The sequence below is a fragment of the Bos indicus x Bos taurus genome, chromosome 27 (genome assembly GCF_003369695.1).
Source record: "Bos indicus x Bos taurus breed Angus x Brahman F1 hybrid chromosome 27, Bos_hybrid_MaternalHap_v2.0, whole genome shotgun sequence".
NCBI lineage: Eukaryota > Metazoa > Chordata > Mammalia > Artiodactyla > Bovidae > Bos > Bos indicus x Bos taurus.
The window spans coordinates 26,419,512-26,534,096 of NC_040102.1; the positions used below are offsets into that span (position 1 = coordinate 26,419,512).

The 114,585-nt window shown below is 39.0% G+C and overlaps 1 protein-coding gene across 2 annotated transcripts; it reads right to left on the reverse strand.

Moving 5' to 3' along the window:
- Window positions 1-8,384: 8,384 nt before the first annotated feature.
- On the reverse strand, window positions 8,385-90,070 carry TEX15 (testis expressed 15, meiosis and synapsis associated). Of its 2 annotated transcripts, none has more exons than XM_027530059.1 (11): window positions 89,918-90,070; window positions 76,261-76,318; window positions 59,867-60,017; window positions 49,207-49,372; window positions 35,419-35,656; window positions 31,853-31,999; window positions 30,379-30,541; window positions 19,130-26,448; window positions 18,028-18,086; window positions 14,223-14,548; window positions 8,385-10,648 (listed from the first exon to the last, which is right to left on the reverse strand). In XM_027530059.1, the coding sequence occupies exons 3-11, from the start codon at window positions 60,003-60,005 to the stop codon at window positions 10,611-10,613; spliced, it is 8,595 nt and encodes a 2,864-aa protein (XP_027385860.1). In that variant the 5' UTR covers window positions 60,006-60,017; window positions 76,261-76,318; window positions 89,918-90,070; the 3' UTR covers window positions 8,385-10,610. The 2 variants fall into 2 exon arrangements, with proteins under 2 accessions (XP_027385860.1, XP_027385861.1); XM_027530060.1 differs by lacking the exon at window positions 89,918-90,070 and adding an exon at window positions 86,407-86,670.
- Window positions 90,071-114,585: the final 24,515 nt, after the last annotated feature.

A 114,585-nucleotide genomic window follows, 5' to 3' on the forward strand; every position in this document is an offset into this window, starting at 1 on the left:
AAGCATATAATTCAATAGCATTAGGAACACTCACAGTGTTGAGCAACCCTCATGACAATCATTTCAATACTTTTTCATCATCCCAAACATAATCTCTGTACCGATTAAACAATAATCTACTATTTCCCCTAACACACACATACTTTTCTATATTACTTATCATAAATATCAGAAGAGCCCTTACCCTGACAAGTACTTCTTGGCATTTATTCTGATACTTAAAAAAAATTAATTTACTTATTTAAATTGGAGGCTAAATACTTTATAATATTGTAGTGGTTTTTGCCATACATTGACATGAATCAGCCATGAGTGTACATGTGTTCCCCATCCTGAACCCCCCTCCCGCCTCCCTCCCCATCCCATCGCTCAGGGTCATCCCAGTGCACTGGCCCTAAGCACCCTGTCTCATGCATCGAGCCTGGACTGGTGATCTATTTTACATATGATAATATACATGTTTCAATGTTTCTCTCAAAATCATCCCACTCTTGCTTTCTCCCACAGAGTCCAAAAGTCTGTTCTTTATATCTGTGTCTCTTTTGCTGTCTTGCATATAGGGTCATCATTCCATCTTTCTAAATTCCATATATTTGCATTAGTATACTGTATTGGTGTTTTTCTTTCTGGCTTACTTCACTCTGTATAATAGGCTCCAGTTTTATCCACTTCATTAGAACTGATTCAAGTGTATTCTTTTTAATGGCTGAGTAATATTCCATTGCATATATGTACCATAGCTTTCTTATCCATTCATCTGCTGATGGACATCTAAGTTGCTTCCATGTCCTGGCTATTATAAACAGTGCTGCGATGAACATTGGGGTACACGTGTCTCTTTCAATTCTGGTTTCCTTGGTGTGTATGCCCAGCAGTGTGATTGCTAGGTCGTATGGCAGTTCTGTTTCCAGTTTTTTAAGGAATTGCCACACTGTTCTCTATAGTGGCTGGACTAATTTGCATTCCCACCAACAGTGGGAATGCACCCTCTCCAGCATTTATTGTTTGTAGACTTTTGGATAGCACCCATTCTGACCAGCGTGAGATGGTTCCTCATTGTGGTTTTGATTTGCATTTCTCTGATAATGAGTGATGTTGAGCCTCTTTTCATGTGTTTGTTAGCCATTTGTATGTCTTCTTTGGAGAAATGTCTGTTCAGTTCTTTGGCCCATTTTTTGATTGGGTCGCTTATTTTTCTGGAACTGAGCTGTATGAGCTGCTTATATATTTTTGAGATTAATTCTTTGTCAGTTGCTTCTTTTGCTGTTATTTTTCCCATTCTGAAGGCTGTCTTTTCACCTTGCTTATGGTTTCCTTCATTGTGCAAAAACTTTTAAGTTTAATTAGGTCCCATTTGTTTATTTTTGCTTTTATTTCCATTACTCTGGGAGGTGGGTCATAGAGGATCCTGCTGTGATTTATATCAGAGAGTGTTTTGCCTATGTTCTCCTCTAGGAGTTTATAGTTTCTGGTCTCACAAATAGATCTTTAATCCATTTTGAATTTATTTTTGTATATGGTGTTAGAAAGTGTTCTAGTTTCATTTTTTCACAAGTGGTTGACCAGTTTTCCCAGCACCAGTTGTTAAAGACATTGTCTTTTCTCCATTGTATATTCTTGCCTCCTTTGTCAAAGATAAGGTGTCCATAGGTGCATGGATTTATTTTTGGGCTTTCATTGATCTATAGTTCTGTCTTTGTGCCAGTAACATACTGTCTTAGTGACTGTAGCTTTGTAGTATAGTCTGAAGTCAAGCAGGTTGATTCCTCAAATTCCATTCTTCTTTCTAAAGATTGCTTTGGCTATTCAAGGTTTTTTTTGTATTTCCATACAAATTGTGAAATTATTTGTTCTAGTTCTCTGAAAAATACCATTGGTAGCTTGATAGGGATTGCATTGAATCTATAGATTACTTTGGGTACTATACTCATTTTCACTATATTGATTCTTCTGATCCATGAACATGGTATATTTCTCCATCTATTTGTGTCATCTTTCTTCATCAGTGTTTTATAGTTTTCTATATATAGGTCTTTTGTTTCTTTAGGTAGATTTATTCCTAATATTTTATTCTTTTCGTTGCAATGGTGAGTGGAATTGTTTCCTTAATTTCTCTTTGTGTCTTCTCATTGTTAGTGTATAGGTATGCAAGGGATTTCTGAAACCCCTTGCATTCTTATTCTGATACTTTAAAAAAAATTCCCACCCCCCCTTTGGCCACTTGACAGGTGGGATCTTAGTTCCCTGACTAGGGGTCCACAGAGTCAACCACTAGACCACCAGGGAAGTCCTGTTTGGATACCCTTGAATTATCTGGATTATTAATTGAATTCTAATTTTCATTTTCCCATACAAGATTCCATTTTCTCGCAGCTTAACATCTCTGAAATTGAGTCCCAACCTACAACCAATGACATCTTAGATTCAATCAAATTTCCTTAGAATGAGGGTTTATGGCCCAAGGGCTGTGCTCAACTTTAGTTTGGTCTCTCCTCACTCTTCATTTCAGTGTGATTACAGGAGTCATTTAATGGCTAATTTATTTCTGCTTGCATATAGTTTTACTCCCATTCTTATTGATTTAATTTTTTTTTCAGTCTATAAAACATTATAGGAACTTCTCAAAGTAAAGTTTATACTAAAAGGTGAATTCAGGAAATGTTTTTCTTACACCCCTTTCACTCTCTTCTCCTTTACTCTTTGTAGTAATCAACTTCACTATTTTCCATTTTTACTGTGTTCTTTTATGCAAAAATATGCACATATATCTCTTTTTATGCAATGGGTAATACATTTTATGTATTCATGTAAAAAATATTAAATATTTCACAGAAAACACTCCTTAATGGTTCCTATGTATTGTTCATTTTCTGTTTATAAATTCATGGTCTTCCATTGGTAAGTATAACAGTTTCCTCAATCAATGTCTTGTTTGGGCATTTTGATAATTTCCAAGATTTTCCAATTCAAGTAATACATTTATATTTTTAGTGGAGAGTTTCCATCAGGATAAATCCCTGGAAGTAAGGTTCCTGGGTCAGAGATTAAAGGCATATGTAGTTTCATTAAATATTGAAAACTGTCTTTAGATGTTGTACCTGTTTATACATGCCCACAGACAGTATGAAGAGAGCCTGTTCCCCTACAGCTTCTCCAACAGAGAACATGGTCCAGCTTTGAATCAGAACCAATATGATAGGCGAGAAATGGTATCTCAGTGTATTTTTAATTCACGTTTCTGCTTTTTTCATTTTTTTCTAAAACTAGATTACTATGACTGTATTATTCATTTGCTAATAATTCCCTAGGTCTGGAGCAGGGATGTATCACCCCTTAATTTCAAGCACTCTCCTTTCCAGTATCTGAAATCAGGGTTTGGTTAACAGCCAATGAATACATTTGTTGGAATTCCAGATGGGTATCAAAATATAAATTGACTTGTATGTATTGCTATTAAAAGGTCCCTATATAATATTAAATGGTGAAAAAGAGACTGCCCAAATAGCACGGTCTCATTCCTGTAAAACCACACACATACAAATATGCCACAGAGAAAATAGAAGGATATTCCTCTAAATAAGAATAGGTGCTATTTCTTGGGAGAGATGTAGAGGTTTTGTCAGATTTTTATTCTCTACTGTATTGGAATTCTCTACTGTATTGGTGAAATTTTTACAATGAGTACAAAGTCATTTTATAACTATAAAATAACTTAAATTTTAAATTTTGAAAAAAATTTAAAAATCTCAGTAAGATCCAGAAAAGAACCCATTTGTGACTAAGGATAATGGCTGATGGTAAGTGAATAACAGAGTACTACAAACACACAGCTGTTCTCACCTGACCTCTCAAGGAAATGAAGATGCCAAAATCCAGTGAGTAATTGGGAAACATCCTGCTACATTTATAAATGCTAAAATGGACTGGCAAGTTAGGAAGTAAATGTCAGAACTAAATGGTTATTCACTTAAAAATAATAAAATTGTTTAAAAATTAGGCTTGAGATACACTTTGAAAACTAATATCTGAAGGCTAAGAGTTACTGGAAACTGGAAACCAGAAAGACCTCAAGAGTGATCAAACAGAAACATGGATACAAATAACCAAAAAGTGATAACCAAAGGGGAGGACAGTAACATGTGATTCTGTTTGCAACTGTGAGCACCATACAGAAAGATACTGTGGCTAAGAATTAAAAACAGGAAATACATTAAGTACAAGCAGAAGTGAAATATTTCACTTAATGTATCACTTGAGATTCTGACAGCTGTTTCTGGGGAGATACATAAAACAAAAACATGGAAAACATTTGAGAGGAGTATCCAGCAATAATCTGAGTCAACAGATACTGAGATTAAATCACCTGAAATTGCTCCATGTTTTTCCACATAAGCCCATTGATCATAATGCTGAAATGCTAGAATGACAAAAGTTCCTCTGAGTCTATTTGTATATATTGTCATTTTTTCTATGGCTTTACTCAATCTATTGTCACAGGTCAATAAGGTGAAAAACCTCCCATAATAATCCTATTTGTCCACTTCTGGATTTCTAAAATTTTGCAAATTTATTTCCAATTTTGAACTACACTTTAGTATTCTGTGTAATATATTTATGTATTATGTATTCATAGTAATATTAACTTTATAAATTATTGCTCTGAAACTTTTCCTTAATGTCACTTTATTAGTATTATCATCAGTTTTCTTTTCTGCAAGGCAAATGGTGAATCTCTGTCCAATATTCAAGTATAAGGTTCATCTCTCCATTTATGTTTTTTATAAGCAGCAATGCTATAATAAAGAATATATCTGGCCGTTGTCCCTGGTTCCTGGAACCCACTTCAGTATTCTAACTGGAAAATTCTATGGACAGAGGAGCCTGGCAGGCTGCAGTCTGTGGGGTCACAAAAGTCAGACCAGACTTAGCAACTAAACCACCACCTGCCACACAGTGGCCAAAATCCTTCATATTTGGAGTGAGGGGAGTATCTGTTATACTGATGAGGTGACTCAGGATGGGGTCTGGTCACCAGGAAGATCAACCCCATGTCAGGCCAGCCAACTTTGGGCCAGCCTGACCTTAGGGGAGGGCATAGGGCTGGGGACTGAACTCATCTGTGTGACCAAGGATGTAATTACACATGTTCATGTAATTAACGGAGAAGGTGATGGCACTCCACTCCAGTACTCTTGCCTGGAAAATCCCGTGGACGGAGGAGCCTGGTGGGCTGCAGTCCATGGGGTCGTGAAGAGTCGGACACGACTGAGTGACTTCACTTTCACTTTTCACTTTCATGCATTGGAGAAGGAAATGGCAACCCACTCCAGTGTTCTTGCCTGGAGAATCCCAGGGACGGGGGAGCCTGGTGGGCTGCCGTCTATGGGGTTGCACAGAGTCGGACATGACTGAAGTGACTCAGCAGCAGCATGTAATTAAATTCCAATAAAAACTCCGGTCACTCAATCTCTGTGGAGCTTCCAAGCTGGTGAACACATTGATGTGCTGGGAGGGTTTGATCCAAAAGAGACACTCATGATGAAGTATCATTCATTAACAGATTATTTTTACTTTGTCATTTGATGGATACCAGTAGAGGCTGTATGAAAATTTTTTTCATTATTGCAGGTTCCTGGGTCAAGAACCCAGAAAGCCAGGCAATAAAATTAGTCTTTAGTCTGTCCTAATATTTTGCCTTGAAAAATTCCACCAAGTGGAAGACCACAAAAGAAACCTAGCTGACTCAGCAGGTTCTGTGTTCATTTTCAATAGATGACATATCTGAAACATTTTTATGACTAACCTGTAAGAAAGGTTAAGAGGGTGGGTGTATCTTTAAGAAACTGTCACAAAAGTGAACGATCTTGGGTTAGTTTTGAAAACAAGGAGGGGGGGATGGAAAGTAGAGAGTCTGCCTTTCACCAAAGCTTACTGGAGGATAATCTTCAGGATAACATTTGAAAAGAAAAGTGGGAACACAGCCAATTTTGAGGAAATTGTTTTCATTAATATTCAGATGTAGTTGTAAACACCTTGGTTGGGAGTTATTAGTTACTTGATTTAGCATAACTCTCAATATGAAAAATAATTCACTTCTCAGTATAACTAAAATGATCTTTGCCAAGGGACTAGATTTGTATGCACATAGAGCAATTGTTTCTTAATCAAGTATGAAAAATCTCAAGTTACTGTATTGCTCTTTGCACACTGTGTATTCAAAATTTTCAAGGGATTATATGTATCAGGTTAACAAGCTGATGACTGGAATTAGAAAGCAAATAGCACTGAGATACGTCTTATATTCTTTTCAAACCAACAATACTGAAGACTATTAACTGATGTTCACTAAGATGACTCTAGGGGCAAAATATCTTGAAGGGCCTTCTGCATGAATGTATTTATAAAATAAGGGAATAACATTTGCCTGTATGGGGCTATATAAAGATTAGCTGATGCATGCACACAAGCAAAACAACATACTTTAGGCACAAATCAGATGTTCAATAATTCCTGACTGAACACAACCTTCAAATAACCAAACATGCTCAACTGACTATATCAGGTCAAAACATAGATTCTCACATTTAAGAAAAAGAAATGAATCTGTCATAGATCTAAATTATTCTTACCTAACCAAGGAAAATAGACTTAAGTATAGACTTATAAATCCTAAGATAAATGCAGTTTCCTGTGACAAGTAAGAATGCAGTGTGTTTTAAGGGTTCCACAGGGTATTTTAAAGGAGACTTCTTATAAATACCAGTTCAGTTCAGTTTTCTTTAACGGTTAAAAGATTCAGAATTATGATGCTAACAATAAAGCAGACAACAGATCTTATACTTCAAGGAATGAGTAAAATTTATATCATCACAAAATTTTCCTATCTTAATCTCTATCTAATGAGTTCTTTTAAATCTTCTTCCCACATTGCATTACTAATCAACACTTTACTTTCCAGTTTCTCTTCATTAGCTCTGCTAAGAATCTGCAGTCACTCCTCTTAGAACTGTGTCCATCAGATCTAATTTAAGGAATGCTTGTCTTATAAAAATAATTTAATTTTCTTCCTCCACACTGCTTTTTTTCAAACTACATTGATAACTGGGAGTTAATCACACTACTCAAGCAATATCAATATGGTAAGAACTGAAATCAAACTATGCCTGTAAAAAAATTTAATAGCTCTAAAATACCACATATACTTGAATGCAAGTCAATTTTTCTCCTAAAATTATTCCCATTGAGAAGAATATGGAGGGTTACTTTATTTTGAAGTCTTCAACCATTACTTTAAGGAAGGTCTTTGGGAAGGAAATTAACTTGAAATGACTTCAACCAAAAGCAATTTTAGATACATACCCAGGTTTAAAAAGCATGTATCTCAAAGAATTTAGAAGTGAGGATGATATGCTTTGGAAAGCTCTGTAATAGGGCTCCAAAAGGATCTGGTGATGTCAAATGTGCATAAAAAGTGAAAGTGAAGTCATTCAGTCATGTCTGACTCTTTGCAACCCCATGGACTGTAGCCCACCAGGCTCCTCCATCCATGGCATTTTCCAGGCAAGAATACTAGAGTGGGTTGCCATTTCCTTCTTCAGGAGATCTTCCCGACCCAGAGACTGAACCTGGGTCTCCTGCATTGTAGGCAGACGCTTTACTGTCTGAGCCACCAGGGAAGTCCCAAATATGCATAAGAGGACTTGAATACATCTGTTTATGAGTTAATGCATTTTAATATAACACACAATTGACATTTAAACATACACATCGCTAAAAGTTTATATATTTTAGTTTACCAAAAAAATTTTTTGAGGAATTCTCTCATCAGAGAAATGAAAAGTATAGCCTTACATTTGGCTGGATTCAGAATTCAAGTTTTAGAAGCACTTTTATACTAGAAATATTAACAGAAGGCACAGTGACAGAATTAAAATATATGAAGTTAATTTGATTACCTCATCAGAGGCCCCCCTGAATATCTCAGCCTATGGGTCATGCAGTCAGGCTCTACTGCATTACTTTATTTTGTACGTGTCAATTCTCACAATGTGAAATAAATTACTTATATATTTATTGATACTTGGCTGTCTTGACTGGAGTGAGAGTCACTCACTCATGGAGTGAGTCCCTGCGAGAGGGCAGGGACTGGGGCTGGTCCTGTGAACTCTGGGCAGGAAGGAAGTTTGTCAGAGTCGGGAAAGGGAAGGAGGAGGTGAAGGCAGAAGCAGCTGGAGTAGAAGCTTATTGAATCTACTTAGGTCAGCAATCTGTGGGCTCTTCTTCTTGCAATGAGCGTATGTACAAACCAAAGATCATCCATATATTTCCGTATTAGTCAAGAAACACAAAACGGAAAAAAAAAAAAAACATGAAACTAGAAGGACTAGAAGGAATTCAGTTTATTCATATAATTCTTCAAGTTCCAAGACAATAATATTTACAGACAAGCAGTTTTTTATTAATAATGCTTGCTCAAACTTTAATTTGTTCTATTTTTATTTTTAGAGCCAAAACACAAACTTGAGAGGAAGAAATGCTTCATTTTTTCATGTTCTGTTTCAAAGTGCAGGTTTTAAAATGTAACTCAATGTTTATAAGGTTTTTTTCATTACACTTTTTGCAAGAAATTAAAACTCACGAAATAAAAATATCACAAAGCCAATATTCAACAAAATCTGCGAGTTGTTTAAAGAAAGTATCTTTAATCAGAATACTGAATTTTTGATTAACCTAATAGAAAAAATTTTAATAATAAATCTGCAACATCTTTCCCTAACCAAACATTAAACAAATGGGAAAAGCAAAGTCATTCTTTGAAAAACAGCTGATATTACTGCTTTAATACCTTTTCAGGAGTTCTGATTTTTACAGAATTTTTCCAAATATATCAATTATCTGGGCAAAACATTTATGTTATTTTTGTACTACTTTAGTTCTAGAGTATTTTTCTAATTCCTGTTTCAGTTGCAGTTTTTTGCTTGACTTTCCCCTTTTAAAATCTATTTGTTAAAGAAGAACCCTGAAATACTCTGAATTCCATCTTATTTGGTTAATGTGACTAATGAGACTTACCCTGGAAGATCTTAGTGTTTTTCTAAATTGAACAATTAGCTACTCTACAATAAATGTGGCTGAATCACACTCTCTTTGGATACCTATACTAGATAACATAAAAAGTTAGCTAACATAAAAAAGTTGCCAAAAAAAAAAAAAGTTGAAAAAACACTTTAGCTTTGCTAGTTATTTAGATTTAGCCAATGCAAATCTCTTTACCACATTTTAGGGCCCACTAGACTTGGGAAGGGGCTTACCTGGTGGCTCAGATAGTAAAGAATCTGCCTACAATGTAGGAGACCTGGGTTTGATCCCTGGGTGGGGAAGAGCCCCTGGAGAATTGAATGGCTACCCACTGCAAGTATTCTTGCCTGGTGAATTCCACAGACAGTAGCCTGGTGGGCTACTGTCCATGGGGTAGCAAAGAGTTGGACGCAATTGGGCGACTAATACTTTGACCTTCAGACTTGGGAAAGTCTATCCAGTTGTGAGGGATCTTTCTGACTTGGATCTTACAGAGACAGGGAATGATTGTTGGTGGGCAGAGCACTTGCTGAACACACTAAGCCCTGTTGTTTAACGAGGATTATTACTCAAATACTTTTTACTTTCGTGGAATGTTGAAAAGGAAAAAAAAATCTATGATCACACCATTAAAAAACTTGTGTTGCATTATTTAACTACTGAAATATAACTCAACTAATGGCACAAGCTAAAGACATTATCCTCATTATTTGCTATAAAATCACTAGAAGAGCCGTTTCAATTATAAAATACAAATAAAAAAGAATCTGGTAGAAAGGGCTCTTCTGGAAGAAGGTGTTAATGTGCTTTAAATTTCAATATCATGATCTAAAACTGCTTCAAACATAAAGATTTTTAAAGTCTCTACTCAAGGACAAACACTGAAAATATGCAAACCTCCTTCTCTGTTAAAATATATTATGCCAGTTAAAATTAGAAAATATTGAAATTAAAGGTATTTCTCATATTAGATAAATTATATGAAGTTTCAAAAATTATAAAATTATTGGTCTAATGACTGATCTAAGTAAAAAAAAAATGCTTAAGTCATATGGCATAACACTACCATAAATTTGTATCAAAAAATATCAGAGACAAAAATCTTGTTTTCAAGAATTACTACTATTACTTACCCTTAATCATATTAAATGTTACATTTACTCTCCTTATTCCATTAGCATAATCCCAAAGAGATTCTTTATATAATTGTAACAGCTCTAATAGCAACATCTCAAAAAATAAATTTCACAATATAGTTATTGGTTCTGAAGGCTAGATGAGTACTGAAAATAGCCTAGTATGCAGTTCACAAAATTAAATGGAAATTCTTTGGCATTTAGATGTCAGAGGTTGATTTCTTATTGCATTATATGATATACTATTGCATTTAAATGTTTTATCAAGTTTGTAATGTTTATAATTTCTTACTAATTGACATATTTTTAAATGTTAAAAATAAAAAATACATAAGTAAAAAAATACTTGGATAAACTTGTTAAACCCCCTTTATTTTAGTAGACAGAAGACAATTCTCAACGTCCTGGCTCAAAGGGTTCTTGATGGCATGGACCTGGAAGAAAAAAAAGCATGAGGATTTGAGATGAGTTAATGATGCAGACAGACGGCATGTTTAATAGGAAAGCGGAAAGAATCCAGTTAAGTTATAGCCAAAGAAATCAGAGTTCGGACTGCACATCTGCCCTTCACTAGCCGTGGGATCCTGACAAAACTACAATATTTAATCCTCTCCAAAGAGTAGCTTCCTCATCTGTAAAAGGGCAATAACATCCCTGTATCTCTCTCATGTATCTTGTGAGAATTAAGTGGAATAAAGGATGTAACTTGTCTTGCACAAGGGCTCTCTCAGCTCTCCCTTTAGTTCCACTATGGTGCTATGTGCAAGCAGCAAGAGCAACAGCAAGGAAGTGGGCCACAGGGCTTCTCACATCTTAAGAAGGATACGGTTTGTTTTAGTGTGATGTGATCTCTATGGATTATTTTCACTCACAAAAACTAAAAGATGTGCTTACTGTCTTCTAATTGTTTTAGAGTTACTCTTTGATACGATAATAAGTGCTTCCCTGGTGGCACAGAGGTAAAGAATCTGCCTGCCAATGAAGGAAAAGCAAGAGACGCAGGTTTGATCTCTGGGTCAGGAAGATCCCTTGGAGGAGAGCATGATAACCCACTCCAGTATTCTCGCCTGGGAAATCCCATCGACAGAGGAGCCTGGTGGGCTACAGTCCATGGGGTCATAGAGTTGGACACGACTGAGTCCACACAGAGGCACATATTTATAAGTAAGCAATTGTTTCTTTTCCTTTTATTTTCACAATAATATAAGTGACAGAGAAGGCAATGGCACCCCACTCCAGTGTTCTTGCCTGGAGAATCCCAGGGGCGAGGGAGCCTGGTGGGCTGCCGTCTATGGGGTTGCACAGAGTCGGACATGACTGAAGCGACTTAGCAGCAATATAAGTGAAGTGAAAGTCGCTCAGTCGTGTCTGACTCTGCGACCCCATGGACTATCCATGGAATTCTCTAGGCTAGAATACTGGAGTGGGTAGCCTTTCCCTTCTCCAGGAGATCTTCCCAACCCAGAGATCAAACCCAGGTTTCCTGCATTGCAGGCAGATTCTTTACCAGCTGAGCTACTAGGGAAGCCCAAGAGTACTGCAGTGGGTAGCCTATCCCTTCTCCAGCGGATCTTCCTGATCCAGGAATCAAACTGGGGTGTCCTGCATTCCAGGAGGATTCTTTACCAACTGAGCTATAATATAACCCAAGGAAACATGTAACCAAATATAATAATAATATAACCAAAAGGAAATCAACCCTGAACATTCATCGGAAAGACTGTTGCTGATGCTCCAATACTTTGGCCACCCAATGGGAAGAGCCAACTCATTGGAAAAGACCCCAGTGCTGGGAAAGATTGAGGGCAGGAAAAGAAGGGGATGACAGAGGATGAGATGCTTAGACAGTATCACCAATGCAATGGACATGCATTTGAGCAAACTCCAGAGACAGTGGAGGATAGAGGAATCTGGAAGGCTACAGTCCATGGGGTCACAAAGAGTTGGACACAACTTTAGCAAATGAACAAGTCAAAGTGATAACAATTAAAAATTTTGAGAAGTAAAGCTGGATTTGATTCCAGAGATAGCTTTTTTAGCATCATAATAATTATTAACACAAGAAAGTTCAAACTATGAAAACCTTTATGCAGCAACTACATTAAAGATTTCCTATTCTGACATTTCAAATGTCTTTTTTAATTCATAGGTTTGCCATGTCTACTACACTGTGTTTATCATTAAAGCAGCAACAGCAATGTATCAAACTGAGCAAAAAGGAAAAAGCATAGTCATATACCCTCCCCGCCCACTTCTTTCCCTCCTCCTTTATAGTTTTTTTTCAGGCTATGATTTAGGTGAAAACTTTCCAATCCTGTTTAAACTTACTTGGTGGAGTGGGATGGGAACGAAAGGATACAGAGATAATCACACCACCACATAACACTTTTTTTGTGTAAGAAATGCACACAAAAGGACTATGGAAATACAAGAGGAACGGTCACAGGAGAGAACAGTAAGCAGTTCACTGTGGTTTGAATATAGAGGTGGAAGTGATGGGAAATGAGGCTGTGTATGCAGGGCTGTGAAGGGCCCTGCATTCCAACCTAACCTATTTGAGTTTTGTCCTATAGGTTAACGGGCACTGGTGGCAACTCCAATATACAGGTGCTGCTGTGATGAGGTTTCCTAATTAGAAACAGAACTACCCTAACTTTCCCTATTCAGACAAATGAGTGATAATCCAGTCAATAAAATTTTCTCCTTTAGTTTGTAAAAGATTCCAGGATTGAGAAAGAACTTTTTAAAAAAACACAATTCAGCAATTTATTTATTTAAATTTTTAGCCACACACCATGGCATGTGGGACCTTAGTTTCCTGACCAGGGATCAAAGCCACGTCCCCTGCATTGGAAGGCAGAGTCTTAACTGTTAGACCACCAGAGAAGTCTCTCAACATGTTTACTGAACTCTCTATTTTAACAAATACAAACCCTTGATAGTGTTAATATATTTTCTTCCTTCTTTTATATTGCAGTTAATACCAAGTAGAGGCAAAAAGTCAAATCAAAGCTTCAAAACTAGTTTTTGGCTTAATTTGCAAGTGGTATTTTTCACCTTCTATATCTGAAGACACACACAACTTACAAAACTATGATTTTCCTTGAGAAACAACTTTTCACTTTAAAAGAAAATCTTTTATTTCCCCATTTAGGACATTAAGAGATGATTACATACAGTACCTTGTACCTCTGATGGTAGAATGCTGCTGCTGCTAAGTCACTTCAGTCGTGTCCGACTCTGTGCGCCAATAGATAATTGTAGTTTTTGCAGAACTATTAATAATTGTTTTCAAAGTTTGCTTTAACTATGGTAAATATGCCTTTCATTTTAATTAAAACTATATTCTACAAGCAGAACTGTTTCAGAAAAAAAATTTCAAGTTCCAGTGGCAATCTACCAAGTTGCTCTACCAATACACTTCAATTAACTTCCATTCACGTAGGCCACGATATTATATTAGAATACTATATATCTGATTGAAGTTCCCTTTTCTACCTTCTTTTTACTCTATTTTTTCCTCCATTTATCAAAAAATGTATGTTCACAATAGGAAACCTAGGAAATAAAGAACACTCTCCACAAACCCGAAATTTTATCACTCAGTGAGACAAGTTAAACTATTAGTGTATTTTATTTCAGTATTTCTAACCGTTTATTTACATAAGTAAATTTATATGATACAGTTTTGAAAACTGTCACCAGAAATTTTTATAAACCCTTCAATGGTTGCTTCATATTTCATTAACTATAATTTACTTAACTATTATTCCTTGAAGCTGGGTTTTATTGAAGAACAGCTTAGTGATATTACTTATTTTTTCCTCTCAGTCTTTGATAACTAGGTTTCCACTGACAACATAATTCAACTGCCTGATATTTAAACAATTCTACAAGCCTTCACAGAAAAATGTTATCTCACCACTTGCTGTAAATTCCACTTACAAAAATGTACAAAGATAAAAGTGAAAACTCTAGAAAGCAAGCATTAAGGCTTGTGAAACTCACCGTAAGTCCAAGGAGCTTCTAGAAGCGCATCTAAATCAGGAGAGCAAGGGTACGGAGTAGATGGTTGATGCGGAGTATACTGTGAAAAAACTGGCTGCTGAAAATTGTAGACAGGCATTTGAGGTGGGAAATAGTCATTCACTGGCACAAAGTCATTTGCTTGTGGCTCCCCAGCAAAGTATCCAAAATATTGAGAGCACAAAAGATGAGAAGGGGTATTCTGAAAATGACTTGTAACTGCAGTCAACATCCCAGGAGGAGGTGGCTGTACTTCATAGAATGTTACTCCCTGGTATGTCTGGGGAGTGGAACTGCCATCGCTGCTGCTGTAACGATAAACACACCAAGAATAGTAAGGATGTGAAGTTTCAAATGAGCACCCAGAGAGAGTCACACTTTGGGGTATATGTAGACTGTGGAATTTCATTCAAGTATGTGGCAGCATTCTGAGCTAAGACTTTTGAATTCTGTTGTTCAGACAAAGAGTATTCTACTGTTTGATTCACATTAAGGGTGATGTTCTCAGGCTTCTACGGGTATAGTACTGAAATTCAATGTGTCCTTCATGTATTTTTCTTTTGACTCAGTTTTTGCAGGTCGTGCTTTATTTGCACAACAGGAATTTTGTTCTGGATATGCATGGGTTTTGGAGAACTGGTGCATGTATAATTAATGGATGAATTTAATATTTCAATATCCTGAGGTTCAAAGTCAGTCATTTCTAAAGTGGCATGGCTATCACTCACAAAACAAAACTAGGTTCTGATACATTCAGAGAAGCATCAGTTCCTGGTTTTATGTCTGAGGGACAGGATTTCTCTGCAGTATCTGGGGGATTTTTAAGAAATTTCTGTGGAGGCATCTCCTGGTCTTTTGAAAATGTGTCATCTATACTTTTTTGGTCAAAAACTGCCAAAGCAGAGCAAGTTTTCTTCTCACTTTTTGTTTGAGCAGCACTAAGATTTCTGTTTCTTTTCTTTGTGCTACTTAAGTTCCCTTGTTGTCTGGTGAAATCTTCTGAAGTAGCAAATGAAATATTAGTTAAATCTTTTTCATCTTCTGAATCTTTCAGGTTCATTAAAGGTACTGATTTTTGAGTTTCAACTTGTTTTGGAGAGATGTGGCTTCTTTTCAGACTGCCAGATGAATCCGGTCCTACTTCATTTTCACTTTCAGAATGAGACCTCAGAGTCCTGTTACGTGTCCTGCTGCTGCTGCTGCTGCTCAGTCGCTTCAGTCGTGTCCGACTCTGTGCGACCCCGTGGACTGCAGCCTACCAAGCTTCTCCGTCCATGGGATTCTCCAGGCAAGAACACTGGAGTGGGTTGTTACGTGTCATACATAAATACAAACAACTGTAAACATACAGTCACAAAATTTCAATATAAAGACATATTTGAAAATTTTACTTGGGAGAAGAATTCTTAAGATTTCACATTTTTCTCTTTGTATTGCACTATACAAGAAACACTTCCCCAGTTTTACTCCCTTGATTTGAATTTAGCTACTTTTCATGTTGAAGGTGATACATTCCACATTTCAAATATTTTTCCAATACATCTGAAAATATAGAGTGCTGTCAATATTGTAATAAATTATTTTATGCTTCAGACATTTCCTGATTTTAATTTTTTTGCAATAGTTTCTAATTCATATACCTCCAGCCTAGTGATACACAGAGCTGGTGAAACCACCAGCTGTGACTCCCTGCTCAAAGATTATCTTCTGTTTTCACAAATGACTGAGGTATTTTGTCTGTTTAAGGTCAAGAATAGGAGAAGCAGACTTCCAAAATTTCTTGCCAACTGAACATCCTTGGCATTCCTATCTAAATGAGACAGTCTCAATGAAGTCTGAAGGAAGCATTCATTATGGAATGTCCAGAACAAAAGAGTCCAATAGGTCCCCAAGGTAATTATAATTTTTGGTGTCTCAACCAATTCTTTGAATTACAAGTGGAAAAGAACAAGTTGAAAGATAAAGGTGACCATTCTTGCACAGTCAAGACAAATTTATCTTTGGCCTGGAATTTGTATATCCCACTCATGAAACTAAAAGCCCTTATTTTACTTAGTTTTTTATTTTACTTAGTTCAGCCTCCTTAGCCTCCTTAAAAGGCACTTGAATGACAACCTGCATTGTCATCAATATAATATTTGACAGTTTCCACAAAGTGCAATTTTGATTTTATCACATTTCCAATGATGTTTCAGTGACGTCTCAACCTTACAGATTGACAGTTGCCTGTATGATCTGTCCTTTTAGTGCAGTGAAAGTCACTCAGTCGTGTCCGACTCTTTGTGACACCATGGATTATACAGTCCATGGAATTCTCCAGGCCACAATACTGGAGTGGGTAGCCTTTCCCTTCTCCAGGGGATCTTCCCAACCCAAGGATCGAACCCAGGTCTCCCTCATTGCAGGTGGATTCTTTACCAGCTGAGCCACAAGAGCAGTAAAGGGGATGCTGTGGCTGCACGGGCTGGGACGTGAACCCAGGCCTTCCGCGTGGCAGGCAAGATTTCTACCACTGAACCACCCATGCATCTAAGGCACACTCTTAGAGAATGTTCTTCTAGGACAATGACACCCTATATTGACTTTATATTAGAATTCATTCCCCTGCCAAAGGAGGCAGAGTTTGATTTTTTGAATAGCAAGTACCTACTTATACTTAGTAACAAAACTGAGATGGTTACAGAACTGGTTTCTGTTATCCTTCTGATAGCCTATTCATTTTTTAAAAATTAATTATTTGGCTGTACCAGGTCTTAGTTGTGGCATGCGGGATCTAGTTCCCTGACCAGGAATCAAACCCAGGCCCCCTGGATTAGGAGCACAGGGTCTTTAGCCACTGAACCACCAGGGAAGGGCCTCTGAGAGCCTGTTCATCTTAATGCCACTCCATGATTATTCACAGAGTCATGTGTGCCAGGCAGAAGATTCTAGAAATGGAGTAAATAAAAGATTGTATTTAGAGAGGCAAAACCAAACGAGACAGATGACATGCTTATCTTTTTTCGTTCCTATTATTCATTTTCCTTCATAGGATGGAAAAAAATGGGAAAAATGCAGCTTGTCATAAATTGAAAATCTTACAGAGTTGAATGAAACAAGAAATGGTCAACAAGTCCAGTGGTGCTACTTCATGTCAAAATTAGAAAAATATAAATAATGCAGTTTGTTTTTACTAAAAATAACGAATTAAAAAAGTATTTAAAGATCTAGCATTTTGAAGTCATGTTCTTTCTGTACTGTGGTGTTAACACAATCCTTTCATGGAACAGTAGTATAATATGTGTATGTTTGACTTAAGTTCTCAGTAATATAACTTGGCAATTTGTATCTTTTAAACCAGTCTTGAAATTTGACAGGTCTGTGAAATTCACAAGTTTAAAAAACTCAATTTGATCACTTGTCCCATTCTGATGTTCTTTTTACTAAGCCAGTCATGAAGCCCCATCAATTCATTAAATAATGTCTGTCAAATATGACTTTTACTTTCTTACTCTGTAAAGCATCACTCTTTTCTAAGCCCTAGCTGCCTTATCACTCTTAACTGAACTTAGACACTCCTTACCCTTTAAATCACTGTAAAAACACCTTTCATGGGACATCCCTTTTGACGCATAATGAAATTCAAACGAAGAGACTGAAACAACCTCCCCCCTCCTTAGCACACTCTTGTCCCTGAAGTTACATGTAAACCCCAAAGAGGTAGTAAGTAAATGTTCAAGTATTGCTCCATAATACATGCTCAATTTTATTCAATTTTTCATCAAACAGGGCTGATGGCAACTCCTACCTTGCATGCTTGAATGCTGACTTTTCTCTTTTGATTTCTGTGACATGTTTCATGCTAACCTATGTTTAAAAAATACAAAAACCTACATTGTTGATGGTTTAAAGTACAATATATTAATTATTTTATTTATCAGACATCTGCAATTGCTTGTTCTGTCATCCTCTAAAAGGCACCATCTGAAACTATCTTCATTAATGATCCTCTCCTTTAAAAATCAGTGACTCTGTTGAACGTCTCATATTTGAAAAATGTTTGGAAAAATTTTGTAAAAAAGCAATTAGCAACGTTCTCTTTACCCACATCTTACAACAAGTAGGAAGCCTACTCTGTGTTTATCTCCTTCTCAGTAAGCCAGTCACCCAGCCCCACGGTATGTAATGTCAGTCAAGTGTGGATTTTTCTTATTCTGTAAAACAGTACTTTTTTCCTAAGACCCGGTGACTTACTACTTATAACTATATTTAGAACCTCTCCCCTTTAAATCATTGAAAAAACATGAAAAAGGCACTTTGTGAAGAATAAAAACAGTTAATGTTTGTACAGTCATTACAACATTGCCAACTATTTAATAAATGCTGTATAAATTTTGTTAAACAAAATGTACTTATGTATGACAACTTCTAACTCCTTCATAATTAAATATTTTAAAATATTGCTACTGTTTCTCTGTGTGGGTGATAATGGTCAAGAACATAGACTTCACTGTCAATTTTTAATATTTATAACATTAAGTATAGCCTTGTTGTACAGAAGCTATTCAGTAAATACTTAGTCACTCACTCAATACAGCTCACTCATAATATAGACTTTCTCTTAAGCAATTATTAAAATTCACAACCTTCCAAGAAGCGTTTTCTAATAAAAAATTAATTTGTAAGTTTAAAGGTAGACATTTGTTAAGGCATCTCTCATATACACAGTCATTCATATCATTTTACAGATAATATGAATGGTTTAATCTAAAAGGTTAATTAGTAAATTCATTTTGCAAGGCAACATTTAAAGCATTCTCAATTTTTACAATTCTGTAAACTACATACTTGTTTGCTTCAACAAGTTCACTCTCTTAGACTTACAAAACTCACTTTAAAACATTCATTACCTTTTGTTTTTTACAACTGGGAACAGCAGTATCTTTCTCTTGTTCCTGAGAGTCTCCACATTTGTCTACAGTGATAGGTTGTTTTTTAGAGGAATTTGAAACATTTTTAATTGTGTACTCTGAAACTAAAGGCACCTTCCCACAGGTACTGGATTTTTTGATACTCTTCCTACATTTTATATGACTATTCGCATTTTTCTTTCTCTTTGGTTGGGAAGTCTTTCTGTTGTGCAGCATTTGGCAAAGGATAAAAGAAATGGTTAACTGAGCATTTTTAACACATATTATCTTCATATGTTCAATCGTTTTCATGACTTTCATAATATGGACCATTTTCCCTAAATCCTTCCGAGGTGTGGCTGTTATACTTCCAAGCAGTGTGGAAAACTGACTGTAGTTGTATTCTAATTCTGTCACAGTGCTTCCATAATTTATGGATGCTATACATGGCACAAAGTTGATGTATGTGGAAATGGAATACTCCGACTTCATAAGAAGGTTTTTTATTTCTGAAAGTTCTTCAAGTTCTCTTGACAGCAAACGAACAGCATAGGAGCAGTTAACAGCTTCATTATATTTGTAGATAATATCCAGATCTTTCTTAAGCTCAGAAATAGAAGTCTCTATCACCTTCCAAAGACAATCTGTTGGATCGCCTTTCAGAAATGAGAAAGAAGTCATTTTTTCTTGGCAGTGAACCAGTTCAGGAAGAAGTGACACATCAAACCAGAGCATACTTCGAAACCTCTGCTTGTCTAGTTTCTGTGCCACTGAGCTTTTAAGAAAGTGAATTGTTTCTGAGAGCATGACGATTTCAATATAGGTTTCAGTGGCCTCAGGTTTTAAAATTACTGCCTTATGGCTGTAGTTTTTCATCATGTACAAACTATTTTCTTCGGTGATAAAAATATCATCTGTGTTTTCTTCTTGCAGCAACTGAAAATATTTTTTTAAAATTTCTAAGTCATCAGTACATCTCAAAGTGAGTTCCTGTAATTTTTTCACATCTGCAAATTCAGCTTGATCCAGTATTTCACTAACACAACAGGTATCTGGATGTGAAAGCAAAGTACCATTAAGCCTAGAGTTTTCCATGCTAATTGTTGCTTTGTTTACTACAGCATTGGACTCTCTGGAAGCAATCACTGAATTCTCCTCAAGTCCAATAGTAGAAATTTGTTCACTGCTTAAATCTTTAGACAATGTATCATATATCTTCTGCAACTTAGAAACTGCATATCGATTCATTCTAAGTACCATTTCTTTGTTCCTTTCTGAGTATTTTTTGCAGAAAGACTGTCTCTTTTCTTTCCAAACAAGACTTTTTGAAGCATCAAAAAAGATATGTTCCAGACCATAAAGAGCTATTTTAATATTTACTGCCTCATTGCTCTTGATAAAATTAACTTTTGAGGAGATCATTTCTAAGATAATCCACAGATGGTCTTGTTTTCCTGGACAGGAATCAATTTGGGGATAGTCCCCATACATACTGATCAGGCTTAATGTACTTTTCCTCAAGGTTTCTAGGTCTCCTAAATTATCTCCAAAGTTAACTCCATAGGTAAATGGCACAGAAAGAGAAAAGTCAAAGCAATCTGAACGCTGCTTCATTACTGCTTCACATTCATCAATTTGTCGCTTGTATTTTAAGTATGCGTAGTATGAATTGTTTCCCCTTTTGGTTTCTTCAAACAGTTCGATTAATTGATCATGATAGCTCTGCAGCTCAGAGAAGGCATTATATTTTAATCTGCATTGAAAAGCCGGATAGAAACTGGATTGTTGCTGAAATCCACGCGGTCTGCCAAGCAGCTCGCTGTACAGTGTCTCATCATACCAGAGCAAGCTCCGGAATGTTGGTTCACCTCCCAGGAGCCTTTTTTTGTTTTCAATGAATTGAATAGTTTCCATCATCATCTGGAGTTCTACCAAGGAGTCAATAGCACACGGTTTTAATCTGTGTTTGCAGTTACACCACAGGTTTTCTTCCACCAACAGGTCTCTTGAAATCAAGATTTGTTTAAATGAACATTTTTGTCTTCTTTCAAAAGCTTCAACAAACAAAGGAAGAATATTTTGACAAACTTCACTTTCTTCCTGCAGAATCTGTACAGATGACGTTTCATCTGCCCTCCTCAAAATTTGAGTGAGCTTAACTGTAGGAGCCAAATTATTACTTTGACAATGTTTTTCTTTGAATTCATTCATTGACTTCTTCTTCAGAGGAGGAGAGACTTTGGAGGGTTCAGACTGGCCACACAGATGAGGCATACGATTCCTCCCTGTAATGCCTGGTTTGGAGTCACAGGCTACTTCTGAAGGTAATGAGGAGTCACACTGAAGGTCATGGCTAACTTTTCCCTCCTTTTTCTTTCTTTTGTTACGCTGATTAGAAGCAATGTTTCTCAAAGAGACTGCCTCAGTAGCCTTTTTAATCTTTACACGAGAATCAATCAAGTTGTTTTTCATCGTTTTCTCACTTAAGCAGGAGGAGCCTTCTAATATCTTATTCTTTTGATCTTTGTACTCAGTCTTAACACTTGATCCTTCAGTCACGTTCATGTGAACTGAATCCTTTCTTTTTTCTGCTTGTTTATCTTTCCACATTTTTCCGTCCTGAACGTCTTTCTCTGCAATACCTTCTTGGGAAGAAGAGCCCTTTACGTTGTCTTTTACGACCAGAAAACTGTCATCGGGAAATACTTTCTTCCTCTCACTGTCTTTACTTTCTTCGGTTTCTGATGTGACAGTCACCTCAGAATTCTCAACATTTGTTTCATCCCCATCGACATGAACGCATTTACTTGAAGAGCAATATTCTGTCTTTTGAAGTTCGTTTCCACCACATCCTTGCAGATAGTGTGGTGCAATGGTAGACATTGCTGGGAAATCTACAGCAGTAATGCTCTGTTTAGCCATGGAAGACTTTGAAGATTCTCCCTCACTGTCTGTCGCTGGAGCGGCTGATAACAATTGAGGAATATGAGTTTGACTTAATGGATCCATAAGGAAGTTTCCTGTAATAATTCCTGGTTTGGAGATCTCCTTAGGAGTTGTCCATTTTTCTATGGGAAAATTTACCTCCAGGTTTCCTTTATAACCAGATAAAATAAGGTTATTTGGTTTGTAGATATCAGTGTTGAAAAAATGCTTCACCTTTGATTCTAAGACGGAAATAACTATGTCAGTTTCCACTTTTGGGTGGGCTATACAAGTTGCATCATAATTTTGGTCCACACTAAAACTTATGTTGTTTTCTTCTATGCAACTTAAAGACATCAAATTCCTTTTACTTATTATTTCTTTAGCCTCAGAATTGTTTACTTTTGTTGTATACTGATTATCATCAAGTGCTGAATGGTTCTCAAGTTTTTCATATTTACTAATGTTAGATGAAAACTCTCTATCAGTTTCATTTTCTTTTTTAGTGAGTTTCTCATCTGGGCAGTCTGGGGAAAAGAGACATCCAGTTTTTCTAGAAAAGGGCTGAAGTTCTGATGATTTGGGATTTCTCACACTGCTGTTAGTATAAGCTGACTGACTTGTACTTTGAGACATGGAGCACAGGGCCAACTGTGATTCTGGACACACTTGATCACAATATTCTCTCATGTGAATTGTTGTGTGACTACTGGAGACACCGGACACATTTTCAGAAAGGCACTCTGTGAGTCTCTCTCTATTTGTTTTATAAAAGTTGTACTTTGATACATGAGTTAATGATTTATCAACTTCAAATCCCAAAGCTCTATTCTCTCCAGGTATATTGTATTTTCTTTTTGACAGAAAATGTTTAGTGGAATAATACCCTCTTTCAGACACAGAACTATAACCTTGAAGGTCACAACTTTCCCAGAAACTGTTGCATATTACTGCATATGCTCTTGGTAAAGGGCCCCCTCCGTTTTCTCCCACTTCAGTTATCAGCTGCAAAGACATGTAAACTCTTCTGTGAGCATCTTTTAAGTGAAGAATGGCTCTGTCAAGTTTTCTGGAAAGACATTGGCTTTTGCACAAAGATGCTTCTCTATTTAGAATATCCAGGACACTCCCAATGTGTTTTTCTGACTGTGAAAAGGTTTTAATTCGTTCTTGGGATAACGAAAAAAAACATTCCAATGAGTCTTGACTTGTTAGCTTCCTCCTCTTCTCACAAATTTCGTGATGTCTTAAATTTTTATCTGGTATGTTCTGGTCCCTGAAAGGTGTACAGGGCTTTCTCTTGCCAATTCTTGATTCTGTCTCCTTCTTACTTCTAGTATCAGCACCACTGGTTTTTGACTCTGTCAGGGAATATCTGTTTTCCTTGTTTACTGTTGTGACATCAGAAGGTTCAGTTAGCAAAGGTCTGTTTTGTTTTTCAGACATGTGATTCACATGCATATTATGACTCAAGTCCAAAGAAAGTGAGGTTTCAGATTTACTTGCTAGTCCAGATTCTTGCCTTATATTACCAAATTCACTTTCAGAGGGATGATATGAATTTTTAGCAGAACACTGAGAATGAATTTCAAATTCTAGAACTTCTTCCTCCTCATTTATTTCTGATTTTGTGGCTTCAGTTACATATTTGCAGAAATCATCTTTCGATGCAAGGGACTCAACAGTAGGACTGAATCCTTTCACAAATGTATTAGTAATCGTAACTTGCAGATCAGGAAGTAAAATTGGTTGGACGAGCTCTGGTTCATAATTTTGTGTAGAGGAAGAAGCACAACTGTGTTCCTCAGAGCAATGCTGGTCCTGATTCTCACCTCTTGTGGTGCTTTTCAAAACTTCCATCTCCCCATTACTGCTTCCCAACAGACCTTCCCAATCGATGCGAGACTTTAGAGCCTCATAGGAGTCCTCGAATTCTTCATAAAGTACATTTCCATGGCTATAAGCATCCTGTGGAATACTCACAGGAAAAGCATCATCACTCTCTTCTGATCCTACTTCAGTCTCATTATCCAATTTGAAGCTTTGAAGAACTGAGTTGGCACTTACTGTTTGATAAAATGAGTTGTGGAATCGATTTTTATCTGTATTTATTTCAGAAGCAGAAACCTCAAGTTTGCTTAACAAACCAAAATCAGAACAAGTTTCTTTAAACTGGCCTCTTTGGTGATCTTCAGGATTTGTGCATACCACAGGCATTGCAGCATCGGCTATCTCAACTGCAGCACGTGAGGCTACATGTACCGAAGAACTTGCAATTTGAAGAAATGCTGTGGAAGTCAAATGCTCTCCAGTCCTTTCAGTATGCTGAATATCTTTTTCTTTTATGGCGGTAATGAGATCTTCATTTTCTAATGATGTAGACTCAGGGCATATATGTTTTTTTCCAGTAGTTAACTTAAAAGCAGTAGAAAATTCTTCAGAACTCAGAATTTCAATGCTATTGTCATCTTTATTCACCCTCCTTTCACCTATGTTGGTAAAAAAATTTGTTTTGTGTGTCTGAAAACTCTGCTTCTCATCTCCATATATATTCCCTATGTTGTTTTCTACAGATGAAGCAATGTTCTCCATTTCAGCCTCATTCTGGCTTTCTTTATCATTATCACTTTGTTCTCTGAAATCAGTATTCCGGTGCACATCATTGTTCAACTGTGCAATACAGAACCGAGTATGATGCTGACCTTTATTGTTAAATAGAGGAGTTTCTTTGCAGTCTCTTTGAATGTTTTCTAGGGACACTGGATCATATTCATTTCTCCTTTGAACACATATATGTTCTCTAGCTATGCTGCAATTTGCATCATGAGCTGTTTTAATATCATGACATGAAGTAACAGCTGGCAGTTGTGTGGTCTGGGGAATGTCTTCTGCTTCCTGGAAAGCATCAGCTGTAATGTTAACACAGTTTTGATCTGGTTTTTCCAATTTCAGCTCCATTAGTTTTTGAGAAATGGCAAAATCTGTATGAGTGTTATCTTTATACTCTAGAGAGTTTTTAGGAGGCTTCTGTGGAAGTCTCTCCACTCTTGGAGTAAGATTGTTTTGTATTTCCAATGCTAGGTGACCTAGCTCATACTTCTCTTCTGTGGTAAATGGCAAAGATTTTGGTTTTTCTAACCCTTGAGTAATTAATATTTGATCACAATTTTCCTGCAAATAATCAAGACTCTCATCCTCTTTGTTGTCTTGGTTCAAAGAAATGTAATTACCTATTCTTTCATTAGTAAAAGAACGATCATTTCCTTTCCACAAACGTTGCTTTCCTTCATGTTTGGCATTGTCTTCCGGCTTGGTGAAGTTCCTTATCTTCCCAGTATTCTGAACGTACTCATGTATGCTTTCTTTACTTTGGAGTGGAAAAAGTGTAGACATTTGGTGACCAGTCTCATATACAGTTTTAAAATTAGAAAACTGTGATTCTGGAGAGATGGGACCACTGTACTTGTCTGTACAAATATCCACTGATTCATAAGAGTCATGTGACTCACTGCTTTCGTCAGTTAAAAATGGGATGGTGTCTCTCTGCTGGGATCTCTGAGCTTTTTCTTCCTCGTGTTTTTGGATTTCAACTTCTGAAACTACATTTGACAAAAACATTGGGAAGGAAAAATCATCCTGGTTCTCACATTGTCCTGCCATGGTAATTGTATTGGGAGCTGTATAATCAGAGGTCTTAGAGCCCAGGTTGTGAGCCTGGGTTTGTGAATCATCCAAAGAAATTCTGAAGCAAGAGGCATCCAAACAATTAGTAACAGTCTGATCACCAGGCACGCCTTCAGATGTGGAGGCAGGATCAGTTGGCATAGATGACAAGTTTATTTCTGAATTAACAAAATCTAAACTCTTCTCAAATGGCAACATCTCACTTAAACCTGTAACAGTATTATGTTTTCCCATGCTTTCTTCTCTCTTCATCAGTCTTGGGTCTTTGATGAGTTTTGAAGTGATTACTGTGCTTGAGTCAGTATTGTTATGAAGGGGAAAAGCAGCAGCAAGACTACTTAAAATAGCTTTAAGATATGTCAGATTTAGGAGGTCACCATTATTAACACTTTCTCCGGTATTACTGGGAATAAATGAATAGCCTGAATCACATGCAAGTAATTGAGAAGTGTCTCTGCATTCTGCTGAATTGTACTCCATATGTCCACTGCATGTTTCAAGTACAGAAATGTTTCCATTTTGCGTATTTCCATAGCAATTAGAAATATCTGAGTTGGAAGGATTTATCTCTGAATTTGACACATCGCATAAACAGTTTTCCTGAACAAACGGATCTATAGGTTTCCTGAAATGCTCAAAGATGACAGTAGCATCTTTTCCTTTTCCAATTCTTTTGGCCACTGTACAGTTATTCAGAGAGCATGTTCTTTCTGTGGAAATAATAAGAAAGTAAGGAAAAGTAGGAAGAAAAAGTATTCCTACAGGCAACTCTATTAATGCAAGTAAACCATGTCATGAGTGGCACTGACTAAAAAGTCTATCAAATAATCTAATGATGATTAAAGTATGTTCTCAGCAGAAAAAGCAAGAAGAGAAGAGGATGAGTAACTGACCAATAAATGATGTAGCATGAAATTCTGTCTTTTAGGCCCCTTACCAACATGTCTTTGCCATAAAAATTTGAATTCTGACAAACACTAAGAAATAGAAAAATTAAACAGGAATTAAAAACATACTTTTATCAGAGACTAGGTCTTTCTTCTCTTAGTTTCCTACAAGCAGATATTCTATAATAGAGTCTATATATGATTAGGTCAAATTATCTCCCTGTATCTACTGTTACCTTGCTTCATTTCCGTCTACCACAGGAGAACAAAAACAGAAAGGAAAGGGGAATTAGGTGAAGAAATGGGGGTGGGTGGAAGATCAAAAAGTTTGCACAAAATCCTTCCTAGAAGCCAAAGCAAACCACTACCCCTGCTCCACTATGAAATAAATATTCTGGCAAATAATATATGTAAATAAAAACCTGGAAAATAGAAGCAAATTTTCTTTAAATTTTATAGAGATTATTCCTAAAACTTCATAAAGAATTTCACAGAATAACAAAGGAACTTATAAAAATGCATAATGAGCAAGTAAAATGTTCACAAAGCATTCATAGCTAAGTGAAAGTGAAAGTCACTCAGTCATGTCCCACTCTTTGCAACCCCATGGACTATACAGTCCATGGAATTCTTCAGGCCAGAATACTGGAGTGGGTAGCCGTTCCCTTCTCCAGGGGATATTCCCAACTCATGTATCAAACCCAGGTCTCCCACATTGCAGGCGGATTCTTTATCAGCTGAGCCACAAGGGAAGCCCAAGGATACTGGAGTGGGTATCCTATTTCTTCTCCAGCGGATCTTCCTGACCCAGGAATTGAACCAGGGTCTCCAGCATTGCACGCGGATTCTTTACCAACTGAGCTATTGGGTACATAAGTAAGCAGTACCATGAAAATACCATTATTAAAACAGACTAACAATGAGAAACTGCTCATGAATAATATATGAAGTCATAATCATATCATTGAGAACATGCCATTTAGTTTTGACAAAATGTTAAAAAAAAATAGCTCTGATGAAGATTCCCAAATTATATAACCATTGTGATTATACTTTCATTTATAGTAAGCTATAGTGGAAATATGTTCAAAAATGGGGATGAGACTAACAGTATATTATTCCATATACTGGAATACATAAAAATATATAGTATCTTCAAAAGATTAATAAAAAGACAATACAGTAGATAGTTGGGCAAAGTATATGACTAAGAAAATCATGGGTTAAATAAAAATTGTCAACAAATACAAAAAGATGTCCAACCCCACTAAATGCACAAGAAGATTCACATTAAAATACCTTTTAAGATTCTGAAGGATAATTAATTTCCCTTTTCAAGATAAAAGCACTCAACTTACTAGGAATAGAAAGGAATTTCCTCTACATGGTAAAGGACATTTTAAAAAACCCACAGCTAACATGATACTTACTGGGGAAAAATAAACACTTTACCCCTAAGTTTAGGAACAACACAAAGATGACCACTCTTACCATTTCTATTTAACATTCCACTGGAGGTTCTAGCCAATGCAATTAGACAAGAAAAAGAATAAAAAACATCTAGATTGGAGAGAAAGAAGTAAAACTACCTCTATTTGCATATGGACTCTATCTTGCATATAGAAAATCCCAAGGAAATCACTATTGAGAAAACAACTCTATTTACAAGAGGATCAAAAAGAGTGCAATACTTAGGAATACATTTAACGAAGTATAAAACTTATACTCTGAAAAACCTCACCTTGTATCCACAAAATGGCTATAATAAAAGTCAGATAATAACAAGTGTAAACAAGAAAAGTGCAGAAATTCTAACCCACATACATTGTTAAGGTAAATATCAATGGTGCAGCCACTTTGGAAAATAGTCTGGCAGTTCCTTGAATGGTTGATACAGACTTACCCTATGATCACATGACTCCTTAGCTATATACCTAAGAGCAAAGAAAACACATCTATACCTAACCTTGTACAAGAAAGTTCTTAGCATAAATATTCATAATTGCTAAAAGGTGGAAACAACCCAATGGCCATCAACTGATGAATGAATAAACACAATGTAATGTATCTATGTAACAGGATATTATTCCACAAAAAGGAATGAGGTACTGATACATGCTGCAACATGCCTGGGCCCTGAAAACACTGTTAAGCAAGTCACCAGTCACAAGAGGCTACTGTTTATGACTTCACTCATATGAAATGGCCAGAATAGGCTTATAGAGACAGAAAGCAGATTGGTGACTGTTTAGGGGTAGTGTGGGGCTTGGGGAAAAAGACAAATAATAGCTTTTAATGGGTAAATATTCTCTTTTTGGGAGAAGGCAATGGCAACCCACTCCAGTACTTTTGTCTGGAAAATCCCGTGGACGGAGGAGCCTGGTAGGCTGCAGTCCATGGGGTTGCTAGAGTCGGACACGACTGAGCGACTTCACTTTCACTTTTCACTTTCATGCACTGGAGAAGGAAATGGCAACCCAGTCCAGTGTTCTTGCCTGGAGAATCCCAGGGACGGGGGAGCCTGGTGGGCTGCCATCTATGGGGTCGCGCAGAGTCAGACACGACTGAAGCAACTTAGCAGCAGCAGCAGCATTCTCTTTTTGATCTGATAATGATAACATATCCCACTCACTATGCTGGCAGAAACTTTTTAAATTTAATTTTTATTTTATATTGGAGTATAGCTGATTTACAATACTGTGTTAATTTCAGGTATAAAGAAAAGTGATTCAGTTATACATATAAATATATTCATTCTTCTTCATATTCTTTTCCCGTATAAGGTTACTGAGTAGAGTTTCCAGAGTAAGTCCTTGCTGATTACCTATTTGATATATATTAATGTATACATGTTAATCCCAAACTCTTAACTTACCCCTCCCCCTTAACCTTTACCTTTGGTAACCATATGTTTGTTTTCAAATCTGTGAGTCTGGCAGAAATATTTTTTTAAAAAAGTATATTGTGCTGGCAATGATAAAGAGTAATTAAGGTAACCTGATGGACTAATGTTGAAACTGAAATTCCACTACTTTGGCCACCTAATGCGAAGAGCTGACTCATTTGAAAAGATCCTGATGCTGGGAAAGACTGAGGGCAGGAGGAGAAGGGGACGACAGAGGATGAGATGGCTGGATGGCATCACCGACTCAATGGACATGGATTTGGATGGACTCCAGGAGTTGGTGATGGATAGGGAGACCTGGTGTGCTGTGGTTCACAGGGTCACAAAGAGTCGGACAAGACTGAGCGACTGAACTGAACTGAACTGAACTGATGCAACCACTTTTGAAAACCATGACATTGTTTCTACATTAAGTGGTACATTCCTGATGTAGATATATACTCTGTAGAAAAGTTTGCATATATGCACTGAGACACTTATATGAATGTTTAAAACAGCAATGCTTGGAATATGAAGAAAACCACAAAATGTCCAAATATACTCAGAGGTATAATGTATAGTCATAAAATTGAATATTATGTGTGTGTGTGTGTGTGTGTGTATAAATATAGATATGAGTGAAAATGAAGAAACTATGGTTATATATATATCAACATGGAAGAATCACACAAACATAATGCTGAGAAAAAGAAGTAAAAAGTAGTTACAGCATCAATTCTAGATATATAAAATCAAAAACAGGGAAAGCACACCTATTTTGCTTAGAGATTCATGATGTATTAGAAAATAATATTCAGCAGTAAGACCACCACAGATGCTACTTAAGTAGAAAAATATATGTTTCTTACCAGTTTTCTTAGGAAATCCTGTTGAGAGGGATCTCAAAGATGTCATAAAGTGTCCATTATCTACTTTTTGACCAATAAATTTTACTGTTACTATTGCATATGGAAGACACTGCCTAGGTTTATCTACTGGCTGTGAAAGAATATTATATTCATATAAGTATACCTAGAAGATAAAGAACATTTTTATGATGATTAATTTTTACAGACTTGAATAAGCTTCTATTTTAAAAAATCTATTTAACTCCATGTTGCTATTTGTTAACCATCTTTCACACATCTCCCCTCTCCCTGTCTTCTTCAACTCTAGTTTTCTTGAAGATGAATTTTTTTCTCCATAACATATTTTTTCCTTGATAGGCTTTGAATATCAGCAGAAACAGATACAATCTATGTTTAAATAAAAAAGTATTTCTCCATTAAAACTTCAATGTTTTGCATATGCTAGGAACCACTATATTGTGTTTTATCTAGGAGGAAAAGTCAACTAGAAAAATAACAATAGCTTAATACATCTTACATGTGGGAGCATGCTGCTAAGGCACTTCAGTCATGTCCGACTTTGTGCGACCCCACAGACAGCAGCCCATCATCAGGCTTCGCCCTCCCTGGGATTCTCCAGGCAAGAACACTGGAGTGGGTTGCCATTTCCTTCTCTAATGCATGAAAAGTGAAAAGTGAAAGTGAAGTCGCTCAGTCGTGTTCGACTCTATGCAACCCCATAGACAGGAGCAGCCTACCAGGCTCCTCTGTCCATGGGATTTTCCAGGCAAGAGTACTGGAGTGGGGTGCCACTGCCTTCTCCGATGTGGGATACTTCTAAAATATCCTCATTTAATCATATATATATGATTATATATAATGATATTTATAATTTAATCGTCTATAAAAGGTTAAAAGTCTATAAAAGGTTAAAAGGTTAGAAAAGTGTCTCTTTTAGATATGATAGAAAATTACTGTTTAATAATTAGTCTACTATCTAATGACTAAAACATAAGCCTTTTATCCTTGTACAAAGTACAAAGGATCAGTAAGGTTATTTCAAAGTATCTTTCTTTTGCAAGTTAGGCATTAATCTATGAAACATTTAAAATAAAAGTAGCTACTTGGAACAAAATTAAATGCAAATCTAGAAGCTTCTTTACTAATGTTTTCAGATCACAAATATTAAATCAGCTTTAACTATTTACTTATTTAGGTCATATTACACGGAAAAGGGGTGCCAACAGACTTGGCAAAGTTGCCACAAACCTTTAATTCATAAAAAAATGCAGTATCTGTGAAGCAGATATTCTTTGTGTTACCTTGTCATCTTATTGGCTTATTTGGTATTCAGGTCATATTACATGACCTAAACAAATATGAATGAAGTAAGAGATTTCCACTTAATATTTTGGACAGTTGTTTTAAGAGTTGTATCATACAATGTGAGGCCAGTGACTTTCAAACAGTCAAGTGAATCAAAAAGTTAACATACTGCTGAACTGTAGGCTTGTAGTTCAATGGTATCCTTCAGAGAAGGTATATTTCTTGACATATGGCAGTCAAAATTAGGAGAAGGATCCAAAGAAACCTTGCCTTTATCTAGTGAAGGCTGAATTTTCTTCACTTTCCCAAAAAGAACCTGGGGAGGAAAAGGTAAAAAGAAAGTCAATAAAGATATACCAGAACATTTTAAACTCTCATACCAGGAAAGTAAAACTAGCTCCTATTTTAAGGAAAGAGATTAGAATGGGGAGATAATTCATGTCCCAGATGAATGGGATGACTTATTAGAATTATGTCAATTCCTCCCTAAATCGACTCTAAGACTATAGTAACAAAATTTAACAAAAATTTCAGAAAATCCATTTACAGAAATGAGTTTTAGTTTAAAAACTTCCCTGGAAGATGAAACAAGAATAACCTACAAAATTTTTGAAAAAAATATTTGAATCAGAAATAATGATGGAATAGGAAAAGTGACATGTACTTCCAGATATTAAGTACTTTTTAAAAGAATACTACCACTTTTAAAAAGAATACTACCACAAAAAAGAGATGGAAAAAACTGTACAAAGTAAAAAGTCCAGATAAGTCCAAGCAGCTATAAAAGTACAGCATAATATTAAAAGCATCATTTGAAACAGATGAAGCAAAACCGGATTATTCACTAAATGGTGTGGACCTGAAAAACATTAAATTCGTCTCTTAATCTATAAACCAAAATAAATACCAAATAAATTAAATATTTAAGTAATGTAAACACTTAGAGAGAAATACAAATATTTATCTACTCTCAAAGAGAATTCTTTTCTAACCATGTTGCCAAAACCCACAAACCGAAACCGTGCTTCTTTGTAAACAGTCCAAAACTTCTGTACATCACAAAAAAATGATCAAATTGTACGGCAGAAAACAATACAATTGTAAGCCAATTTTCAGGACTGGGAACACGTGTACACCCGTGGTGGATTCATGTTGATGTATGGCAAAACCAATACAATACTGTAAAGTAATTAGCCTCTAATTAAAATAAATAAATTTAAAGAAAAAAAATGAGTATAAAAATTTTAAAGACTATGAACCATTAAGTGATAAAAGGTGGGGAAAAGTGCAGTTAATATGAAAACATGTACAAATTTTAAGTCAGCAATTCTATTACTTTTATTTTTTCATGTGCTAATAATTCATTCAAAGTTAAAAACAACACTAAATGTAGTGTGGTACTCTGTACTTGGACACTGGAAGAGGAAAAAACATTAGTAGAAAAACTGGCAGAAACCAAAAATTTGTAGCAGACAGTACTGTACCAATGCTGATTTCTTTCATTTTATTATTTTTTTAAATTGAGATATAATTGATACATATACTATTAGACTCTTAGTTTTAACAGAGTTGCCATAGTTACATGAAATGGTAACATTAGGGAAAACTGTATACAGGAACTGTCTGTACTATCTTAATAACTTTTCTGTAAATTTAAATTTATTCCAAAATTAAAAAGTTTATTAAAAAAAACTTAAAACTTTTTTATTTTAAAAAAGAAAGCACTAAGTGATAAAACATTATACAATGAAAACCCTAACTCTCCAGATTCACTTTAATGAATTGATAATGCTGATGAATCAATTATAAAAAATAGAAAAACAAAAATCTAGCAAAAGTTATTAATATGCAATTCACTCATTATCAGTGAATACCTGCAGAATGTTAAGCTCGGCAGTAACTATGAAAAAGAAAAAACTGAACAATGAGAAACTACCACATATTAGACTGGCAAATATTTTTTAAAAAATATAATACACAGAGATAGTAAAGATAAGAGCTAATAAACATTTCCCATGCTTTGCATAGGAATGGCAGTTAGTATAACCTTTCTCAGGACAACTGGGCATTACATAGCAAAAGCTGGGAAAGTGTACACATACCTGTGACTCCTAACTTGACACATAAGAATTAATCAATTAATTCTTAGCAAATAATCACAGGTGTGTGTAAAATGTACCTACATGAATAATCCAAGTACTACTTGAAAGTACAAAACAAAACAAAGCAAAAGTAATTTCTATCCCAACATTGAAAAATTTGGTAACAAATTTATGGTAGTGCTGTACAGTGGAATATTATATAGTCATTCAAAATGATATTACAAAAAATATTGAATGGTATGGAAAATGTTGATTTTATAATCAGTAAAAAAGTTATATAGTATAAAAGTAGTAACGTATTTTAATGACCATTGTACAATGCATATCCACATATATGAGCAGAAGATGAAGTATAGATATACAAACAAATTAACTATCATTATCAATGGGCTTTTCAGAGCTTCTGAGTATGTTCCAAATCTCCTAAAATCAGTATTTTAATATAAATTACACTTTATGACTTTGATAATACCCAAGATCTAAAAATAATCGAATAAACGCATATATATGGAATTTAGAAAGATGGTAACAATAACCCTGTGTACGAGACAGCAAAAGAGACACTGATGTATAGATCAGTCTTATGGACTCTGTGGGAGATGGGGGGGGGGAGATTTGGGAGAATAGCATTGAAACATGTATAATATCATGTATGAAACGAGTCACCAGTCCAGGTTCGATACACGATACTGGATGCTTGGGGCTGGTGCACTGGGACGACCCAGAGGGAGGGTATGGGGAGGGAGGAGGGAGGAGGGTTCAGGATGGGGAACACAGGTATACCTGTGGCGGATCCATTTCGATATTTGGCAAAACTAATACAATATTGTAAAGTTTAAAAATAAAATAAAATTAAAAAAATAAAATAAACTAAAATATATAATTACAAAATAAAATAAAATAAAAATAACCAAATAATACCAAATGAACCATTGGTTTTATGTGGATGTATACACATCCTAAGTTACATAACTGAGGGTCTTTTCTACCTACTGTGATTTTAGTAGTCTTGGCAAAGCTGCAATTAACCAGAAAGTATATCTTAGCCTACCTGTGTCTGTTGATGCTTACAATTCAACTGTAAGACTGATTTTTTTTTTCCTCAATTTTGAATAACTTCAGACTTTCAAAAAAGTTACAAAACAATTCAGAGGTCTATATACTTCTAACCCAGTTTTCCTAATGCTAACACCTTATATAAGATAGTAAAATTATCAAAACAAAGTAATTAATATTGTCTAACACTGTTAATTAAAATAAATAGTAGGAGTTTAGTAACTTTAGCTAAACCAGAATTATTAATACCAATGTTCTGGAAAAAGACATTGAAAACACTCTGATATTAATTATAGTCTGAACAAAAGAGAGAGAGAAAGAGAATAAAGTCAATTAGAACAGAAAAAATATACATTAGGAAACCAAGATGATAAAGCCTGCCTTTGCTTACTTGAAGATTTTATGCTGCATATTCACTAGGGTCAAAAATAGGGGAAAATTTCAAATGGTGATGATGATGATAACTATTATTTATTTCATACAATGTGAGTTTAAAACAATAATTCATATTGAAAGTAAAATAATGTTTAGGTCAATTAAAGCAAACTGAATATATTAGTTCTTTCATGCTACCAACCTTAAACATGATAATACTTTCTACAGTAATGCTTCTACTATGAGCATAATTCAAGGCAACATCAACGTGTCTAAATATATAAATTCCAAGAAGAGGGTTTCCTAGTATCCTCAATGAAGATGCTTTGGTACTTATTCCATTGTGGTATATCTCAGCCACATCCTTCTGACGAAGTGCTAAAAAGCAGAAATGTTCTTCAAGTTCTCTGCCATGCCTTCCAATCTCACGCATCTCTGACCTAAAGCAAAACAGTGAATAGTTAAAATGAGAACATCAACAGAATTTTCAAGAAGACAAATACTTCAAGCTTGCTAAAGACAGAAAACAAAATCTATAATCTAAACTCCTGAAATCTCACCTACATTCCACAAGAACTACTGAAACACTGGTGTATTAGGTAAGGAGTTCTACATGGCTGGCTCAGCAGTAGTAACAGTAGCAACTGCGACACCAGGTGATTCACGCGTGGTTCAGTCACTAGGACAGAGCTGTAATTCCAAAAGATTATCAGCAGTGGAGAAGCTATAGAATCTACAAAGTAATGTGTATACCAATCAAAGGAAAACTCCCTTCAACACCACATGCTACTAATATTTATTATTTCCTGGGACACCACTCACAAATATTAATATTTATATGCAAGAATAATTCACCTTTAACAGTAGACAGCCATGGCAACAAAACGCACAGCAACAATTACAAGCAAGACTCACCGATGAGATCATGACCACTTCTCTTTTCCCAGAGATGTCACCTTAACTTTCAACTCCACTGTTGTTATTTCCTGCTCATGTTTTCACCCTGATGTCAGGCTCTATAAACCACTAAGATCTCTATGTTTGATTGTTAAGGTATATTCTTAACAGTCAGAAGAACTGAAATACTTCTTTCTGTTTTCCTAATTTCTCTACTGGTTTTTCTTACGATCTAAGTTCAGTTCAGTCAATCAGTCGTGTATGACTGATTTTGTGATTCCATGGACGGCAGCACTCCAGGCTTCCCTGGCCATCGCCAACTCCCAGAGCTTGCTCAGACTCATGTCCAATGAGTCAGTGATTCCATCCAACCATCTCATCCTCTGTCATCCCCTTCTCCTCCCGCCTTCAATCTTTCCCAGCATCAGGGTCTTTTCCAAAAGGTTCTTTGCATCATGTGGCCAAAGCACTGGAGCTTAAGCTTCAGGATCAGTCCTTCCAATGAACATTCAGGACTGATAACCTTTAGGATTGACTGATTTGATCTCCTTGCAGTCCAAGGGACTCTCAAGAGTCTTTTCCAACATCAAAGGTCAAAAGCATTAATTCTTCGGCCCTCAGATTTCTTTATGGTCCAACACTCACATCCATACGTGACTACTGGAAAAACCATAGCTTTGACTAGACGGACCTTTGTTGGCAAAGTAATGTCTCTGCTTTTTAATATGCTGTCTAGGTTGGTCATAGCTTTTCACTAAGGGGCAAGTGTCTTTTAACTTCGTGGCAGCAGTCACCATCTGCAGTGATTTTGGAGCCCCCCCCCAGAATAAAATCTCTGTTTCCATTGTTTCCTATCTATTTACAAAGAAGTGATGGGACTGGATGCCATGATCTTAGTTTTCTGAATGTTGGGTTTTAAGCCAGCTTTTTCACTCTCCTCTTTCACTTTCATCAAGAGGTTCTTTAGAACTTCTTTGCTTTCTGCCATATAGGTGGTGTCATCTGTGTTACTGATATTTCTCCCGGCAATCTTGATTCCAGCTTGTGCTTCATCCAGTCTGGCATTTCTCATGATGTATTCTGTATGTAAGTTAAATAAGCAGGATGGCAATATATAGCCTTGACATACTCCTTTCCCAATTTGGAACCAGTCTGTTGTTTCATGTCCAGCTCTAACTATTGCTTCTTGACCTGCACACAGATTTCTCAGGACACAGGTAAGGTAGACTGGTATTCCCATCTCTCTAAGTATTTTCCAGTTTGTTGTGATACACCTGGAATGTTAGGTCCATGAATCAAGGTAAATTGGAAGCGGTCAAACAGGAGATGGCAAGAGTGAGCATTGACATTTTAGGAGCCAGTGAACTAAAATGGACTGGAATGGGCGAACTTAATTCAGATGACCATTATATCTACTACTGTGGGCAAGAATCCCTTAGAAGAAATGGAGTAGCACTCAGTCAACAACAGTGAAATGTAGTACTTGGGTGCAATCTCAAAAACAACAGAATGATCTCTGTTCATTTCCAAGGCAAACCATTCAATATCACAGTAATTCAAGTTTATGCCCCGACTAGTAATGCTGAAGAAGCTGAGGTTGAATGGTTCTGTGAAGACCTACAAGATCTTCTAGAACTAACACCCAAAAAAGATGTCCTTTTCATCACAGGGGACTGGAATGTAAAAGTAGGAAGTTAAGAGATACCTGGAGTAACAGGCAAATTTGGCCTTGGAGTACAAAATGAAGAAGGGCAAAGGCTAACAGAGCTTTGCCAAGAGAACACACTGGTCATAGCAAACACCCTCTTCCAACAACACAAGAGAAGACTGCACACATGGACATCACCAGATGGTCAACACCAAAATCAGATTAATTATATTCTTTACAGCCAAAGATGGAGAAGCTCTATACAGGCAGCAAAAGCAAGACCAAGAGCTGACTGTGGCTCAGATCATGAGCTCCTTAATGCAAAATTCAGACGTAAACTGAAGAAAGTAGGGAAAACCACTGGAACATTCAGGTATGAATGGTCTAAATCAAATCCCTTACAATTATTCAGTGGAAGTGACAAACAGATTCAAGGAATTAGATCTGATAAAGTGCCTGAAGAACTACGGACAGAGATTCATGACATTGTGCAGAAGGCAGTGATCAAGAACATCCCCAAGAAAAAGAAATGCAAAAACGCAAAATGGTTGTCTGAGAAGGCCTTACAAATAGCTGAGAAAAGAAGAGAAGGGAGAGGCAAAGGAGAAATGGAAAGATATCCATTTGAATGCAGAGTTCCAAAGAATAGCAAGGAGAGATGAGAAAGCCTTCCTCAGTGAACAAGGCAAAGAAATAGAGGAAAACAAAAGAATGGGAAAGACTAGAGATCTCTTCAAGAAAATGAGAGATACCAAGGGAACATTTCATGCAAAGATGGGCTCAATAAAGGACAGAAATGGTATGGACCTAATAGAAGCTGAAAATATTAAGAAGAGGTGGCAAGAATACACAGAAGAACTATACAGAAAAGATCTTCATGACCCAGATAACCACAATGGTATGATCACTCACCTAGAGCCAGACATCCTGGAGTGCGAAGTCAAGTGGGTCTTAGGAAGCATCGCTACGAACAAAGCTAGTGGAGGTGATGGAATTCCAGTTGAGCTATTTCAAATCCTAAAGGATGATGCTGTCAAAGTGCTGCATTCAATATGCCAGCAAATTTGGAAAACTCAGCAGTGGCCACAGGACTGGAAAAGGTCAGTTTTCATTCCAATCCCAAAGAAAGGCAATGCTAAAGAATGTTCAAACTACTGCACAATTGCACTCATCTCACATGCTAGCAAAGTAATGCTCAAAATTCTCCCAATAAGACTTCAACAGTACATGAACCAAGAACTTCCAGATGTTCAAGCTTGATTTAGAAAAGGGAGAGGAACCAGAGATCAAATTGCCAACATCCATTGGATCATAGAAAAAGCAAGAGAGTTCCTGAAAAACATCTACTTCTGCTTTATTGACTATGCCAAAACCTTTGACTGTGTGGATCACAAGAAATTGTGGCAAATTCTTAAAGAGATGGGAATACCAGACCACCTTACATGTCTCCTAAGAAATCTTAGGTTTTAGAAAAACATTAATTTCCAAGCAATTTCTGGAAGAACTCCGACAACAACAGGACAAAGAATGGAAGGGAAGCAGGAAATCACAGTAAAGTGTTGTAAGGTTCCTATACCCCACATGAATCACATATGTGAAGGTGTATTGTGATAAAGATGTACACAGAAACACCCTGTCTTACTGTGCTTCACTGCATTGTGCTTCACAGATACCACATTTTTTTATGAATTAAAGGTTTGTGGCAACCTTACCAAGCCTATTAGCACTCTTTTGCCAACATCATTTGTTCACTTTGTTCCCTGTGTCACATTTGGGTGATTCTCACAATATTTCACACTTCTTCATTATCATTACATTTGTGTATATATGGTATTATATTATTATATTTACATATATATTTTTTATTATATTTTTTATGTATGGTGATCTGTCATCAGTGGTCTTTGATATTACTACTATGACTCTGAAGGCTCTGACAATGGTTAGTACTTTTTTTTAGCAATAATGAATTTTAAAATTAAGGTATATACATTATTAATACTATTGCATTCTTAACAGACTACATTATAGTGTAAACATAACTTCATATGCACTGGGAAGCCAAAGAATTTGTGTGATCGTCTTTATTGTGGTCTGGGACTGAACCTGTGACACCTCAAGGCATGCTATGATGCTAACCCTAGAGCAGTGTCACTGTTGACATTTTGGGCCAAATAATTCTTGGTGTTACCTAGTCATATTATTGGCTACACGTTATATCCTGTTAAGGGGCTGAGTAGAATGAAAAAACACAACTTAAACAAGATATGATCCAGGGCTTCCAAAAACCCTTAAAACTATTAAAGTAGAAAGTATTTCCTGGAGGTTATGCTGGTAACAAAACTGTTAAAAACTTCATAGTTTCCCATGTATGTTCAGAATTACACTTGAAAGTAAATGTAGGACTAAGTATGACTTACAAAATAAAAATGACCAATTAAAAATTACCTTTCCAAAAAAAAATAAAATAAAAATTACCTTTCCAAACTATTTCTAGGTCTAAAAAGATTTTTAAAAGGTTGCCTTTTCAAAGTTATTCAGACACTAGGATCTATGTCAGATTGTTATATGACAGAAGCTCTGAATCTCAACACTACCGTTTCAGAGACAATAGGGTCTTTTGTGTTCATAATACCATGTAATCAGATAACAGTATTAAGATCTACTACACAAAGAGTGCTCTATTACCAAGAGATAGCAATACAAATTACATACTAACAGGATACTGCTGCTGCTGCTGCTATTGCTGCTGCTGCTGCTAAGTCATGTCAGTTGTGTGCAACTCTGTGCGACTCCATAGACGGCAGCCCACTAGGCTCCCCCGTCCCTGGGATTCTCCAGGCAAGAACACTGGAGTGGGCTGCCATTTCCTTCTCCAATGCATGAAAGTGAAAAGTGAAAGTGAAGTCTCTCAGTCATGTCCAACTCTTAGCGACCCCATGGACTGCAGCCCACCATGCTCCTCCGCCCATGGGATTTTCCAGGCAAGAGTACTAGTATTTATTAAATATAAAAAAGTGTTATGAATAATTTTCCAGAAATGTCCTCTCATGTTCTTGTGCATCAATACTGAGGAATAAGGGTCATAATCTGTGAGACTCTGAATCTTATCCATACTTTAAGCTCTAGAATGGAAAGTTCAAAATCAATCCAGCACTGAAATGCTCTATTTATGGATAAACTCTTGGTTGCAGACTTGTCATTATTTTTTTAATCAAAATTTTATTCATCATTAAGCAAAAACACCTGACCCTTGAACAACATGGGTTTGAACTGCACAGGTCCACTTATACACAGATCTTCAATAAATATACAATTGGGTCTTGGTATTGGTTGATTCTGCAATCATGCAATCAACCAACCAAGGACTGCAAACTTAATTTACAATCCATGACTGGCTGAAATCTGCAGATGCAGCACTTGTGGATATGGAGGAACAACTATGGGACCTGAGTATCTGCAGATTTTGATATCTGGGGCGAGTCCTGGAACCAATCCCCTGTGGGTACCAAGGGATATATGTAGGACTAAATATGATTTAAAAGATAAAAATGTGGTCTGGGACTATAAGTGTAGAAGACTTAAAAAACTCAAATTGATGAGAAATTATATAAGTTAACAAAGAACAGTGGATGAGTGGTAGAAACACAATTAGTCTTGTTATCTTTTGGAAGGTGATGAGCTTATAATGAGTTTTGTGCTACCACGATGTCTATCCATTAAAACCAACTGCAACAGAATACAAGGTGTAAGTGACTCAGAATGGTTATGTCATAGTTAATTACATCACACAGAGTAGGTTCCAAGATAACTGTATCTAACAGGTGATGAATAATTTTTTTGTTTAATAAATGAAACACAGTAAGTAACATCTTTCCCACAGTTAAACTGGAAACAAAAGAACACTATTCAGCAACTCTGTATTTAACTCTCTGGGGCGACTTGGAGAGCATGAAAGTATTCAATTCAAAGGTATGTTTTTTAGATAATAATTAAAGGAAATAAAGTTATTTGCTGTGGAGAGTTTGGAAGGGAACGTAATTGTTTTCGAGTCCAACAGATTGTGGGTGATAAATGATCACTGTTCAGCTGGCAGAAGAGCAACACGTGAAATGAAGCATAGATGGCCAAGATAAAATTAGGATTCAACAAAATTTGAATAGGAAGGAAAGTTTAGATTTGAGCAGTGATGTCACAAAGATGGAATAGGAGACCCTAGCCTGTAGCCCTTCACAAAAAGCAGCAATTAACTATCCACGAACAAAAACAGCTCTGGAAAGGCTGCTGGCAGCACTTCAGAAACACAGTGAGTGGCACAAAACATTTGAGAATAACTGCACAAAGAAGCGGAGAAGGCAATGGCACCCCACTCCAGTACTCTTGCCTGGAAATCCCATGGATGGAGGAGCCTAGTAGGCTGCGGTCCATGGGGTTGCACAGAGTCGGACATGACTGAAGTGACTTAGCAGCAGTAGTAGCAGCAGCACAAAGAACAACAAGCAGCTTCAAACTGCCTGTGTCATCCCATCCCTTCCAGCTGGCATTGTTCAGAACCAAGAAGGAACTCCCTGGGTAGAAAATCATTCCCCTTTCTTGGAAAGTGAGGGGGTGGGGTCTGTGACCAGCTTCCCAGCCTTTCAGGGCATGGCATGAAGGACCCACTTCTACTGCAGCCTCAAATAAAATGGACTAAAATGGGTGAACTTAATTCAGATGATCATTACATCTACTACCGTGGGCAAGAATCCCTTAGAAGAAGTGGAGTAGCCCTCATAGTCAACAAAACAGTTCGAAATGCAGTACTTGGGTGCAATCTCAAAAACAACAGAATATTCTCCATTCTTTTCCAAGGCAAACTATTCAATATCATAATAATCAAAGTCTATGCCCCAACCAGTAATGCTGAAGAAGCTGAAGTTGAACGGTTCTATGAAGACCCAAGACCTTCTAAGAACTAACACCCAAAAAAGATGTCCTTTTCATCATAGAGGACTGGAATGCAAAAGTAGGAAGTCATGAGATACCTGGAGTAACAGGCAAATTTGGCCTTGGAGTACAAAATGAAGAAGGGCAAAGGCTAACAGAGCTTTGCCAAGAGAACACACTGGTCATAGCAAACACCCTCTTCCAACAACACAAGAGGAGACTCCAGACATGGACATCACCAGATAGTTAAAGCTAAAGTCAGACTGATTGTATTCTTTACAGCCAAAGATGGAGAAGCTCTATACAGGCAGCAAAAGCAAGACCAAGAGCTGACTGTGGCTGAGATCAGGAACTCCTTAATACAAAATTCAGACTTAAACTGAAGAAAGTAGGGAAAACCACTAGACCATTCAGGTATGACCTAAATCAAATCCCTTATGATTATTCAGTGGAAGTGACAAATAGACTCAAGGGATTAGATCTGATAAAGTGCCTGAAGAACTATGGACAGAGATTCATGACACTGAACAGGAGGCAGTGATCAAGATCAACCCCAAGAATAAGAAATGCAAAAACGCAAAATGGTTGTCTGAGGAGGCCTTACAAATAGCTGTGAAAAGAAGAGAAGGGAAAGGCAAAGGAGAAAAGGAAAGATATATCCATGTGAAAGCAGAGTTTCAAAGAATAGCAAGGAGAGATAAGAAAGCTTTCCTCAGTGAACAATACAAAGAAATAGAGGAAAAGAATAGAATGGAAAAGACTAGCGATCTCTTCAAGAAAATTAGAGATACCAAAGGAACATTTCATGCAAAGATGGGCACGGTAAAGGACAGAAACAGTATGGACCTAACAGAAGCAGAAGATATTAAGAACAGGTGGCAAGAATACACAGAAAAGTGTACAAAAAAGATCTTCACGACCAAGATTATCATGACGGTGTGATCACTGACCTAGAGCCAGACATCCTGGAATGTGAAGTCAAGTGGGCCTTAGAAAGCATCACTACGAACAAAGCTAGTGGAGGTGATGGAATTCCAGTTGAGCTATTTCAAATCCTGAAAGATGATGCTGTGAAAGTGCTGCACTCAATATGCCAGCAAATTTGGAAAACTCAGCAGTGGCCACAGGACTGGAAAAGGTCAGTTTTCATTCCAATCCCAAAGAAAGGTAATGCTAAAGAATGTTCAAACTACTGCACAATTGCACTCATCTCACATACTAGCAAAGTAATGCTGAAAATTCTCCAAGCGAAGCTTCAACAGTACATGAACCAAGAACTTCCAGATGTTCAAGCTGGATTTAGAAAAGGGAAAGGAACCAGAGATCAAATTGCCAACATCCGTTGGATCATCAAAAAAGCAAGAGAGTTCCAGAAAAACATCTACTTCTGCTTTACTGATTATGCCAAAGCCTTTGACTGTGAAATTATGGCAAATTCTTCAAGAGATGGGAATACCAGACCACCTTACCTGCCTCCTGAGAAATCTGTACGCAAGTCAAGAAGCAACATTTTTTTTTTTTTTAAGAAGCAACAGTTAAAAGTGGACATGCAACAACGGACTGGTTCCAAATGGGAAAAGAGTACGTCAAGGCTGTATATTGTCCCCCTGCTTATTTAACTAACATTCAGAGTACATCATGAGAAACACTGGGCTGGATGAAGCACAAGCTGGAATCAAGATTGCCAGGAGAAATATCAATAATCTCAGATATGCAGATGACATCACCCTTATGGCAGAAAGCAAAGAGGAACTAAAGAGCCTCTTAATCAAAGTGAAGAGGAGAGTGAAAAATCTGGCTTAAGACTCAACATTCAGCAAATGAAGATCATGGCATCCAGTCCCATCACTTTATTACAAATAGATGGGGAAACAGTGGAAACAGTGACAGCTTTTACTTTCTTAGGCTCCAAAATCACTGCAGATGGTGACTGCAGCCATGAAATTAAAGGACACTTGCTCCTTGGAAGAAAAGTTGTGACCAACCTAGACAGCATATTAAAAAGCAGAGACATTACTTTGCCGACAAAGGTCCATCTAGTCAAAGCTATGGCTTTTCCAGTAGTCATGTGTGGATGTGAGAGTTGGACCATAAAGAAAGCTGAGTGCTGAAGAATTGATGCTTTTGAACTGTGGTGTTGGAGAAGACTCTTGAGAGTCCCTTGGACAGCAAGGATATCAAATCAGTCAATCCTAAATGAAATCAGTCCTGAATATTTATTGGTAGGACTGATGCTGAAGATCAAGCTCCAATATTTTGGTCCCCTATGCAAAGAACTGACCCATTGGAAAAGACCCCGATGCTGGGAAAGATTGAAGGTAGGAGGAGAAGGGGACGACAGAGGATGAGATGGTTGGATGGTATCACCGACTCAATGGACATGAGTTTGAACAAAGATCTGGGAGTTGGTGATGGACAGGGAATCCTGGCATGCTGCAATCCATGGATTGCAAAGAGTTGTACACAACTGAGCAACTGAACTGAACTGAATATACTGGCAAAGCCAGGGCATATACTGATGCTAGGAATGAGAAGAAAGGCAGGGACTACCCAGCAGCCACACAGCAAGAGACTGCATTTCCCAGTGACCTGCTCTACAAAGGACCCTGACAACTTTCACCACCAAAGAAACCAAAAGCCAGCACAGATTTGCCTGACCCCTGCAAATTTCACCAGGTTCTGTCCACAAGTATTCTCATTTGCTGATGCCTGTCTCCCGAGTCCCTCCCCACCCTCTCCTCTCTTGGATCCCCGATTATCAGCCAGTCTGTGCCTCTTCTACTGCAGAAGTGCAACACACCACCCTGAACTGACCCCACAACCACATAGGTGCCTGGGACTAGTCCCTCCAAGTGTGTACTTACACCTGTCACCAGCCTAAATTGCTATGTGAGCACCATGGTGAGACCCTGCTGAAAGCCAGGGCCCTCCAGAAGCATGTGGGCCCAGATCCAGCCCTGTCTTGAGTCACTGGCCTGCACCTCTAAGCTCACCTGAAGCTAGCCCCTCCAGCTATATACCTGGATACCTCTGGTCCCCATCACTGGCCTCCTCAGCTATGTGTCTGTGGCAAGATCCAGTAGTCATAGTGCTGCACACCAACAGCCAGGACCCCCACAGACGTCAGCACACCTGCCACTGGCACTTGCCTTGGTATCAGCTGTGGCCCCCAGGGCTACATGTGTGTTTATAACGAGCTCTGTCACCACACAGGTACCTGTACCTGGCCTGCATGGCCGAGAGTGTGGACACCAAGCAGCTTGGCCCACTACTGCTGCTTGCTCTGGTGCTCTCCCTCGTTTACGACAAGGAGGTGCCACTGAGAACCCCAACAGTCCTTGGAGCCTCTGCAGATGCCTGGCAGTGCTTTCCAAAGATCACACAGTTGTCAATGTTGTAGATCCCAATGGCTTAATCCAATGAGTTACACCACAATCCCCGAGACATGGAGCTACACACGCCCCTTCACTGGGAACCCTGCACCATTAACCCAGTGTCACAGCAATCTTCAGCATGTCCCCACCCGCAGGGGAATAGGTCTTTTCTTAGCAAAGTCAGTCCATAAAGTATTTTCTTTACCATGCAGACACCTAAGCAAGGATACAGGACTGTGGAGAGTCAGGGAAACAAGACTCCACCCAAGGAACACCCCTTTTTCCAGGGTGTCACTGGCCCAAACTGATTTAGTTTTACTTCATCTTGGAACCAATCATTGACATAGTAAATGAAATTAAGCATGGATGGTTCAGTCTACTCATCTGGGGTGGAATGTAAACTGAGATGCTGAATACAAATTCAACCTCAGTGTCAAGACAGGTATTGACGATCTTTAAATAAATTTGAAATGTGTAAAGGAGAGTTATCTTAAAACAAAAAAGGGTCAAACTGATACAAATAGGGCAATATACTTAAAAAGAACTGAATTCAGTTCTCTATTATCCACTGAGACCAGCTAAAGCTCTTAACTCTTCAAAACACCTCTCAAGACTCTTATGAAGAATGCTCAATCCCACATCTATGCACCTACATCTTTATTATAATATATGATTTTACATTTAGCTGTATGTCTTCTCTACTGGAATATAAACTCTCTAAGGTTGAGGAGAAAACATTCATTTTTCTCTGAGGGTGATAAAATGAAGAACTGACTCATTTGAAAAGACCCTGATGCTAGGAAAGATTAAAGGCAGGAGGAGAAGGGGACAACAGAGGATGAGATGGTTGGATGGCATCACCGACTCAATGCACATGAGTTTGAGTAAGCTCTGGGAGTTGGTGATGGACAGGGAGGCCTGGTGTGCTGCAGTCCATGGGGTCACAAAGAGTCAGACACAACTGAGCGACTGAACTGAACTGAACTGCATTACATACATTTTCTGACACAGTAGGCACTGAAATGCTCAATGAGTGACTGAATACACATATATTTAGATGATTAACGTGTTTCTGCTGATTTAACACTTAAGTAGTAGTAGATGCAATGTGGATGAGAAATGGAGACTGGTGCATTTTTGGAACTACTTGCTTTTGGTAAGACCAGAAATTATAAACTCCTCTAAGGGGAACAACAAAAAGAAAAGCTAGAGGCAGTCAATGTTATTAACACTTTCTCTTTTTATCTGTCTATCCTATTTTTCTCCTCTGCTAACCATTCTGGTATTTCTTTTCAAAAACCTATGCCTTAAGGCTACTTAAGGGTATCTTCTAGCATCACTCATTTAAAATGATGACATTAAAATGTAGTTTAATTTAACAATTAATTGCTCACTGTGCTGCCAGACTCAGTTTCATACTATGGACACAAAAACAAGTAAGATAAAACTCATAATGTAGTAAGAAAGTCAGACAAAACCAATATAAAATGAGCATCAAATACTATGGGATATAAATGAGTTCATCTAATTGGGCAAATACATAAATCCTACACCTACTAGTCATTTAGAATGTTCTGTTAGGTCTTGTATTGTTGGGGAGTTGTTTTAACTCTTTTGTAATGTTAACAGGGAGAAATAAATGGTTGAAATGAAGTATTAGGGGGCATTGTGAAAAAGTACACAAATTAAAATGCCTAATATAACTCATGGAGAAGGAAATGGCAACCCACTCCAGTGTTCTTGCCTGGAGAATCCCATGGAAGGAGAAGCCTGGTAGGCTGCAGTCCATGGGGTCGCACAGAGTCGGACACGACTGAAGCGACTTGGCAGCAGCAGCAATATAACTCAAATCAAGGAACAATGCAAGAATTAATTTTTGATCAAACCATTATTTCAATCTGGAGGGGGCAGCATATAGTCAGTCCATTCTACTTTTGCTCAAAAGTATGGTTTTTAGGAAAGACTATGCCATCAACTAATTCTGTCATTTCTACCCATTCTCCCAAACTGACACCAAGTGGGGCAGCATGTTTGAGTCAAGAGGAACTGATTCTACAACAAAAAAAAGAGATCAAACACATTCTGAAACGAGTTCTCAATGTGAGTCCATCAAGCTACAGTTAGGTTCTAACTTAAAATGCAAAATGGTGAAGGAAGCAAGTTCAGAAAATGAAAATGCTGAACCGTGTTCACACAAGATCTGTACCTATAAATACAAAACGTTGACAATGAGAACTTCCCATGTGCTGTTATTTTTCTTATCCAAATTACCTAATGGAACGTGTCTTTCCTCAAAACAGAAAGGGTACTTTTTTTCTTTTGGTCCTGCTATGCGGCATGTGGGATCTAGATCCCCGACCCGGGATCGAATCAGTGCCCCCTGCGCTGGGAGCATGGAGTCTTAACCAGTGGACCGCCAGAGAAGTCGGAGAATGGGTACTTTTTAAAAGTTAAGTGTCACTGGGATGACCCACAGGGATGGTATGGGGAGGGAGGAGGGAGGGGTGTTCAGGATTGGGAACACATGTACACCCGTGGCGGATTCATGTTGATGTATGGCAAAACCAAAACAATATTGTAAGGTAATTAGCCTCTAATTAAAATAAATAAATTTAATTTGAAAAATAAATAAAGATTAACAAATATTTGTATACTACAAAAAAAAAAGTTAAGTGTCAGAAATTGTGGCTCTAGTGGAATAGCTGGAAACAGCCAAATACAACTGTGCCAGAATAAAACATCAACTCCGTCTCTGAAGGATTGAATCAAGAAAAAAAGGTACATTCTAAATACTTTAATGCTGTTTTATACTATGCAAGAGGCACAAGGCATCTACAAAATACCTGTTTAATTAATGTGTTGATGTTATGCTTCTGAAAAATTTACGAAGATTAAAAAATTAGAAGGGTGTGTCTGAAACCTGGCTACAATAATGTATAAAAACTTACTAATCAAATCTCACATGTACCTCTTTACTGTTACAAAAAGCTATGAGATGGCAACAAAATAATCAATAAAACACTTCTGTACTTATTTTCTTGGTAACACTTATAAAATCTCAAATGGCAGAAATAAAAAATTTGTATAAACACCTCACAGAAAAAGCAAGCAAAATCTCAAACATCTTTAGGTCACAGTAACTTACCTCTTAGAAGTAAAATTTTTTTCTAGACTCTCATTGTGAATCAGTTTTGTATCCCCAAACTGCCACGAAGACTGCAGGTCACAGCTTACATCAAGCCGGCACTCGTTGAGAGTATCATGTATGAAACTATACTCTCTGGTATTGGTGTAACAAGGTGACAAGTAAACTAAAAACAAAGGAAAGGGTAAGCGGTTATTCGTGTTTAAAATGACATCATTGTAGGATAGTTAGGGTCTTTGGGAAGGTCATGTACACACTGCTATATTTAAAATGGATAACCAACAAAGACCTATTGGACAGTCCATGAAACTCTGCTCAATGTTATGTGCTAGCCTGGATGGGAGAGGGGTTGGGGGATGAATGGATACATGTATATGTAAGGCTAAGACCCTTCATTGTTCACCTGAAACTACAACATTGCTAATCGGCTATACCACAATACAAAATGTTTTTGGTGTTATAAAAAATAAAATAAAATAATATTGTTGTACATCTGCACAATGAAAACTATAGATATGTATAAGATACAAAATAACCAAGTACTTGGAAGTTTCATTAACGTCTGGAGGCATTTATATATATTTAAGACTTTATAACAGTAATACAGACTTCCTATACCCGGTATAAGTGAAAATAGGAATCCTGTCTTACCCCACTTACCTACTGGGAGTTCTTAAAAGCTGACACAGATATACTAGATAGAGGGATTGGGGGCAAGAGGAGAAGGGGACGACAGAGGATGAGATGGCTGGATGGCATCACTGACTCGATGGACGTGAGTCTGGGTGAACTCCAGGAGTTGGTGATGGACAGGGAGGCCCGGCGTGCTGTGATTCATGGGGTCGCAAGGAGTCGGACACGACTGAGCGACTGAACTGATCTGATCTGATCTGATATAGGTGACTCATTTTCAACTTAAGATGCACAGGCTCTACAACATACATTGTTACACAAACCTTGTAGCTCATGTTAGGTCATGAACATTTGTTGTATTTCCCCCAAATAAGGCAACCTATATACTAGTAAACTATTTGGTTATTTTGACTTCAATAATACCAGAATATCTTTGTTAACTCTTGACTGATACAGTGGCATGAGTAAGAAGCACAGTCTTTTGGAGGACAGTGAGCAATGTTTCAAGCATTGTTATATTAAGTAGATGCATTAAAGAATCAAAACCCTTAAGGAATAGGACCCAGAGGAAATTGGGGAATACAGCTGATTCTTGTTCTTTGTGGAAGTTACAGTATACTAAAGTTGCTGCCAACCTTGAATCAGTGAATACTGAACTATTAATATTAGTCTTAGTAGAAATACAGGCTTAGGTTCCTGTGGGCCTCTGGTGACATTTTTGACAACTGGAATGCCATGTGCAGTAAGCTTGCCTGCCAACATCTCTGTAAAATGAGCCAGTCTCATCCAGGTTGGAAACCTGCCACATAACCTTTTCCTGTATAACACTTAGCAGGTGTCTTTGAAATTCTTCCCCAGTCTCCTGTTCTGCAGAACCTGCCTGCATCCATTATCAGCTTCTGAAGCGTGGGAGCCAGCAAGCTCTAGCCAAGAAGGGCTTAACATTCTCCTGACCCTTGGTGCCATGATCAAATGTCTCTTTGGCTTTTCACCTTCCAACAATGCTGCCCACAAGCTTTTTACTGGTGGTCATCTCATGAGTCTACAAATGTAGATTCTACTCTCTCCACAGGAAAGGTACTCAAATGTTCCTTCAACATTTTCTGCAGAGGTTTGATGTACAAGTTGGTGAATTTTGTTTTCCTTTTTCTGAATGTGCCCTATTTTTAGCCAACAGTCCTGTAATTTTGTGTTAATAGTGTAGCTTATGTAACATGCATTTTCTCTGTAGGGCACATCATAGACCTCCTGAGCTTAGGAGCACTAGACAGCATTTTAGCATGACATGGTGGAGGCTGTTTATAAAAGTGCAAACAACACAGCACAAAGCAGGTGACGAAATGGACACTTAACTATAATATGACAGCTGGAGTAAGATGCAGAGCACTCTCTCATCTGGATACAAGTGCATCAAGTGACTCAAATTTTTCACCATTCTGCATATGCCTAAAATGACTGAAAGTGCTGTGCTGAGTACTGGTGCTGTGGTTACAAACACATTTTAGCAAGCAGGAGAGTTTGAAAATATGGCAAACATGGCATCTGTGAATAATGAGGATCAGTGATATATATAACTTCAGGCAATTTCCATATACATGAATCTAACATAAACAATGGTCCTCTGTATTTAATAATCAACAGGATAAGACAGTGGCAAAACTAATACAAGATACTACAAACCACTGTTTTTCAAAAACAACGTATTCTTCACCTCCTTTCCATTTAATTTTCACTTTAATATTTGTAACAATTCATTACAAAATTTGGTCATTTCATAAGATATATGACTTTGTGCATGTGTGCTTGTGTTTAACTTATGTTGAAGTGAATATAGATCATGACATTTTTATAGCGGCTCTATGTATATACCCCTCGCCCAAACTCCCCAGTGTCAACACTTCATGTAACTATAATGAAACATGAAAACCAGAAAAATGACATTGGTATAATACACAGACCTCATTGATATTTTACTAGTTTCATGTGCAGTTATGTGTGTGGGGGTAGTTCTATGCAGTTTTATCACATGTGTAGATTCATGTAACAACCACTATAATCAAGATACACAACTGTTCCATCACCACAAAGATCATTCTTATTCTACTCCTTTATATATAGTAATATTGATAACCTTATTCCTCTTCTCTGCCTCTAAATCCTAGAACTACCAATCTGTTCTCCATCTCTAAGCTGTCATCATTTCAAGAATGTTTTATAAATGGAACTTTATATTATAAAGTTCTGTTATATTTAAATTAATATTTACAACCTATGGAGACTGGCTTTTTAAATTCAGCATATTGCTTCTGAGATTCAATCAAGCTGCTGATACAGTAAATCTTTTTTTTTTAACTTGCTAAGTATCCCACAGTATGGATGCATCATACTTCAGCCATTTACTCAATGGAAATCAGGGTGATTAACAATTTTTGGCTACTACAAATAAAGCTACTATAAACATTTCCATATAGGTTTTAGTGTGGCCGTAAGCATCCATTTCTCTGGGATAAATGCCTCGTAGTACAACAGCAGGGTCATATGGTAGTTGCATGTTTAGTTTTTCAAGAAACCATCAAACTTTTTCCAAAAGTGGCCGAACTATCTTACGCTTCCATTGGTTGCATGACTGATTTGGCTTCTCCTATTCTTCCTAGCTTTTGGTATTGCTATTCTTATTTCGGCTGTTTTAACAAGAATAAAGAGAGCCCCTTTTCATTAGCATTTTGTTAATGGCTAAGATATTGAATATCATTTTTGTGCTTATTTGCCAATCTATACATTCTCTTTAGTGAAATGACTATTCATGCCTTTTTCCTGTTTTCTGGTTGATTCCACTTTATGGTTCATCTAGCCCAGCATTTCGCATTATATACTCTGCATATAAGCTAAATAAACAGGGTGAAAATATACAGCATTGACCTCCTCCTTTCCCAATCCTGAACTAGTCTGTTGTTCCATGTCCAGTCCTAACTGTTGCTCTTGACCTGCATACAGGCTTTTCAGGAGGTGGGCAAGGTGGTCTAGTATTCTCAACTTTTAAGAATTTTGCACAGTTTGTTGTGATCCACACAGTCAAAGGCTTTAGTGTAGTCAATGAAGGAGATGTTTTTCTGGAACTCTCTTGCTTTTTCAATGATCCAACGGATGTTGGCAATTTGATCTCTGGTTCCTCTGCCGTTTCTAAATCCAGTTTGTATATCTGGAAGTACTTGGTCACGTACTATTGAAGCCTAGCTTGAAGGATTTTGAGCATTACCTTGCTAACACGTGAAATGAGCTCAACTGTGCAGCAGTTTGAGCATTCTTTGGCATTGTCCTTCTTTGGGACAGGAATGAAAACTGACCTTTTCCAGTCCTGTGGCCACAGGTTTTCCAAATGTGCTGGTGTACTGAGTACAGCATATTCACAGCATCATCTTTTAGGATGTGAAACAGCTCAGTTGTGATTTCATCACCTTCACTAGGTTCATCCTAAGGCCTACTTGACTTCATACTCCAGGATGTCTGGCTCTAGGTGAGTGATTATCTGGGTCACTAAGACCTGTTTTGTACAGTTCTTCTGTGTATTCTTGCCACCTCTTCTTAATCTCTTCTGCTTCTGTTATGCCCATACCGTTTCTGTCCTTTATTGTGCCCATCTTTGCAAGAAATGTTCCCTTGGTATCTCTAATTTTCTTGAAGAGATCTCTAGTCTTTTCCATTCTATTGTTTTCCTCTATTTCTTTGCATTGTTCACTTAAGGCTTTCTTATCTCTCCTTGCTATTCTTTGGAACTCTGCATTCAAATGGGTATATCTTTCCTTTTCTCCTTTGTTTTTTGCTTCTCTTCTTTTCTCAGCTATCTGTAAAGCCTCCTCAAACAACCATTTTGCCTTCTTGCAATTCTTCTTGGGGATGGTTTTGGTCACCGCCTCCCGTACAATGCTATGAACCTCCATCCATAGTTCTTCAGGCACTCTATCAGACCTAACTAATCCCTTAAGTCTATTTCTCACTTCCACTGTATAATCATAAGGGATTTGATTGAGGTCATACCTGAATGGCCTAGTGGTCTTCTCTACAGTCTGAATTTTCCAATAAGCTCATGATCTGAAGTCACAATCAGCTTCAGGTGTTTTTTTTTTTTTTTTTTTGCTAACTGTCTAGAGCCTCTTCATCTTCAGCTGCAAAGAATATAATCAATCTGATTTCAGTATTGATCATCTGGTGATGTCCATGTGTAGAGTCATCTGTTGTGTTGTTGGAAGAGGGTGTTTGCTATGACCTGTGTATTTTCTTGGCAAAACTCCATTAGCCTTTGCCCCGCTTCATTTTGTACTCCAAGGCCATATTTGTCTGTTACTCCAGGTGTGGCTTTCTACTTTAGCATTTTAATGAAATTTAAAATTTTAGCATTTTAATGAAAAGAACATCTTTGTGTGTGTGTGTGTGTGTGTGTGTGTGTGTGTGTGTTAGTTCTAGAAGGTCTTATAGGTCTTCATAGAACTGTCTAACTTGAGCTTCTTCAGCATTAAAGGTTTGGGGCACTGTGGTATTGAATGTGGATTACTGTGATGTTGAATGGTTTGCCTTTGAAACAAACATATTGTGTCGTTTTTGAGACTGCACTCAAGGACTGCATTTTGGACTCTTCTGTTGACTATGGGCTACTCCATTTCTTCTCAGGGATTCTTGCCCACAATAGTAGATATAATGGTCATCTGAATTAAATTTGCTCATTCCCATCCATTTTAGTTTACTGATTCTTAAAACGTTGATATTCACTCTTGACATCTCCTGTTTGACCACATCCAATTTACCTTGATTCATGAACCTAACACTCCATGTTCCTATGCAATACTGTTCTTTGCAGCATCAAACTTTACTCTCACCACCACTGTGATAGTCGCCTGACTCCTTGCAACCCCATGGACTGCAGCCCGCCAGGCTCCTCTGTCCATGGTATTTTCCAGGCAAGGATACTGGGGTGGTTTGCCATTTCCTTCTCCAGGGGATCTTCCTTCTCCAGGGATCAAACCCAGGTCTCCAGCACTGCAGGCAGATCTTTTACCGACTGAGCTACTAGGGAAGCCCATCCACAACTAGGCATCGTTGGTTCTTTCTGGGGCCTGTTTCTCCACTCTTCACCAGTAGCATATTGGATACCTACTGACTTGGGGGGCGCATCTTCCAGTGTCATATCTTTTTTGCCTTTTCATACTTTTCATGGGATTCTCAAGGCAAGAATGAAGTGGTTTGCCATTCCCATCTGAAGTGGACCACATTTTGTCAAAACTCTCCACCATGACCCATCCATTTTGGGTGGCACTGCACAGCACAGCTCATAATTTCATTGAGTTACACAAGGCTGTGGTCCATGTGATCATTTTGGTTGGTTTTCTGGGACTGTGGTTTTCCTTCTGGAAGTTAGCTATATGTATTTTTTACATACTTTTTTTTTTTTAATCAAGCTGAGTTCTGTATTCCTAGAGTGCTGAGTCTTTATCATGAATGTTGCTTTCTGTCAAGTTTTTTCTGCATAAATTTATATGACCATGTGATTGTTATTCCTTGTCTTGTGAATACACACTGACTTTCAGATACCAAACCAGTCTTGCATCCCTTGAACAAAACTCCCTTGGTTATAATATATAATTCATTTTATATACTGCTGAATACTACTTCTTTATATTTTGTATAGAATTTGTGTGTTAAGGTTCATGATGGGTATTGGTCTGTAGTTTTCTTTTTTTGTATTACGTTTAGCTTTGGCACCAGGATAATACTATACTAGTAGTTATTCTTTCCTCTTCTATATTATAGAAGAAATTGTAAAGGATTTGTATTAGCTCCTTTCTTTAATCTTGAGTAGAATTCTCCAGTGAAACCATCTGGGCCTGGGGATTTCTTTTCCAACAGATTTTTTTCAACTATGAATTCAATTTCTATAATACAGACATATCTTGGAGACATTGTGTGTTCAGCTCCAGACCACCACAATGAAGTCTATTAAGTGTGCAACAGCATTATGTTTAAAAAACAATGTATATAACCTTGATTTTAAATACTTTATTGCTACAAAAATGCTAACAATCATTTGAGCCTTCAGTGAATCATAATCTTTTTGCAACAGTAACATCAAAGATCACTAATCACAGATCATTAACAAATGTAACAGCAAAGAAGTTTGAAATACTGTGAAAATTACAAAAATTTGATACAGAGACACAAAGTGAGTGATTACTGTTGGAAAATAGACACCAATAGACTTGCCTGATACAGTGCTGCCACAAACCTTCAATTTGTAAAAAACACAGTATCTGTGAAGAGCAACAAAATGAGGAATGCCTGTAGTTATAAGGCTATCAAATGATCTATTTAGTACTGTGTGAGTTTTGGTAATTTGTACTTTTAAACAAACTGGCCCCTTTCATTTAAGTTGTAAAGTTTATGTACTTAGATCTGTTCATAAGGCTTTCAATTCTGTGGCTCAGTAGTGATATACTATGTCATTTCTGAGAGTTGTAGTTTGTGTCTTTTTTGTCAGTCTCACTACAGGTAACCTTCCTAAAGGATTATCACCTTTTTTTATCTTTGCAACCAGCTTCTTAATTTCATTTTTTTTCTTTGTGCTTGTTATGGGCTTATCCTGTTACTCTTTTCCTAGTTCCTTAAGAAGGAAACTTAGACTACTGGTTTGAAACCTATTTTCTAATGGAAGTATTTAGTGTTATGAATTTGTCAGCCATGATTCAGTTTTCCCCTCAAATTTTGATAAGTTACATCTCCTTTTTTATTCAATCCAATGTGTTTCTAAAATCTCATGAATATTTAGAAATGTGTTGTTTACTCTCCATGTGTTCAAAGACTTATCTAATGCTTTCTATCATTAATTTCTAGATTATTCGACTTCAGTTCTTTTAAATACGTTGAAATGTGTTTCATGGCCCAACACATCGTCTATCTTGATGAGCATCAACTTAGTTCTTGAAAAGAATGTCTGTTCTACTGTTGTTGTGTAGAGTATAATGTCGTAATAATGTGCAAATGCCAATCAGATCTTGTTAGTTGACAAAGTTCAGTTCTTCTGTATCTTCACTGATTTTTGTGTCTCTGTGGTTCTACTGGTTGTTGAGAGAGGTGACCGAAATCACCAACTGCCATTCCAGATTTGCCCATTTTTCCTTTCAGTTCTATCAGTGCTGCTTCATGGTTTCTGAAGCTTTGTCATTTAGGGATACAGTTAGGACTGCTGAATCCTACTAGTGGATTTATGCAATATCCCCTTCTGTTTCTGGAATTTTCATTCCTCTGAAGTCTACTGATATAAATAGCCACTCTGCTTTATTCTGATTGTTTGTATGGCTTATCTTCCTCTATACACTTACTTTAAGCCAACTTATATCCCTATATTTAAAGTGCATTCGTCAACAGTCTATAGTTGGGTCATGGTTTTTTTTCAATCCATTGTGTAAACGTCTTAACTGGTATAAATTATACTTAATATAACTGATACAATAGGGCTTAAGCCTGACATTTTACTGTTTATTTTTCCCTCAGTTGTTCAATTCTCTACTTCACTTTTTCTGCCTTCCTGTGGGTTATGCAAACATTTTTAAAATTCCATTTTGATTTATCCATAGGGTCTTTAGAAACAACTTTTAATTCTGAGATAACTGTTTGTACATGTGCTCGTGTCCAACTCTTTATGACCCCATGAACTGCAGACCACCAGGCTCCTCTGTCCTTGTTCCAACTGTCAAACAAAATTAGAAAACTCAAGAGGAGGACTGTCAGTTGTATTTCCCCGTATTTCTACTCTCCTTTGTCCCTCCTTCATTCCTAATGTTCCCAGCTTCTTTCATCATTTTCTGCTTGGAAACTTTGTTTAGCCATTCTACACCAAGATTTACTAGTGAAAAATTTTGAGTTTTACTTCATCAGAGAATGCCTATTTCAGTTCTACTCCTGAGGATATTTTTCTGAGTATAGTTCTTTTCATTCTGCACTTAAAAAATGTTGTGCCACTTCTTCTGGGCTCCATGGTTTCTAATGAAATATCTGCCATTCAATTTTTCCCCAATAAAAACATTTAGTTGCTCTCAAGATTTTTTCTGTTCTTAATTTTCATAAGTTTGATTATGATGTGCCTTGTGATGGACTTCTCTGGCTTTATCCTGTTTAGGGTTCATTCAACCTTTTGATTGAATGTTGTTTAGTTGTTAAGACATGTCCGACTCTTTGCGACCCCATGGACTGTAACCTGCTGGGTTCCTCTGTCCATAGGATTTTCCAAGCAAGAATACTGGAGTGGGTTGCCATTTCCTTATCCAGGGGATCTTCCCAATCCAGGCATCAAACCCATGTTTCTTGCATCTCCTGCATTGACAGGCAGATTCTTTCCCACTGCACCAGCTGGGACTGTATAGGTTTATGCCTTTTGCCAAGTTTGGGGAGCTTTCAGATAGTATTTATTCAAATACTCTTTCAGCTCTATGCTCTCTTCTCCTTCTGAAGCTCTGAGAACAAATAAATTAGGTCTTTTATTATTGTTCCACAGGTTCCTGAGGCTTTGTTATTTGATGTCTTCTCTGTTGTTTGGGCCGGGTAATTTGTTACTGTATCGTCCAATTCACTACTTCTTTCCAAAATCTCAATTCTTTTCTGGAACCCATCCAATTAGTTTTTATTTCAATTATTGCATTTTTCAGTTTCAAAACTTCTACTTAGTTCTTTATTACATTTTTCATTTCTTTCTTGCAATTTTCCATTTGTTTCAAAACTGTAATTGGTTGTTGAAGCATCATTAGAATGACTTTAATTTTTTAATTGGTAGAAATGATGACTGGTTTAAAAGCTTTGTCAGATAATGTCAACATCTGTTTTATTGTGTTGCTGCCATTTGTTGATTCTTCTTTTCTCATTCAAGTTGGGATTTTCCTGATGGGTGGTAAGATGATTTTTTAAATATTTTGGTCATTTGGGATACTGTTAACAGACTCTAGATCATATTCAATCTTCTGTGGTAATAAGCCTCTACTAAGACTAAGTCACAGGGATAACTGTGCCTGTAGGAGAAGGCTGGGGGTGGGGAGACTAACTCTTTACCACCAGGAAGTACTGGCTCTCCACAGGGTCTCCACTGACACCCTGGTGGGGACGGGGGTGAGGGGTGGTGGGCGGTCGGAAGGGTGGTGGCGGGGCAGGCGGCTGTCTCATTACCAGGAGAAAGAGGCAGAAGTCGATGCTCCTGACTCAGCCTCCCCTGACACTGTGGGACGGGGACAGCTACCCTGTTACTGGTGTGTGACAGTCTCGGCTCCCCTCTTGGTCTTCGCTGACTCTGCTCCCACCGAGTATCTCATCCCCACCAGCAACTCATCACCACAGGGCAGGAGCAGAAATCCACAGACACTGCAGGGGACAGCAGAGAGGGGGTCATGTGACGTTTCTTGCAGGGAAAGGCACCGGCACAGGCCGAGGTGGAGGCGGGCATCTCGGCCCTCCGTTCACACTTTGCTGAGAAAAGGAACAGACGCTGTGCTGGTTCCTCCTCCAGGTATTTTGCAGGAATAGTGTGTTCACTGTTAAACAGGTTTCCCACATTCTAAGTCACCCTACTCCCAGTCCTTGGCAAAACAGAGCAGACTTTTCTTAGGGCTTTTTGTGTCTGTAAAAGTTGGCATTTCTCAGTTGTGGTCATCCAGTTTGAGACATGAAGGAAACAAAAAGAAAATTTGAAGAACTTTATGCTATGTCAATACTTAACTCCCAGGGTCCCACACAGGCTCATCCTCTTCTCTCCACCCTTCCAAGTCTTGTTTGTTTTATGTGTGATGTCCAGTGTTTTTAACTGTGTACTTAGTGGGAGTGATAGGAGACATGTGTCTATCTTACTCTGTGTGGGAAAAAAGTACATGTGTGTTTAAGGAATTAAAGGCCTAACTTAAGCTAATTTTATGAAGAGTCAAAATTGAAGATGAGCATAAACTAAGATCAGAGAAATGCAGTAATAGTTATGAAATAATCCCATCTTCCATAGAATTACCTTTCCCAGCTGTCCTCCTGATCTTGGGAATGGTGAATTTTTTCAAAGGATTGCCATTTCTGCCATTAACAAATAAAGGTTGACTGGTTGAGTTCATTTTCCATAAAGTATTGTGTTTACCAATCTCTTTCATTTCCATTTTGTTGGTGGCCTAAAATCAACCCAAAGTTATTAAACAAAAGGTCAATAAATAATAAAAGGCAATGTCAGTAAAACTGTTTAAAAGTTCTTATATGGAATTGAATACAGATATATTTTTAGTCAAACAACAGATTTCAATCTCATTTTGCAGGTTACATAGAAAATTAATTAACTTTCGATTTTATATACTATTTAAAATATTTTGTAGTTGTTTTTTTTTTTTTTTTTACTCATTTATTTATTGATTTTAATCTGGCTGCACTGGGTCTTAGTTGTGGCATACAGGATCTAGCTCCCTGTCCAGGGATCAAACCCAGGCCCCCTGCATGGGGAGCGCAGAGTCTTAGCCTTTGGACCACCAGGGAAGTCCCTGTTTTGTAGTTTCTAACAGACATTTTCCTGGCAGTTTAAACCTTCTGTGTTTCCAAAAAGCTTAATAACTTCTAAACAACAATTTTTATTAACACTTGGTAAAATTCTTGTCAAGCACCTATTTTTTAAAACATTTTTCCTATGGGCTTCTGCGAATTTAATATATTCTCTTATTAAGAGTCTTTGGCTTTGGAAAAACCTTTACAAAGGTTGTAAATCTGCACTGGTATCCCTACAGCTGATGGGCTAAACAGTCAACCACTACTGTTCCACAGTATCACTGCCAATAGATTAAGACATTATACATTGCCACACCACTATTCCTTTTCCTCCTTTCAACCTTTTCCCCAAACATACACACATACATTAACCTCCCAAGGAGAACTCACACACGGTATCAAAGGAAACCTATGGTGCCCACACACAGAGAAATATATGCAAAGATATATTGTTCATGCCATTTCATAATATGGCTCTGGGCCTCCTGAAACCAACTGTTTTGTTCACAAACAGGACATCACATTCCAAATTAAGAGCTGCCAAAATTCTACAGAAGGGTCACAAAGGAAAAGATTCTATAGAAGGTTCACAAGCAGTTACTCTCCCAATCCCTACTCCTCCAGTCTTTGTGAAAGGTGATCTCTCAATCTCACAAACATGGACCGAGACGTCTGGAAAGAGAAGAAAACCAGCCTTTCTCTCATCCAGTCACATGGAGACACACCAGTGGTGGTGCCTACTAACAAGAATCCCTCAAGATATACCAGCTCCAGAAATATTTGTCAAGACTTCCATGGAAGTTTCATGAGGCAAAGAAGAATAATTTATAGAATAACTCACATTACAAAAAACTCTTTGTGATCTATACCTACTCCACACAAAGGTATACAACCATGTTGAATACACTTAAAGAACTTCATCCTGTGACAATACTTTCTTTAACTACAGTTACACCGTATTTTCGTTAAGATGGGTAATATTTCAGCTGTATGGTTCCTTATAAAATGTGTTCCTAGTGGAATTAACTATACAGTAAAGACTTCTGAGATTTACTCATTTTGTTCCTCAGTGCTTGGGATAATACTTAGCCACAAAGTGGCTAAAAAATGTATGCTAAAAACTGTCTGATGAAAGATGAATATTCAGGGAACAACAGTATTCAACTTTCTTCATTAAGTTGTATCCAGTAAGTTTTCAAGGGTAACCTTTCAAGTAAGAATAATACATCTTTAAATTCAACCCAAATAAATCAGCCACTAAAGTGATAACAAATTTATAACTTCTTCATACTCATATATCACAGTCCTATATCCATTTATATTATTTATTTTTACATACAGATGCAAAGATACATCACACTATACTGTGAAATATACACATCAGTCCTATAATCATTATCTGTGTATTTACATATATTGTTTATTTTTCTATATGTAAAAATAAAATCAGGAAGTATGAACCCAGCAGGTTCATATTATGGCTGTCCTACAAGGTCCTGGATTATCTGGGTGAGAGTAAAGAAAAAAATCAACACTAAAAACTTTAAGAATAGTTAATGCACAGGACATTGAACTTGGTAAGTCCTTAACAGATACTAAAATGAATGAATGAACTGAAGATCAAACAAAGAAACCAAAACCAAAAAGCTTCCCCCACAACTAAAATGTCTATTCATACAGATCCTAAGGGTGTGTATGTTATGAACAACTTTAAGCCAAAACACTTAAAGATTACACAAAACAATAAATTCTAGGAAAAAATTAATTTACTAAAGTTGCAAGAAGAAATTAACATAATGCATTATCCTATCACATTAAAATGAAGTTGAATCAGTAGTTACAAATTGATTCTAAAGAGAAAAATAATGATATTAATATATCATAAGCAAACCAAGTATATCCAAGTATGCAAGAGAGATTTAATATGTATGTTTTATTTACTAATATAAACCTATTGAAGGAGGAAAAAAAATCAAGTGATTATCTCAATAAATGAAATCAGCTAATCAAATTCAAAATTCACTTGTGATTTTAAAAAGTTAAGAAAGCATTCATTAACTTGATAAGTTATTTGCCAAAAATTTACAGCAAATTGGTAAATATCAAATGCACTCCTTTTAAATTTAGAATAAAACAAGGATACCACTATCTCTGCTTCCTTTGAACAATGTCCTGGAGGTGCTCATGAGGGCAGAAGATAAGACGTAAACAGTATAAAGGAACTAAAAAGCTGAAGGGGAAAGGAAAACAGCTTGAGAATTTCTTGGAGTGAAAGAAAATGATTTTTGGCTTGTAAGAGAAAGATTAGACTCAAATAACACAGATTAAGAATGAATTTTACTTAAAACAGGTAAAAAATCACAGTGGTTCAATTTTTGGTTCTACCATTAATTAGATATGCTGTGTGTGGCAAAAGGTCTAACTTCTCTGAGCCTAACAGTATCCATACCTCACATGGTTGCAGAAGCTGGTACAAAACAACTGCATACTATGAACTGTTAAGTGACAGCCTGAAGCCTATAATATGGAACCAAGTTACAAAGTTCATCAAGCAGTATTGCAAAGAAGGTTCAAAGTCAAGTGATAATGGTTCTAATTCTCAATCTGCAATTAACTAACTTTCTTTATTTCCTCTAATAATTTTCTAGAAAACTTACTTTACTGAATACTTTGTAGTGCATGACTCTGCTGGGATTATGAATCCTAACACACTTTTCAGAGGCAACTTAGTGGCAAGGGAATAAATCCCTTCTATGTCAAATAGACAGTCTAAAGACAGGCCTTGTAAAGTTTTCTTAAAAGAACATTTGTGCCGAGTTTCCTAAGTCTATCATTAAAAATTAAGGACTTCAGACCACTGGTTATGAATTATAGATTACTACACAGACCTCCAAAGTCTCCTACCTGATTACGATCCAAAAATCCTTAATAACATAACTTGGTATTTCAATTGAATGACCTAGAGAGCCTTAGAGTTATTTATTTACTTGGCAGTGCTGGGTCTTAGTTGCAGCATGTGGGATCTAGTTCCCTGACCAGGGATCGAACCCAGGCCCACTGTATTGGGAGCTCAGAGTCTTAGTCACAGGACCACCAGGGAAGTCCCTGCTGCTGCTAAGTCTCTTCAGTCGTGTCCGACTCTGTGCGACCCCATAGACAGCAGCCCACCAGGCTCCCCCATCCCTGGGATTCTCCAGGCAAGAACATTGGAGTGGGTTGCCATTTCCTTCTCTAATGCATGAAAGTGAAAAGTGAAAGGGAAGTCGCTCAGTCGTGTCCGACCCTCAGCGACCCCATGGACTGCAGCCTACCAGGCTCTTCCATCTATGGGATTTTCCAGGCAAGAGTACTGGAGTGGGGTGCCATTGCCTTCTCCAGGGAAGTCCCTAGAGTTTCTTAATAAGACTCAAGTGCTATCAGTTATGAAAAGGTTTCCTAGTATAAAGCAATTAAAGATGAGTAATACATGAAGCATTCAGTTAGAAAGTTTTTTTCAGTTCTCTTTCAAACTTTCACATTAGCTTGCTAACTTACTTTTAACATCTCTAAAAGTTTGCTAATCTCTTTTTAACAAAAAGAAACAATGTCTCAATTTCAGGATCTTCTGGCAAATGACACTGTTCCATCTAATTTTTACAATTATCTTTTTGATTTTTACAAGTAATACCGATTTTCTACTTACTTTCCACCCCCAAGTATGCTTAACTAAACAAGAAGTCTATTATAAAACATTAAAGATATTATTGTAATGGTGATATGCAGATATAGCAAAGATCATCCCTTTTCCAGTAATCTCAGGAAAGAGTATCCAATGAGTAAATAAATGATGAATAAATAGTCTTGGAACTTGAGTCACAAACACATAAATTCTAAATTCTTCAGCAGAGTTCTAAATAGTTGAAAGTAAGAATTCTGATAAAGGGTTCAATCAGATCTATACATGATAAACTACATACACATTTAATGAGATTAAGTCAAGAATCCCCCAGCTAGGACAATATGATGCCAAGATGAAATGTTTTATAAAACTTTTCATTTTATAGACCAGGGGTTGGTAAACTATAGCCTGTGCATTCAATCCAGCCCATTACTAGTTTTTGTAGAGCTTACAGCTAAACAGTTAAAAAAAAAATCAAGGATAGTTATTTCATGTCACTTGAAAAATTATATGAAATTCAAATTTCAGGATCTGTAGGAAGTTTTACTGGAATATAGCCACTCTTATAGTCTATGGCTGCTTTCCTACTAGAACAGCTGCTGCTGCTACTAAGTCGCTTCAGCCGTGTCCGACTCTGTGCGACCCCATAGACGGCAGCCCACCAGGCTCCTCTGTCCACGGGATTCTCCAGGCAAGAACACTGGAGCGAGTTGCCATTTCCTTCTCCAATTCGTGAAAATGAAAAGTGAAAGTGAAGACGCTCAGTCGTGTTCAACAGTTAGCGACCCCATGGACCGCAGCCTACCGGGCTCCTCTGTCCATGGGATTGTCCAGGCAAGAGTACTGGAGCGGGTTGCCATTGCCTTCTCCGACTAGAACAGCAGGGTTGAGTTAACATGAGACCCTTGGCACACAAAGACTAAAATATTTACCATCTAGCCCTTTACAGAAAACGTTTGCCAACCCCTGTTGTAAATGAAACAACTAAGTATCAAAGAATCAGAATGATAAAAACTAGACTTTATAATTTCCATTTTAGGGCTTTTTCTCCTACATTCCCATTGTTTCAATTATCTTTCCACTGTATCCTGAATTTCATTCCCACCCACTTTGCTTCTCTGTATCTACCCCCATATTTAACAGGTTCATAGCTGATCAAGTAAAAAAGCAAAACAGACAAAACCCGCCAGGGTCAGATTTGCCCCTCTCTAGATCACCATGGGGGTCACAAAGAGTCGGACACGACTGAGCAACTGAACTGAACTGAGATCACTTCCTACTTCCTCCGCAATTTACTTCTATTTCTACCTCCATTACTCTACCTAAACAGCAGTCTTCAGTCACCAATGGTTTCTACATCAGTCTCTCATTCACATAGTACGTTTCTGATTCACAGCTTACTTGGCCCCTCTACCTGTGAAACTGGTGACCAGTCTCTGCTTGAAATAAAAGCCTGGCTTGAAATAATGCCCTGACTTTTGTGACTTCATAATCCTGATTTTACAGCTACTGCTCAGGGGTGTTTTCTTAGTCTCTTAGCAACTCACCTGTCTTTAACCTGGCCTTTATTTTGTTTTAAGTTTTACTTGTATAAGATACATTTAAAAATATTCTCTTAAATTTTCTTTTAGTATTTTGCCAAACTAATCTTTGTAAATAATAAAAATAATACTCAGTAGTTTTAATTAGCATTTCTTTCATTATTAGTGAGATTGAGTCATCCTGTTTATTCTCTGAATCACTTGTTCCAATCTTTTTCTGTTGCTTTTCAGCTAAAATGGTCTTTTAGTTAATGATTTGTAAGGACTCTATATTCACAGAAATTAACTTTTGTCTGTCATCAGTGTTGCGACATTTTTGTCTTTTAGTTTTGTTGACAGCATTTTCCTCCCATAGAAAAACTTTAATTTTTGTGTAGTCTATGGATGAGATGGTTGCACGGTATCACCGACTTGATGGACATGAGTCTGACCAAGCTCTGGGAGTTGGTGATGGACAGGGAAGCCTGGCATGCTGCAGTCCATGGGGTCGCAAAGAGTCAGACACGACTGAGTGACTGAACTGAACTTCTCAGTCTGTTAGTATACTGGATTTTCATATTATCACCAGAAGCATATACGTTCCAGTTGCTCAATACCCTAACTGACACTTCATATTGGCAAACTTTAATTCTTGCCAATATGATGCACATATCTCACGGTGCTTAGTTTGCACTAGTCTGGTTTTTGATGACATCAGTCATCTCCTGGGTATATTTATTGGTCATTTGATGAAAACCTTTGTGAAATGCCTGTTTAAGTTTTTTCTCACTTTTCTGTAAAGCTGTTTATTCTATTCAATGTATTTGTAAGAAAAGAGAGACTAACTCTTGACCAAGTATACTTGTTGCAAATAATTTCTCCCATGTTTTTAAAACTTGTGGTTACACTTCTTTAAACAAAAAGATCTAATTTTAATGCAGTCAAAATTATAGATTTTCCTTTACATTGGTACTTTTTCACTTTTGATTAACTTTAAGAAAGAAGTGCTGAAGATGGTAGAGTAAAAAGACCCTGGGCTCACCTCCTCTCACAAGCACACCAAAATTACAACTATCTGCAGAATAACCAGTAATGAAAAAAGACTGGGACCTACTAGAAAAGATCTGCTACAGCTAAAGACTTAAAACACAGAACCACACCAAGACCACGAACATCACACTCAACAGTGAAAAGCTGAAAGCACTCCCTCTAAGATCAGGAACAAGACAAGAATGCCCACTCTGGCCATTTTTATTCAACACAGTTTTGGAAGTCCTAGCCACAGCAATCATGTTTTAAAGAATTTATTCCAAGGTACTTTATGATTTTTAAATCACTACATGGTATACAATGGATTTTTCAAATTTACATTTTATTCACTGCTAATGTTTTAAACGGTGTTGACAACAATAACATAAGCACTTACTAGTGCTTTAGATACAGACTGATCCATTTAATCCTCATTATATCCCTATGAGATATCCTTTTTTTTTTTTTTTTTTAATTAGAAAAAGAAGTCCAGGGAAGTTAAATTATGTTCCCCAGGACACAAAGCTAGAAAGTGTTGAATCTGGAATTCAAACTCGGGCAGTCTGACATCAGACTGAATGCACTCAACAACTAGGCAAATTGACGTTCAGTGAAACTGATGCCTGCATATTAACTATCCAGAAGCCTTGGTAGGCACCTGTTAGTTCTATTATTTTCGCATATGTTTGCATTTTTCCATAATAAAAACAGAACTATAAGAGTGCTTGTTAAAGTGCATGAGTTATCCACAAGAAACAGCTGCCTGTAGAGAACGGAACACTAGAAGATTTAGGAATGGGGAGGAGGGAGATTTATCAGTTTCTACCTTTATTATCTTTTAAATCTTATCTTTATAAATGTATATCCTCTAAAAAACTGGAAGACTTTCTTCACTCTAAGTGAAGACTCCCTTCATTCCCTCTCTATAGATACAAAAAAATATATATCTAAAAATAAATTTAAAAATGGCCTGGGCTGATATGAAGACTTGTAAAAAAAAGACTTGAGGGTTATAAAATTTTTGCTTAAAAGGAGAATATCCTCACACTTTATTTTTGAGAAGGAATACTTATTATATTGAATAGACAAAAATCTTCTCGTATTAAGCCTTTAAAGTTGATTCAGTCTTAAAGTGGATTCAACCTTCAAGGTGACAAAAATAATACTAACGGCTACATGGAAGAAAAAACAGAATGATCAAGGAAATTCCGAGAAATGATTGGAGGAGGAAAAATGACACTGCTGCTGCTAAGTCACTTCAGTCGTGTCCGACTCTGTGCGACACCATAGACGGCAGCCCACCAGGCTCCCCCGTCCCTGGGATTCTCCAGGCGAGAACACTGGAGTGGGTTGCCATTTCCTTCTCCAATGCATGAAAGTGAAAAGGGAAAGTGAAGTCACTCAGTCGTGTCTGACTCTTCACGACCCCATGGACTGCAGCCCACCAGGCTCCTCCGTCCATGGGATTTTCCAGACAAGAGTACTAGAGTGTGGTGCCATTGCCTTCTCCCAAAAAATGGCACTACTGAATATTAAAATTTAGTTAATAGTTATAGCAATTATAATTAGCTTGGTACACAACTACTCAATTAAATCCAGGTTCTATTAATAAGAAAGGGGATGATGAATAATAGGCAACTTGAAACTGTGCCACTGACTCAAAAATAAACAATGGACACTATGGTCAGGAAAAAGTCCAAAAAATCCTATGACTTTGAAGATGTTAATGTTGATATTTCAAATCAGTAGGGAATCTATGGTATTAATTATGTTAGCAGATTCTAACCAAAATCTCTGAGAACAATTGCCCTAGAGAAGCTCTTGCATATGTCTACCTAGAGGCAAGTAGAGGAATGTTCAAAGCGGCACTGTCACTGAACAACTAAAATGTCTTATCATCAACCAGCAGACAAACATGTTGCAGTATATATACAAGGAAATAACAACACGAGTGAAAAGGAATGAACCACAGTCATAGAAACAACATGTCAAATCAAGTTACAAAGATTAAAGCATGATTCCAATTATCAATAGATAATTTCTGTAACTGATTAAGTCAAGAAATACTACTAAACCCATGTTATCTCTAAGTGTGGAGAAGGGCCAGGAGAGTAACTCTGAGAGTCGAAGCTGGCAGCCCTTAGGAAGTAAAACTAGCAACAGAAGAGACTTGGGCAAGGGACGACTGCTTTTCAGTATACACCTTCAGTCCTGTGACTTTGTAAATAATCATTAATTTGATTACAAACAAAAGTTAAGAAATGTCTATAGCTCATATTTTGATAAAAATACAGATGAATGTATATACAAAACAGAAACAAGACTCACAGATAGAGAAAGCAAACCTGTGGTTACCAAAGGGGAAAGGGAAAGGGGGAGGGAAAGGAGAAGGGGAAATTAGGGTTATGGGATTCACAAACTACTACACAGAAAAGGGAACGGCAAACCACTCCAGTGCTCTGGCCTTGAGAACCCCATCAACAGTGTGGGGTAAAAAGGCAAAAAGAGGACACTGAAAAATGAACTTCCCAATATGCTACTGGAGGTAGGTGCCCAATATGCTACTGGAGATCAGTGGAGAAACAGCTCCAGAAAGAATGAAGAGACAGAGCCAAAGCGAAAACAACACCCAGTTGTGGATGTGACTGGTGATGGAAGCAAGTCCAACGCTGTAAAGAGCAGTACTGCATAGGAACCTGGACTGTTAGGTCCAGGAATTAAGGCAAATTGGAAGTGGTCAAACAGGAGATGGCAAGAGTGAACACTGACATTTTAGGAATCAGCGAACTAAAATGGACTGGAATGAGTGAATTTAACTCAGATGACCACTGTATCTACTACTGTGGGTCAGAATCCCTTAGAAGAAATGGAGTAGCCATCATAGTCAACAAACGAGTGTGAAATGCAACAGAAGAATCCGAAATGCAGTACTTGGATGCAATCTCAAAAACAACAGAATGATCTCTGTTCATTTCCAAGGCAAACCATTCAATATCACAGTAATCCAAGTCTATGCCCCAACCAGTAACGGTGAAGAAGCTGAAGTTGAACAGTTCTATGAAGACCTACAAGACCTTCTAGAACTAACACACAAAAAAGATGTCCTTACCATCTTAGGGGACTGGAATGCAAAAGTAGGGAGTCAAGAAATACCTAGAGTAACAGGCAAATTTGGCCTTGGACTACAGAATGAAGCAGGGTAAAGGCTAACAGAGCTTTGCCAAGAGAACGCACTGGTCATAGCAAACACCCTCCTCCAACACCACAAGAGAAGACTCTACACATGGACATCACCAGATGGCCAATACCAAAATCATATTGATTATATTCTTTGCAGCCAAAGATGGAGAAGCTCTATACAGTCAGTAAAAACAAGACCAGGAGCTGACTGTGGCTCAGACCATGAACTCCTTACTGCCAAATTCAGACTTAAAAAGAAGAAAGTAAGGAAAACCACTAGACTATTCAGGTAGGACCTAAATCAAATCCCTTACCATTATACAGTGGAAGTGACAAATAGGTTAAAGGGATTAGATCTGATAGAGTGTCTGATGAACTATGGACAGAGGTTCATGATACTGTACAGGAGGAAGAGATCAAGACCATCCCCAAGAAAAAGAAATGCAAAAAGGCAAAATGATTATCTGAGGAGGCCGTACAAATACCTATGAATAGAAGAGAAGTGAAAGGCAAAGGAGAAAAGGAAAGACATACCCATTTGAATGCAGAGTTCCAAAGAATAGCAAGGAGAGTTAAGAAAGCCTTCCTCAGCAATCAATGCAAAGAAATAGAGGAAAACAACAGAATGGGAAAGACTAGAGATCTCTTCAAGAAAATTAGAGATACCAAGGGATCATTTAATGCAAAGTTGGGCACAATAAAGGACAGAAACGGTATGGACCTAACAGAAGCAGAAGATATTAAGAAGAGGTGGCAAGAATACACAGAAGAACTATATGAAAAAGATCTTTATGACCCAGATAATCACAATGGTGTGATTACCAACCTAGAGCCAGACATCCTGGAATGCGAACTCAAGTGGGCCACAGGAAGCATCACTATGAGCAAAGCTCATGGAGGTGACAGAATTCCAGCTTAGGTATTCAAATCCTAAAAGATGATGCTGTGAAAGTGCTGCACTCAATATGCCAGCAAATTTGAAAAACTCAGCAGTGGCCACAGGACTGGAAAAGGTGAGCTTTCATTCCAATCCCAAAGAAAGGCAATGCCAAAGAATGCTCAAACTACCACACAATTGCTCTCATCTCACACGTTAGCAATGTAATGCTCAACATTCTCCAAGGCAGGCTTCAACAGTACATGAACCGTGAACTTCCAGATGTTCAAGCTGGATTTAGAAAAGGCAGGGGAACCAGAGATCAAATTGCCAACATCTGCTGGATCATCAAAAAAGCAAGAGAGTTCCAGAAAAAATATCTACTTCTGCTTTAGTGACTATGCCAAAGCCTTTGACTGTGTGGATCACAATAAACTGTGGAAAATTCTGAAAGAGATGGGCATACCAGACCACCTGACGTGCCTCTTGAGAAATCTGTATGCAGGTCAGGAAGCAACAGTTAGAACTGGACACGGAAGAACAGACTGGTTCCAAGCAGGGAAAGGAGTACATCAAGGCTGTATATTGTCACCCTGCTTATTTAACTTACATGCAGAGTACATCATGAGAAACGCTGGGCTGGACAAAGCACAAGCTGGACTCAACACTTCCAGGAGAAATATCAATAACCTCAGATATGCAGGTGACATCACTCTTATGGCAGAAAGTGAAGAAGAACTAAAGAGCCTCTTGATGAAAGTGCAAGAGGAGAGTGAAAAAGTTGGCTTAAAGCTCAACATTCAGAAAACTAAGATCATGGTATCCAGTCCCATCACTTCATGGCAAATAGACGGGGAAACAGTGGAAACAGTGACAGACTATTTTCTTGGGCTCCAAAATCACTGCAGATGGTGACTGCAGCCTTGAAAATTAAAGACGTTTGTTCCTTGGAAGAAAAGCTATGACTAACCTAGATAGCATATTAAAAAGCAGAGACACTACTTAAATGACAAAGGCCCATCTAGTCAAAGGTATGTTTTTTCCAGTAGTCATGTATGGATGTGAGAGTTGGACTATAAAGAAAGCTGAGCTCCGAAAAATTGATGCTTTTGAACTGTGGTGTTGGAGAAGACTCTTGACAGTCTCTTGGACTGAAAGGAGATCCAACCAGTCCATCCTAAAGGAAAGCAGTCCTGAATATTTATTGGAAGGATTGATGCTGAAGCTGAAACTCCAATCCTTTGGCCACCTGATGCGAAGAACTGACCCATTTGAAAAGACCCTGACACTGGGAAAGATTGAAGGCAAGAGACAGGGACGACAGAGGATGAGATGGTTGGATGGCATCACAAACTCAATGGACATGAGTTTGTGTAAACTCTGGGAGTTGGCGATGGACAGGGAGGCCTGGCACGCTGCAGTCCATGGGGTTGCAAAGAGTTGAACACAACTGAGCAACTGAACTGAACTGACATATAAAGACAGATAAGCAACAAGGATAAAATGTATAGCACAGGAAATTATACCCATTAACTTGTAATAACATATTATGGAATATAACCTGCAAAAACACTCAATCACTATGCTGTAGACCTATGTACTATTGCTGTACACAATACTATAAATCAATTATATTTCAATTAAAAAATAAGATATAAGGTTATGCCATTAAATATGGTGACAACTTTGATAAGAATCAGAGTATCTAGGAAGAAAAGTATAACATCTTTCAGAAAGAAGAAGAGTATTCACTTTGATGAAAAAACATGAATTTTGGTTTATATATGTCAAGGAGTTATCACAGATCCAGGTAACATCCTGAGATTATGGGGGAAAGTTTGTTTTTGTTGTGGTGGTGATTGTTATTGTTATATAAATGTTCCAGGTCCTTTTGCTATTTGGCTATATGTATCATTTAGTTTTTGGAATACACTTGACATTCTTTATAAGCAATGTTTGTCTTTTGGAATTGTCTAGTTCACTTAATGCTAAATAGAAAATAGTAATATTTTTTATATGAAAGAAAATTAAGGCTAAAAGAATAGCAACTATAAGCTAGGACGTGAAAGAAAAGTGTCCACCGCTAAGTGCATTTATTTAAGTAACAAAATCTTGAAGAAACAGGGATTAGACAAAGAAGCATGAACAAAGTTTAAAAAATCTTTTCTTACTACAATTTACCTGGAAAGGAACTCTTCTTGCCATATTCCAACCTGCCCACTATAAGAACTACAGTAACAGTAACAGCTTTTCAACGTAAATGTGTTACTTTAAACTCAAGGTCTGGGTTGTCACACAATTCTTCATTAAAAAGAATGCATAAGGAGACCATCTGGGACACTTTAAGCAGGACTGGCTTGTTTCTATTAGATGGAAATACCATTGGTCACAATGTAAATTCAGCAAGGAAAAAAAAACTGGCAGATAATGTAACAAAAGTTAAACACTAATTATACCTTGAGTTACTGGAAATTTCCTTTCCATGGTCTACTTTTGTATTTTATTTTCTAACATATTAAGTTCAGAGGGATAGAGTTAAGAATGTTCTTTAGTCTTACATTACATAGAAGGATAAACATACTGATTAACTTCAGACTTAAGTTACAAATGCATGTTTTAATTTCTAGGCTGTCAGGATAGAGGAATAATTGGTTTGGTGAATAGTTTGAGTTTAAGAGAAAGCTCTGGGCTCTGGCCCTTGAATTATAAACTCTGGATATTAAAAATAACTATGAAAGTGAAAGGGAAGTTGCTCAGTCATGTCCGACTCTTTGCAACCCCATGGACTGTAGCCTACCAGGCTCCTCCGTCCATGGGATTTTCCAGGCAAGAGTGCTGGAGTGGATTGCCATTTCCTTCTCCAGGGGATCTTCCTGATCCAGGAATCGAACCTGGGTCTCCCGCACTGCAGGCAGACGCTTTACCGTCTGAGCCACCAGGGAAGCATACTGGCCAAAAAAAGGTTTAAAGTCAACACCTTGTGAACACATGTATTTCAAGAAAGCTCAATTTCACTGTAGTAACTTAGAAAGTTCTATTTTTAATTCTCTCTTGAGTTCTTCTTCAACCTGAGGTTTAGCAATGGGTGACTTAGAGCTTGGGAGGAGAGCAGGACATCTGAAATGCCTAAATGCAGAATGTTCATCATAAAGTTGTTGTGTTTTGTTAAACTGCCCCTCAGTCTTGTACACAGAAGGTGTGCTAAGTCGCTCAGTCATATCCAACTCTTTGTGACCCTGTGGACTGTAGCCCACCAGGCTCCTCTGTCCATGGGATTCCCCAGGGAAGAATACTGGAGTGGGTTGCCGTGCCCTCCTCCAGGGGATCTTTCCAACCCAGGGACTGAACCTGTGTCTCTAAATTCTCCTGCACTGACAAGCAGGTTCTATACCACTAGCACCACCTGGGAAGGTGGAAGTTATGGAGTCAAAAATGTTTTCTATAACATCTCCATTCTCTTCATATAAAGTTATCCCCAAATTGGAAATAAAATAGCAAAGGAAGTTCAAGAATAGTTTTATTTTGCTTTTAATTTTCTTAAAAATGGCCATTAGGACCATCTTCTCATTTCTTTCCACTCATCATATTTACTTTGTCACTGCCAAATCTCAATCTTTCAGAAAGGGCACCATGTGGAGATCACCAAATCCTTTTGGAGAACAGGGGCCATCTGTTGAGTCCTATTTCCCCAGAGGGCATTATTCTAAAGCTAGACAAGCTTAAAACAACTACACAGTAATTCCAGTAGCTACCTGTACTCACTGGAGAAAATAACAAGGATGATTTAAAAAAAAATAGCCAAAAACTCCCAAGAGAATAGCTCTGCTTGTTTGACCCAGCTCTGCTTGTCTGACACTTGCTTTACTAGGTTTAAAAGATTTAGACAAACAGAATTGTGTACTTCTGAAACCAGTGCCCGTATCAGCCACTTCCCCCAGGAAGCACGCTGTTATCAAAATAAAGTATCAGACATTAGAACACACTATATCTTTAAACTTCTAGAAATGTACAGTAAAACATTACTATCTTGAACTATTTAGAGAATAAAATCTTATTACTTTGGAGTGACCTTAATAAACATAGAATGTTAACAGGTAAAAATCTGAGAGAAGCTCTCAGATTTGTTTTGAAGACTTTACCAGGATTGAAAAAGTAATTTTTTCCCAACGCAAAAAAAGTCCAGAACTAATCACTGACCAGTTAAAATATGAGGAAAAAATCTAAATTGCCAGCCCCAGTTACAGAAAGCTGAGGGTAACCTGGCTAGACAGCTTATATTCTCGTGATTTAATCCAACTGTTCACTTTCCTTCTACATCTTATGAAACTGGTTTGAAAAATAATTTTTTTTCATCAGTATTTATGATATAATATACAAGAGACTGAGGGCTTCCCCGATGGCTCAGTGGTAAACAATTCGCCTGCCAATGCAGGAAATGCAGGAGACGCGGGTTTGATCCCTGGGTTGGGAAGATCCCCTGGAGAAGGGAATGGCTAACCAGTCCAGTATTCCTGCCTGGAAAATCCCATGGACAGAGGAGCCTGGAGGGCTACAGTTCATGGGGAGCAAAGAGTCAGACACAGCTGAGCAACTGAGCATGAAACAAGAGATCAGCAGACAAGGATTTCTTGTCCCAATCCTGCGACTCACTACATATCTGTTCCTAAGCTTTACTGTTCTCCTCTGTGCTTCAGGAAGGGTTAAGGCTGTATTATAAACTGTGCCTTTCTACCACTTAATTTCATCTTCCCTGTAGTTCCATATATATGCAGGAAATTGTACACTGTATGCAAGCCAAAGCCATAAAAGTTTGATAGCTTTGTAAGTTAAACATCCCTGAGCCCTCCTCTAACTTTCAAGTGACTTAGAAAATTTATTTGCCTCGAGTACTTCCGTCTATGACTATGGCACTTTTTTAGTTTTTAAATGTGAACAGTTGGTTCAATTTCCATCATCTGAGATGTTTTGTTTTTAGAATCAACTAAATATCACTTAAACCCCATCGGATTAATATGTGGGTGATGAAATGTGGCAATACCATTTTTGATTAAAAATATGTAAAAATAGAAAAAATCTGGATGCAAAAGAACTAAATTTCTTATTCTGCTTATGTTCTGATTCAAAAGACAGTTCCAAACCTTGAATACCACAAATCTTCCAAGTGATATTTGCATACTGACCTCACTTTCCAACTTATTAAAAAATGTATATCTTTGCTAATTAAAGTCATTTTTGTATGGGCCAGTCTTCTCCACTGAACTACAATTTACCCATTTTTCTATCTCTAGCACCAACCATAGTTCCTTACAAAATAAGTACCCAATAAATATTTACTGCAAAAGATAAATGCGTATAAACTTTAACATATTCCAACTTCAGGTATCTTTTTTTATTGCCAATTACCCAAGTGGGTTCAAAAAAGTAGATACAGTATTAAAAGTAATAGCAGTAGTGAAGCCGTTATTTGAAACACTTATCACTCTTTAATGGAATTTACCATCATATGGTTATGATTGAGACTCAGTTCATACATGAAAAATGACAAAGGGGTATCTACAAAAAAAAAAAAAGGCAGAAATATGTAGAGAACTACAGTCATAAACTCCTTCCAGACTCACCTCTTCATTGTCCTCTTCATTCACTTTTTTCCTTCTGGTTTCTGCTTGCCTTTCACTCCTGTTTGGGGAGAAGAGGGGTTGATGTTCTGCATGTCTCAGTGTCTTCTCTCTGAGACCCTTGCAGCCTCTTCTCCTCCCTCGTTCGTCTTTCCCCACTAAGTCTCTCTCTGCCCTTCAGTACATTCTCACCTGCTTTTCAGAATCATCTCACCACCAGCCACCTAGTAGGGAAAACGACACTGCGACAACAGATGAGCTGGCCCTTGGATTTTTACAAACAGCACAAAACACTAAATAACATAGATAGTTTTATGTCACAACTGTAGTTAACAGTCACTGTGAACAGTTGTGATACACGCTGTGCTCTGTGTAGGTATTTTAGATACAGTATCTCATGCAATTTCCACTGGTTGTAGTATTATTCCCATTTTCCTGCTGAGAAAACAGACACTCAGAAAGTTAAAATACTTGCCTAAGGTTACCCAACTGTGAAGTTGGTTTTCAAGTCCAGGCTTGATGTCTGGATTCTAAACTACTACATTATCTCAACCAGTTCTTAAATTTCTTTCTAGAGGCATTTAAATCCTAATTTCAAGATAATACTATTTATGCCCTTACTATGAAATACCAACTTATGCTTGGATTTCAGGATAATACTACTGATTAGATAGCATATTGAAAAGCAGAGACATTACTTTGCCAACAAAGGTCCGTCTAGTCAAGGCTATGGTTTTTCCAGTAGTCATGTATGGATGTGAGAGTTGGACCATAAAGAAAGCTGAGTGCTGAAGAATTGATGCTTTTGAACTGTGGTGTTGGAGAAGACTCTTAAGAGTCCCTTGGACTACAAGGAGATCCAACCAGTCCATTCTAAAGGAGATCAGCCCTGGGTGTTCTTTGGAAGGAATGATGCTAAAGCTGAAACTCCAGTCCTTTGGCCACCTCATGCAAAGAATTGACTCACTGGAAAAGACTCTGATGCTGGGAGGGATCGGGAGCAGGAGGAAAAGGGGACGACAGAGGATGAGATGGCTGGATGGCATCACCGACTCGATGGAAGTGAGTTTGAGTGAACTCCGGGAGATGGTGATGGACAGGGGGGCTTGGTGTGCTGTGATTCATGGGGTCGCAAAGAGTCTGACACGACTGAGCAACTGAACTGAACTGAAATGGTAGTAGCTACACATCACTAATCCATACATTAGTATGGGTCCATGCTACATATTCTCTAATGGGTTGCCATTCTCTTCTCCAAGGGATGTTCCTGATCCAGAGATTGAACCTGGGTCTCATGAACTGCTGGCATATTCTTTACCAACTGAGCCACTAGGGAAGCCCTCTCTAAGATATGGTATCTTTCCATGGTGAAAACATCCAGCAAAATTTTTGACTAACTTTAAAATCTACATTTTTTTCTTTCACCAAATTAAACATTCAAGAATATAAAAATGTATTTAAAACAGACACCATAGATCCCTTTTTGAAAAAATCATGACCACACACTTTAATTTTTTTTGGCTGCAATATGTGGTTTGTGGGATCTTAGTTTCCCAACCAGGGATCAAACCCAGGTCCATTGCTGTGGAAATGCCAAGTCCTAACCACTGGACCACCAGGGAATTCCCCATTACTACACATTTTAAAACTCAGTATATAAACAGAAAATTTTACCCTTTACTGAATTTATTGCCTATGTTTCACCCAATTGCTTTAATTAAGTGTCACTGCCCAAGAGACCCAAATAAAGAAAAGGTGAAAGCAAAAGTCGCTCAGTTGTGTTTGACTCTTTGTGACCCTATGGACTGTACAGTCCTTGGAATTCTCCAAGCCAGAATACTGGAGTGGGTAGCCATTCCCTTCTCCAGGGGATCTTCCCAACCCAGGGATTCAACCCAGGTCTCCCGCATTTCGGGCGGATTCTTTACCAACTGAACCACAAGGGAAGCCCAAACAAAAGGAGAGAATACAAATAATCAAGGGTAAGCGTAATCAGGAAAGTTAAAGTGTTAGTCGCTCAGTCATGTCCAACCGACTCTTTGTGACCCCATAGACTATAGTTCGCCAGGCTCCTCTGTCCATGGAATTCTCCAGGCAAGAATAGTGGAGTGGGTTGCCATTCCCTGCTCCAGGGGATCTTCTTAACCCAGGGATCAAACTCAGGTCTCCCACACTGCAGGCAGATTCTTACCATTTCAGCTATCTAGGAAGCCCTTGAGTAGTCATGAAGTATCAAGGCAATAAGGATGAGAGTCTGGTGCGTAAAATGAAATGCTAAATAATCTAGGTAATAGAAATTCCGAGCAATCTGATAGTGATGGTTTATCCTATAGTGTGAGCTGGCAGTCACATAAGAATATACAAAATGGTATGAAATGTTTAGTAATACTTATATGGATATGTGCATTTTGGAGTTAATGATTAGTAGCATATGTTTACCTACTGTAATTACAGTAAGTTAAAATATAATTGTTAAGTCAGTAGAACAGTAAGAAGCTGAAGCAAACTTGTAAATTAATATGACTGGCATGTCTAAAAAGTACATATGTATGAGGAAGTAAACATTTCCAATTTTCTTTTAATTTGATCATGAAAGTTGTTTAAGGAAGGATGTTAACATAATGATTTTTGCACAGAGTTGTCCCAGGCTTTCTGGAAGGGTAAAAGAGTGGCAAACAAACCCCTGGAACAAGAAAATACTGGTATGGAGACAGTGAAATTACAGAGCAACATCAACCACAGGTTTTTACAAAGATGGTAGGGATCTGGTAAGCCTTTCCACAAATTCATGGGAGACAGTCTATTAAGAGAAAAACTATTAACAGAAGTGTCTTCAAGACTTTTTTTCTCTACTACAAGCTATCTAGTATAGAAACTCTGACTTGAATCTGCAGAGAATGTATGTATTTGATTTGAATGGGTATGGCTAAAACACCTAACTAAGGTCTCTATTAAACTTAATTCTTGAGATTCCCCGGAGGTCCAAGGTGAGGACTCAGGTCTCATTGCTGAGGGCCTGAGTTCAACTCCTGGTTGGGGAACTGAGAGCCTATATACATACAAACAAAAAACAAACAAGCAAACAAAAAACAACCAATAACAATGAACTTAAGAATTCTGTATTCACTGAGCTCTTTTGAGATTTTTTCTTTAGAACAATTTAGCAAGACAAAAATATCTTATAAAAGATTTGGGGAAAAAGGCTCAGTTTCACCTCATTTTAATCTATTTCAGGAGATGCTATAATACTAGAAAATTGTGTTTAGCTGTGGGAAAAAATCCAAATGAAAGAAATGTCAACTTTCCCATTCTTTGGGAAGTTGTATTAGAGAACAGAAAACAGAAAAATAAATATGAACTCCAGAATATAAACAACCAACACATGTTTGGGTATAAAATTACACTGGAAAATTAATAAGTGTGTTATGAATTTGTCACATTAACACATTAAGTGGAGCACAGGGAGCTGGGTGGTAAGCCAAGGTTCAACAACAGATCACAAGAGGAAATGAAAGAAAGAAGTTAGTTCATTCTTCACAAGTCCTAGAGGAAGTACTTGACAAGCCTTAAGGAACCACAAGGGGAGGTCAAGGCAGAGAGCAGAGACAAGACCTGAGGCACAAGCCTTTCTTAGTGTCTGTGTGAAGCGCGGAGAGCTGACTCATTGGAGAAGACCCTGATGCTGCCAAAGACTGAGGACAGGAGGAGAAGGGGACGACAGAGGATGAGATGGCTGGATGGCATCACCGACTCAATGGAATAGGTTTGGGTGGACTCCGGGAGTTGGTGATGGACAGGGAGGCCTGGTGTGCTGCGGTTCATGGGGTCAGAGAGAGTTGGACAAGACTGAGCGACTGAACTGAACTGAACTGAAGTGCTTTGGGCTTCCTGGGTTAAGCCTATACTGATAAACTGAAACCAAATGACCAGGTTTTGGTAAGCCACATGGGCACAGAAGGGCAAGGCAGTGGGAGGGAGAGGGCACAGCTGACTAGCAGTCCTGTCAGAAACCCGCATGTTCCTGAGTGTCACTATGCAGGGTATGCACTTGCTTGAGCGGGCGAGTGTCAGTTTAAGGTCACTGCAGGCTGCTGGGCCAAACCAAATGGATGCCAACGAGAAATACCATGGAGTAGTGTAGCTAAACTCTCAACCAAGCTTGAGATGAAAAGTAGAGAAATGATCAGTGTGGCAAGATTTGGGTAAAGAATCTATTTCAGTCAATTAAGTTCAATTATCTAAGCAGGTGAGTTTTAAAACAGTTTTTAAAGAAGTCTGAAAAAAACAAAGTCTCGTGTTGAGAAAAAAGATCTTAACAACACCTTTGGGGGAAAAACACTATTCAGTAAGTTTGTTAGCCAAGTACATGTACTTTCCAATTACAGATCACTGGCTACGCAAACACCAGGAACTAATATTCACATGCATGAAATGACCTATATTTCTAATCTTGGAGAACTAAAGGCAGCAGTTCTCAAATTACAGTCCCGAGACCAGCAGCGTCAGTATCACCTGGAAATTTACAGGCAATGAAAACCTTCTGGCTGGATCCTAGACCTATTAATCAGAAACTCTTGGAGCTGGGCCCAGCAATCCGTGACTCGACAAGTTCTCCAGGTGATTCTGATCTAAGCTAAATTTGAGATCTACTGATAGATAATGCTGAGGAAAGCATCCAATCAGCTACATAAGAACCATTGTTTTCTTTCTTCTTTTTAGTGTTAGCAGTCTCTTAACCGATATCACTATTAGGTGAAAGAAATGCTCTTAACTGGGAACCTCACTTTCAGACTTAACGCTCCTGCAAAGGATGAATCCAAAAGAAATTTTATAAGAATGTGGTTTTGTTTTGGGGGAAGGGAAGGGAGGCAATTATTCATTTAACCAGTATTTAACAAGCAGCTACTTTGTTCCAGGCACTCACCAAGAAGGAAAGACAAGGAAGTAGAGAAGAACTCTGAAATCCACCAACAATTCTATCCTGGGTACTATTCAGTGTATTACTAATAACAGGCTGTCTATTCTTGGAGTACACCTAGACAGTAATACCCACATGAGTAATAAGGTATATAGATTGAAAGCAATGGACTAGCAAAGCAAAAAAAACCTTGGTTTATCCCAGATGATCTAGAATCAGTGGTTCTCAAACTTTTAACATTTATCAGAATCACCTAGAGGGCTTATTAAAACAGATTCCTAGGTCCCATCTCTGGAGTTTCCAACCTCAGTATTCTGAGGCCCCCAATTTTTTACTTCTAATAAATACCCAGGTGATGCTGATGGTCCAGGAACCACATTTTGAGAACCCCCAATCTAGATGATCAGGCACAAAAAAATGTGGGCATTCCACGTAGGAAAAGTCTAGGGATTACCAGTACATTCCTCAAGACTTATTTCAATTATATTTATTGCTCAGATTTAGTCTGTTGCCCTCAGGGCAAAGATAATAGGCAAGAAAGAGATTACCTTTTAAGCAATTTTATCATGATAAACTGTGATCAGCTGTCTATGTTGGATCACTAAATCTCCAATATGAGGGATTTCCTAAAGTAGAAGCAAAAACTGGTCCTCAAATATTTCCATCATTGTGATGCAGAAATCCAAATCTTGTTTTAATATTCTGTATTATACGGATGGACTTCTCTAAAAATTTGAGGCAGGCTCTCCCTTCGGGCCCAAGGAAAATCCTGTATCTACCTAATTATATGCAGTCAAATGAGAGTAAAGTTAGAAGTAATTTACATGCTTTAAAGACTATCCCAAGAGCCTGGGCTATGGGGAAAGAGCACTTCCAGTTCAGCTGCTTTTCAACAGGAGAATAATTAAAGTTAAGTAGTCCCCAAGGCTTAGGAGTCCCCTGGTTCCTTTCCCTTTAGAGTCTAGAAGCTTTGAGAAAAATAGATCAAGTTCCACAAAGAGGTCAAAGTCATTCTGGCTACAAAGGTGAGAAAACAGACCGACTTTCACTAACTCAATCCTCCAGTCCTTAGTCCTTCCTTCAATCTTCTCAAATGCCAAATTCTGACTGGCTCGACCCAAACAGAATCATTCGACTAGGGAGTAAATTAGCAAATGATAACTTGAAAGCTACTGCATAACAAGGAAAATAACCTGGATTACCTAACTGGATTATTTACCCTTATCCTCCATATCAACCTTGTTTTATAATATTTATAGATAAATACAACTTGGGAGTAACTGTTACTATTAGTGACTCCAAGTATTAAATATAAAGAATGCCTTCCTCTAAGATACTGAAACACACTGTATCGTAAACACAGTGAAAAGTCAATGACAACAGCTAGAAAGTTGCCACCTTGCCTGCTTAAAGTTACTTCTTGTCCCCTCTATGCAGAAACAAGAAGAGAGATGAGTGCTTAGTTGAAGTCCTAGAAAGTAGATGTTTTGCTGAAAAGTGTAAAATATGTAAGTTGTGTTACCAGACTGTGGAAGATGAGTGCCTGGAAATTATTTGTAAGAGGAGTCAGGGAATTGTTGAAAAGCACAGGGATTAAAATTAGTAGGTAATCTATTGTGGCTATGAGACTTTTTAAAAGACGTTAGGGAAATACGAAGTAATAATCAGATGACTAATGATAATGACATACAATTTCCAAGAGGCTAAAAAAAAAAAAAACACCTTGGAAGAGAAATAACAATAAAAGCATCCTATAATCCTGGTAGAAAGATTATCAGTTACTTTCTCTAACAACAAAATAATCTCTAAAATTGGTCAGCTCCAAAATCCACACAATTCTTTTTGTTTAATATTCATTTATTTGGCTGCATCGGAGCTCGGCTGTGGCACGTGGGCTTAGTTGCCCTGGTGACACGTGGGATCTCAGTTCCCTGACCAGGGATTGAACCCGAGTATCCTGCATTGGAAGGCAGAGTCTTAACCACTGGACCACCTGGGAAGATCCCCACACAATTCATTTTTATTTATGTAGAAAAGATACCTAGATATGAGGCATCCCTTGGTAAGTATCTAACTAGAACTGAACCAATGCTGAATCAACTTTTCTTCCTGCACTGGCCTGTTTTCTAGTTAAAAACCAAGAGATTCTTCAGACTGCCCTCTAAGATCAATGAACTGTGCACTGAATCATTCTTGCTATTCAAGATGTTCCTCTTGTTTAAGAATAGTAAGCTATCTTTCTTTATTGGTCCAAAGAATTCAACAGTAATTTAATTTTCTACACATCTTGGTATGGAAAATACAGCCACCAATCATATTCACCTAATATGGTCCACTGAATGTAAAAGTAAAACATAAGGTAAAAAAAATTTTTTTAATAGTTAATACTAAACTATGTATATTTGTAATGGAGTCATGTCCAGAAAACACTAATACACAATTACAACTTCTAAATGAATTTATTTAATTATCCATCGTTCTCATGAAAGAGGCAAACCATTCATTTAAAAATTAATCTTTTTCCCATGTTTAAATTTGAGAACCAGCAATTATCCAATATTCTTTCACATTAGCAACAAACTAATAAAATGTGCATCCTTACTAACATCAGAACAGATTTTAATATAAAAAGAACAAACAAGTAGTTACCAGTGAGGAGAGGGGAGACAGACATAGACACAGACAAACTAGAAACTTAAAAGGCTTCAAAGAAACCTGTAGGCAAACCTCGCATATTATCCAGTTCCCAGAAAAAAGGAACTAGAATGCAAGTCGTAGCACCTCAGGCAGAGAAGTGAAGTGAACTTGGATCAGCTTTCTTGACTTCTGTGATGTTATCCTTTTGCTAGACTTTCAGTCCCACTTTTGGATAGTCCATAAATACCACAGTGACCAAAACAGAATCATGTGCTATTAGCTTTTCTTCAGACTCAGCAAAGTTGTAGCAAATAATTCTTTAAAAAAATTAGCATAAATAGTTCCTACAGATTGTTTTAACGAGATTATTATTTAACTTATGCCCTAGATCAGCAATAAATATATTTTTAGCAGCAGTTTGGTAAAGCCAGATCACCTGGTTCAAAATCCTGTTCTGCCTCTTCCTAACTGCGCAACTTTGGACCACTTAACCTAAAGCTCTCTGTGCCTGAGCTTCTTCATATATAAAAATAGGAAAATTAGTATCTATTCAGGGGCTGCCCTGGTGACTCAGTGGTAAAGAATCTGTTTGCCAATACAGGAGACACAGGTTTCATCTCTGATCAGGGAAGATCCCACGGGCCATGGAGCGACTAAGCCCATGTGCTAGGATTACTGTGCTTCAGAGCCCGGGGGCCCGAACTACTTACTGAGCCCTCAGACCTAGAGTCAGTGCTACACAGGAGAAGCCACTCCAACGAGAAGCCCACATGCCGCAACTGGAGAGTAGCCTCCACCAGCCCCAGCTGGAGGGAAAAAAGCCCATGTGGCAACACAGACCCAGCACAGACAAAAATATGTAAATAAAAATTACTAAAAAATACTCAGTAAGTTAATCCAGTTAATCAACACTCTCCTATTGTACTGGTTAACTGAATTAACATATGCAACACAGAAAAATGATTGCTTTATAGTAAAGTGCTCTATGCTGCTGCTAAGTCACTTCAGTCATGTCCGACTCTGTGTGACCCCATAGACGGCAGCCCACCAGGCTTCCCCATCCCTGGGATTCTCCAGGCAAGAACACTGGAGTGGGTGACCATTTCCTTCTCCAATGCATGAAAGTGAAAAGTGAAAGTGAAGTCGCTCAGTCGTGTCCGACCCTCAGCGACCCCATGGACTGCAGCCCACCAGGCTCCTCCGTCCATGGGATTTTCCAGGCAGGAGTACTGGAGTGGGGTGCCACTGCCTTCTCCGAAAGTGCTCTGTAAGTGCTGGCTATTACTGGTGTATATTTAAATCACATAAAGAAGTTTAATTTTTTAATCCTTACAGTTTAATATTAAACATCTAACATTCCTCCATCCTTTTTCATCTAGTTACATTATTTATCAACCTGTGAAGCCCTATGCTCTTTTTAGCCTTAAGAAAGAACAAGAATTTTTAGGAGCTAAATGCCTCAGATAGATAGGCACAAAGTATTTGAAGAAACTAAAATACTTAGTTTAATTGACTGGATGGGGCTTGAAAGATGCCTGCAAACACAAAATTTGGGTCTTCTAGAAACAGATAGATGGATTTGTGGAATGTTTAAAATGTGTTAATTGAAGTTACTTCCTATTCCCTGGCAAAATATGATACCATACAAACACACCCCACAGAATCCAAGGGATGTATAAACTTTAAATAAGATTGTCATTTCAAGGTCAAAAGGGCTTCCAGACTTCCCTGACCACCACTACAATATGTAATTCTACTAACAAAGAATCTGACTTTACAAAAGCTTTGTCCCTTTTGGACTTGTTCAATTATTAATGGCACAAGGAGTGGTAATGTTTTCATCTATATTAGCAAGTGTTTGTTCGTATCTTCCTTTACGAATGATCATTCATTTTTTGCTCATAGTTTCTGTTAAGATCAAGCATTAAAATGCTTATGTGAGCTTTAAAGATCTCTCTAAACAAGGCTTTACTTGTAAGTCAGAGTACAGAACACCCTTATCAAAACAAGAGGCCACAGAAGGTGCAATAAATGTGGATTAATGGGAAAAACAAAGGATTGGCGGTTAAAAGCCTAGGCTTGAGGTTCCTGCTCTGCTACTAACTAGCTATTTCAGTTTATAAAACTGAAAATGTGTCCTGAAAATACCCTCTCTCAAGTTCACTGCTAAATTTATTTTGGGAGGAGGGAGTCTCACACTCTTTAGAAAGTCTATTAAGCTATATATCTTCTCCACCAAAAAATGAACACAATTCACTCTTTTTTTGGCAAAGAATTAGGAACTTCTGTACTCAATGAAGTCCGTGTATCCCAAGTTTAAAACTTTTATTTATTTATTTATTTTAATTTTATTTTTAAACTTTACATAATTGTATTAGTTTTGCCAAATATAAAAATGAATCCGCCACAGGTATACATGTGTTCCCCATCCTAAACCCTCCTCCCTCCTCCCTCCCCATACCATCCCTCTGGGTCGTCCCAGTGCACTAGCCCCAAGCATCCAGTATCTGAAGTCCGTGTATCCCAAGTTTAAAACTTTTAAATGAGACAATTACAATGGTACCTGCTGATTTAATATAAAAAATGCCACTTACCCATTTTCATTACCCCCACACTTCGCAGTTTTGCTGTTCAACCTGTAAATATACCAGCACTAATAAGCTTATGCTTAAAAAACTGTAAAGGAAATGCCACTTCATCCTCATCAGCAAAAGTAAAGTGTTTCCCCCACTTGGGGAGTACGTGCTCACCTGGGAGGTTTGCGATTTCTATCCGGAAGCTAGACCCTCAAACCAGTGATTTTCTCTATTATATTCAAAGTGTGTTAGTCACTCAGCCAAGTCTGACTCTTTGCGACCACATGGACTTGCCCACATAGGCGGCCAGGCTCCTCCGTCTGTGGGATTCTCCAGGCAAGAATATTGGAGTGGGTTGCCATTCCCTTCTCCAGGGGATCTTCCCAACCAAGGGATAGAACCCAGGCCTCCTGCATAGCAGGCAGATTCTTTACCATCTGAGCCACCACGCATTATTGTCCTCAAAATTCTCAAGTTGAATTACAGTAAACCTCTTGAACACACTTAAAAATCAAAAAAAAATTTTTGTATACCTAGGGTCTAATAAGCACTACCAAAGCTATCCAAAAAGGAAACTTAGGTTCTGATAAGGACTGAACCGTTGATATGTATTCACAGCCGCACTGCTGAAAGCCATAGCAAGAGCTTTGCCAGAGTCTCAGCTGTTGTAATTAAAGACAGACCCTCAGGAGCAGCTATCATTAGTGTTGAAGTGCTGTAATTACAAAGGCTTTGCATTATGTGGATTACAGATTTCAAGCATACAGAGTTGCTACCAGACCTCAGGGACGATCTTTACCAGCAAAACTGCTCATTAAAGCAATCGAGTTTTCTCTATGCATGTGTTTAAAATTTCCTAAACTTCGCTTAACTTGTTGTGCCGCTTTTCCTAACCATGTAAAACAGAGACATCTCCATAGAAGTTCTGACAATCTAACTCTACTACTTGACTAATTTTAAAAACCAAAGCATTACAAAGTAAAAACCAACCACCCAAGAACATCACTTATAGACACATCAGATCAACAAATAAAATACGGCTGCTCTGGAAATAATTGTTGGACCAAAAAAATCACTTTTTTAAATAATAAGTATAAGCAACAAAATATGAATAGAATCAAACAAAGATTTAGAGGGAAAGCAATTCCAACTCTGCAACACAATCACGGTTTGTGATCCAATAGAAAAAGTGCAGGTACTTCAAACCCTCTAAATCATCCTTCAATAAAGTACTGCTGCTGCTGCTAAGTCACGTCAGTCGTGTCCGACTCTGTGCGACCCCATAGACGGCAGCCCACCAGGCTCCCCCGTCCCTGGGATTCTCCAGGCAAGAACACTGGAGTGGGTTGCCATTTCCTTCTCCAATGCATGAAAGTGAAAAGGGAAAGTGAAGACGCTCAGTCGTGTCCGACCCTCAGCGACCCCATGGACTGCAGCCTACCAGGCTCCTCTGTCCATGGGATTTTCCAGACAGGAGTACTAGAGTGGGGTGCCATTGCCTTTTCCATCAATAAAGTACAGATATTTCTAAATAAATGAGAAAGGAAACAGGAACACAGAAAAGCAGACCAAAGTAGTATGCTTACCAAAAAACCATAATTGCCAGTTTTCTAAAATTAAGTACTGTGAAAATGGTGACTATTTTCCCAAACTTAAGATTTTGCAACCCAAGTACAGTATGATTATTGTTGTTTAGCCCCTAAGTCCTGGCCGACTCTTGCAACCCCATGGACTGTAGCCCGCCAGGCTTCCACATCCATCTTTCTTGGGATGGAGTGGGTTGCCACTTTCTTCTCCTGGGTATCTTCCTGACCAAGGGATAGAACCCCTGTCTCTTGCATTGGCAGGTGTATTCTTTACCACTGGGAAGCCCACATTATGATAGCCTTCAGGATCAGTTCAGTTCAGTTCAGTAGTTCAGTCGAGTCCGACTCTTTGACCCCATGAATTGCAGCACGCTAGGCCTCCCTGTCCATCACCAACTCCTGGAGTTTACCCAAACTTATGTCCATGCCTTCAGCATAATAAAACATAATTTTATAACTTAAAAGTGCCCATGTACACTAGTTGTACTCAGAAAAAGTGATTCTCATATAACTTGTCGTTGAGTAAAAGTACAACAATATTTTTTATTAACAAAAGTACTATAATTATATTTTACTGGTTCTATAAAGTAATTTTTACATATTCTTGACATACATTGAGCTATAATTGACATATCACTTTCAGGTGTACAACATTCCATATGTATATACTGCAAAGTGGTAAAAACATTAACATTAAATGATAAAAGTAAAAAACGGCTAAAATTCTACTAAAATTGAAATTATCACTAGCCACTATTAAAAATTCCAGAAAATGTAAACAAAAGTTATACTATTTTTTTCTCATTGTTCAACAACTGAACTCTACAGATAATTCCTATTTTTTTCCCCCTAGTCATATGAATTCTTCCATATGTTTTTTAAAAAGAAAATGTGCATGGGTATTCAAGATACTTGAGCATTCTCTCCAAATTTTGACATCTTTATGTTTCAGTAAGGTTCGGCTATTTAAGCATCTGGGCAATAAAGCAGACTTGTTTTTCTTTTACTTGAAAGCTTTTAAGAAACTGAGCAATGACCCAGTATCGAAAATGTTTCTAAATTCTGACTTCACTCCTCCAGTCCCCTTGGGCCTCAAATGGCAAAACGGTACCCTCTTTTCCAATCAACAATATCTTTTGAATGAAGCCTAAAACTTTTTAAGAATATCTCATAAACGAAATTAGAAATTAACAGTTTTCTAAATGTGAACTCAAAGACATTTAAAGCCTGTACTACTTCTATTCCCTCTAAACATACACGACACACTGTCGAAAGGAGAATTCAAAAACTTAAGTTTTAATTTTGTGCCACTCTGACTTCGTACTTTGAAACAGTCCCATATTCATCTGTCGCTCCCAAAAGCGAATAATGCACTCACAGTTAGGATGCTTCACATCGCACTTGGAATCCACAATTTTGAAATTTTGAGGGAACTTGCAGTTACCAACAACCTCAGCCGATTTTCTGTAACATCAATAATCATTACTAAGTCGTTTCTTTCCACACAGCCATGACGGCGGCCAAGTACATCAAATAAATACTGAGAAACTAAGTGGAATACTGAGCATTCCAAACAAATGGAGAAAATTCAACCCTAAGCAAGGGAAGGATGGAAACCGCCTTGAAAGATCTAAGTGGGCGCGAGTTTAGGAAATGGCTCAAACTTAACTACCTGGCAGTCGGGAGACGTTTTTGCACCCACACCACCGTCGCATCTTAGGCGTTTCACGAAGTTCAGAGAACTGAATCAAGAAGTCAAGAACTACCGACGACACAGCAGCCTCGCAAACACTCCACCCAGCCCTTACAACGGCCGCATCGCTCGGGACACGCGGCGGCCGCATCGCCGGGAGCGTTTAGGTCCGCCCGCCCGGCGGGGCTGCTCACCCCTCGCCGGTGCCCGAACGCCCTCCGCGCCCCGCTCCCGAGCCGCCCTCGCCTACCCGAGCGCCCCCAAGTCCACCCGTTCCTGCAGCGAGACAGCGGAGGGCCAGCGCCGGCGGGCATCGTCCGGAGAGCGCGGGCTCTGCCCCGAGGCGACGCGGCGCGCGGACGGCCCAAGCGGCCCGGGCGGCTCAGCGCCTCGGGGCGCCGCCTCGAGAGCAGCCGTCACCACGGCGGCTTTCGGCGTTTCGCGCTCCACAGCCGCGGGCGGCGTGTGAACCTGAGGGGGCGGCCGGGCCCGGAGAAGCCACGCCCACCAGAGCGGCCCCAGCCCCGCCCCCAGGATGCCGCCCTCCATCCCCCCGAAACAATCCCCAGCCACCCATCCCCCACTTCAGCCCCTGCGGCCCGCAAAGAACGCCGAGTGGCTTCCTTCCGAAGGCCCGCAGGATTCCATGCGCTCTTCACTGCTTTCGGGCGACAGAGAACCGCGGGTCTCCCGGCGCGGGCGAGGCCGCGTCCGAGCTATGGGGCTTCCCCCTCCCGCTGCCTCAGCGTCACCCAAGAGAAGCTAAAAGTTCACTTTAGGCATCGGGGCTTTCACTCCCCTCGCAGGCCCCACCTTTGGGTCCAAATGCTGAACTTCGTGATAATTTAACATTCTCTCTTGAATTCAACCTGGCACCTTGCTGGCTTCTAAATTGCCTCTCCGCAAACGCCACATTTGCCTCACAAACCTTGAGCATCCTTTGCCTGGCCAGTTCTTCAGAATCCAAATTTTCGAGGCGATACAGCCGATACAGAACTTCCACCAACCTGCAGCCGAAGAAGCTTCAGGAAGGAAGCGGGCGCTCCTCAAACACGTGTACGTACGCACGCGGAGGAGTCTGCCCCGAAGATGTCACTTCTGAGCCTGCGCAGACAGAGGAGCCGGCGGCCTTTGGGGGCGGAATCTGAGGATGGGGGTGGGGGGAGGGGGCGATTGGATCCTGAGCATGGGTTCAGTGTCCCAACGTGAAAAGAGTGTTCACCACATACGCTATTTGTACATGTGAAAGTGAAGTGAAAGTCGCTTAGTCTGTTGAACTCTTTGAGACCCCTATGGATTGTAGCCGCCCCGGCTTTCCCACCCGCCCCAGGCTCCTCTGGCCACGGGATTCTCCCAGCAAGAAGACTGGAGTGGGTTGCCATGCCCGTCTTCAGGGGATCTTCCCAACCCAGGGATCGAACCCAGGTCTCCCGCATTGCGGGCGGGTTCTTTACAGTCTGAGCCACCAGGGAAGCACACAGTAGACCTTGAATAAAGATCATTTTGTCAAATGGCTAAATGGTCTATGCCTGCTACTGGCATCCTTTCCACTCTGTTAGGGGCCTGGGTTCTCTTCCACAAAACTGAGTAGAGTGGGCACTGTGAAAAAAAGTTTCCAGGCATCCGCAGAAGGAGCCATTCTGGTACATTTTTGATGACTGTAATTCAAAAAGTTTTTGAAAAACAGTGTTTGTTAGACAGCTAAAGACCAACTGCCTTAGCTGAAGCTTGTGCTTGGAGGTAGCAAACACTTCACAACAAGTTTGAGGGATGAAAATGACAAGATTTTAAAGACTTCTTGCGTTAATTATAGCATGGCCTATTATAGCCAGATTTAAGGATTATCTAGATCATAGAATCTAGCTACTCCAGTCCAGTCACTTAAACTTAACTTTCCATTCGCAGGCCTGCACCATCCTTCTCTATTCATTTTGGAACAGGGAACCCAAATGATGCTGAGAGAGTTAACCTCGGCAGGTTGATAAGGAATCCAAGCCTAAGTCCCCTTTAAGGAGGAGGTGAACATTCTTTCTTCTTCACATTCTTTTGCCTTAGATAAGTAGGGCTTGTAGGCAGCAGTATCTCTTGTTCAAGGACGTGTCTTTTTTGAGCTTTGGATGAACATTACTGGAGAAGGCCTAGGGAAAACTTCCACAGCCTTGAGCTCTGGATTAAGCTGTTCCTTCTGGCTATTCTCATGCTGATGTCATCCCAGGATGTATGTTACCGGGAAGGGGTCTGGGCAAAATTCTCACAACCTTGAGGTATTTTTTATCTATTCTCAGCAGCTAGTTGAGAAGTATATAAGGCCCTGCTTCAACTAGTGAGGCGGGTACTCTCCTGCACCCTTCTGATGTCTATGTCAGAAGCTTTTTCTGTCACTTTCACTTTAAATAAAGTGGACACAAAGTTCTGAGTGACTGAGACTGTCTTTGGTCCCAGTGTTAAATCTCCTTTGGAGACCATGAATCTGGGGGCACCGTTCACCATTCACCATAAGCTATCATCTTGGGGGCTTGTCCAGGATCTTCAAGACAAGGTAAGGACCCTTGGAGTACATCAGGCTGTATATTGTCACCCTGCTTATTTAACTTATATGCAGAGTACATCGTGAGAAATGCCAGGCTGGGTGAAGCACAAGCTGGAATCAAGATTGCAGAAAGAAATATCAATAACCTCAGATATGCAGGTGACACCACTCTTATGGCAGAAAGTGAAGAAGAACTAAAGAGCCTCTTGATGAAAGTGAAAGAGGAGAATGAAAAACTTGGCTTAAAACTCAACATTCAGAAAACTAAGATCATGGCATCCCGTCCCATCACTTCATGGCAAATAGATTGGGAAACAATGGAAACAGTGAGAGACTTTATTTTGGGGGGCTCCAAAATCACCGCAGATGGTGGTTGCAGCCATGAAATTAAAAGACACTTGCTCCTTGGAAGAAAAGCTATCACCAACCTAGACAACATATTAAAAAGCAGAGACATTATTTTGCCAACAAAGGTCCGTCTAGTCAAAACTATGGTTTTTCCAGTAGTCATGTATGGATGTGAGAGTTGGACTATAAAGAAAGCTGAGTGCAGAAGAATTGATACTTTTGAACTGTGGTATTGGAGAAGACTTGAGAGTTTCTTGGACTGCAAGGAGATCCAACCAATCCATCCTAAAGGAAATCAGTCCTGAATATTCATTGGAAGGACTAATGCTGGAGCTGAAACTCCAATACTTTGGCCACCTGATGTGAAGAACTGACTCATCGGAAAAGACCCTGACACTGGGAAAGATTGAAGGCAGGAGGAGAAGTGGATGACAGAGGATAAGATGATTGGATGGCATCACTGACTTGATGGACGTAAGTTCAAGTAAGCTTTAGGAGTTGGTGATGGACAGGGAAGCCTGGGGTGCTGCAGTCCATGGGGTCGCAAACAGTCAGACACGACTGAGCGACTGAACTGAACTGAAGGACACTTCGAGTTCTAGTTCTTTTGTTCCTCTAGTAAACACATTTTCTATTCTACTTTACTAACTCTCTGGTGTGCCTGCATGAGTGAGTGATTGAAAGCCAGAGATGCACAAAACAAGTGCGAAACTAGAGTTAATTCCAGCTTTGCGGTTCCGAGACGCCTCGTAACAACTGAAGGCATGCCCAAAAGGGGAGGCTGTAGTGGGTTTACACCGACCTGCCAGTGCCAAGAGGGACCCAACGTCCCTACAAGGGGAGCAACCAGAAATGGGTGAAGCATGTGGACCAAACTTTCCTTTCTCTGTCAACTTCTCCTGGTCTCTTTGACCATTTCATAACTGCCTGGGGAGTTGAAACTACTAACCTAATCTGTTGAATGACAGACTTTCAAGGGACTTGCCATCCATGCTGTTACTTTGTACTATTACTTAGACCTCAAATTTAGATTGATAGTTACCAAGCTCGGAGAAGGCAGTGGCACCCCACCTCCAGTACTCTTGCCTGGAAAATCCCATGGATGGAGGAGCCTGGTAGGCTGCAGTCCATGGAATCACTAAGAGTCAGACATGACTGAGCGACTTCACTTTGACTTTTCACTTTCATGCATTGGAGAAGGAAATGGCAACCCACCCCAGTGTTATTGCCTGGAGAATCCCAGGGACGGGGGAGCCTGGTGGGCTGCCGTCTATGGGGTCACACAGAGTTGGACACGACTGAAGTGACTTAGCAGCAGCAGCAGCAAGCACCTAGTCTTGCTAGAAGCCAAAAGTTACACCCGGGTTGTCTTTTCATGCACGGCAGACAGGCACGTGTTTGGGAGCTGGGTGGAGCTCTGGCTTCAAGAACGTCTCTCAGGCTAGAGGTTGGTCTCTTAGCTGCCTGCCTCAGGGGCCAACGACCTGAAAGTGAGTCCTTGTCACAGCTGTGCCTCTGGTCTATATGAACGAATTCCTAGGTCAGGAATCCTAGGATCCGGTCAGATTGGAAGAGCTTCTTCCTTTGGTAACACTGGACCTTAGCAGACCAGAGGTGGCTTTTGTCTCTACTCCTTAGATATTCTTTCTGTGGAATCTGTGGAAATGAACTGGAATGATTGGCCCTCATAGCTCAAGGACAAAAATCACTTTTTCCTTGCTGCCTGGCCCTTCACCACCTCTTTTGCTGTCACATATCACCCCGGGTGGCACCTGAGGAGGAGCAGAAATCAGGCAAAGGTTTTAATGGTGAGGATGCCATTTTCCACACACTTTTGCTGGGGTTTTTTTGTTTGTGTTATATCTTTTGATACATGGACTACATTTTCTTTCCTTTTCCTCTAATGTTTTGGCAGCTACAGATACTTTCGTTAACTAAATAGTAATAGGATTTGTTCTTTCTAATCATAACAAATGAAAACTCTGCCATTTCTTCCACTTGACTACTAATTCAATTTCTATTTCCCCCTGCTTTCTTTTTCGGAGAAGGCAATGGCAACCCACTCCAGTACTCTTGCCTGGAAAATCCCATGGATGGAAGAGCCTGGTAGGCTGCAGTCCATGGAGTTGCTAAGAGTCAGGCACGACTGAGCAACTTCACTTTCACTTTTCACTTTCATGCATTGGAGAAGGAAATGGCAACCCACTCCAGTATTCTTCCCTGGAGAATCCCAGGGACAGAGGAGCGGGCTGCCATCTATGGGGTCGCACAGAGTCCGACGTGACTGAAATGACTTAGCAGCAGCAGCAGCTTACTTTTTACCACAATCTATTGATCTGATGACTCAGAGGTAAACAATTTGGCTGCCAGAACAGGAGACGCAGATTCAATCCCTGGGACGGGAAGATTCCCTGGAGAAAGAAATGGCAACCCACTCCAGTATTCTTGCCTGGTAAATCCCATGGACAGAAGGGCCTGCAGGCTATAGTCCATGAGGTCACAAAAGATCAGACATGACTTAGTGACTGAACAACAGCAATTGATTTATAATCTCATCTCATTTAAAAATTTTTAGCATTGTAAAAATTATTTAATACTTGGGGAAAGTTCATCACACAACTAATACGTAGAAAAAAAACATTGAGTGCAACTCAAAAGTGAGTTCAATTATCTAAGTTTATAAATGGGACCAAATGTTTAACAAATGTCCTTCAAAGTAATTTTTATAATTTACTACATTTATAAATTGAATTTATAAGATTGTAAGGCAAATCATTGTGAGCTTAAGAGTTAAGTTTATGATTATAGTCTACATCGATTATTCAATTATACAATTTCAACTACATTCCTAAGACTAATCAGGTAGATGTATTAAAGTGCCTAAATTCTCTTAAACATTTTTATACTTAATTCTTTTTTTCTGTAATCATCACATGCATTTATTTATTTACTTTAAGCTTTTTTATTTTGTATTGGGGTATAGCCAATTAACAATGTAGTGACAGGTGAACAGCAAAGTGACTCAGCCATATATATCCATGTAACCATTCTCCCCCAAACTCCCCTCTCATCCAGTCTGCCACATAACATTGAGCAGAGTTCCACGTGCTATACAGTAGGCCCTTGTTAGTTACCCATTTTAACCCATGTTAAACCATGTTAGCATTTTAACACGTATACAAGCAGTGTATACATGTCCATCCCAAACTCCCTAACTATCCTGTCCCCCAATCCTTCTCTGTGGCAACCATAAGCTCATTATCTAATTCTGAATCCCTTCGTTTTGAAAGATGTTTACCTGCAAAGAAAATAATGATATCAACACAAACAATCTGGGTTATTTTTCCATATAACTTCAGGGGTCAGTTTATCTGCTTTCTGCTGTTTCTTTTTATAAAAAGAAATGTATATACAATTGTATACAATTTTGTTAATTTGTGTATTTTTGGCTCTGCTGAGTCTTCATTGCTGTGCAGGCTTCTCCTTGTGGTGGCTTCTCTAGTGGTGGAACATGGACTCCAGAGCTTTCGGGTTTCAGTAGTCATGGCTCCTGAGCTCCAGAGAACAGGCTTAATAGTTGTGGCACACGGGCTTAGTTGCTCCCTGGCGTGTGGGATCCTCCCAAATCAGGGATCGAACCGATGTCTCCTGCATTGGCAGGTGGATTCTTTACCCCGGAGCCACCAGGGAAGCCCCTTTCTGCTGTTTCTTAACAAACAGAAAGTCTCCTGGCCCAGACACCAACAGAATTCTTTTCCACAACCCAGATTATGAGGTGAGTTTCGAAAGCAACAAATATCCTGATGAATCTTTTTCTACTTAAATTTCACTGGATATAGGTGAGGATTTCATGTTTTCTTCCAGCCTGACTTGTCTTCCTTTGAGTCAACAGACTTATTATTTCCTCAGTTGGTTGCTGATTGACATCTGCTCTATCTGGGAACTCCTCAAACATTGTCAACTCATTCTGTCTCTCGTTACTGGGATGAAATTTTCCTTTATTCTATACCTTTCATCCTAAATGTGGAAATCTTGTTCTATTCTAAAATTCTATTCTAACTTTAAATAGGTGCTTTAAAAATAATTTCTAAGATTAACTCTGATTTCTTTTCTAGATGTCACTAGCCACCAGGTGTCACCAATGTGAATGCATCTTTTTTTAATCAAAAGGCTGTAGGGTTAACAATAAGATTTTACCAAGGTAACGGTGAACTTTAAGTATAATCTACATCCGAGGCATGAAAAGTTCCATGTTGAAGAGTTGGCAAGTACTTCAGAGTTTCTGGAAACCGAGGTCTCAGATGTTAAGTAACTTGCCCAAAGTCATATAGCTATTACTTTATTAAATATTTATAAGTAAATAATATTCTTTTCTTCCTAGTAAGAAATCCCTTACTCCCCACATACTGTACTCCATGTGAAACTAGATTGAAGAGAAATGGGCTATTGAAAGACTCAGTGTCTTTCTATACAGAAAGACAGTGTCAATTTCCAGATATATTTCATGGATAGTTAATTTATCTAACTGGGTTTTAACCCCAGTCATCCTTGTATCAAGACATATCAGTCTGGGGGACTTCTCTGGTGGTTTAGTGATTGACTCCACGCTTCCAGTGCAGGGGACATGGGTTTGATATCTGTTTGGGGAACTAAGATCCTGCATGCGCAACAGCACTGCCAAAAAAAAAAAAAGAAACATTGGTCTGTTCTCTCTCTCCCTCTCTCTCCAACACAGAGACAAGATAAAACTAACTTTTGACACTTTCAAACAGTCAGATCGAGTTGATTTTCTGTTGAATTTTTTCTAGTCCTTAAGGGCTTCAGTAAATTATTTTGGAGAGACACTACATTTTGTATGTCTTACCAGACACTGTGCCCTTTACATATTCTTATCTTTTTCTGACAACAATCCTGAAAAAGTGGCATTAATTTCATTTTACAGTTGGAGAATCTGAGGCTCAGATCAGCTAATTTCCTAAGCACATACCGCTAATAAGGGATAGAGCAAGCATTCAAATCTAAGAGCTTTGGCTCTAAAACCCACTTTCTATTATACTACACTGAATAGAAATTTGAAAAGAATAAGTAATTTTTTTAACCAAATTTCAAAAGTAGAGGTAGTTTATTTGTCAAAGTTTTTAGCATCTAACAATGTTATAACCTTCATAAGTTCAGGTCTTTGATATTCTGTAAGGTAATTACTGTACTTTCAGGGCAGTGCTAGGCACTGGAAAAAGCTGCTCAACAAATGCTGTTGACTGAAATCCAAAGAAATATTTTCTCTTGAATGATTATTTATTAATTTCCTGGGAAGAAATCTATCATGTAAAACTTTTCAGCATCTTCTCCATATAGAAAGAATCACTTGAGTAATTTTGTAATTATATGGCAAATATGCACCCAATTCCTTAGGGAAAGAGTATAGTAGTAACTCTTCCATGACTTAAAAATGGCTGCAATTCCATTACCCTCTTGGTGTGAAAATCTTGATACTGGGAAGAATATGTACAGATTTAGTCCAAAACAAATGAGCTACTTGAGAGCAAAGAGATGGAGGCCTTGACTAACTCTAAGGTCAATATAAAACTTCTCTGATGATCTTAGATGTCGCTACTGGGATATGCTGAAAGGGCAGCTCCCTGAAGGACCCCCAAGGATGAGCACAGGATGAAGGATGGGAAACTGTGCTGACAATGGCCAGCATCTATACTCAGCCTGGCCTGAACGTGGAAGCTCTTCCAGACAATGTGGGATTATCCTGGTGTTATAATGGGGTTGTGTAGCCTTAGGAGTACAAGTTTGGGACATCAAACTGGAGAAAAAGAGTCTTTCTCTGGAAGAATCTCTACATCTTTAAGAAGCTAGATGATCAGTGGCTCTATCACAAACATTAGCATGGGTGCAGAGGTTGGGAGTAACAGGAGCGGTGCTGGCCATGACAGACCCATTGGCTGCAGAAGAAACCAGAAACAGTTCACTAGTATGCTGATCACTGAGTTCTTTCTCTGGGTAGCCTTCCTGAAGAAAAAGTGGCCCCTCTGTTACTTCCGAGGGCTTCCTAGGTGGCACAGTGGTAAAGAATCTGCCTGCAATGCAGGAAACAGACACAGGTTCCTTTCCTGGGTCGGGAAGATCCCCTGGAGGAGGAAACAGCAACCCACTCCAGTATTCTTGCCTGGAGAATCCCATGGACAGGGGAGCCTGGTGGGCTACAGTCCATGGGTTCACAAAGAGTTGAACACGACTGAGCTATGCATGCATGCATCGCACTTACTAAGTTCCTGGAGTCCTTAGACAAATCATGGTTAGGGAGGTGGTCAGATTTAGCAAACAATAAACATAAGTATAGGGTGCCAAGTTAAATTTAAACTTCATATAAACAAGAAGTTTTTCAATTGTATGTTCTGTGTAATATTTATCTGAAATTCAAATTTAACTGGTACTTTTTTTTTAATCTCTCAACACCCCACGTCCAAAGTAAAAATTAAGGAATTTCTGGATAATTTTGTCAGATGAGGGTTTAAACATGGGTCATACCAGTTAATAAGCCAAAGTAGAATATAAAGAATATTTTGTCTATAATCTACTAGTATCTGTGCCTACTACTATTTTAGCACTGTACCCTGTACCGCAAGCATCAATTTTCTTAAGTCTCCCCCAATTTTCTGTGAGTTATCTGAGGGAAGGCGTTGTGTTTTCCCCATATCTGTATCCCTGAAGCTCAACACAGAACCTAAGATAGCCATATTTGTTAAATGCCAAGTGGCTCAGACGGTAAAGCATCTGCCTACAATGCGGGAGACCTGGGATCGATCCCTGGGATGGGAAGATCCCCTGGAGAAGGAAATGGCAAACCACTCCAGAACTCTTGCCTGGCAAACCCCATGGACAGAGGAGCCTGGTAGGCTACAGTCCATGAGGTCCCAAAGAGTTGGACATGAATGAGCGACTTCACTTTCACTTTCACTTGGGACTTAGCTGGTGGCTCAGTGGTGAAGAATCTGCCTGCAGTGCAGGAGACCTGGGTTTGATCCCTGGGTCAGGAAAAATCCCTGGAGAAGCAAATGGCAACCCACTCCAGTATTCTTGCCTGGAAAAATCCCACAGACAGAGGAGCCTGGCAGGCTAAAGTCCATGGGACTGCAAAGATTTGGACATGACCTGGCAACTAAACAGCAACAAAATGAATATTTGAAAAATTAGTTCCAGTTTCAATGAACCTGGGCGAATTGTCATTCTCTCCAGTAGAGGGCAGCTGTGCACATAGTACTGTATAGAGCAACCTGTCCATTAGAGCGATCCAGCATTCTTAGCTTGAAAAATTGTAAACCATCAGCTCTCTAATTACAGCAATTCCAGCCACTCCCCACTCCCACCCCTACTCCTGTGCCTGTGTCAGTTCATACAGGAGCCAGATCAGTCTGTGGGAAAGGCTCACACATCTTCCAGTACTCTTAATGTTCATTGTTAAGACTTTGATCTAGATAGGGCCATACTCATCCCCACAGCTATACTGCATTTTATATAGATGTTGACTAAGTTAACGACTAAGTGTTAGCACTAAGTGTCATACTAAGTCATGTTTGCGACCCCGCGGGCTGTAGCCCACCAGGCTCCTCTGTCCATGGAACTTTCCAGGCAAGAATACAGGAGTTTTGCTGTTTCCTTCTCCGGGGATTGAACTTGCATCTGTTCCATCTCCCATGTTGGCAGGTGGATTCTTTACCACTGTGCCACCTGGGAAGCCCCACACCTATATTAGTGGTTCTCAATCAGGGTCACTGTGACCTCCAGGGGACATCTGGCATTGTCCTCAGACTTGCTGGTTGTCACTTCTGGGTCAAGAGAGAAGTACCATTGGGAATACTAAAGACCTTTAATGTACTGGGTCCAGAGATGGTGTTAAACATCCTCCAATGTGCAGGACAGCCCCCTACAACAAAGAATTACCTGGCCCAAAATGTCAACATGGCTGAGGCTGGGAACCCCTGATCCATAGGATCACACTTTGTATTCAGTTTTGTAGTCACACTTAATAATGTATCACGGACATTTTCTCATGTCAAAACGTATTCTACCTTTTCTCTTTGTATTCTTCATTCAATAATAAATTTTTAAATAAGAAATGAATTTTAAATTTTATCCAGATATGTCTCTATCCATTGAGATAACATAAGGTTTTCTTTTATTAGGTTAGTAATATACACTATGAATTCATTTTCTAATGTTGAGTCAATCTTATAATTCTCAAATAAACCTTTGTGATAAACATTTTTAATCTCCAAGAACTCTCTCTTCTCAACATCCTTTACAAAAAAATTTTACGGCAGTTTGAATCTTTTGCAAGTTCTTTGTGTCTTCAGATTTGAGGACAATAATTAGAAGTTTTTACATGGTCTCTTGTATTCATGAAATACCTGTTTCTTCTGGAGTGGGTTGTTCCACTTTGTTTATCTTAAAGCTTTTCTTCAGGCTCTTGTTTTGCTTTGACTGTCTGCTTTGAGTAACTTGTTCATGCATATTTTTCAATGACAGACTTGGTCATGCAGCATCCAGGCTGGCCTAGGTACCCCAGGGCACCTCCGCGATGGCTTTTCTCACAATAGGAGAATGGTCAGAAATGTGCTGACAGACAGGATTCCATTCAGAGGGGGTGAAGATGGCACAGGTGGGAGAAGCCAGCTAAGCTTAGGTCCCTTATTTGCTGCAGCAAGAAAGCCCTGATGTGGCATCCGAGTGCCGTTGTGTATTTCGTGCCCAGCATGTCACTCCGCTTGCTTTCTGCCTTTGTGTCTGCTGTGGGGTTGCAAAGCTTCCCTGGGTTTCATTTAACTTCTCTCGGATTCCAGTGCTCTCCTTGGCAGTCTTCCCCTTTTACGTATTTAGAATTTTTTCCCGATCATATCTAACTTGCAAGCAAACGCCTCCTCTAGGTATTCTATCTACAGACAGTACAATTAATTAAATTATCTCATTCCATGACTTATCCCAGCTCTAACTCACTCTGAACTTGGAGTTCCTCCTGGAAACCATCAGGGGAGGTGCTGTTCAGCTGTGTATCAGGCCTTGATTTTGGACAATGGGTTTCTTATTCAGTTTCCTCATCAGGCAAAAAAAAATTTCCTTTTGTGTATTTTCTAATTCTTCAGTGAGATTCTGGCAGATATGAGAGAGAAACACATTTGCTTAGGTCACCACCTTGAGCAAGTTAATACGTGTTTTAAATTTCAAAACATATATTCAGTGATCACAGAGAGTCGGACACAACTTAGTGACTGGAAAATAACAAGAGTGACAAAATATTCAGTACAACCTTCTAAAATAAAATTTACACTGGTTTACACTTTTATCAATAGTAGATGAGCAGGTCAACTTCCCCATTCGCATATCAGCTCCTGGCAAAATCTGGACTTTAAAGTCTTATCTTCATAGATTCAAACTATTTTCATTTCCTTTTGATTTGTATTTTTGTCACATATGGATTTTGAATTTTCCATCTTTGTAATAGCTTGTTAGTTTCTGTTTCTGTCAATTTTCGGTTTGATCTGCATTTATTGTTCTATTGATGTGTTTGCTGATTTTTATTAATTTGAAAATTATTTGTATATACCAAGTGTATTAATTATATCTTTACCATGTTACATGTATTTTTCCCAGTTTGTTACTTGTATTTGGTTTTTATTTATGACCTGTTTTGCTCCAGAAGTTTAAAAATAAGTTCTGTAGTCAAATCTGTCAACATTTTCCTTTATGGTTTCTATTTTAGTATATTGCATAGAATACTCCTTTATCTACTTTCTTTTAGTTGTTTTTTGTTTCTTGAGATAAATGCATAACTGATCGATATTTATTATTTATTCATATAAATATTAATATTTACAGCATTGAATTTTACATAAAAAGCTTCACAAAATAACCAACAATATTTTTTTTTATTAATGTCGATGGTCAAGGAAGAAATGTAGTTTAGCATTTAGGTTTGTATGGCCTTTGCAGTATTTGCCTTTTTCTACTGTATCAGATACCAAGAATCCATTGCATCAGTTTTATTGTATATGCTATCAATATAACCATATGTAGACAATTCACAGTATTGCCAGAAGAGAAAATAAAACTAAGCTATTCAGTGATAGCAAAGGCCTGAACAAAATTATGGGTATGGCTGGGAGTTGTTAATAATTGGTTTGATCAGTGCAGAGTGGGTTGTCACGGAATATGACAAGCAGCAAATCATCTGTACCGCATTTATGTGAATAGGAGATGAATTCAGGTATCGCATGCTCCCTGGGGGCTGACAAGCCCATTACTCACACAATACACATTGTGCAATGATGGCAGAGTTGTTGTTACCCTGACAAACACTAATTCTTTGTTGTCTGTCCTTTGAATACATGAGACAACTTTCAGGAAAAGGAGTAAGTTTAGTGCATACTATTGAAAAAATGCTGAAGAAGTGCCTGTTATGGACTGAAATGTGCTCCCCTCCCCCAGTTCATATGAAGCCCTAACCTCTATATTTGGAGATTGGGCCCTTAAGAAGGTAGTAACGGTTAAATGAAGTCAAAAGAGTGGAGCCATAATCTGATAGAACTGATGCCCTAATAAGGAGACACTAGAGATCTCTCTCTTGAACTCACAGAGGAAAAGCCACAGAGACACAGTGGAAAGACAGGTGTCTACAGGTCAGGAAGAGAGGCCTTAGCAGAAACTGATCTTACCAACGCCTTGACTTTGGACTTCTAGTCCCCAGAACACTGAAAAAAGCAAATCTCTGTTGTTTACACCACGCAGTGTGGTGTTCTCGAGCGGCAGCCCAAGCAAACAAATGTCCTAGCATCTTTCTTTCAGCCTCTCTTTTTATTAAACTGCGATCCCCTCTTGTCTTTTTTCAAGCCATTGTATTCAATCGTCAGTCTCATCTCTGTTTTTTGTTCTCAATCTTGCTCTCTTTCAATCACTTCTTATCATTTTTATCTTGCTAGCTTTTATTAAAATTCAGTCTTTTGCTCTTTAGATAAGAGACTGAGAAAAATGTAGTACAACGTTATTTCATTCTTTGAAAAAACTAGTTGGGAAAAGAACAGCTTAAGACTCTGGTTTAGAACCAAATTGCTAAAATACCTTAGAATCCATGCACATTTGTATTATCTTCTTTGTATGCCCTGTATTAGCTTTATTCATCTGAATCTTTGGAAAATGGTGACCCTCACCATCAGTCTATCAGGGTTACCATTTCTATGCAAGAGTTGTTAAACACACTTAACTTTTTTTTTAAAACCTCAGGAGTAAAGAATTCTGTCTTAAATATTATCGTTTCAGTTCCTAGCATGATCCCTGAAAGAGATGAGCAGATATTTTAAAAGTTGAATTTAATTGTGCGCACACTAACTCTCAAAATTCTCATCAGTAATAAGCTCAAGTCACCAGAAAAAAGATCCAACTGTTAATGATATACAAAATCTACTAAATGCTAGGCAATTCGTTCTTAATCGTAACTTGTTTTAAGACCTTTGGTAAAGCACTTAGTTACTGGGCTCGTTTTCTTGTCTATAAAGAACAGACACCCATTGCTATTTGTGTGTTTCCCTCAGATGTGTGGTTCAAAGAAAAGGTAGAGGAACAGTCAACAAGATGATCTGTAAGATTCCTTCCAGTTCTAATATTCTTTCGGTCATGTGTCACAATCCACAGCCTGTGCTGCACGGCATGCTGGGACATTCCACTGTCAGAAAATGGCAGTGCTGTAGAGAAACCCCCAGGACATGAGCTCTCTCTGGGAAAAAGATGTGCCTTCAAATCAACAAGTCCAAGGAGATGCAACAAACTCCAGGTTGCTCTAGGTCAATGGGTACTCTCCAAGAGGGGAAACTTGACTCAGAAAACTGGGCACAGCACAGGATTTCTGGACAGCAGTGATTCTCAGTGTCAGGTGGGTTTCCAGATTTGTAAGTCAGGGAGGACTCAGTCAGAGCAAGGAATAGCAAGAGTCCTGGAGGGAAGCTATGACCAATCTAGACAGTATATTTAAAAGCAGAGACATTACTTTGCCAACAAAGATCAGTCTAGTCAAGGCTATGGTTTTTCCAGTAGTCATGTATGTAGGTGAGAGTTGGGCTATAAAGAAAGCTGAGCAGTGAAGAATTGATGCTTTTGAACTGTGGTGTTGGAGAAGACTCTTGAGGGTCCCTTGGACTGCAAGGAGATCCAACCAGTCCATCCTAAAGGAAATCAGTCCTGAATATTCATTGGAAGGACTGATGCTGAAGCTGAAGCTCCAATGCTTTGGCCACCTGATGCAAAGAACTGACTTATTGAGAAAGATCCTGATGCTGGGAAAGATTGAAGGCAGGAGAAGGGGACAACAGAGGAAGAGATGGTTGGATGGCATCACCAACTCGATGGATGTGAGTTTGAGCAAGCTCCAGGAGTTGGTGATGGACAGGGAGGCCTGGGGTGCTGCAGTCCATGGGGTGGCAAAGAGTCAGACACAACTGCGGGACTTAACTGACTGACTGAAGGGAAGCAAGCAGAATACACTTAGTGAAGGGAACCTGAGTTATGGTCTACCTAGCTCCGATTCAGGGTCAAGCTTCATTCCCAGTGGGGCAGTTGCTTGGGGGCAGAGAACCCTAGTGGGCAAACCAGACAGACTGGCTATACCTGGAAGCCACGTGAGTGTCTCTTTGCTGGGGGTAGGATTAGAGGCAGGCTACTGCTCAGTGTCCACATCAGGAGTCTCTGCATCTTTGGTATAGCAATTATTTCCATGCTCCTACTCATTACTGGGGAAAGCTCTCATTTCTTGCCTGACTGAGTTTTCATGGGTTTGAAAACTGCATAGGGCTGAGCCTACAAAGAGAAGGATGAGAGCAAGCAGTGACTGACATCTGACAAGTGGAAGAGGGAACTGACTTCTCTGGGGCCGTCAGAGGCTGGAGGTTTCGTGTTGGTCTCACCTCTCCATAGTGATCTATGGGCTAGAGATGCCTGGGGGCACTCCCAGGGGAGCCACCGAAGACATTTCTCCTTTTAGAATCAATAGTGTGTTTGTACTGGCCATTGTGGATCTTATTATGATTGCAAGACACATAAAGGTTATCAAGGAGGAGTTCAGGAGGCAAGGGGAATGAGAATTAGTATTTAATGGATATAGAGTTTCTGTTCAGAAAGATGAAAAAATTCTGGAAATGGATAGTGGTGATGGTTGTACAACACTGAATATTCTTAATGCCATGGATTTATACACTTAAAATGGTAGTGTCTATGTTTTGTATGGGCTCCCCAGGTGGTGCAGTGGTAAAGAATCTGCCTGCCAATGCAGGAGACCCGGGTTTGATCCCTGGGTCAGGAAGATCAGCTGGAATAGGAAATGGCAACCCACTCCAGTATTCTTGCCTAGGAAATTCCATGGACAGAGGAGCCTGACAGGCTACAGTCGTGCTTAGACACGACTGAGCACACACACACGTTTTGTATTCTTTATTACAGTCAGCAACAACTATCAGGGACGTTTTGAAAACAAAATTTATTACCCTTAGGTCCTAGACGGCCCATGGCACACGTGGAACTGCACAGTAAGGTCTCTGGTAGAGAGAGTCAACGTGGGCCCGGAATTCTTTCTTTGGAGGCTGAGGGTGGGGTACCTAGGATTTCACAGATTCACTCCTGTTGAATTTAAATGTTAAAGAGTGGGAATTAAAGATGGCAAAGGCAAAACAAGCAAATAGGGTCAGTTATCTAAGTCAACCAGAGATCTCTAAAACAAGGGAACTTCTCTATATCTATACACCAATAAAAATAAATAGAACACAGGAACTTCAGGGGTGGGGTGGCCTGGCTCTTCAGGCAATGTGTTTATTGAAATGAATGCCTCAGCAATCAAAGCTTAATGTCAGAGACACCGGTATCAAATCAAAAAGGTGAACTTTCAGGCATTTATACTATGCTGAGCTAGGACCCGGAGAAGGCAGTGGCACCCCACTCCAGTACTCTTGCCTGGAAAATCCCATGGACAGAGAAGCCTGGAGGGCTGCAGTCCATGGGGTCGCACAGAGTCAGACACGACTTCACTTTCACTTTCACTTCCCACTTTCCTGCATTGGAGAAGGAAATGGCAACCCACTCCAGTGTTCTTGCCTGGAGAATCCCATGGACGGAGAAGCCTGGTAGGCTGCAGTCCATGGGGTCGCACAGAGTCGGACATGACTGAAGTGACTTAGCAGCAGCAGAGCTAGGACCACGTGGCAGAACCATATGAGGTGGACTTAGCTCCCACAGAAAAGAAGATAGTCAATTAGACCTGTCTGAAAATGAATTCTCCATCAGTGTTAGCTGAATTAGAGTTGATTGAAGAGCTGTAAGGGTTGCTGTTGAGGGAATTCTTCCCTAAGCCATTAGCAAGCCAGTCAGCTTGGCCTCCAAAATTTGTCTGCAACCTGACCACTTTTCCCCATCCTCTCCCCAGTCCAGCCACTTTCACTTCCTGCCTTGACCACTGCAGACACCTCCTCGTTGGGCTCCCTTTCTCAGGAAAAGCCTAGGCAGTCTTTGAAAGGCTCACCTGATTAGGTTAGGCTCACCTCAGATTCTTGAGTCAACGGACTAGGGACCTTAACTACAACTGCAAAACTTCTTCACCTTTGCTGTATAATGCCACACAGTCACAGGAGGGATATTCCATCATAATCACAGAGCCTGTCTACACTCAGGGGAAGGGATCATGCAAGGATGTGGGTCATTGGCAGCCATTGTAAGGTTCTGCCCACCATGGATATATTGTTATACCAGCCTCAACAGGACCCCACAGGGAGCTCTGGAGCATAAGTCACACCAAGCCAAATCAGTGTGAGAAAGTCAGTGCTGTTGGGTTCTACAGAGCCTCCATCTCGGCCATCTTTTTTTCAGGTACCAGGTGGCTGGTGATAGAAGTCACCAGAGATTTTGGGACTTCCCTGGTGGTCCAGTGATTAATACTCTGCCTTCCAATGCAGGGAGCATGGGTTCCAGCCCTGGTGGGGAAACTGAGGTTCCATATGCTGTGTGGTGTGACTACAATTTTTTTTTAAGTCTGAAATTTTGGGAAACTCCTGTTTAATGTCTCTTCTGCAATGGATCTACTCTGGTGAACATTCATGGGGCATGCAAAGACCCCTCTCACTTTAGCGCATTCCTCTAGGCCCCCAGGCTTACTCTTTCCAAACCTCTGACAACCTATTGAGTTATTCACCACAGCCAATGAGCAATGCTGAACCTAGGGGATCACCACTGGTGGAAGTGGTCCACACCTGTTTGAGCAAGAAGGGTCTGTAGAGAATTTATGTAGAAATTCTTAAAAGACAGGTCACGTTTTATTATCACTGGGCAGTGGCAATTATAACAATGTCAGTATTAAACTATTTCTCCACGTTGGGGTGGATGGTTCCCACTACTCCCCTCCCAACAACTTGGTAAATCCCAATAGTATCTGCTCAACCTTCCATGATACCATTACTCAGACATTTCTCTCTTCCACAAGCAGATGACCAGTTGTGCTGCCTGAAACTCAACCCGTCAGGAGGGCCTCCACTCACTACTCTCCTTGAAGAACACTCCTGAATCAGGTTGGAGTGCAGCGCATTCTGTTTGTGGTCCCCTCTGAGGGCTTCCCTGGTAGCTCAGACAGTAAGGAATCTGTGCCTGCAATGCAGAAGACCCAGGTTCAATCCCTGGGCTGGGAAGGTCCCCTGGAAAAGGGCATGGCAACCCACTCTAGTATTCTTGCCTGGAGAATCCCATGGACAGAGAGGAGCCTGTTCATGGGTTGCAAAGTATTGGACGCAACTGAGCAACTAACACACACACAAACATACACACACTGATGAACTGCCCCATCCTTCCTCATCAAATATTACAATAATTAAGTTCCCCTTGTTGTTGGTAGTTAAGGTCTACCACCTGGCTTCTGCTATTCCAGAATCCTGCCATCCACATTGTCATTAAGGAGGACAGTTCCGTAACAGCCTCCAGAGGGTCAGCCCTATGCAGTGGAGGACCCCACGACCAAGTGTCTCAGGAGTGCTCTGTGCTCTCATTTGTACATCCCTTATTGCATAAGAGAAAGAAGCATCATCTGGACCTTCTCAAGGAACAAAGTGAGTCCTTGATTCTAAATAATTGATTCATTCATCTCTGAGCCTTCAGATGCCATTCTGAGCACTCTGCCAAAGCACTTCCAACATCTCTGCTTCTTTTAATGTGGATTACTTCCCCCCCATAATTTCTAAAAGCCATCCCAAGAGCACATTAGGGTGGGCTCCGCTGCCAGGAAATTAATTCCTGAGTCACAATATGGTGCCCTCAGCATTTCAAACTGTCCCTTATCCAGACTAGTGCACTGTGCCCCACTCAGGTCTTGAAGCTTCACGATCCAGGTCTTGAAGCTCCTTCAGTGCGTATTCTCTTTCTCCCTGTGGCAAAAACAGCTCTTTCTCAATCAGGCCACAGTGAGATTTGTCCTTTGTTATCGGTCTAGTGGCCAGGAGGGGAGGAGACTGCTGAATCTGAGGAGGATGGCAAATATCATCTTTAAAAAAAAAAATTCATTTATTAATTTGACTGCACTGGATCGTACTTGTGACACACCGGATCTTTGATCTTAATTGTAGCATATGGGATCTTTAGGTGTGGCATGTGAACTCAGTTGCAGCATGTGGGATCTAGTTCCCTGACCAGGAATCGAACCCATTGGGAGTGCAGAATCTTAGCCACTGGACCATCAGGCAAGTCCCAGTAAATATCATCTTGAGCACAGGGAATCAGCCATACTTGAGGCCTTAGGTGTTCTTCAGGTGAGGAGTGGGCTGCTATTCTCTGACCAGGGGCATAGAGGCCACTTCTGCAGACCCAGAGGGTTCAAGGTTCTCAAGTGCATCTATCCAGATGTCACCATTCCAAGATTTAGGTTTCCATTGCTTCCTGAACAAATCCCTGGCTCTGATCTAGGTGACTTGCCTCTAGTGTCTGGTCTCTAGACACTAAATTGCTGTCCAGCTTGCAGACAGCAAACTGTGGGACTTAGCCTCCGTAACCAGGTGACCCCAGGCCTGGTTATAAATCTGGTTATAAATCTCTCTTATGTCTCTCTTTATAACCCTATGGATTCTGTTTCTCTGGAGCACCTTAATAATAAGAAAAACATAGTAACATAACAGGATTCAATTGATAGGGAACTTGGTTAAAAAACTTTAGGTCAGGGACTTTCCTGGAAGTCCATTGGTTAAGACTGTGCTTCCCTTGCAGGGGGGAAAGGTTTGATCCCTGGTTGGGGAACTAGGATCCCACATGCCACGTGGTGTGGCCAAAAAAAATTAGATCAGTGATAATTAACCTAACTTTACAGATTTATTTATCAGGAAATGCTAATGCTAAGTCACTTTAGTCGTGTCCGACTCTGTGTGACCCCCATAGACAGCAGCCCACCAGGCTCCACCGTCCCTGGGATTCTCCAGGCAAGAACACTGGAGTGGGTTGCCATTTCCTTCTCCAATGCATGAAAGAGAAAAGTGAAAGTGAAGTCGCTCAGTTGTGTCCGACTCTTAGCGACCCCATGGACTGCAGCCTACCAGGCTCCTCTGTCCGTGGATTTTCCAGGCAAGAGTACTGGAGTGGGGTGCCATTGCCTTCTCCTATCAAGAAATAAAGATGATCAAAATAGATATGATTCCTGCTCAGACTACCACACAAGTGCACTCATCTCACACGCTAGTAAAGTAATGCTCAAAATTCTCCAAGCCAGGCTTCAGCAATACATGAACCGTGAACTTCCAGATGTTCAAGCTGGTTTTAGAAAAGGCAGAGGAACCAGAGATCAAATTGCCAACATCCAGTGGATCATGGAAAAAGCAAGAGAGTTCCAGAAAAACATCCATTTCTGCTTTATTGACTATACCAAAGCCTTTGACTATGAGGATCATAATAAACTGGAAAATTCTGAAAGAGATGGGAATACCAGACCACCTGACCTGCCTCTTGAGAAACCTGTATGCAGATCAGGAAGCAACAGTTAGAACTGGACATGGAACAACAGACTGGTTCCAAATAGGAAAAGGAGTACGTCAAGGCTGTATATTGTCACCCTGCTTATTTAACTTATATGCAGAGTACATCATGAGAAATGCTGGGCTGGAGGAAGCACAAGCTGGAATCAAGATTGCCGGGAGAAATATCAATAACCTCAGATATGCAGATGACACTACCTTTATGGCAGAAAGTGAAGAAGAACTAAAGAGCCTCTTGATGAAAGTGAAAGAGGAGAGTGAAAAAGTTGGCTTAAAACTCAACATTCAGAAAACTAAGATCATGGCATCTGGTCCCATCACTTCATGGCAGATATATGGGGAAACAGTGGCTGACTTTATATTTGGGGGCTCCAAAATCACTGCAGATGGTGATTGCAGCAATGAAATTAAAAGATGCTTACTCCTTGGAAGGAAAGTTATGATCAACCTAGACAGCATATTAAAAAAGCAGAGACATTACTTTGCCAACAAAGGTCCATCTAGTCAAGGCTCTCCAGCTTGAGAGACTACTGGTTTTTCCAGTAGTCATGTATGGATGTGAGAGTTGGACTATAAAGAAAGCTGAGCACCGAAGAATTGATGCTTTTGAACTGTGGTGTTGAAGAAGACCCTTGAGAGTCCCTTGGACTGCAAGGAGATCCAACCAGTCCATCCTAAAGGAAATCAGTCCTTGGTGTTCTTTGGAAGGAATGATGCTAAAGCTGAAACTCCAATACTTTGGCCACCTGATGCGAAGAGCTGACTCATTTGAAAAGACCCTGATGCTGGGAAAGATTGAGGGCAGGAGAAGAAGGGGATGATAGAGTATGAGATGGTTGGATGGCATCACTGACTCAGTGGAGATGAGTTTGAGTAAATTCCAGGAGTTGGTGATGGACAGGGAGGCCTGGTGTGCTGCAGTTCATGGGGTTGCAAAGAGTCAGACACGACTGAGGGACTGAACTGAACTGAACTGTCTCATGGAGTAGTAGTGGGGAAAAACAACATTAAATAAAAACATATAACTACAACTATCATAAACAGTACACCTAGAGAGTATATGCGGAGAAGGCAATGGCACCCCACTCCAGTAGTCTTGCCTGGAAAATCCCATGGACGGAGGGGCCTGGTAGGCTGCAGTCCATGGGGTCACTAGGAGTCGGACACAACTGAACGACTTCACTTTCACTTTTCATTTTTATGCATTGGAGAAGGAAATGGCAACCCAGTCCAGTGTTCTTGCCTGGAGAATCCCAGGGACGGGGAGCCTGGTGGGCTGCCGTCTATGGGGTCGCACAGAGTTGGACACGACTGAAGTGACTTAGCAGCAGCAGCAGCAGCAGAGAGTATACGGCAGGAAGTTTGTGACACAGAAGGCCTTCTTTCAGAGGAAACGAACAGGCCAGGGTACTCTGAGAAGAGCAGGAAGGAGAAAGTGGTACGAGATGAAAACTCTGAGAGACCAGATCACTGGGCCAGGTGGGATGACACAGAAATGGGAAATACTGAAAAGTTTTGCACAAGGGAGTGATGACTTTCGATTTGTGTCTTTATAAGACCATTTAATGATGTAATTTCTGTTATTCTAAATAGTATATATATATGCTCTTAACAAACCAGGAATAGAGGATAACTCCTCAACTTTGTAAAGAACATCTACAAAAACAGCAACAGCTAACATCATAGTGAATGGTGAGAGTTATGGGCTGAATTGTGTCGCCCTCCCTGCCCCCCATTCATGTGATGGAAGTCCTAACCACTAGAACCTGGAACTGGGACTGTATTGGGGGGTAAGGTCTTTAAAGAGGTAATTAAATTAAAATGAGCTCATTAGGGTGGACCCTAATCTGATTGGTTACCTATCTAAGAAACGGAAATGGGGAGACAGAGAGGTACAGAGGGAAGGCCTTGTGAAGACACAGGGAGAAAACAGGCATTCACAAACCAAGGAGGGAGAGCTCAGAAGAAACCAACCCTGCGACATTTTGATCTCAGACTTCTAGCCTCCAGAATTGTGAGACAATACATTTCTGCCTAAGTCGCCCCGTCTGTGATACTCTGTTATGGCAGCCCTAGCAAACTAATACAGCGAGAAACTAGATGCTTTGCTAATGAAATCAGGAATGAGGCAAGGTGTCCTCTGGTAACACTGCTATTCAATAGCATACAGAAATAACAGCAACAGCAGCCAACATCGCACTGGAGCTCCTAGCAAAAGAGTAAAAAAGAAAAGGAAATAATACAGATTGAAAAGGAAGAAGCAAAACTTTGTTCATAGGTGGCATGCTTGTCTATGTAGAAAAATCCCCCAAAATCAACCAAGAAACCATGGGAACTAATAAGCAATTATAGCAAGATTGCAGGATACTAGGTTAATGTACAAAAAGTCAATTGCTTTCTTATATACCAAAATTTGAAATTTAAAACCCAAAGTCATTTACACTAGCACCTCCAAAATTAAACACTTAGGTATAAATCTAGCAAAATATAAGAGCTATATGAGGAAAACTGCAAAATGCTGATGAAAGAAATAAAAAAAGATCTAAATAAGTGGAGAAAATATCCCATGTGTAAGAATAAGAAGATTGCAGAAGATTGTCTCAATACTGACAAGATGTCTGTCCTGCCTAACTTGATCTATAGATTTTATGCTATCCCAATCAGAGCCCTAGCAAGTTATTTCGTGGATATTTGTACATGCTTTTGTGTATATGTAGACTATATTCAGAAAGGTTCATTATAAACTGCTAACAGTGATTGCCTCTGAGAGTGAGGAACACAAGGATATGTGCGGGGGGAGACTTGTTTTTACATTTTGTGTGACTTGAATTTTATACCACACACATGCTATGTAGATAAAAAAATGTAAGCTGGAAAAGAATTTGCACAAGGTCGCACAGGTAGTAATGGACAAAAAAGGAGTAAATCTGGGTCTTCGGAACTGTAAGGGGGATGAGAGAAGGCGTTTCTCTTTGTGCAGGGGGGTAGGGACATCAGTAGGATTAGGAATGGGCTTGGCGGGGTGCCAGGCTCAGGAGTGTGGATGTCATCCTACAGATCACGAAGCGCAGGCCGAGTTTTATGCAGAGGAGAATTCGATCAAAGAGTATGGGGAACTTGACTCCTCTCTTCTCTGATGACTGCCCAGAATCCACCTAATCAGATTTCAGAGGGGGTAAATCAGGAGAAAAAGGAATTCTGTAAGAATTGAAAAAGTGAGATATAGAATGATTCTCTTTTATTTAAATAAGCCTCAAAGGGCTGCAGGAGTGATGGGACAGTGACAAAGGAATAACTTGGTAAGTTGCTAAATAGACAGCATGTGCATAACCAGCGAGCCATCAGAGGGCAGGCAGCAAGTCTGGGGAAGACAGTCAGGAACAACTCTAACATTCCTGGCTACCCTTCACAATGGTTGCTTTTTCTACTGGACAAAAAAAAAAAAAAAAAAAAAGGAGGAAGCTGTGTTCAGATTAGAAGCACTTCTCAGTGTTATGAGTGAATTGAGGATCTAAAGTCATTGCATTTATACATGGAAGCCTAGCTGTAATGCAATCATTTGCATTTATATAGAAACATTCATCTAAGGCAGAAACGTGCTTCCCAGCATTAACTCATTAATCCTCACAATGTCCTTGTGAAGGAGCTGGTGAGTATGATTATCTCCATTTCACAAAGAGGAAAAACGGAGCCGCTGAGAGGGTAAGTGATTTGGGTGAGAAAAGGTTGGGTCTGTACAGGGAATTCATACTGGTATTAACATAAGGCTCTTGAAATGAGTTATAAATGACTGATCGGTTCAACACAGCTTAGTGTTCAGATTTCTCAAAATTTTTAATAAATGAAGGTCTTGCTTTGGCTTTATAAACAAGAGAATCTGATTATTATTCAGTCTTTATTCACGCTGATGAATAACAACATTTGTCTCCTGGGATTCAAAGCCACATTTCTCCCTGACTAATAACTTTGGAGCCCAGGAGTCACAGACGCCGTGGAAGGAATTGC

Coding starts and splice junctions, on each gene's coding strand:
- TEX15 (XM_027530059.1), bottom strand. CDS start 60,005: ATGGAAATGAAAGAGATTGGTAAACACAATACTTTATGGAAAATGAAC. Junction 35,657..49,206: donor AAAAATTTTACTTCTAAGAG/GTAAGTTACTGT, acceptor GTTTTGCTTTAG/GTCAGAGATGCGTGAGATTG. Junction 32,000..35,418: donor AAAGTATTATCATGTTTAAG/GTTGGTAGCATG, acceptor TTTCCTCCCCAG/GTTCTTTTTGGGAAAGTGAA.